Source organism: Ylistrum balloti, unplaced genomic scaffold, assembly GCF_031769215.1.
Source record: "Ylistrum balloti isolate Yb309-2 unplaced genomic scaffold, AGI_CSIRO_Ybal_v1 Utg371292, whole genome shotgun sequence".
Taxonomy (NCBI): Eukaryota; Metazoa; Mollusca; class Bivalvia; order Pectinida; family Pectinidae; genus Ylistrum; species Ylistrum balloti.
Genome location: NW_026782693.1, coordinates 132,680 through 258,856, shown reverse-complemented (window position 1 = coordinate 258,856; position 126,177 = coordinate 132,680). Strand labels below are relative to the sequence as shown.

The following is a 126,177-nucleotide window of genomic DNA, read 5'->3' as shown; positions in this document are numbered from 1 at the left end:
CACAATTTTATTGCAAATTACAGATATAAAGCAACACATTTGTTTGATGGAACTTATTTCATTTGTCAACACTTTTGTAGGTTTCTTCGGATTAAAAATTAAAATTAAAAAATTAAAGAACGAAGTCTACCATGACACCATTTTATAAAAAGACAACCGTATTTGCTATTTTCCTTTAGAATATCTTAAGATCCCATCCACAATTCTCATACTAAGTGCTACTAAAATGGCTTATGAAATGCTTTCCATTCAATGGTATTACAAGTACAGAATGGTTTCATTCCTGTACGACAGAGTTCAAAGTTAAGATAAAATGCAAGCTAAGATGTCACGAAATTTTATAAAAATGAAAGACAGCATGCAGCTTGCCGTTAATCAACGATACAAAATAGTATATAGACATCTTTGTACTACTATGTTGGAAAATAAAATACGGCTCAGACAATATCAGGAACCGAGGCGACAAAAACAAAACGAAATTTTCTCCCTAAGCAGGATTGACGGAGGGAAAGGTTATTTTTTTGTACTTGTCGCATCAAGGAATGCATATCAAAAGATATTTTGAACTTTACTACAGCCTTCTCTTGCGTTTGATTTCTCTCTATATTATTGAAGTTGTATATTTGTGTTTAGATAAATGATAAACATACGGACCCTACTATTTTACATCTTTTTATGTCTGTAATTGACAAAAATACTTCTTCCGGTTACATTTCTTTATTCATGTTTCTCTCTGCAATACAGCAGATTTTACAGAATCGTATTGTTTGTAAAAGTGTAAATGTGATTATGTAGTTGGGCGTGTTTCTTAATTGTTAGTATGTTCCATAATTTAAATTCTCTGCAGACAAACTTTTAATTACGTAAAGTCATGAATTATGTATGTCAGACTAAAACATTGGGATTTAAAAATACTTCAAATTATCAGCGTCGCAGACTTTAATATTTCTAGAGCTTTCAACATTTATTTTGAATTTTTACTGTGGAAGATTTAACACTCATTCGAAACATTATGCAATGTCATTCCGATGGAATTTGGTAACGCTGCTTTATCTCAGTGCAGTGGGTCAGGGTCTGTCATTCTTTATGTGAATGACCGTCTGTTAAGTTTACACAAGTCTGACCGCTGCTCTGCATACCTTGAAAAGATTCGCTGACACACTAGGAAAATGCATCAAATAAGCTTATCAAAAAACACAGGTTTTTCATTTTCACTTAACCTATTACTTGTTTGTCTGAGTTTTTGTTTCGGGACTGGGGATAATGATGGGGTGTATTCTTGACTCTTGGAAGATAGGGGTTATTGAACCCATTTATATACGTAAAGGAGATCCATCTGACGTAGACAATTACAGAGCTATAAGTCTTGTTTCATGTCTAGGAAAATTTTTGCATCAATATTTAATAACAGACTAAACAAGTTGGCTGATGAAATTAATCTAATTACCTGCTCCCAGGCTGGCTTCAGGAAAAATCATTCCACCACTGACAACATTTTTATTCTACATGCATTGACTTATATTTATTTTTCTCTAGGAAAGAAATTATTCTGTTCATTTATAGATTTCAGAAAAGCTTTTGATTCAGTTTGGAGACTTGGTCTATGGAGAAAAGTTCAAAAGAGTAATATAACCGGGAAGATATTCAAAGTAATATTTAATTTGTATGCAAATACTAAATCTTGTGTCAAAAATGGAAATGAATTGTCAGAAATGTTCAATTGTAATATCGGGGTAAAACAAGGAGAAAATTTATCACCGTTTTTATTTTCAATTTATCTTAATGATCTGGAAGATTTTCTTGCAGAAAATAATGTTAATTGTCTTCAAACAATAGAAACTTTGAGTGAAAATATAGAAATGTACTTAAAATTGTTTATTCTTCTGTATGCAGACGACACCATTATTATGTCTGAAACAGCGGAAGGACTTCAATCTGCTCTTAATACTTTTGAAGTATATTGTAATACCTGGAAGCCTAATGTTAATACTAACAAAACCAAAATTGTTATATTTGCAAAGAGAAAAGGTCGTACAGCCTTCCATCTTACATTGTGTAGTGAAGAAATAGAAATTCTCGATGAATTTCCTTATTTGGATGTTTTAATTAATTACAACGGAAGTTACTTTTAAGCTAAATGTAAATTAATTGAACGGTCTAAAAAAGCAATGTTTACTGTTCATAAGGAAATAAGAAATATTCAGCTTCCAGGAGACCTTCAGTTGAAGATTTTTGACTCACTTGTGTTGCCTATACTTTTATATTCAGTAGAAGTTTGGGGTTTTGAAAATTTAAGTGCCATTGAAAAACTTCTGCATTTACAAAATTTTATGATTTATGGTGAAATGGGGAGATTCTGCAAACGTTTTGGTATTAACTTGTCAAGTATCATGTATAACTTTAGTACAAAAATGGTTTTAAACTTTAGTGATGTAATTAATTCCTCTCGAATACCTATTGTATAATGAAAAGTCAAATTATCGTTAAATTTAGAACTTCAAATATGCATTTACCTGTAGAAACAGGAAGATGGATTGGAATACCAAGGGAGAACAGAATTTGTAATCTTTGCTCAAATGAAATTGGCGATGAATACCACTATCTATTTAGATGCGATCATGAATCAGTTCGTAGAATTAGAGATCAATTTATCCCACGTTACTATTCTACTTATCCTAGTATTACAGAAATGCATGGACTTTATTCTGTATGTAATGTTAGTTTTATCAAATTTCAGTAAATTTCTTGAAAAGCTTGATAATCTATTGATGGTAGCTAAAATAATATTATGTATGTAATTGTTCACCGCCATGCCAAGAATGTTTTTTTTTTTTTTTTTTTTGAAATCTGACCTCTTGTAACATACTTAGTATGTCTGAGAGTACCAATAAAATATAAAAAAATAAAAAGTTAGTAAGGGTTGGGGAAATAAACAAAGAAAACGATTAAAAATACAAGTACGTCCCTAAATCCCATTATCAAACAATTAGATCAACTCATGTAGCAATTGAATCGTAGTTAATAACTTATAAACTTGTAGCATGATTTATCGAAATGTACAAACCCAACTTTACTAAAAACTCCAATAATTGAAAGGAATCGTCAGTCCGACTCTACTCCGACAAGCGAAAGGCACGGTAATTGAAATCTAGAAGCTAATTATAGTATGTTAGATATAACAAACATATCAGAATAATAACATTACACCATGATGTGTTATCTGTGTTCAAGTCTTTATAAGTTTTGTATGAGACTTTAGTAAGACAATATTGATTTATTAACAAATTTACAAGGGAAGTGTAGCATAGGGTACTTACACCAAATCATTTATGTATGTCTGTAATCATTACAGAGATGTGAGTACAAATTTAATCCCTATCTTAAATAATAGGATTTTCGGTCCATTTTTCCTTCATCAAAAACCTAGGAAATAAAACTTAAGTTGAAACAAAGCAAATAAAACAAAATACAAAATGGTTCCGTGTTATTTATTTATCTTTGGTGATGAAATATACACACCGTTATTGGGTCGTTGGCTGTACGTATTATAGGTCAAGGCTACTTTAGAATATTGTTCGCATCCATCATTTTATCACTGACAAGTTTGTGGTATTCATCAATCAGTTTGTTCAGGTCCTTTGATAGTTTATTCTGGTAAATGACAGGAGGACAATCTGTAATACTATTGAAAATCATGTCTGTAGTTCATGTAATGTACACTTAAATTTATAATAATATATACTTATATAAAGCCCTCTCCCCAAAACAATATGCAACAACCGAAATATCTACTTATTTATGGCGAATAAATACACGTGTTCGTGCGGAAACAAAACGTGAATAGCACGTGTCTATAAGAATACACTAATAGATGTGTTATATGCTATTGTTATTGATAAATAATGCTGGCCTTATACCATTTGGTAACTATATCGTTCTTCTATCAATGTAGAAGGTACGTTTAGATAAGTTTTAACAAATAGTTAAATATAAAATGTGATGGGGCAAGGGTTGAAATTAAATATACATGTATACATGTATGTTTAACGATGATAGAAATTGCTGCTTGGGTGAGAGATGAAAAACTAAGGTGTTAAAATATACCAATCAAATAATGGTTACGTCCACATGATAAGACATTCACTCACCTCTCCCCCCCCCCCCCCCCCCCACCCCCGCCCCCAATTAAAACAAATCCTTTATTTCTTTGCATCCCTTATCTACTCTACCTATTCTCCTTTATAGAAATGTTATCTTAAGTAAATATTTCGGTTGTTGTATATTGTTTTGGGGAGAGGGCTTTATATAAGTTGGAGAACTTGTGCCCTATCTCCTTTTTATTTATTTGAAATAATATAAATATGTTTAATTGAAATGATAAGCGTTTCTTATCTTTGTTTTCTGCGAAAATTCGGTACAAAATATATAAAAAAAACTCTTGTTATTTTTTTTAAAGACGATCCTAGACAAAATATAAATAGCTTTTGTTAACTTTGCTTTTTGTGTGTGAAGATTCGGGACGAAATATAAAAATGTTTTTTGTTTCCTTTGTTTTTGTGTGTGAAGATTCGGGACGAAGTATAAACAGCGTTTGTTATCTTTGCTTTTTGTGTGTGAAGATTTAGGACAAAATGTAAATAGCATTTGTTATCTTTGTATATTTTATTTTAAGATTCAGGACACTCTGGCTGTGGAGGACCTTCTCAGCTAACACATAACCACAGATACATCTCGTCCAATCCAAATACGACATTATACGAAAATGATATATATTGTCACTGGAGAATACATTCCACATCCGGAAAAATTATCCGGCTCCGGGCTCTGTGGTTTGAGTTAGAAGACGACAATGAGTATGTTTGCTTCTTGTTTCTATTGATGGGAAGGTGATAATCTGTAAACCAATAGAAAAGGCAGAATATTTAGATATCGATCCGCTAACATAAATGAAGAGCACATCTATTTTTTTTTACACAATTTATCCCATTTCTTATCTATTTTTCACGACACATTTCCCCCTTTTGAATCTATCCGTTATCACTTTCATCGCATCTTGAACGCAAATCTATTTAAGCACATATTCATTTTATTTGAGTTGTTTACTGAACTTGTTTCTCCTCAAGGTGTGACAACGACTATTTGGCGATATATGACGGCAAAAACGCACGCTCACCACTAATTGGGAAGTTTTGTGGGAACGCAAGTCTGGAGTTGATCTCATCCCACCGATATCTGTCCTTGTATCTCAACACCAACAGCCACAGACAAGCTAAAGGCTTTAATATCACTTACGACTTTGTTCAAGCGTCAAGTAAGATTTACTTGCTGTTTCGAACGATTACATAAGAAATTCTGAAAATAGTATAATTTGCTGTACTCATGCGGTTTGTTATCAAACCGTCTAACACATGGCCTTTTCTATATCAGTTCTGTATGACTACAACTAAGTAAACATTCGTGTTTATTCTACAGCCGGATGTGGAGGCAACTTCTACAGATGTGCCAATAACCGATGTGTTCCCAAAATTGGAATCTGTGACGGACACAATCAATGTGGTGATTCGAGCGATGAAGAAAACTGCGCAGCTTCCGGTACGCAACTTAGGCATCTGCACAACATCACTCAATGAGTTTGATCATATTTTGGAATAAACACAAATGTATTGACTTGGAAAGGTGATTTCAGATGGAAAAGAGTTAAGACAATATATATTTTTGCCATGTTTAAAGTCTGAGCTTCTCTTTCGACGTACAAAAATATACATAGTATTTATGTTTTCAATGTGATGTATAGTAAAGGTTGATTAAGTATATATAATGTAACAATTACAGGCGTATGTAAAGGCACAGAATATGAGTGTCCGGACAACACATGCATCCCCAAAAACTGGGTTTGTGATGGAAGTAACGACTGTGGGGATCTGGCGGACGAGGACAATTGTGGCAAACAAACAGGTAGGGTACAACTCATAGACAGTTTCTTATAAGGTACTACACAACACACAGAAATAAGTTATCAATATCATACACATTTATTTCACAAATAAGTTACTGATGACGTAAAAATCAACACACAGAAATAGGTTATCAATATCATACAAATTAATTTCACAAATAAGTTACTGATGACGTAAAAGTCAACACACAGAAATAGGTTATCAATATCATACAAATTTATTTCACAAATAAGTTACTGATGACGTAAAAATCAACACACAGAAATAAGTTATCAATATCATACAAATTCATTTCACAAATAAGTTACTGATGACGTAAAAATCAACACACAGAAATAGGTTATCAATATCATACAAATTCATTTCACAAATAAGTTACTGATGACGTAAAAATCAACACACAGAAATAGGTTATCAATATCATACCTTGTTACATTGTTACATACAAATATAACACACTTAAGTAATATTCTGAAATACACCTACAAAGTTAAGGGCAAATAACAAATTATAAGGTAACAGTTAGACGGACAATTTTAAATCTGAATACCAACCAAACAACAATACAAAAAAAACCTATTATAAAATGCTAATGTAACCAATAGAAGTTTAGCATCATCAAAATAAAGATAATACAGACATTACTATATATGGTCAAGGTACCTTGTTAGTGTAACCTCTGATTAGTAAAACACACGATTCACGGTAATACCGTAATATTCCTACAAATGTTACAGGATTGTCCGGCTGTAGGAGTAGTGCATGGCAAAACGGTACATCTGGTTCTTTCAGCAGTATGGACTACACTGGGCCAATATCGGAGTATGAGAACGATACAGAATGCCACTGGGATATCAATGTTCCGCACGGAATGGTAGGTTTTATTGGTACGCCTAAGGATAGAGCGATATCAAACTTGTAATTTCAAACATGGATTTCAGAATGCTACCTAAGGTGAGATGTCCAAACACTTCCCGATGTATATTTATCGTAAAATCACATTTTTTTCAATGATATTTTTATTTCGTTAATTTTATGGGTAATAAACATAAAAAAAAAAAAAAAAACAGAGAAAGAGAAAAACAACCAAAGAAATACCAATATGTCAACATTATGATCCAAACTCGAATTAAAACACAAATAACTGTAAGATAATTGACATGAAGTTTTAGTGTTGGTCGGTCCCTTGAACATCATTTATTCTGATTTATTTAAATCAACTGCCCATGAAACAGTGTTTTTTATCCTCGAAATTTGAGTTTCACGAAAATTTACCAGAACGGCATTTTGACACAATATTTCTATATTGGGTCATATTAGATGTAGGCACAGAAGTTTTAAACAGTGAATTGAAAGAAGAATGCCATAAACCGGAATAAATTAATCAAACTCAGTCAAGTAATCAATACAGAAATTAAATCTTATACATAAAAACTAAATCGCTAGACTGAACTTTCTTCATACACGGATTTCATTCATCCAGTTAAAGTCTGAAAACGAGAAACTTGATTTTTTTCTAGAAAGAGTCCTTTTGCAATATTGTGGTAAGAATTGATTAACAAAGACAAACAATGTAATATATTACCCATCTTCTACGTGCGTCAAACAATCGATATGTATTACATAAGAAGTAATGAAACTGATCACAAAAGTTTTGATATGAAAGATAAGAAGCAACATGTAAAAAGTTGTATACTTATTTACCTTTAGTTTATCAAGTTAACCTTTGACCCCGACTTCGAGATCGAGGATGGACATGCCGTCTGTGATACTGATCGACTTACTATCTTCAATGGCAAGGATCATTCTCTTGTAGGTGAGTCAAATCTGAACAGCTGTCACGGGCACATATAAATAATGATATCCACATAGAGGCCAAGGTCATAGCTTGTCTGACATACAGACCGAGGTGAAGGCCATAGTTTGTCATGTCTTTAACATAGTGACATAAATACAGAAAAAAAAAGATCTTCATATATACGGACAGATTGAGGTGTAAGGCAGAATGTCATGGCCACTGATATATCTACCGAAAATTGGCAGATACATATCTAGGTTTACCTTTTAAAACCCCTTCCTTGAAAACAAAGCTATGATTAAGAAAGAGTACATTGATACCATATAAATAAGAACATATAGGTACCATCAAAATCTAGATGGATCCTACGTTCTCAAAATGAAAACTGTTTAAATCAAGGAAACCGCCAGGTAGATTAATGTTCACCACTTCATATCCTTACAGGAATAAGAATAATTCACAATCATGTTCGACTCACAACTTCTACAGTCTTCAACAACTCTGACCCCAACACATTCCGTTCTACATAGTTGTCAACACAATCTATCGAAACCTAGCGTCATTTCCCGAAGTCTCGATAAACACAAGGTTGTTGCTGCCACGCGACGCATGCCTTATCAGCTTGTGATAGCTTTAAAATGATGTGGGCTAGTGTTTTATTATTGAAATACGAATTAGATTGTAATAAATCGGCTACAACACCTGATCTGACGCCACATGTTTACTAAAAACATAAAAAAAAAAAAATAAATAATAAAATAAAACACCAACGTGGCAACATAATCATAATCCAAACTCAAATTCCAAATTAAATGAACAAAGCAAACATTTACACTGAAACCCTGAAAAAGAAAAAAGAGAATAAGAGCAGGTGTTCCAAAACAGTAAGCGTCTTCTGCTTCATCGACAACTCCCGCAATATAAACATTGATCAATTTAGTAAGTAATGTCACGTTCTCAAATGAGAACAAGGTATACAAGAACGGAACCAACAGACAAACTTACAGACATCAAACACGTCCAGATCACACAAAGAAATACATCACTTCTCATTGACATCACAATGGCGACCATAGAACCTCACCGTAATTTTCATCAACGTTTGAACCCCTGTGTTACGAGTTTGTCGACTTCTCTCAGTAATGCTTTGTAATTAATTTCAACTGGAAACGTCTTAGAACGCCAAGATTACCAGCTTCTCTATCTCTTCATAAAACAGGTGAGTACTGTGGGGACACTGCTCCTGACCCCATCATCATTCCGAGTGACCACGCACTGGTCAAGTTCTTCTCGGATGAAGAGTCCAGTTTCAAAGGATTTATGGTACACTGGGAAGCAGTTGATGGTATGTTGATATAACCAATATGATCTGTTGAAGTTTCGTTTTACATATGTTTGACCTTATGGTAAATTGTTGTTCATTTGGTCATATCTGATGTACAGTATACACGGTGCCTAAATGAAATTCAAAGTCAAAATCGACGTGAAAATAATATAGGTTCATATAGAAACTCCAGGAAGAGCAAATGGAGCGTTTTGATATTTTTCATTTTCATATACAAATGAAAGATTCAAAATAATTTATACATTGGCCTATGAAAAGCAATACAACACCAAAAATTCGCAATTTAGAGGTTTACAATATGTTTTGTCTAATGACGACGCGATAACAGTGTTTTCAGGCGTGTGCTGCAGCAGGCTTGTTATATTATAAATAAAGTTATAGTATATAGGCCTTTCCACTCGTTCTATCGTCATGAAATAAGAAATAAAAAGTACATGTTCATATAATTGTCTTAATTGTGTTGATAAAGCTGTGTTGGTGATAGGTTTCATTTTAACGATTTCGAAGAAATTTTTGTTTGGTAGTCTTTGGATAGTGGCTTCCATAAAGCTGACAAAACTTTATGAAAAAGGTTTATACATACTTTAAAGGAGAAATACAGAAAACATTAAGTTTGTCAGGTAAACTATCAACAGAAACGGTATCAAATTAGGTACATTAATAACATATTCAATTGATTGCTTCCTTGTAGCCACCGGATTGCCTACAGAGATAAAACACGACGCTGGGCCCGATGGGTGTGACCAGTGGATTAACTACTCAGGTCCTGGGATTATACAAACTCCAAATTTTGGTTCAGGGAAAAATTACGAGGTCAACACTACCTGTGTTTGGAGGATTTTTGGCCCTGAAGGTTACGTAATCAAGGTTCATTTCAACGACTTTGGTGTAGAAGGTTCCTTTCTGTGTAAATACGACAGTGTCAGGATTTATGACGGTCCCAGCACTGCGGATGATCTCCTGGCCACGATCTGTGGTCGAAGAGTGCCCAGAGACGAATGGTCAAAGACAAACAACATGATGATTGCTTTCTACTCCGATAGGAGCTACAACGGTAAAGGCATTAACGCAACATTTGAAGCGGTCAAAGTTACATGTAAGTATCTTTTTTATTTAAAAAAATCAATAATTTGCTTTTTGACATTTAAGTTACAACAATTGACGCACTTTGCATCACTAACGAGTCCTAGAAGTTTTGACATTTAGGTTACATCAATTGACGCACTTTGCATCACTGACGAGTCCTAGAAGTTTTGACATTTAGGTTACAACAATTGACGCACTTTGCATCACTGACGAGTCCTAGAAGTTTTGACATTTAGGATACAACAATTGACGCACTTTGCATCACTGACGAGTCCTAGAAGTTTTGACATTTAGGTTACAACAATTGACACACTTTGCATCACTGACGAGTCCTAGAAGTTTTGACATTTAGGTTACAACAATTGACGCACTTTGCATCACTGACGAGTCCTAGAAGCTTTGACATTTAGGTTACAACAATTGATTCACTTTGCATCACTGACGAGTCCTAGAAGTTTTGACATTTAGGTTACAACAATTGATTCACTTTGCATCACTGACAAGTCCTAGAAGGATGAAGTAGCTGTATGATGTAGCATCACTGACGAGTCCTAGAAGGATGAATTAGCTGTATGATGTAGCATCACTAACGAGTCCTTAAAGGATGAAGCAGCTGTATGATGTAGCATCACTAAGGAGTCCTTAAAGGATGAATTAGCTGTATGATTTAGCATCACTAACGAGTCCTTAAAGGATGAAGTAGCTGTATGATGTAGCATCACTAACGAGTCCTTAAAGGATGAAGCAGCTGTATGATGTAGCATCACTAACGAGTCCTTAAAGGATGAAGTAGCTGTATGATGTAGCTTACTTATTTACTTGTCTACATGGTATCTGATTCTAATGTTTTATTGAATGGTGCTGTTCACTTGTGTTTTGGGGGGCAGTATTTTCATTCATCCACATCTTGGCAATTCAAGTGCTGGCTTCATTATTCCATCCTTATTTTTCGGTTACTGCCTCGTTTTGATATTTAGTGACTCCGGTATTCTATATTACTTTCTGTTCACATGTTATTGTTTTAACCGCTATACTTACTCTATGTATACCACAGTATATTACAAGACTTTCTTAGTGTGACATTGTAACTAGTCTGTAAACGTAACAGTGATTCTGTCCTAAGTTGTGGACACCTCATCTGTACCCCATGACACTGTAACCCGAGAGCCTTCAGAAATGTCTTAACGTATTCCAGAGAGCAGAGAAGAGCATCGTTTGTCCAAGGAATCCTTCGATTTTGAAGGTGGACTTGCTGTAAACATTTGTATATGAACAATAATACAGATCTTAATTACAACTATTTTGTACGTTAGCTGACCCTCAGACGCACGACACAGCCTGTACCAAGAGGGTCACACTGAGGGATAACCACGGGATGTTGACCTCTGACCTCTTTGATGGTGTCACCGAGTACCCTAACGATCTATTGTGTCGCTGGACCATAACTGCTCCTGCTGGCAAAGTCATCACACTGACAATTAACGTACGTACGTCTTGTGATTTATATGGTACTGAGTTTATCTTAAAAGATGAAATCGAAGGAAATTCAATACATTTCGTCATTTCAAGATACATAGTCTAACATTGAATTCCTTATCTGTGTATACTTCATACCTTTGCAAAGGTTCATTTGTAATACATCCGTTATAGATATAGGCTTTCTATCCTCGGGTATAGAATTTGAGCCAAAACCTAGTTTATTTATTTTTTTTTTTTACATTTTCTTCAGGTGAGTAATGACAATAGAATAGAACTTCTTATAACACAACGGGTAGAAGATTTGAGTGTGACGTTTCGATGACTACAAAGTCACCTTCATCAAACAAAAATTCGAGAACTAAGTCTTACCCCCATATCATGTTCACGTTTTTACAGGAAATTATAGATGATATCCCATTGGATATAAGTACCCCTGTCTTTAGGGGATAAGGCTAGAGAAAATTTGAACGACTTTTAGTCTTTGATTTTTATGTACATGTACAAAACTAATTGACTTTTTGTGTTTGATGCAAATTCTTTTCATTCAGTGGTTAATTATCGCATTTGGAACGAACATACGTACGTACGCACGCACGCACGCACGCACGCACACACATACATACATTTGGAAAGGGCTTTATATAAGTTAGAAAACTTGTGCCCAATCCTGCTTGTATACTTTGTACAAATAAAATATGTTTAAATAAAAAATAAATACATACATGTGTGTGTAAATAAATAAAATTTTCTTACAAAATCTATTACATTTGTTCTGGTGTCAAGGTCACAAACAACTAATGTGTATATTTTAAACATAGTAGAAAGTATTGATCCAAATAACAGAAAATACAGCTTGATAATAGATACCTTTGTCGTTTCAGTCATTTCAGACAGAGGAAGACGAAGATTGCCAATATGATTATGTTAGTATTACAGACGGCCATAAAAATACACGTCTATGTGGGTTTGTTTACCCAGAATACATCACGAGTAAACGGAACTCCCTCAACATCCGGTTTGTAACGGATGAAAGTATTGGAGGATTTGGTTTCAATATAACCTATGACGTCCATGACCGGATTCGTAAGTAATAATTTCGTCGACATGTTATTGATGTCATTGTCGAGGGGATTTGAGTTTCCTGTTCTCGAAGATGGAATAAATTACGAAAATAAGATACACCGCAATCAAAGTCAGTGAAGAAAATCAGTGAGTTCCATGTGGAAAATAAAACCTTTTTTTGCATCTGGGTTTTAGCAAAATCACGGGAGTTCGAACCTAAGATAGCAAGCTGTACAAGAAGTACACATTCAGTAACCCATGCTTATATTTCATTTGTGATTTTACAACTTCAACATCCGAATTTTCTCCTCGCGTGTTAATACCATATAACATCCGTAGACCGAATTTTGTAAGCCAATAAACATTGGTAACTGGAAACATTCCCGACGAAAGTCCGGTTAGAACCTTAGTTCTAGGTTCAAATGGAAGAAGGAAATTATTTTTTTATGAAATATATTTGGAATAAATTGACTACTATTGTGTAATTTACCAGCTGCTTGCCCGAATGCGGACGACTTTAGGTGTAATGACAATTCATGTATTCGTGCCAATCAAGTATGCAATGGACAAGATGACTGTCCTGGGGGGACCGAGGAACTTGTATGTGGTGAGTGTTCTGTTTTTGTAACATTGAAATAACGCGTTCTTGTTGAAATAGAAAGGACTTGAAATAAGCATATTTCGGTGGAATACATTTTCTTGTTTCAGTTTATTTGATTAGGGTCTTCGCGAGTTCTTGATGTCAGGAAATAATCATGTTCAACAAAAACATGTATATGAATTATATAAAACATTAAAAGTGCAATATTTCCCGTAACATGTTTTAATGCCTGAGCGATAAAAATCTAAGTCCGCCCCAAATTCTGAAGCATCAACATGATAATTCACTATATAAATTCTATAGGTTAAAAATAGTGAGTGTGTATGAAGTGATGTTATCGACTTTCCCTCTTCCCCCCCCTCCCCCCCTACCCCCCCCCCCTCCCCCCACTTTCACAGATTATGATTTATTGCCGATTTGAAATTGCATTGGATAGCTAGAACAACGGTCATTTTTTTTTATTTTAGGAAATGTCGCAACGTGTGGAGTTCCCGCTATTACACCGGCTGCTGGAAATACCAAAATCGTCGGAGGGAAGATTGCTATTCCAAACAGTTTACCTTGGCAGGTGTCCCTGAGGTTTTTAGGGAGCCATATGTGCGGGGGTACATTGATTGCCCCCCAATGGGTTGCAACAGCGTCTCACTGTTTTGAGGAGTAAGATAGTTTCTTTGAAGCTTCAAGTCTTTTACGAAAATATATAAAATAGATGGTAATTTTTTACGGAGAAATTTAATAGTTAATATGTTCGATAATCTGTATCAGTTCGAGGCAAACATTAAATCATGAAAAAAACAGAATCATTATGCTGGTGTCATGTTTTGTCCAAACGATATTACTGTTGTTATTTTTTTCGTATTTTACAGAAACAGAGACCCCAAAAACTGGAAAATTTACGCGGGAAAACAACACGAGAAGAAAGATGACCCACATCAACAGTTAAGAGACGTTGTCAAAGTACTAATGCACGACCAGTACAAAGCAGCCGAAATTGACAATGACATCACGTTACTGAAGGTGGACCCACCCTTCACGATTAACGATTACGTCAGCGTGGCGTGTCTACCGACAGAAACAGCTCCGGACGGAACGGAATGCATGTCATCTGGTTGGGGGGAAACCGAGGGTAAGATCCCATATGGAAATATGGAAAATAGGTACAATTTATGTGACAACCATTACGTTTCTTGAGGGATATTCCCACATAAGTGTTCCTTTTAGTCTCAACTTTCCCTCCTAGAATCCTTGACCTCTGAACCTAATTTAGCCTGTCTTCCCTGACTTTGTCTGCCTTTATTTCTAGGCACTGGCGGCGCAGGTATTTTAAAACAAGTTGCACTTCCGGTAGTGAACTTACAGAGTTGTAACGCATCTCTTGATGGTGGGGTCACAGCCAACATGATCTGTGCTGGATTTGACGCCGGTGGACACGATACATGCCAGGTACAATGCCCGATTGGCGCTTCTGCATTTTTTTTGTAACAATTTAAATTTTCTCTAGTACTTTTAAATCGTTATTAAAAGATTTAAATCCAAATACTGCAAACATTCAGATTATGGCACATATCTGAATGTTCATAAAGGTCACTTAATGAAACAGGGGGTCTTACTAAACAGTTATTTCTTATATAGAGGTTTCAAAGTATCTAACGTTATTCCTATATACGGAAATTAAAACCATTCCATTGAATTTAAATTAGGCATTTCGATAAAACAAGTTTTCATTTTGCAAATGTAGATAGAAATTTGTTGGAGATGGACTGGTGTTGTTAGTATTCATAGTCAGCTTGATTGGTAACGACAAATAAGTAATTGTCACTCGGAAAGTTTATAAAGATGGTACAAAGGCACAAGCGGATAGCACCTTTACAGGGTCAAATACAGGAAAGGAAAGTAATGAATTATGCTGCATCATACATCATTTAGAACTCGTCAGTCATGCTTAAATTTTAAAAACTAGGAAGCGACTGAGGAATATTAAAAAAATTATCAGAGAGTTTTAAATATCTAGATGGGGTGTATACTAGTATTGTTGAGTGAATGGGTAATTAAATAAGAGCAGACACAAACATCTTTTTTTCCAAAGCATTAAAAAGAGAAAAAAACTCCTTTTTATAAGAGTTTCAAAATCATATTTACGTCCCCTGGACCCATGGATCATGCTAACTTTCCTACCCAACACTACACCAGTAATTCAATGAAATGGTCATATTTGTGGAAATTCCTTTCGTACTCTTGGATATGATAGTAAACACAACGTATTATTTACGTGAAGATTTTTTTCACCACAGCGAACTTATGAGGTCGTCGATTGATTTTTACTGTTTCAGGGTGACAGTGGAGGCCCATTTATATGTAAACTGAGCGGAAAATGGCAGCTAGAAGGAATTGTATCATGGGGGTATGGATGTGCAGGTATTTTTGTTGATATAATAATTTCTTTTAAGGGTATTCTATCAACGCTAGTTAATAAATGAAACAAACATGAAGAAATATCACAAATCAGCTGAAAGTTCATTGCAACTTTATAAATATTTTCAATAAAGATAATATCCCCCTTTTACGTACTAATTTCACTTCAGCTACAACCAACACTAAGTATGGGTAACAGTTATGCATAAATTATGCCATAATATCAGTTTTAATAAATATTTTCTTCTTATAAAACATGTGACATTATCATTTAAATACTACTAGTAGAGTATTTTTTTCAAGTAAAATTGATTTAGATATTAGGTCTTTAACTCGTTGGTCTTATTCCAGAGCCTGACTCACCAGGAGCATACACACGTGTTGAAAATTATATACCTTGGCTTCAACAAAATGTTGGATCGCATTCTCCATAGAAGATATCATCAAGCTCATTTCAGTGTTTAAGATCAGCGTGAATTTTATTCATATAAAGTCTTGTTTGTGAAATAATGATTTTTTAGCGAGTTGAGTTATTGATTGTAATACTCTCGGTGAAGGCAGATCGCTGTACAAGGGAGATAACCTAGTATATCATGTACAACATTATTTCTTGGTTGAATGTCGGAATAAACGTTTATTTTTAATAAAGTGTTTTCTGTGTCATTATTCAGTATTATATAAAGAGAAATGTCGTTAGGATAAAAATACTACTTTCATATCTTCATCATATAAACTTAAAATGAAGACAAAAGTATCGAACCTTGCTAACGTAGCATCGTAAACAGAAACAAGAAAATACCACCATCTTCACAAAATTGTAGTTCTAGCTCGGAAATACCGGAATAACGATGAAGCTGAGATAATTGCATTATTGCCAGCAGAATAATTTGAAGTCCTTTGGAAGGAAAAGCGTCCCCACCATCAACGATAACCGCCCTTAAAATTAAAAAATAAATATTTAAATTGATTTAAAGAGTGTCACATTCTCACAAGAGGCTGAAAGGAAACTGATCGAAAAAAACATTCAAAAAGTATTTTTACATATGCTGATTGAGGAAAATGTTTGTCGAATCAATACAGAATGAACGATGTACGAAGAGCTATAAGGTTTGCCTATTGACTGGAGTAGTTTTGAGTAGTCGTATCTGATACTCGTTATAATCCATTCAGTCACAAGACAGCTTCATCTTTGTTGTTTTTCCAGGCTCTTAATTAACTCTTACTTACAGGAGTTACGATTTTATGAATTTCCCTGTTTCTTTCTACTGCATTAAAAACAATTGTTTCTAACAGAAAAATACGTTTTTGAATTTGCTTTCTTTATCTCTTTAGCAGATTTACATTTTTATCACCCGCTTTCACCGAAACTACGTACATTGGATGTAGATTTGTCTGATGAATGTGACCGTGTAGTCATCGAAACATTACACTCTAATCTTCTACTGGTTGTGTTATAAGATGAAGGTGACCGTGTAGTCATCGAAACGTCACACTCAAATATTCTACCGGTTGTGTTATAAGATGAAGGTGATCGTGTAGTCATCGAAACGTCACACTCTAATCTTCTACCGGTTGTGTTATAAGATGAAGGTGACCGTGTAGTCATCGAAACGTCACACTCTAATCTTCTACTGGTTGTGTTATAAGATGAAGGTGACCGTGTAGTCATCGAAACGTCACACTCTTATTTTCTGCTGGTTGTGTTATAAGATGATGGTTACCGTGTAGTCACAGAAACGTCACACTCTAATCTTCTACTGGTTGTGTTATAAGATGAAGGTGACCATGTAGTCACAGAAACGTCACACTCTAATCTTGTACTGGTTGTGTTATAAGATGAAAGTGACCATGTAGTCACAGAAACGTCACACTCTAATCTTCTACTGGTTGTGTTATAAGATGAAGGTGACCGTATAGTCATCGAAACGTCACACTCTAATCTTGTACTGGTTGTGTTATAAGATGAAAGTGACCATGTAGTCACAGAAACGTCACACTCTAATCTTCTACTGGTTGTGTTATAAGATGAAGGTGACCGTGTAGTCATCGAAACGTCACACTCTTATTTTCTGCTGGTTGTGTTATAAGATGATGGTTACCGTGTAGTCACAGAAACGTCACACTCTAATCTTGTACTGGTTGTGTTATAAGATGAAAGTGACCATGTAGTCACAGAAACGTCACACTCTAATCTTCTACTGGTTGTGTTATAAGATGAAGGTGACCGTATAGTCATCGAAACGTCACACTCTAATCTTCTACTGGTTGTGTTATAAGATGAAGGTGACCATGTAGTCACAGAAACGTCACACTCTAATCTTCTACTGGTTGGTTGTGTTATAAGATGAAGGTGACCGTGTAGTCATCGAAACGTCACACTCTAATTTTCTGCTGGTTGTGTTATAAGATGATGGTTACCGTGTAGTCACAGAAACGTCACACTCTAATCTTGTACTGGTTGTGTTATAAGATGAAAGTGACCATGTAGTCACAGAAACGTCACACTCAAATCTTCTACTGGTTGTGTTATAAGATGAAGGTGACCATGTAGTCACAGAAACGTCACACTCAAATCTTCTACTGGTTGTGTTATAAGATGAAGGTGACCATGTAGTCACAGAAACGTCACACTCAAATCTTCTACTGGTTGTGTTATAAGATGAAGGTGACCGTGTAGTCATCGAATTTGCTTTTGACAAAATTTCTTCAAATCTATTACTCGTGCATATATATTAAGATTAGATAATTATACATTTTATTTAGTCTTTGGTCTTTCATGTCATGCTATGTCAATCTGATGTCGTTATGAGAAAGTAGACGCCAGTACAATGCCACGAGAGTATATACTAACGAGCATGTCAACATGTTGGCCTCGGTCATTTTTATAGCCTTTCGCTTTTATTTTTTTTATAATTTGGAAAACAAACCATTCAGTCCTTAGTTTTGGAATAGGTGATGAGTTAGAAAAATCAAAACAGACATTTTGGTCACAGGTGCCATGATTTGACAGACTGAATATTAAAAAAAAAAACATAAGTCCGGAATCCGAGGAAGGTTCGTGACGATTCTAATACTAAAAATATCATAACCAAATATTCCAATATGGCATTGAAGATACATTATTCTTTGTTTACCATAGCTAAAGTCGAGGACGGAACCTTGGATATCAAACAGAGGCCAAGTATCTGGAACAAGTTCGTACTCCTTCTCAGAATTGTAAGATTTTTTAAAACGTTTACCTATCGAATAGTTGGTGTAAGGGAGGTAACTCGGATAGAAAATTAAACCGGAAGTTTATGCTCTCTTGGCAACAAACTCCATTAAAGGAAAAAAAAGAGGACAGCGTTGTTTACATTGTCAAAAGACAAAATGCCGTCTCCTATGCTTATGGAAGATCCAATAGAGACTAAAGATGTTCCAAAATTAATACAGGTGATCATAAATAGATGAAAATGACATTGGATAGTACAATCGGTGTTAAATAATTCGGTAATTGATAACTGTATATTGGATGAGTAACGTTACTGAAACACCACTAACAGCGAAGTCATTCATTCTACTTCTTTGACTTTAAACGATATCACAAATTAATAATTTCCTTCCCTTTTTCAGCCAAGAAATCACAGAGCTAAAGTGTGTGTGTGGTAAGTATTGAACTGAAAACTGATTATACTGGTGACCTATCAATCAGAAATGATATTTGAAACTAGACTCGACAAGGCTACATGTGACTGATTGGCAGAAGCCTGCTAACCTGACTTTTTCCCCTTCAGATATATTATATAGCAATGTCAATCCATCATTTGCCAAAATTATATAAATATTATCTCACATCTTCATGATTTATTTCGTATCTTTTAAAAGATATATCTTATTTGTCAATAGAATTACAAAACATAAAGTTAAAACAAATTCCATTCCAGTGTGTATATGCTATAAAGGTTACTAAATCTATTATATAGACAGCCTAAGGTGTCTGGTCTAGATATATAAAAATGTATACTGATATTACATATATTGAAATATATATATGGAGCATATGCATATACCCGTACTGGTATCATATTTTTGTATGCTGGGAATTTATTTCTCAGTTGATTTTCATATTATCGGGATGAAATTAACATTGACATCAAAGTTTATGTGGCCCTTTATGAGTTTAAAATTGTGTTTGAATCTTTTTTGTGATATGGGAAAGAAAATCCTGAGGAATGAACAAGATTTTTTCCATATCAGATTATAAGTCAAAGGTGATTAAAGACAGCGGTCATTTGGTAACTTGTTTGGCATTTTATCAAAGTAAACAATTTGTATACCATTTTAAACCTATTTTGGTACAGGGCTGATCTCACTGTTGATGATGTAGACAAAATCAATGAGTCAGAGAATGCAGCACATATCAAGCAGTAAGTACAGATATGATGTTGAGAAAAATTGAACTGCCAAAGATTTTTCTGATCCTTATTATTGGAAGACAATATTGTTTTTGTACATGATTATTGTATGTATCATTTTTTGTTTCTTCCCAGCAATTTTAAAGATAGCTTTTGTCAAAGTTTTTGGACTGTAAAATTAAGTAAATTAATATACATACATACGTATATATATACATATCGTCTTATTTAGGCTATATAGAAGCTTATATCTTAAGATCTTTTCCACATTATAGATTGATTATTATGGTGTTTATCCCACAATGACCCCACCCATAAATATTGCTCTTCAGTTTAAATTTCCATTAACCAGTGAAAAGCCCACCTCCTGACTGTGAGTAAGAAGTAATGTGTAGCCCCCTCCCCTTTTTCCATGCTTAATGTTAGATAAACATGTCATAAATTTTAAATTCACCTTATTAATTAATAAACAGTAATTATGATAAGGTATTCAGTAATATTGACTTAGTTGTCTCCCTTGTTTGGCAGAGTGTTGGCAGAGGTGTTCCATCTGAGTGACTACAAAGAAAATCTCAAGTCTGGAATTCTCCTTGACCTGTACTACTACACAATACAGTTTGCTAAAGAAAATGGTTTTAACAGAGAAAAGATGTCTGCATTGTTTTCTATTGTGAAAAAGACACATGAAGTTTGTATAGGTAATGAATTTTAACATAAGAATCTCTGGGATTGAAAAATGAATGTTTTATGTCTGTTTTTATATTCATTTCAACAAAGCTGTTTTCATCAACTTATTATATAGAAGAAATATAGTTCATATATACATTTCCTTAGACTACATAACTTTTGGGTGTTATTTTTTTTTCAGAAACTCCATTCGGAAATGTTGACCAGACATTCAACTATTTTAAAGAGCTTGTGTTGTGTCATTCTGTCAATGTAAGTATAGAGAAAACTTAATGATCCCATGTCTATAGATAGAACCTGTTTGTTAGAGCCATTAGCATTACACATATATTCTCACATTAAAAATGGCTAAATCAGGATGAGAAGAATATTTGTACCTTACTTCATTTTCTATGACAAAGTCATCAAAATTTAACAAGAATAATGACTGTATTATTTCTTACCCATCTGTCAACAAGCTAGAAATAACACTAAGATGTAATATTTTAATGGTTTTTCTATTTTGAACAACATTGCTTTATTAAAATAAATCCCTAGGCACTGTAAAGATCTTTGTCAATAAGTGCAAATTTCCTGAAACAAATCTCATTTTTTGATGTGTTCAGAAAGTAATACCAATGACTGTGGTTATGTATTAAGATAGATGTTGTATTTGTAGAGACCTCCCTACAGTATTGAACTCTTTACTGCTGATGAGATCCGTTTGATAACAGAATATGTAGTCAATACATATTTCCGTCACTTCAAGATGTATAAATACGCCTTCACACCACTGGTAAGTGAACCTGTAGGAGATCACATTGACAGGCTGGATTGCTGTTTAGCGTTGGGAGATAATTGTGTTACATATATTGAAATGGTTCTTTAAACGATCAGATGATATTTTTATCCTGAAATTAGCCCATGGTTGTAGTTAAAATAAACACTTCTTTATTAAAACTATTCCTTTATGTACCCAAGTTCATTTAACTTGACCATGATAAAGGAAACATTTTTTTCTTGTGCCCATTGCCTTTCAACAAAATCAGTTCCATTAAAATTGAAATTCTTTCTTTTTTTTTCTCAAGATAAAACAGCAAATTTGATTTCTTTAGTAATTATATGTATAGTGATCTGTATCTATTATATATATGTATATATATTTACATATTATGATTTTATACTACATGTATGAAAAGTAAAATTAGGAATTCAATTTTACAGTAAATTATTTGTCCTCAGGTACGCCTCGATTTGTCGTTGACCTACGTTGGAGTTCCTCCCTCACCACCTCAGTCTGAAGGTAAGTTATCTCCCTTGGAAATAAACGTTTTCATGTACAAGTACATGACTTTTCATTACATGTATTTCATTTTTGTGACAGAAACTGTTAATCACCCAACAGAAATAATGCATAACCCTATCATTGTTTTAGGAAGAAGATTTTATTTTTTGTTTAAAAAAACTGAGATTTTTTTGAGGTATCAGTTCTTCAAATTCATTTCTTTTTGTATTTTATTTTTGCTTATGTTTTTATGTATATTGTAAAGGTGTACATTTTATTATATATACTAGAAAGTTTTTATTTCTAGATATGTAAATTTGTAATAATAGTATCATTGCTATTGACAACAGGAGAGGGCCGTCACAAACATGTGACATTCGCTGGTGCAGCCAATACTGGTATATACATGTAGTGCATCAATATGTTTTAAGGAAAGGGAACTAGGTCATGGTCACCTTGATCACCAAGGTCACAACTGTATATCTGTAGCAAACACAGTAATTGTGGTATATTTTATCTGTTTGTGGCACAAAGGGAAGGGTAGTGACAGCTCCATTTTACAGCATCAGACTATTGTAACCTTGGATGAAGATCCGAGGTTTGTAGTTTGATCCCTAGTTGTGGTGATTTCTTTGGAAACTGAGATTAACTGACTTGCGAATTAGTGGTTGTGTTTTTGGAGTCATTTTACCCAAATTACTCTGGATAACAGCTTCTACAATAAAACTGCCTCGAAAAGATCCTGACTTTTCATGAGGCATTAAACAAACAAACACACACATGCACACAGAGAAAAATGACTGAATATTTCAATTTGCATGATCTCCTTTCTGTAAAACTCTTTTGGGGTCCTTAGAGGAGGTTGCTTGTTTGGGACGGCATATGTTCTATGTATAATTGAATCTATCAATTCTTTTGCATGTTGAAGGATTTCAATCTTATTCACAAACAAATCATGGACAATGAGGCATGCTTAACTTACAAAATCAGTCCACATTGTGTTCAGAATATTATGTGTGAAAAGTCTACACAGGCCATACACTTGCCTAGTCTGTCTAGTTATTCGAAGATGGCGATACACTGCACTGTTCTCAGAAAGTTCATAATTACATATTTGCTTAAACTTTGTCTCACCATTCTGGAATTTTTTAACCCTGACGCAAGATAAATAATAATTATGTAAAATTTGATAAACAGGTATTATTTATAAAATACCATCATATTGTAAAACTTTAAATCATTGAGAATACAACCTCATACAGTCAGTTATGTAGACACTATGACCACAAACACAACTCTCGGACCACACATTCCTTGACTCTCTAGGAGTGATAATGTGCCTGTCATAATTATCAATGGTGATGAAATTTTAAAAATTAATTTTTTATAAACTTTCCATTGAATATTTAAAAAAAATTGTTTTCCCCATTTGCATATTTCATAAGTACTGCTCGAGTACATCATGATAAAACAAAGTATAGATAATGGAAAGCTACCTTACTCTTCCTAACCCTTCAATAATTATTCCCGTTTCCTTTATTTTCCTATTGTTATTTTTCAGGTAATTTTATGACAAAGTTACTGTTTATTTTTATTTATACACGGGTAATCTATAGAGGAATTATGAGGATGGTGTTGGTATTTCTATTGTGTTCAGTGTAGGACTATTTCATATTTGATATTAGCATGCTTCAATTTGTTATGTACTCAATTTGTTATTCTTAATTCAACAAACCCATGTTTGATATGAGCTGATAGTAGCACTTTTATATTGGAGATATTTACACACTGTAAGCATTGTTTCACTATATAAGCACGTAGCCTTACTGTGGTATCAATTTAACCATTAATATTTTACAAATAATACATATCTATACTGAATTGGTTACACACACGGTTTCCTTATTTCATTTTCTTTTCTGTTCAGTTTTCCCAGATCACATTAAAAATTTAACACACTTGTTAAAATAGACACTCTTATACTTTCTGAATAAAACGTTTTTGTGCATGTAATTTTCCAGCGGGTGAGCCAGATGTTCCTATAGAGGAGTCGGCAGAAGATCTGATTACAGAGGATCCGGAGAGGGAATCAGGAGAAGGAGAACAAGGGGAGAAAACTCCTGAGCCAGGTAAAAATCCATGATAGTGTTCAGTTACAACTTTACTGCACCCTTAAAAATATCTCATGACAAATCAAATTCTCCCGTTTAGCTATTGCCTGGTTCAAGACATCACAATTTGCTTGGATGTCTTGTTAAAGTGTATAAAATGGCAGAGAACTGGGTCCATTCTACCTACATATTATATATATATGCTGTGAGGTTACTTATATCAGAGCCCATAATTATACATTCATTTGGTTGAAAGCCTGTACTTCATAACAAGCCCTTTGTGGCTATTGCTTCTAGCACTACACTGTACCACTGTATTGTTCACATTCTTGTAATAAGCTCACCTCCTGATTTTGAGACAGGGTCATGTGTTAGCCCATGGGCATTTTTTCCTGCAATAAGCTCACCTCCTGATTTTGAGACAGGGGTAATGTGTTCGCCCTCTTGGTTTATTGTCCTGTAATAAGCCCACCCCCTGATTTTGAGACAGGGTCATGTAATGTGTTAGCCCTCTTGGTTTATTGTCCTGTAATAAGCTCACCTCCTGATTTTGGGACAGGGGTAATGTATTAGCCCTCTTGGCTTATTGTCCTGTAATAAGCCCACCTCCTGATTTTGAGACAGGGTCATGTGTTAGCCCATGGGCATTTTGTCCTGTAATAAGCTCTCCTCCTGACTACTTAAATCATTTTTGAAATTTTATATAGCAGGACAAGTAAATTGGCTTCCGAAATCTCTACATTTAAAAAAAACAAAAAACGCCAAAAATTATTGGAACTTGATGAATATTCCTGTAGTTAAGGAGCTCAACCACAAGGAAAAAGAAATGAAGTACTTGTGTGATAGTGACATTGTAACATCTCGTGGCATGTTTATGATGTTAATGTTTGTTAAAGATGTTTAATGTGACTTATCTATTGTAGAAGAGTCAGATGCGAGGAAGGAACTGCGATCGATGATTCAGACATTCCTATCAGAAGAAGTAAAGAAGATGAAGGTATCAGTGGAAGAACAAATAAAAACGACAGAAGACACTCTCAACAAAAAGTTGGACATTGCAGAGGGTGGTGCCAAGGGGGGGAAAGGAGGACGGGGTTCAGCCAAGGGCAAAAAGAAATGAACTGCCCATATGTGATAGTGACGTTACAATATTTTGTGATATTTCTATAATTTATGTTTGTTACAAATATTATATGTGACCATAATCTTAAAAATATGAATTTGTTTCCGGAAAGAAAATGTAATCCAGTTTCATTCTTCGAATTAGTAAACCAGGAAACCAATCACTTGTCTAAATTAAAATTTCAGATTTGTTGGTATGAATTATATGTTGTCAAGTTGTCTGAAAAGGTGCATGGAAACGTGTGAAAGAAATGAAAGGCTGTAAGACAAATTGACATCAATAAATAAAATTTGTAAACACATTTTTCTGTTTGAGTTATGGAAATCAACACAGTAGATACCGCACTACCTTGCATTTTACGTCATCATACCTTGTCATGATAAACAAAACTGACCTTAATTATAAGTCATTATACCTTGTCATGATAAACTAAACTGACCCTAATCATAAGTCATCATACCTTGTCATGATAAACTAACCTGACATTAATTATAAGTCATTATACCTTGTCATGATAAACTAACCAGACATTAATTATAAGTCATTATACCTTGTCATGATAAACTAACCTGACATTAATTATAAGTCATTATACCTTGTCAGGATAAACTGACATTAATTATAAGTCATTATACCTTGTCATGACAAACTAACCTGGCATTAATTATAAGTCATTATACCTTGTCAGGATAAACTGACATTAATTATAAGTCATTATACCTGGTCATGATAAACTAACCTGGCATTAATTATAATATGAGATCATTTAAAGGAGCAAGTCTATGTACTTATCAAATGTTTTTTTTAATTTTAATATGTGAAAAGTAATAAACAAGGATTTCAGACAAACAAAAGAAAAAGAAACAAAGAAAAATTACCTGTATTTATTCTGCAAGAAGCCAAGGGGTTCCTACATATATTTATGGCCTTAAGGAAGGGTTGGACTTGTGGCAGGATCATGTGTAAACTTATAACGAAACATAAGGGACGTTCCTCCCAAAATATGAAGGGTTGACAAGTATGGCACCAAGTACAAACACCTAGTACATGTAACGCCAAAACAAAACAAACTTTTGCTAAAGATGACAAGCTGTTAGTTATTACACCAAACTGACTTGAAAATAGTCATTTTGAAGATGAATCTGAATACATCATATCAGTAACATATACTGCAATGGATTTTTCATATTTAGCTTTGATATCTTTATGACCTTAACTGAAATTTAATTGATGGTGGTGAAAGAAGTCCGACAGACATTTAACAGCCGCCATCAATGATTGTGAGAGTTTTCTGTTACACGATGCTGACACAAGAAGGATTTGACTATTTATTTATGAACAACTATATTAAATAAAACAATTCCTTTATATATTAATGCAATTTATCAATATCATGCAAAATTGTGACAAAGTGTTTGATATGATTATTTTTGAAACACATGTATGAAATCAACAGGTTTCATTTTATTCTATAATAATGGTTTCAGGCCCTGAATTTGGTACACTGCACATCCTCCTAATATGACCAATGTGTACTCATGAAGTTTCATTATTTTAGTTTAAATGCATGTACATTTATGCCTGAGACACAAATTTAACAAAGGGCAGTAACTTTGTAATTGAGGGGTTGCAGGCCCTGAATTTTTTACACTGCACATGGTCTTAGTATGACCAATGTGGCGGTATGCATCTACTTTTATGTTCCATACTGAATTCTGCAGCTCTGGACATGAATCTGGACATGAAAGAATGGACAGACCAACAAAGCGGCAACTTCATATGTAATGCGTGTCTCCCCAACCCCCCGTCTCCACCTCCTTCAATTTTTCATGGAGCTCACAATGAAAAACAAGAAAGAGCAAAGTAAAATTTTTATTTTTTTAATAAACTTGAATCACATACAGGCTAGCAATGATATGCTCAACAATAACAAAAACAAAGCAATTTGACAAAATATGTTCATTTCAACATTTTCACCTTTTAATAAAATGCAGAATTTTATCAAACTAAATCTGATGTTGGATTTACAATTTATCTTTTACAAAAAGGTATTGTTTGGTCAGGTCAGGTTGTGACCCAAGACCCTTTTACATTATCCAAAGACCACTAAAATCAACTTCAATAAAACTAATGTCACTGTATTACCGAGTGAAAAAACAAATCACATTGAATGATTTATAGGTTGGATGGATACACAAGGCAGGTACATATCTATGAATGGAAATTTGTTGTGATGAGAAAAATCATAGTGTGCAGCCAAGGTCACAAAAGTCTTGTCCAAACATTTCAAGAGAAGTTTCAAAATGTATAACCCATTATGTGATACGCGTTAAGGGTAATATATTTCTTTAACCTTTGTGTAATGTTAAACAGTCCTGTCTCCCTATGTTTAGAAGATCTTTTGCACTATAAGGAATAATCATTTCTTCAAGCTTCTACTGTCACCTGTTTTATTTAAGAAACTCTTTTCCATCTCGTTTTTATAAACATGGATAGTACCTTGCTCCCACTCACAACAGTGTGGGAATCCTGATCAGGAAATTTCCTGTTGGTGTTACGTTATTCTTTGTCGTTTCATTGGATTTTCATCTGTATTTACTGTATCATTATCATCATTTCTTTCATCTTCCTTGACAATATCTCGAATTCCTCCCATCTGAGAAAAAATAAAAAATAAAAATAAAGACTTTTATCAGGTAGGACTAAGGACATAACATCAACTAATATTTAAAATACAAACAATGACTACAAAAGTGACCTCTATCGAACAAATACATCTATGTATACAAATTTAACCTTGACCTTTGATGTATACAAATTTAACCTTGACATTTATTTACAGCATTATCAAACATGATGTGTTTGCTGTTGATTTACATCCTATCAACAACCTGGGCCATTTGAGAATGTGTCAGGTTTAGATGGTGGAAAAAAGCCAGTTCCTAGAGAAAACTATTGGAATGCGGCCAGTACCTGACCACTGCCCCACGGATGTCTTGAACCCACAACCCGTATTTGAAGGGCTGGTGATAACAGCCTAACAGTCTGATACCTTAATCATTCGACAAAATGTGTGTCTCCCCCAACCTCCCCTGATGGGCCTCTGATGAAACTGTTAATATTGACTGATCACCACAAAGAAAGATAACCTAAGTTACTAGTAAAACATGCTCAGTTATATGTAATGTTCTGCATTTGAAGTATGCTGAAACAAGTACGCCTGGAAGTAAACATTATAACTTGATGTAAGTGTAGCATGGTAGGGAATCTCTATAAGTGGGACATCCAGAGAGGCACACTGCTCTCCCCTATAGAATGTGACCTTGACCTTTATATTCAATGTTATTAACCATCACTTGAGACTGTCTCTTCTCTTTTGAGACTCTAGTCTCCTATTGAGGAGAGACATTTGTAGAGTGAAGCATAATGTCAAGGTCCTGCTCAATACAGTATTAATCTCATCTTTATAAACCAATGTGTAGCTAACCATGACTTAGTACTCAAGTCTCTATCTGAGAGAGACTTTATATCCTGAACATTCAAAAGTATGATCTATCATGATTTGGTAAAGGACTTTTACTGTAACAAAGACTTGGAGTGTGTTTCTCCTTGTACAACCTTGACGTTTATAATACGGAGTACAACCTTGATCTTTATACTAGTTAGTACAATCTTGACCTTTATAGTACAACCTTGACAACTTCGACCTTTATAAAGAGTTATTTACCGTGACTTGGTATGGAACTCTAGCCTCTCTTTGTGATGGAGACTTGTACAGCCAGGCATATCTCGTCTGTTGTTCCCAGTACAAAATGACCCTGATGGTACTGGCATGACCCCAACTCTCCCCTAACGCTGGCACCAGTTGTGATGTTTCACCAACTCGCACTTTAGTAGTCATCTGGTTGGTTAGAACAACCTGTCACAGAATTAACATAATGTGACCTTGAATAACAAAACCCAATATTTTACACATAATCATGCTAAAAAATATACACAATGTGGAATTGTCCAAGTTCTGACATATGATATTTGATGACCCTACATGAACTACTGTAAGAAAAATGCTCCTTTTCCATTTGTTTGCTATGTTTTTCCTTACCTACAGTCTGTATAGGAAATTTGATGATCCTACATTAAAACATATTTTTTTTTCTTTTACTGAACAGAGAGCTGGAATATAAGTAATAGTGAATTATTGAAATCTACTTTCAAGATAAAGTGTTTCACTAACCATACAATGTTTCATCTGAAGTGAAATAGTTGTAGTATAGAACCGTTCTATGAGGCCCTTAGACACACAAATGCTTGGGACACAGAAAAAGGATTGAGATATCCTTAATTAGTGCAGTATAGAACCGTTCTATGAGGCCCTTAGACACACAAATGCTTGGGACACAGAAAAAGGATTGAGATATCCTTAATTAGTCATAGCATATAAAAATACCGCAAGTTCGTAGGTGGTTGCCAGCTTGATGAGATTTTGAGCAGTGGATGTTAAAAGGCGCGTCCTCAGTGACATATCATCGAAGTCATGGCGGAAATGAAAGGCCACACTATCTACAATGACGAGGCGAACCTACAATGGAAATAAATCACTACATTTTCTTACTAATCCTCAGTGCATTGATTCCTATTTAAAAGAAATAAAAATCAGAAGGATGATTGGTAATGTTAGTAATTAAATAAAAATCAGAAGGATGATTGGTAATGTTAGTAATTAAATAAAAATCAGAAGGATGATTGGTAATGTTAGTAATTAAATAAAAATCAGAAGGATGATTGGTAATGTTAGTAATTCAAATAAAAATCAGAAGGATGATTGGTAATGTTAGTAATTAAATAAAAATTAGAAGGATGATTGGTAATGTTAGTAATTAAATAAAAATCAAAATCAGAAGGATGATTGGTAATGTTAGTAATTAAATAAAAATCAGAAGGATGATTGGTAATGTTAGTAATTAAATAAAAATCAGAAGGATGATTGGTAATGTTAGTAATTAAATAAAAATCAGAAGGATGATTGGTAATGTTAGTAATTAAATAAAAATCAGAAGGATGATTGGTAATGTTAGTAATTAAATAAAAATCAGAAGGGTGATTGGTAATGTTAGTAATTAAATAAAAATCAGAAGGGTGATTGGTAATGTTAGTAATTAAATAAAAATCAGAAGGATGATTGGTAATGTTAGTAATTAAATAAAAATCAGAATTAAATAAAAATCAGAAGGATGATTGGTAATGTTAGTAATTAAATAAAAATCAGAAGGATGATTGGAAGGATATTGGTATGTTAGTAATTAAATAAAAATCAGAAGGATGATTGGTAATGTTAGTAATTAAATAAAAATCAGAAGGATGATTGGTAATGTTAGTAATTAAATAAAAATCAGAAGGATGATTGGTAATGTTAGTAATTAAATAAAAATCAGAAGGATGATTGGTAATGTTAGTAATTAAATAAAAATCAGAAGGACGATTGGTAATGTTAGTAATTCAGAAGGATGATTGGTAATGTTAGTAATTCAAATAAAAATCAGAAGGATGATTGGTAATGTTAGTAATTCAAATAAAAATCAGAAGGATGATTGGTAATGTTAGTAATTAAATAAAAATCAGAAGGATGATTGGTAATGTTAGTAATTCAAATAAAAAGCAATAGGAGCAAAATGCTAGTGAAAGTTTCCCTGACCACCGAACTCCTATATAAACTAACACCCCCCGATTTCATCCACGCCACATTTAAGTTTCTAGGTCAGTGATTTTGATGCAAGTTACTTAAATTATGTGATGTACCTCTAAACAAAAATCTGGAGTAGAGTGAAGTGAAAGTTTTAATTTACTGTCCTAATTAAACTCTCATAACTAACCTTTGGATGTTGCTTGGCAAAATCAGGTAGGAGATGAATTGTAGCTAGTAATTCTATGTAGTCATGACAACGGTAGTAATGTATCCGTGACAACACATTCTCTGGAGTGAAACTTCGCAAACCCTCAGAATCTTTAAAGAAAGATCAGTAACTATTGTAATATCATAAAAATGATCTACTGTAAATATGTTGTAAAAAATTAAAAATAATAAGTTTAATTAACTAGAGCCCATAAAGCTTGCAGAATCCTTTTAGCATATCAAATCATGTAACTACTTAAAAGTTCTATATCATAACAAGAGTGCCATGGACACAATATACGCTGCCACAAAATAAAATGATCCACTTTGAGCAAGCTACAGAAACAAAGTGGAAAATGGCATAAATCTTACAAACATGAACAAACCAAAAAACCGCCCCTTCATGCACATCTACCCATTGTAGTAGTGACATTGAGCAAGTTTCATGAAAATCTGATGATTATTTTAAGAGGAGTTGCGTTCACAAGAAATGGACGTACGGACGGACAGACGGACGGAGAAGATGACGCCAATATACGACCGCCTCCTGCGGTGTATAAAAAAATTTCTATTTGTCTCATAAAGTTGCAACAATAGGGTATCCTATAATGTACAAATAATGTTACCTTGATCACCTCCTGCAATATGTTTACAGTGCTCCACTGATGCTGTGACAATGTCTACCAGGCGCTCGACAATGAAGCTGCCCTCCGTGTCTATATAGATCACTTCAGCCTCTAGGCCTCCTAGACACTCGGGGATCTGTGCATCAACAGCCAGCTGCATGCTGGTGATGTATAACAGAAATAATTCTACTCTTACATTGGGAATGTAAAATGACGTGTAAGGTAACGATGAAGATATCTATAGACAATCCTAGTCAACCTAAAATGATTCTAAAGAAAAAATACATAAAATCCTAGATCAGTAGGAAAAGAAAAAGAATAAGACATCAAATTAAATCAATTTCATTCAAGAAGCAATCTTATGTTTTTCTTTATGTATTTATTTTTGGTGATGTAAGATCTCATAGTTACCATATCTGAGTTTTGCCTGTGCCTGGAGCACCACAGAACTCGGTGATCTTACATAGAGGGACTCCACCTCCCAGCATGTTGTCTAGCTGTTCTGAAAATGTCACAATGTGGGGAAGTAACTGTTCTTGCTTTAGTATGTCTAGTGCTGATTTGCCCACATGATTTGAGTTGTCTCCCTTCTCATCTGTTCCCAGCACCAGTTTTAGAATATCCAATGATTCTTCCAAACCAATGCTTGTCTCTGAAAAAAGAAAATAAATATATACATATATAAAGTTTTGGCTGATAATTGTTGGAATTTGAATAAATATTATTATTCATGAATGATGCACAAATAAATCCTGAATTGGGAAGGAGATGTTCGTGTTGTCTTCACTCTCGACCTACATTCCACAATTATTATTCATGTTAATTCTAACTTTTTTCTCCGTTTGCTTTCATACCTGAAAACTTTACATGTCATCAGTCAACATTTATTCCAGCTTAGATTTTATACTGTGCATAATATATATACTTATTTCCTATTGTCAGCATAAATTTAGATAACATACATGTACAATTTTTATTCACCTTTGCTAAGTTCAGATGGCTTCATGCCTTTCAAATCCTCAACAATGACAAATCCGGCAGTAACCAGTTTTGTTTTATGGACAGGAGCTAGTGGAAAGCTACTCAATTCCCTCTGCATCTGCATGATAGTATTATTGGCTACATGTACCACAGTTGGTTCATTTCATGTCTGCAAATAAAAAATTAAACGACTCATAAAAGTTTTGGTAAGATTATAACTTTAAAATTGTATTACATACAACACTATATATTGTATATCTATGAGTTACAGCTTTTAATAGAATCTCATTAAGTTCTGACAGGAAATGTTCATAATTTAGGTAATTTTTGTCATTTCATAGTTTATCAGATGGTAAGATATAATATTATATATAATACATCATCTACTGCTTCAGTTGATGAGGCGGTTTTTCATTTTTGTATAGATAACCAATCCTTCCCCCAATTTTTTCCAGAATGTAGATAACATAAACATGATCATAACATACTTAATTAGATGTGTTGGTGATTAAAGTTATCTAAAATGCAAGCATTAATGTTACACAGTTAATCTAACTGTAACATAAAAGGTGTTTTGTATATACAAATATTAATACATGTAGAAGTTAAGTCAATTTATTAGCCTCTGCTTGTGGGAATTTCTCTTTAGTTGAGCAGAGATTATTGCAGCTAGAGACTGAAGGGTCGCTAGTTTGAACTCCAGTGTTGGCTTACTGCAGCTAGACTGAAGGGTCACTAGTTTGAACCCCAGTGTTGGCTTACTGCAGGCTAAGAGACTGAAGGGTAGCTAGTTTGAACCCCAGTGTTGGCTTACTGCAGGCTAGAGACTGAAGGGTCGCTAGTTTGAACCCCAGTGTTGGCTTACTGCAGCTAGAGACTGAAGGGTCGCTAGTTTGAACCTCAGTGTTGGCTTACTGCAGTTAGAGACAGAAGGGTCGCTAGTTTGAACCCCAGTGTTGGCTTACTGCAGCTAGAGACTGAAGTGTCGCTAGTTTGAACCCCAGTGTTGGCTTACTGCAGCTAGAGACTGAAGGGTCGCTAGTTTGAACCCCAGTGTTGGCTTACTGCAGCTAAAGACTGAAGTGTCACTAGTTTGAACACCAGTGTTGGCTTACAGCAGCTTGAGACTGAAGTGTCGCTAGTTTGAACCCCAGTGTTGGCTTACTGCAGCTAGACTGTAGGGTCACTAGTTGGAAACCCAGTGTTGGCTTACTGCAGGCTAGAGACTGAAGGGTCGCTAGTTTGAATCCCAGTGTTGGCTTACTGCAGCTAGAGACTGAAGGGTCGCTAGTTTGAACCCCAGTGTTGGCTTACTGCAGCTAGACTGTAGGGTCACTAGTTTGAAACCCAGTGTTGGCTTACTGCAGGCTAGAGACTGAAGGGTCGCTAGTTTGAACCCCTTACTGCAGCTAGACTGAAGGGTCGCTAGTTTGAACCCCAGTGTTGGCTTACTGCAGCTAGAGACTGAAGGGTCGCTAGTTTGAACCCCAGTGTTGGATTACTGCAGCTAGAGACTGAAGGGTCGCTAGTTTGAACCCCAGTGTTGGCTTACTGCAGCTAAAGACTGAAGTGTCGCTAGTTTGAACCTCAGTGTTGGCAGTTTTTGTTCATAACTCCTTCCTATGACAGATTTTATGCCATTGACCACTTTAAGGTTAGAAGCTATAGGAGATTGTGATGCTTCCTAGGAGACACTGAACCTGGGATGTTGTTGTCTTTGGGGTTGAAGATTTTGTGAAGGAGGGAATAGTGTAGAAGCACAATTTGCAGAGTACAAGTCACCTTACTAGCCGTGTGCGAATTTCCCTTTAGTCAAGCAGTAGTGTTTGGCTAGAGAACAAAGGGTCACTAGTTTGAATCCCACCAGGGTGTTTTTCTTTATTCTAACTATTACACCTGTGTACTGACAACAAGAAGGATTCTACCCTGATTAAGGGGCATATTACTGAATAAGGGATACAGCTTGCTCAGCTAAATCATGTATGAAACTAGTATTGTATCCTTAGTGCATTAGTTTCAGACCCCTTACGAATGGTTTTTTTGCTAGCTACGCTATGTTGATGAACTGCCACCAAACAAATACATAAATGACTTGAAATGTTTCTTCCTAGTTTAATAAAATCAGACATGAGTCTAAAAAGTGATAATTTATAAATCATAATTTTTTAATATAAGATGTGCAAGTATGGAAATCTGTAGTCCAAAAATTGTGAAAAGGCATGTTTTTTTTAATCCTTAGTTGATTTTAGTCACATGACTGATGACAACGAGACATTAGCATCAGAGGATGAATTGATAGATTATTTCACCATATCTGGGAGGATGTTTTACATGTAAAAATGTGTATTAAGAAAAAACACTAATTTGCCAAGGAAATATATATACATAATATTTTATGGTGCGTGATTTAAATACAATTTTTTTTATTCTTTCTGAAAGCGTGACATGTCACAACAATCAAAATTATCCGGCTGCAAGGTCACGAAAGTCAATAGTTTATGTAATACGGCTAGACAAATTGGCCGTTCCGAAATACATAACGGTCCCGAGCCGATGTCCAGATTATACCTAATTGTTATTCTGCTGTAACATTATCATAGACAATTATCTCGTAAACTATGATATGTTATCACTGTAACAACTGCTGTGTTTTAATGTAGGTCTTGGGTAATCCCATTTGGGCTTGCTTCTTGGGACTCATTTATATCGGACGTTTGACAATGTCCATTCTGTCAAACGTCCGACATAAAACAAGAGCAATCCCAAATTCAACTGAGCGTAAATTCAGCTTATCACGGAAAATAGGATTGTGTGTGATCATTATCCAAACCATACTTTCTTTGTTGTCACGTCTTGCCAATCATAAACTTGATATCAATCCATTTCAGTTCCATTCCTTTCAGCGAGGCTTTACATCATGCGTGCAAAAATCCCTCCAAAATGTCAAACTTGTAAACAAAATATACTGACGTCACCAGTTTGTGTGCACAAAGCTGTATAAAAGCCATCGATGGCGTGACAACACCGAAGGATGGAGCGAGGAAATGACTTAGATTCCTTTCAGCGTTTCTTGGATAAATTCTGTCAAACTGTTGCGGATGAAGATGAAAGTGAAGATCTCCCTATCCGTCTGTTCAATCACCGTTTGCTAATCGATGAAATTGAGGGAGAATGCCTTGAGTGGACCCTTCGTTACTTGGACTCGCGGTAAGTTAAAAGGATTATATACACTAACGGTACCTGGTTGTTTATATATACACTGAAGGGTCAGACCTAGATTAACGGTGGTCAGTCATAAAAATGTAATGGACACATCGATTGTATCAGAAGATTTATTTTACCGCTTGTTTATTCGGCAAATACACAACTCATAAACATCAACACTGAGAGAAATAAACTTATTACAGTTGAACCTTAATTATGAACAGGTGCCCGTTTAATACATGTTGTACCCATGTGTGTACATATAGGCCTATGTACTGAAGTGCACGTAGTTCAACTATCTATCATATTACCAGGCAGGTGTCTTGATAACACTCCAGGAAGAGAAGAATAACTCATTTCAAAGAATTGTTCCAATTTTTGCGGAATTAGTTTTTTTAATTGATTTAATATCTGGGAAAGCATATGATATGATTATTTAGCCCAATTTAGAATATCTCAGTTGATGATAACTAAACTTAACATACATTATTTGGAAGGTACTTTGAGATACAGTAATGAGAAAAATGACAGGCACCATAATTTGTTATATTAAAAAAAGGCAGCATCAGTTTCACATTATAATTATAGGTATGTGCATTGATGAATGGCAGCTTGTGTGTCAATGAAAATGCCAAAATATATAACTTTCTCCAAGCAGCAAAGCTAGAATTATTATAACAACTTTATAGCAATGTCTAGATTACAAAGAAGCATTTTAATGAAGTTTGTAAATTAGAAATGTTAATGGTCACAGCTGCTTCACTTTTACTTTACTTGATTTAAGATACAGTGTATTATCATGTTGATGACTCCTTTATAAAAAAATGTTAGATTATCCATGTTCCATTGGATATCAAAATTTGATTAAAGTGAAGTGAAAGGTTGCTTGTGTTAATGTGAGTTAAACCTCAGTAATCAATAAACATGTGACTTTAAAGGAAACATATATGTATATATATATATAGCTTTACATCTCAGTTCAGTCCCTGATTAACAAATTTAATGCATTGGAAGTGGAAAGCCACACAGAGATATTTAAAAAAAAATGTTTTTTGAAATGTGAATTACTCTATCTATACACGCTGTATGATTTATTTCTTCTTTTCTAGTTTTCAATTTTAAATAGTGAAGATAAAATTTAATTTGGGTCATTGAGTTAAGTAAACATCTATTAACCCAATATCTTGATTGCAGATGTGCTTTCTGCTTGTATATATACATGGGAATATACGTATCTGCAGAACAAACATGTCATTTTAATTGGATGCATCTGTCTGAAGCTGTCAGTGTAGTGATATCTCTAAAACAGGAAGGAGGTCATTATAGATCTGTATGTGTGTAGATAAACAAGGACACAGTGATGTATAACCTGTACAGTATGTGATATAAAATCTGTGATTTAAAATACCTCTGAATAGGTGATACATCTTGACTTACGAAGCATATTGCATTAATAGTTAAACAGTGATTTTGTAGGAATTTTTCTTTTTTTTTCAGTTTGAATTCAAACAATTCCTTTTTGTCATTGTGATAATTATGTACATATATATCAATGTATATGTTTAGTTCCCTTTTCTTTATGATATTTATGTAAGGTCTCAGCTAGCTTTTTGTAATTAACAAAGTGTTACTGTGAAAATTTGAATTATTTAAATTTGTGTATCAGATCTACAATCAATGATAGAAATGTTACAGAATTAAGCACCTGTTAATTTTCACCTGTAGGATGTGATGGACAGATATATCAGACACTCATATACATCATTATCGTGTAATTGGATGTGTAGTGTAATTACATTGTTACAATGAGGTGTGATGGGACCTGTCAAAGTCGGATGTTTATGAGATGTTAAATACCCAAAGAGGTATGACTAGATACACATGCTCATACTATCTAGGATAATTTCAGATTCTCAGCATCTGTTTACAGAGCTCTTTACACTGTACCAGTGGTGAGATAATTACAGAACAATCCAGAAAATATCCCAGATGTGCCACAACCATCTCTGTCCAATAGTAATGGTCTAACACTGCATGTACTTGGCCCATTATAAAGTTTAACTAAAACTGGGATAACGCCATAACATTTGGGACCTGCTGTACTGAGCTGCAGGATTGAATTAAATAAAATACATCAAAGTATATTAAATATTTTCAAAAATATTGAAACTGAAGGAAAATGTTTGCTATGTGAAATTTCAGAAGTATAAGTGATCAGTTATTATACTTTGGGCATCCACCTCGATATTAATGATAACCATATAATACAACATATGAATATGTACTATGTATATGATCTCCATTATTACAGATATGGATGCCCTATGAATTTACTGATCAGTACATAACGTTTGTCTATATGTCTTAGTGTGGATAACACAAAAATAATCTTCTTTCTTCAAACAGGAAAATGAGAGTAAAACTTTTACTTGGCGTTTCCCAAGCTAATGAGGTTTGATTACTTCTAAACGACCATGTGCAGTAGACTACCAGATGCACATTGTTTAATTGAATGCTCTAAGTCTACTTTCCCACGGGACGGCCTATTATTTTAACAAGATTTTTAATGAAACTTTATGGCTTTGCACCCTGGATCTGTTGTTCAGATGTAAAGATAATTCAGGGTTGGTTTAGATGAACTATGTGGGATCTATTTATATTATTCAGATATCGTAGATGTAATTGTTTATATACATTAAGTTTGGGGTGAGAACAGGAAACAAGGTTTTCTAGAAACACCTGGACTGGATAAGGGTTCTTTATACTTTTCTATCTATAAATGTGAATATTTATAATTTATGACATTCTTATCATGTTTTAACCCAAAATGATAAAGTGTATGGCCTTTGTTTCAGTATTATCACCATCAAATAACATGTCAACAAATTCTTTTAATTATACTTATTTACTCTAAACAAATAAATGTTTAGTTTCATGCTTCATCAAGTTGGTGATTCTTCAAAACCAGAAATTTTTCTTTTTTGTTCTTCACAAGATATTTTATTCCATATAAGCACTTCATTCAAACATATTTTATTGAAAAAAACCCCAATGAAATGGATTGGGCACATGTTCTTACAACTTGCTAGTCCCTCCCTGACAATACAACATACAATACCACAGATAACACATGATGACAAACATCTAAACTAACGAGAGATGTAAATACTGGAAAAGGAAAGAAAAGACAATGAAGGAAGGAATGAAAGAATGACAGATAGTTATACTGGGAGGTTGGGGGTAGGGGAAGGGAGGGAAGAAAGGGTAGGAAGAGTTCTGGTTGGGGGAGGTGGAGGGGAAGGAAGGGGGAGCTATTCTGGTTATACTCTCCACTAAGCATGTATCTGGTAACCGTACACAATGCAGGTGCAGATGCAAGCTATATATAGATTTAAAATGAGGGCTCCCTGTGTCCCTAGGATTGTAGAAAATACATTTTAATGCATGGTATTAACTGCAAATCTATATTACAGTCTCACTATTTCTTAGTCACGACCACAAAATTGATTGAATTAGGACTACAGGTCTATCGCATACTTCGATTCTCTCAGTTTGATTCCTGTGTCATTATGCATTACAGCTATACTGCTGATGTCAGCTGTAATACAAATTATTTCATTGAGGATGTGACAAACAGATTAGTGATCCTTGGATGACCGATGGTCAGTTTCCAATTACCATAATGTCTGGTCTCGGCAGTAAAATGTAATCATGAAAAATCCAATTATCAGACAAAATCTCTCAAGCCTTCATTTCCATAGCTAAATTTTCAGGCCAAGGTAAAGAATATAGTTGTTTTTCTTGGGTTTGATTTTAGTCCATCACTGGTGATACAATAGGTAATGATTGTGTTGTAAAATTATATAAATTTATCCTTCAATAAGCCCAGGCATCAACATAAAAAATTAAGGGGTGAGCTTATTTAAGGAATATAACATTGATTTCTTTTTCATCGAAGAGCGGATACATACATATGCATTAGATGTCTTACCAGCCATGGAATTACTGCCAGATAGATACAGAGAAAGTGATATAATCCAAATTATTGTCCAATTATTAGTTTCTAGTGCCTTTGGAAAAATACAGATTTTTCCAACATGAATGATTTTGTCAGATTGTGAATAAGATTAGATTTAGATGTATGATTATCATTGCTGACTTACAAGGAACAATTATCAGAATTCCTAGATCTGTCGTAAATATAAAGGCTCTCTAGGTTTCATCTAGTACTGACCCTTTGGTGGATTCACTGTCTGTTTATTTTGATAGAGAGTTTGAATTGTTTTATGTTTGAGGTCAAGAATCACATCCAGATACTTGGAGACTGATTAGGATCAATAAACTAAAGCTAGTATTGTATATAATTGAGTGGTGTTAGGAAACAATATAGTAGGATTACTGAATTATCTTCTATATAATTAAAAAATACTTCATGTATAATAAGGTTCCTAGAGTGACAGGTTTAGGTTCTCTCCAATTCAAGATTTATTCCTTCAGAAGGTTGTTAACATGTTTCAAATATAAGTGATCCATCATCCGATCTTTTGTATAATAGGTCCATTTTTTGGCAGAGTGCTAATCAACTGTTATCCAAACTACAAGGTAAGGGAATACTTGATGTTAATTCAAGACTAGGGCAAGTTATAGATTTGTTGGGAAAACTTTATAAATAACATGTTTCTCAGATCATGATATGATGATATGTATTTCCGCTGGCAGTCAATATTTATGATAGAAATCATGATAGTGGGAACAAGCCCTTAAATGTCAAGATCATTTGTGACCCCTAAATACTAGTTTGGGGAAGAGAGAATACTATGATAGAGATGTGGAAAATTTACAAGCAAGTGACTGAGATCATAATGCTTAACCAACGAAAGGAATACTTATACCTGTGTAACATGCCAAAAGTTAAAGGGGAGGACTGTCAGGACATCTTATTATTTTTAAATACTTTTACTAAGGATATATAGAGAGTCTTTACTATGAAAGTCCTTTCTTGAAAATTGTCAATGCACCATTTTTTCCAACAACCTTCCCCTCTCCCCCTCCCCTTTCCCTTTCGGCAATCCTCCATCATCACTGTTAAAATCATGACATGAACTTGGCCCAATTGGAGATGTAAGTTGCACGTGCATCTGAACAAGGTATATTTATTACCTACAGAGTATACATGTCCATGTTATCAGCTGTATACAACTCTAGTGCTAGTAAAGTGTTGACAATTATATGTCCTGGTTATACACAAATATATGTGTCCCCTACTCGCCCTTGGTACTATATGGAGGTCACTAATCAGGATGCAGTAGCTATTTTGTTTGTTATTTAACATGCATAAACATGTGTGTGATTTGAATAAAAACATAGATCATAGCAGTATATTTAATTACTATGTAGATGTATGTTTTTACCAAGAAATTAATTCACCAATATTAAAATAATGTTAATTCACCTACCAAATGAATTTGGTGTCAATATATATCATATAGTTAATGTTTGTTGTACTGGTGTTGTTTAATCACTTTGAGATCCAATATACTGTCTTGTGACAGACACCAGGTGTTTGTGTCTGTAGTACAGTCCTCACCTTCCACCACTGACATTGTTGTGATTTCAGACACCAGGTGTTTGTGTCTGTAGTACAGTCTTCACCTTCCACCACTGACATTGTTGTGGTGTCAGACACTGGGTGTTTGTGTCTGTAGTACAGTCCTCACCTTCCACCACTGACATTGTTGTGATGTCAGACACCAGGTGTTTGTGTCTGTAGTACAGTCTTCACCTTCCACCACTGACATTGTTGTGGTGTCAGACACTGGGTGTTTGTGTCTGTAGTACAGTCCTCACCTTCCACCACTGACATTGTTGTGATGTCAGACACCAGGTGTTTGTGGCAGAGTATAGTCCTCACCTTCCACCACTGACATTGTTGTGGTGTCAGACACCAGGTGTTTGTGTCTGTAGTACAGTCCTCAACTTCCACCACTGACATTGTTGTGATGTCAGACACCAGGTGTTTGTGTCTGTAGTACAGTCCTCACCTTCCACCACTGACATTGTTGTGATGTCAGACACCAGGTGTTTGTGTCTGTAGTACAGTCCTTACCTTCTACCACTGACATTGTTGTGATGTCAGGCACCAGGTGTTTGTGTCTGTACGATTGCTGTGATGTCATTCTGCTCTCTGTACACTGTGGTGTCATTCTGCTCTCTGTACACTGTGGTGTCATGCTGCTCTCTGTACGATCGCTGTGGTGTCATTCTGCTCTCTGTACGATTGCTGTGATGTCATTCTGCTCTCTGTACACTGTGGTGTCATGCTGCTCTCTGTACGATCGCTGTGGTGTCATTCTGCTCTCTGTACGATCGCTGTGGTGTCATTCTGCTCTCTGTACGATTGCTGTGGTGTCATTCTGCTCTCTGTACGATTGCTGTGATGTCATTCTGCTCTCTCTACACTATGGTGTCATGCTGCTCTCTGTATGATCGCTGTGGTGTCATTCTGCTCTCTGTACGATCACTGTGGTGTCATTCTGCTCTCTGTACGATTGCTTTGGTGTCATTCTGCTCTCTGTACACTATGGTGTCATGCTGCTCTCTGTACGATTGCTGTGATGTCATTCTGCTCTCTGTACACTGTGGTGTCATGCTGCTCTTTGTACGATTGCTGTGGTGTCATTCTGCTCTCTGTACGATCACTGTGGTGTCATTCTGCTCTCTGTACGATCACTGTGGTGTCATTCTGCTCTCTGTACGATTGCTTTGGTGTCATTCTGCTCTCTGTACACTGTGGTGTCATGCTGCTCTTTGTACGATTGCTGTGGTGTCATTCTGCTCTCTGTACGATCACTGTGGTGTCATGCTGCTCTCTGTACGATCGCTGTGGTGTTATGCTGCTGTCTGTACGATCACTGTGGTGTCATGCTGCTCTCTGTACGATCACTGTGGTGTCATTCTGCTCTCTGTACGATTACTGTGATGTCATTCTGATCTCTGTACACTGGTCTCATGCTGCTCTATGTATGATTGCTGTGATGTCATTCTGCTCTCTGTACACTGTGGTGTCATGCTGCTCTCTGTACGATTGCTGTGGTGTTATGCTGCTGTCTGTATGATTGCTGTGGTGTCATTCTGCTTTCTGTACGATCGCTGTGGTGTCATTCTGTTCTCTGTACGATTGCTGTGATGTCATTTTGCTCTCTGTACACTGTGGTGTCATGCTGCTGTCTGTACGATTGCTGTAGTGTCATGCTGCTGTCTGTACGATTGCTGTGGTGTCATTCTGCTTGCTGTACTATCGCTGTGATGTCATTCTGCTCTCTGTACGATTGCTGTGATGTCATTCTGCTCTCTCTACACTATGGTGTCATGCTGCTGTCTGTACGATTGCTGTGGTGTCATTCTGCTTTCTGTACGATAAGATACACCAGAGGAAATAGTTGTGGTCAGAAATGATTAGCTATTACCATATTAATGTCAAGGGCTGAGATAATATATTAGCATTGCTGTGTGTTGCTATGCGTTATCCTTGAGCTTGTTGATAAGAAGTCTAGTATGTTGTTAGTAACATTTAAAATTGACTTAAAGAATATCGGAATGTGATCAAAGGGGCTTAACCAGTGCTGCTGAGCAGTGCTTGTTCACTGCCATTACTTTGATATGTGTATACCATATATGGGTTTATTTTTCCAATTATATTTTTGTGTATTTTTGCAGTGTTTGTAATAGTAAATTATATTTTGTGTTCTGAATTACTACCAGTAAAGTATTTCTGTTTCGGTTCTATTTGACATAGTGAACTTTTCCCTCCGCACCAAGTACATCCAGTAGTTGGTTATTTTCAGCTACCAAGTGACTAGGGTTCCCGGTTGACCCAGATTCCTAGTTGGCCGAGCTGTATATCATTTGATAGTGGTGTTAACATTTTAACCTCAATAATCTCAACCCTTGTAGTGAAAAAGCTCCAGAATGTTTTGATGAACCAGTAGTATCTTAACTCTATCAGTCCTGCCCTTGTCTAAACTAGTTTAATTAACAATGTCAGAATCTCCTATGTTTCAGTATACATATATATATACTAGGGTGTAGGTTTAAGTAATGTTCTCGGCAATTTCAAGCATTCTTATTTTAGCATGAATTGCCTTGAATGTTCCCAAGCAGCTTATACTTAATATATATAAAAGGACTTTTCTGAAGCTTTTTGAATGAGAACAGTTCCTTGTGAAAACTGAAAAAATGTTTTCAAATCAATATGTATATGCAGGAAAGTATGATTACTGAGTTTAGAAGTACTGTAAATGTACTTTATTTGGTGCAATCCAATTTTAGTGTGTTATTATCTTTTTAGAGCAATGATACATTCATGTATCCACAATCATTTTTCTATTAGCAGCAGTGAGAAACCTTAATTAACAAAGTCAAATTTTAGTGCAATACTTTCACGGTGAAAAGTGCTGAAATAAGTAACCACAGAAATATGTACATCTAAATTAACATTTTTCGTTAACAAACTGTAGACTTGTTGTAACAAATATTCGTCGGTTTGTCAAGATACTTGGGGGCAATTTTTTCTAAATCTGTTAAATCATCAAAGGCACTGCTTTTAATCCCATTGTCCCCAGTTTAATTTTGGTAGCAAGCTTATTGAACACCAGAACAACTAAAGTTAGCTCGGAGGTCAGTCAAATCTGTATGTGTCAAATAATAAACTGTTAATTTATTTTTCAAGGTAGATATTGATAAAGATAATACCAAAAGTCCATTATAACCAACAATAGACTTGTAATTAGCAGAGATCTATACATTATCCACACTGGCGATATTTAACCAACAGAACTGTTCAGACAATTTAAATAAAAAAAAATTATGTGTACTAATGTATTAAACAGATGTTTATTTAAATACAGGTATGTGTGGTAGTGTACATGCATAACACTAATTGATAATTGAATACTTTGTTTGGCACACTTAACAGTAAAATGTGATAGGTTTTGTAACAGTCAGTATGCAAATTAATTATGGATCCATTTATAGGTGTTTCAGTTGTATTAAAACTCATGGCGCATTACCAAATATTTCTCTTTATAAGTATTAGACTTAATCATGTGCCAAATCTGTACAATATATAAACATTAGGTATATAACACTGTATACATAAACATAAGGTATATAACACTGTATACATAAACATAAGGTATATAACACTGTATACATAAACATAAGGTATATAACACTACAATACATAAACATAAGGTATATAACATTGTATACATAAACACAAGGTATATAACACTACAATACATAAACATAAGATATATAACATTGTATACATAAACATAAGGTATATAACACTACATAAACATAAGGTATATAACACTACATAAACATAAGGTATATAACACTGTATACATAAACATAAGGTATATAACACTGTATACATAAACATAAGGTATATAACACTACAATACATAAACATAAGGTATATAACATTGTATACATAAACATAAGGTATATAACACTGTATACATAAACATAAGGTATATAACACTGTATACATAAACATAAGGTATATAACACTACAATACATAAACATAAGGTATATAACATTGTATACATAAACATAAGGTATATAACACTGTATACATAAACATAAGGTATATAACACTGTATACATAAACATAAGGTATATAACACTGTATACATAAACATAAGGTATATAACACTGTATACATAAACATAAGGTATATAACACTACAATACATAAACATAAGGTATATAACATTGTATACATAAACATAAGGTATATAACACTGTATATATAAACATAAGGTATATAACACTGTATACATAAACATAAGGTATATAACACTACAATACATAAACATAAGGTATATAACATTGTATACATAAACATAAGGTATATAACACTGTATACATTAACATAAGGTATATAACACTACATAAACATAAGGTATATAACACTGTATACATAAACATAAGGTATATAACACTGTATACATAAACATAAGTTATATAACACTGTATACATAAACATAAGGTATATAACACTGTATACATAAACATAAGGTATATAACACTGTATACATAAACATAAGGTATATAACACTGTATACATAAACATTAGGTATATAACATTGTATACATAAACATAAGGTATATAACACTGTATACATAAACATTAGGTATATAACATTGTATACATATAAGGTATATAACACTGTATACATAAACATAAGGTATATAACACTGTATACATAAACATTAGGTATATAACATTGTATACATAAACATAAGGTATATAACACTACATAAACATAAGTTATATAACACTACATAAACATAAGGTATATAACACTGTATACATAAACATTAGGTATATAACACTGTATACATAAACATAAGGTATATAACACTACATAAACATTAGTTATATAACACTGTATACATAAACACAAGGTATATAACACTGTATACATAAACATAAGTTATATAACACTACAATACATAAACATAAGGTATATAACACTGTATACATAAACACAAGGTATATAACACTGTATACATAAACACAAGGTATATAACACTACATAAACATTAGTTATATAACACTATACATAAACATTAGTTATATAACACTACAATACATAAACATAAGGTATATAACACTACATAAACATTAGTTATATAACACTGTATACATAAACATTAGTTATATAACACTGTATACATAAACACAAGGTATATAACACTGTATACATAAACACAAGGTATATAACACTACATAAACATTAGTTATATAACACTGTATACATAAACATTAGTTATATAACACTACAATACATAAACATAAGGTATATAACTCTGTATACATAAACATTAGTTATATAACACTGTATACATAAACATTAGTTATATAACACTGTATACATAAACATAAGGTATATAACACTACATAAACATTAGTTATATAACACTGTATACATAAACATAAGGTATATAACACTACAATACATAAACATTAGTTATATAACACTACAATACATAAACATAAGGTATATAACACTGTATACATAAACATAAGGTATATAACTCTGTATACATAAACATAAGGTATATAACACTGTATACATAAACATAAGGTATATAACACTGTATACATAAACATAAGGTATATAACACTGTATACATAAACATAAGGTATATAACACTACAATACATAAACATAAGTTATATAACACTATACATAAACATAAGGTATATAACACTGTATACATAAACATAAGGTATATAACACTGTATACATAAACATAAGGTATATAACACTGTATACATAAACATAATGTATATAACACTGTATACATAAACATAAGGTATATAACACTGTATACATAAACATAAGGTATATAACACTACAATACATAAACATAAGTTATATAACACTGTATACATAAACATAAGGTATATAACACTGTATACATAAACATAAGGTATATAACACTGTATACATATAAGGTATATAACACTGTATACATAAACATAAGGTATATAACACTACAATACATAAACATAAGTTATATAACACTGTATACATAAACATAAGGTATATAACACTGTATACATAAACATAAGGTATATAACACTGTATACATAAACATAAGGTATATAACACTGTATACATAAACATAAGGTATATAACACTGTATACATAAACATAAGGTATATAACACTGTATACATAAACATAAGGTATATAACACTACAATACATAAACATAAGTTATACAACACTGTATACATAAACATAAGGTATATAACACTGTATACATAAACATAAGGTATATAACACTACAATACATAAACATAAGTTATATAACACTGTATACATAAACATAAGGTATATAACATAAACATAAGTATATAACATAAACATAAGGTATATAACACTGTATACATAAACATAAGGTATATAACACTACATAAACATAAGGTATATAACACTACACTACATAAACATAAGGTATATAACACTACAATACATAAACATAAGGTATATAACACTACATAAACATTAGTTATATAACACTGTATACATAAACATAAGGTATATAACACTGTATACATAAACATAAGGTATATAACACTGTATACATAAACATAAGGTATATAACACTGTATACATAAACATAAGGTATATAACACTGTATACATAAACATAAGGTATATAACACTACAATACATAAACATAAGGTATATAACACTACAATACATAAACATAAGGTATATAACACTACAATACATAAACATAAGGTATATAACACTGTATACATAAACATAAGGTATATAACACTGTATACATAAACATAAGGTATATAACACTACATAATAAACATAAGGTATATAACACTACAATACATAAACACAAGGTATATAACACTACAATACATAAACATAAGGTATATAACACTACAATACATAAACATTAGTTATATAACACTACAATACATAAACATAAGGTATATAACACTGTATACATAAACATAAGGTATATAACACTGTATACATAAACATAAGGTATATAACACTGTATACATAAACATAAGGTATATAACACTACAATACATAAACATAAGGTGTATAACACTGTATACATAAACACAAGGTATATAACACTACATAAACATTAGTTATATAACACTACAATACATAAACATTAGTTATATAACACTACAATACATAAACATAAGGTATATAACTCTGTATACATAAACATAAGGTATATAACACTGTATACATAGCAGTATACTTTAAAATCATATTTTTTGATGGGGTTCAAATTTCATGGTTTTCAAAGATTGTTGCCACTTGATTTTATCGATAAACCTTTCTCATAAAATTCTGTGGGGCTAGCTATATCCATGTCATTTATTATCTTTTAATTGTGTTGTTGAAATTCAGATTTAGAATACCGATGAATTAAACGAACAAAAGATCCCCTACAAAAATGTTTTTAAAGATTACCTAGTACTAGAATTTTATTGCGTGTTTATTTAGAATATTTCTACTAATAAAGCAGGAAAGAAACTCAACACTAACAAGACATTACACAGCAAATTTCTACATAAGTAGTGTTGGATCATTAGTTATTTTAATTCTATCATTAAGTTGTATAAACACATATGTAGGATTTTAGTTATCAACACAATGTATGTACATGTATCTATTTAAAAATTTGGTTAGAATTTTCAACCTGACTACAAAGTATGTACAGTATTTTTTGTAGATTTATTCAGACAAGTCCAGAACATCAGTTCAGAAATTTTGATGAGTCCCAATACTAAGAGATGTAGTTGGTTTTCAGTCCAAACAAAAAAATAAGTCAAAAAAAAAAAAAAAAAAATACACGATGTCTACAAATCCTTACCCCACTCTCATCAGATGGCGTTGCCTACTCTTTGTCCATATTCTGTTTACTGCATGTCTGTCCTCAAACAATTCTCATTATCACTTTTTCCAGTGAAATAATTTATAGTTACCCTCGAGCCCTTATAGTGCATGGAGTGCATGGTCTTTTTTTTTTTTATATTGATCAGAAAACAAAGATGGCTGATAGATTGCAATCTTGGATTTTGACAGTTTTAATGTGTTGTTATTATTGTTTAGTAAGTAATGGTTTTCATATATATGTATAGATTTTCCTTGGTCCCAAATTGTACATTGTCCCTTTGAAAACTGATCTAAAAATCAGAATTTTTTATTTCAACTGTTTGTATCCCTGTTTCTTATAGAATACTAGATGGATCATTCTCAGACTTCAAATAGGGCATTTCCTTGATCTATAAAGCAGTAGATGTACATTTTTATGACTAGCTGTATAGACACCTTTTATTCCCAAATTTCATTGATCAGTACCCCCAGTGTAATGATGTTTCTGTAAGGCAATAGATAATTAAGAGGAAATCAGAAGAAAGAAGATAAAAGAATAGGAAACATTATATATAGACCCAATAAAGATCATACAATGGTGGGTGCCAATATGGGCTCTCTGGGAAATCTGTTTAACATGGGTTCACTTTCCTCTTTATACAGTACACTGTGTCAAACCGGTGGACTTACATCATCAACTTTACCCTACATATCTGTGAAGCTCTTTATATTCTGACCTATGGTTATTAAAAAAAAAAAATCCTTTACCAAAATGGGGATATAGTATATTGCTATCTACAGGTTTGTGTCAGCTGAGTTAGTGTTTTATCTGTAGGGAATCAACTGTGCCCCCCTGTTGTTCTATCATCCTCCACACTTGGGTTCACAGAGCAGTGTTCTCTCAGCTTCTGTACCTTGTAGCTAGGTATACATCTGTCAGCATTGCTAATGTAATCTTAAAGATTTTCCATTCAAAAACATGTTGTATAGATGTTACTCAAACATCAGCGTCATACAGTGGCTTATACACTATTAGCTTATTAAAATATATTCTATAATTTTTTCTAAAATCAAACTTTTTGTTTTGATAAATGAATAAAAACTTTTATGTTTTTGGGAAATGTTATCAAATTGGAATCGCAACAAGGAAAGGTTTTGCTCATTAAAGAGATAAATATTCAAGTGAATTTGACTTTTTTCATGTTTGTGGACATGTTAAGCTGTTAGAACTTTGCGTGGAAACTTGTATATGCCTATATGAGCTCTGAATGGGATTTCTGTGTAGTATAGGGCTCGTGGGAAGATGGGGGTTTATTATAGGTGTTGTCAGGATAACCTGTACCTGGGACTACGTTATATCTCGTGGAATATCTACCCATAGATATATATATATATATAAACATTTAGGGTTTCTTGTTACACATTCCATGTATATGTTACATCAGTGCAGAATTATCCTTTTATTCATATTTTATTTCATTATTATGATTTTGATAATATCACGACTATGATTTTTAAATCTCTCTACAGGGGTCTGTGAAGAAAACATAAAATATTTGCTTTAGCATTGCAGGTTAGTGAGCTAGATGAAACGTAGAAAACTATAGCCTAACTTGTTACACAAGATTTTATGTTTAGCTTTATAGTTAACAGATATTGTCTTTTATGAAAACGTAGTGTACAAGTTATAAATAAATTTCAGTGTAAATGTTCAGACTTAATGGTTGGTGACTGGTTACATCTTTACCATCTCAGTCAACTCTGTCTATTGCCAGGTGTTGTCTCACCAAGGGATGTTACTGTTCAGGCAATAAGGTTTTCAGACTTTAAACTTAAAGTTAAAATATTGGGAATTCTCCAGGTAGAGATTTCCTTATAGTAGCTAAGAAAAGGATTTTGATAAAACTTCACCAAAAAGGGAAGGCAAATAAAAAATTAACAATCATGAAGACTTGTGCTACAATCCGGAGGATAAAACTATTTGTGTCTGTCCTTGATATATCTGTAGGGCCAGACCTACCGAGCGTGCTGTATCTACCTAGGGGTGGATCAACAAGTGCCGCCAGCCAACTGATAATGTACTTAGTATCCAATCCCAAACACATTTACGTCTGAAATAACTCACCCCAATTCCTGCTGTAACAAGGAAAGGTATTAAAACGGATAGAAATAACGTATAATGGTTGTTGTCAAAGATGACAAGACTTATGATGAAAAAGCAGTGGCAGATGTAATGCTTTAAGTCTAGGTGTGAAGATAGTGGGAAGTTAAGTCAGAGGTGGAGAATATGAAAAGATGTATTGTTTTAAATCTTGTTAATATGTATTGATTATTGGGTAAGATAAGCAGACTTGTGAACAGGTATTGTTAACATGATCAATTGGAATTAATACATTTTAAATTTGACCCAATCAATACTTTCCCTTTAACCTGCTCCACGGAGACTTTTCAACTTAGTAAAGTTATCTATTAAGGGGACATCAGACAGCCTATGTATTTGACCAACACTGGTCCACTACATGATGTTAACTTGCTCCAAGGAAACTGTTCAACTTAGTAAAGTTTTCTATTAAAGGGGACATTAAAGAGCCTATGTATTTTGCTTGCTGTATTCCATTACATGATGTTTGGCGACTAGAAATTTGCCCCTACAAAGTTTACTTTCCTGATTTCTACAAAAGAGTTATTGGGAAGATCGAGATAGATCTGCTAGCTCTACAGCAACACTTGGAATCTTGATTCCTTTCTTTCCTGTTGTTTCTTTCCTTTCTGTTTCTTTTCCACTTCGTGTGTCCCACTTGACTACAGGCTAGGTGACACTGACTGTTGTGTGGACATTTAACCCGCATAATAAACAAGTAAACTTCATTATAATGTATGTACCATCGAATATAGACATGTGCTCCACATACAAGGTACATCAAGCGTTTGCAATGCTTTATGAAGTATAATTTCTTAATATTTTATTTTAAAAGCAATTGTACCTTTCCAAAGTGCTTTTTATATTTATATCATTTGCACCAAATGTTTTTTTCATCAAGAGTAACTCTTGGGACACTTCAACTTATTTCCTTATCAACCTCGATAGTTTCTGCCGTGACATGATTTCCTTATCAACCTCGATAGTTTCTGCCGTGACATGATTTCCTTATCAACCTCGATAGTTTCTGCCGTGACATGATTTCCTTATCAACCTCGATAGTTTCTGCCGTGACATGATTTCCTTATCAACCTCGATAGTTTCTGCCGTGACATGATTTCCTTATCAACCTCGATAGTTTCTGCCGTGACATGATTTCCTTATCAACCTCGATAGTTTCTGCCGTGACATGATTTCCTTATCTTTCATTAATTTTCATTTCTACACTCTTTAAATTACATAAAAAAACAGGAAGTATTGATTTCACTGCAGCTAGACCTTCAGCGAATGCTCTCTAACATCAGTTAGGTCTAACAGATATAAGTATAGGATCTGTATTGTCAGATTGCATTTCTTCAAATCACATACATGTTTTTATTTTGCTTTCTTCCAGGACAAATTGATTGCTGGTGACTTAACAATAGAATGAAAATATCACTTCCAGACTGGGAAAGCAGGTTATCTTTGTGCAGGTCCAGATAGGATATGAATCAGATCAGATGGCTGTGTTAACTGCCAGGTCCCCACACAGGGACCTGTAACAATGTTATTAGCCACACACAGGGACCAGTAACAATGTTTTTAGGGATAAGGTCGTAGTATATCATACAAACCCTCATCCCCCAGAAAAGTTTTACAGGCCCCTGTGTGTACACACAGTTTACTATTGAAGTATTGATTCTACAGTCACAGATCCTATATTTACTAATAGTGATAAGACTCTCTAGTCATGTCTCCACTGCTTCATTCATCTGTTCCTTTCTTCATTTATTGTGGTCATTACAAGGCCACTCCAGGCATACTTATGTCTCCGATACAAATATAGAGATATGATATCGTGATAGATGTTGTAAATTTACCACTACTCCATAGCCCGTTTGTATACAATGTCTAATAATTATACATATCTATTATCATGATACCAAATTTTCCATTTCCTGATCAGCTCAGTCCTAGAGAGCTAGTTTTAGAGGTAATCTAGTGTTGGTCTGTTAGTTTAGAAATGGAATAATGATTGGTTGGTTTCTGTAGACAGAAATCTAAGATATCCCCTTTAAAGTGTTATAATGACTTCCCAGCTTACTTGGTTTGTAATGTAAATAACTTTAAACAGTCAACTTGAGAAAATTCATTTACGTAAATAGTTAAGTATACTTTAGTAGTTGGTTTTTGATTTGAAATTTAATTTTCAGACCACAAAATTGACACCTTCCCATGAAGTGTTTCTTGTTTGAGTTAATAAGTAGCCTGTTAGCGGCATATAACCAGTGTTTCTAGACTCTACCCATATTTTGTAGGCTGTTTACATTGTGGATTTCCAATGACACCAGGACTACTATCAAACCTCCGACTCACATTAAAGGAGGAAATGTATATTTCAAGTTTACTTAATGATATCAACATGTTTCAGTTGTCTGACTACATTCAAACTGGAAATAAAATCAGACATTCGGTTGAAAAAACAAGAAAATTTCAACATAATCCAAACTCATATTCAACAAAATTAGGGCAAAATATGAACAAAAGAAAGATTTAAATGCAGAGCCTGAAAAAGTACAAGGAGAATGAACCAGGTGTTCCTGAAAAGTTAGAGCCTTCTGCTTCATTAGCGACACCCTCCATGTAAATTTTGGTCAATCCAAGAAAGCAATATCACGCTCTCAGATGAGAACAAGATATACGACAATGAAACCAACAGTCAGACAAGCATAGATAAAAACTTGTTTCTTCTTTAAACAGAATCAGTAAGTAGAAAGGCTCTCATAGTATCAAGACATTATACTAATGCAAATTTCAACAATTTCACCGTTCTAATTCACATTTGCTGAAATCACAGAAAAATGAGTTAAAGTTGCTTTTGTGTTTTCAGATCACGTACATATAAAATGATGCAGAATACCCCTTTTTGGAGTACACTGTTGTTTGGGACACCATAAATTATCAGTTTTATGACAGAGTCATTGTCAAAGCTTCAAATAATGAATTGATGAAAGGTATTATTTGTGCTAATATGGTAAAAAATACTTAGATTACATAATGGATGGCTTAATTATTGCTTGTGTAATTAATATCGATATATTTCTTTGACACAAGCGTGATAAGAAGTATAATAAAATATATACCGTTAATATATATATAATGCAATATAAGGTTTTTGTGAGGCTCATTTGTCATGGTTTTTGATAAAATTACTGGTTGTTGGACACTTTATAGGTGAATATAGCTCAATAAATCTCCTTATACAAATATTCATAGTTTGTGAAGAGTTTTTGATTAAAACCCTCAAAATTTACCAAAGTGACCCCCCCCCTACAAAAATAAATGATTTGACAAAAATGAATGATGGTCATTAACTTGAAGTTTACATTTCTATGTATATTTGTGAATACTAGCACTTATTTGAGTTCATTAGATTAGTTTTAAATGGCAAACTTTTCTGGGCGTCTGTCTCTGCTGTAAATGAATGCATTAGAATTATCGGTTTTATTTTATATTACTTAAACCTTATCTTAGGTATAAAGTTAAGTTATAAATCAGATGAAAACTTTCCTTTGATATAGACAATCTGTATGTAGCTGTTGGTGCATCAGAACCAGAGTGTCATTTGGTGTTGGCTAACACTAGACTTATGGGCCTGTAAGTGGTAAACATGTTTGCCTGGACGGTGTAGATATTTGATCCATTCTGATTCCACAAGAGACATATATATTAGGCCACTGTTGCTTTTGATGATGGTCGTGATGCTATATTGTATTTCTTTGATACATCGTCTACCGTATATATCACGATAAACACCCTTAATCCCTTTGATACATCCCCCTACTGTATATATCATGATAAACACCCTTAATCCCTTTGATACATCCCTCTACCGTATATATCATGATAAACACCCTTAATCCCTTTGATACATCCCCCTACCGTATATATCACGATAAACACCCTTAATCCCTTTGATACATCCCCCTACTGTATATATCATGATAAACACCCTTAATCCCTTTGATACATCCCTCTACCGTATATATCATGATAAACACCCTTAATCCCTTTGATACATCCCCCTACCGTATATATCACGATAAACACCCTTAATCCCTTTGATACATCCCTCTACTGTATATATCATGATAAGCGACCCTTAATCCCTTTGATACATCCCTCTACCGTATATATCATGATAAACACCCTTAATCCCTTTGATACATCCCTCTACTGTATATATCATGATAAACACCCTTTGATATCCCTTTGATAATCCCTTTGATACACCCCCTACCGTATATATCATGATAAGCGACCCTTAATCCCTTTGATACATCCCCCTACCGTATATATCATGATAAGCGACCCTTAATCCCTTTGATACATCCCCCTACCGTATATATCATGATAAGCGACCCTTAATCCCTTTGATACATCCCTCTACCGTATATATCATGATAAACACCCTTAATCCCTTTGATACATCCCCCTACCGTATATATCATGATAAACACCCTTAATCCCTTTGATACATCCCTCTACCGTATATATCATGATAAACACCCTTAATCCCTTTGATACATCCCTCTACTGTATATATCATGATAAGCGACCCTTAATCCCTTTGATACATCCCCCTACCGTATATATCATGATAAGCGACCCTTAATCCCTTTGATACATCCCCCTACCGTATATATCATGATAAGCGACCTTTAATCCCTTTGATACATCCCTCTACTGTATATATCATGATAAACACCCTTAATCCCTTTGATACATCCCTCTACTGTATATATCATGATAAACACCCTTAATCCCTTTGATACATCCCTCTACTGTATATATCATGATAAACACCCTTAATCCCTTTGATACATCCCTCTACTGTATATATCATGATAAGCGACCCTTAATCCCTTTGATACATCCCTCTACCGTATATATCATGATAAACACCCTTAATCCCTTTGATACATCCCTCTACTGTATATATCATGATAAGCGACCCTTAATCCCTTTGATACATCCCCCTATACATCCCCCTACCGTATATATCATGATAAACACCCTTAATCCCTTTGATACATCCCCCTACCGTATATATCATGATAAGCGACCCTTAATCCCTTTGATACATCCCTCTACCGTGTATATTATGAAAAGCCACCCTTTATCCCTTTGATACATCCCTCTACCGTATATATCATGTTAAGCGACCCTTAATCCCTTTGATACATCCCCCTACCATATATATCATGTTAAGCGACCCTTTATCCCTTTGATACATCCCTTTTCAATCCATATTGTCTAATTCATTGCAAATATAATTAAATCATTTTACAAAACAAAATTGCAAAACCTTTACCTGTGAAAGCTAAAAAGTATCAAATTATAGTTGTTAACAGGGCTGATAGTTGTTAACACAGGGCTGATAGTTGTTAACAGGGCTGAGAGTTGTTAACAGAGCAGATAGTTGTTAACAGGACTGAGAGTTGTTAACAGGGCTGAGAGTTGTTAACAGAGCTGATAGTTGTTAACAGGGCTGATAGTTGTTAACAGAGCTAATAGTTGTTAACAGGGCTGATAGTTGTTAACAGAGCTAATAGTTGTTAAAAGTACTGATAGCTGTTAACATAGTTAAGAATTGTTAACACAGCTGATAGTTGTTAACAGAAGTGAGAGTTGTTAAGAGAGGTGAGAGTTGTTAAGAGAGGTGATAGCTGTTAACAGAGGTGATAGCTGTTAACAGAGCTGATAGCTGTTAACAGAGCTGATAGTTGTTTACAGGGCTGATAGTTGTTAACAGGGCTGATAGTTGTTTACAGGGCTGATAGTTGTTTACAGGGCTGATAGTTGTTTACAGGGCTGATAGTTGTTTACAGGGCTGATAGTTGTTAACAGAGCTGATAGCTGTTAACAGAGCTGATAGTTGTTTACAGGGCTGATAGTTGTTAACAGGGCTGATAGCTGTTAACAGGGCTGATAGTTGTTAACAGGGCTGATAGTTGTTAACAGAGCTGATAGTTGTTTACAGGGCTGATAGTTGTTTACAGAGCTGATAGTTGTTTACAGAGCTGATAGTTGTTAACAGAGCTGATAGTTGTTAACAGAGCTGATAGTTGTTTACAGAGCTGATAGTTGTTAACAGGGCTGATAGTTGTTTACAGGGCTGATAGTTGTTAACAGGGCTGATAGTTGTTTACAGGGCTGATAGTTGTTAACAGGGCTGATAGTTGTTAACAGGGCTGATAGTTGTTAACAGGGCTGATAGTTGTTTACAGGGCTGATAGCTGTTAACAGGACTGATAGCTGTTAACAGGGCTGATAGTTGTTAACAGGGCTGATAGTTGTTTACAGGGCTGATAGTTGTTAACAGGACTGATAGCTGTTAACAGGGCTGATAGCTGTTAACAGGACTGATAGCTGTTAACAGGGCTGATAGCTGTTAACAGGGCTGATAGTTGTTAACAGGGCTGATAGTTGTTAACAGAGCTGATAGTTGTTAACAGAGCTGATAGTTGTTAACAGAGCTGATAGTTGTTAACAGAGCTAATAGTTGTTAACAGGGCTGATAGTTGTTAACAGAGCTGATAGTTGTTTACAGGGCTGATAGCTGTTAACAGAGCTGATAGTTGTTTACAGGGTTGATAGTTGTTAACAGGCCTGATAGTTGTTAACAGGGCTGATAGTTGTTAACAGAGCTGATAGTTGTTAACAGGGCTGATAGCTGTTAACAGAGCTGATAGTTGTTTACAGGGCTGATAGTTGTTAACAGGGCTGATAGTTGTTTACAGGGCTGATAGCTGTTAACAGGGTTGATAGTTGTTAACAGGGTTGATAGTTGTTAACAGAGCTGATAGTTGTTAACAGAGCTGATAGTTGTTTACAGGGCTGATAGTTGTTAACAGAGCTGATAGTTGTTTACAGGGCTGATAGCTGTTTACAGGGCTGATAGTTGTTAACAGAGCTGATAGTTGTTAACAGGGCTGATAGTTGTTAACAGAGCTGATAGTTGTTTACAGGGCTGATAGTTGTTAACAGGGCTGATAGTTGTTTACAGGGCTGATAGTTGTTAACAGGGCTGATAGTTGGACAACTACAGTAAAAGGTGATGTAACTCTATTGACTCCATACGGGAAACTACAATAAGCACATTCATATAGAATGCAGACTGCAATAGAGCTTAATTAAATCAACCAGACAAAAAGTATTGATCCATAAATAAAATGATCGTCTTTGAATCCTTATTCCTGTTGGGATTATTGATACTTTAAAATTTGTCACTCATCCACACTACATCAACGTCACCTGATGTTGAGCTTAGAAATGAAAAATAATGATGTTTAGTCATTGATGGTAATTCCAACTGGAAGTTTCCTGGAAATCTTTGGTCATGATTCATAGTAGAATTAAGTCGCTGTTGTCACAGGCTGGAACTTTTAATCAAAGATCAAACACTAGAATCTAATGTAAGCAAGGCCCTATACCTATAGTAGGAGTGTTACTTCAGTACATTTTTGTTTAATTCTGTTTTATTTTGTTAACTATGAAGGTATATTTTACATGGTTCAGATGTGAGTCTGGTGGGACTGGTTTTAGAACACCATGAAATATAGTTTATATGCTTTATACAATGATGTGTTCCTGTATCAGTAGGGTCAACGTTTTCAGTGACCACAGTATAAGTTATGTTCTATCGTTCTCTGTTACTCAGCTGGTTGTCTGTTGTAGGTATAAAGATAAGATCATCTTTATGCCTCTTGTTTCATTCAATCTTTCAGTTGTATATCTAGTTTCATAGTTTTAAGTTTTTACATACCTGTGATACTGATGTATAGGATTTAAGATCAAGACTTGATTTATACTTTCACTCTTATGTCTTTGAACTAGGGAATTAAATTATTTAGGTACTGTTTATAAAAATCAACATTTTCGTGATAGCTGTCCATCATCTGGTAAAGTACCAGTGTCTCCTTTTCACACTTCCACATTCTGAGGAAAAAATGAAAAAATAAGTTATATATGTTAAAGTGTGTTGATAAACCTGAAAAAATAGCACATTTCTAGTGTAGCCTGACTGACACATGGAATAAATGTAATCTTCAAGATGACCTTGTTGAGGTCAGCAACAGATGTATCTATTTTCAAGCATAGAAATGTTTCTCTTTAACTAAGGAGAAGGACGGATCAAAGTCAAAGAAAGTTCCTGAAAATCTAGAATGAACCTTTTTTCAGAGTAGTGCAGTTTTTAAAACTGAAGGGTTGCTTTTCAAAGTAAAAGTGTTTTTTAGATACATAAGAGTGTTTTTTCCCCCGAGTGGGAAAGTTTGTGTAATTGAAGAATGGCTATTTCAAAGTAAGAATTTTAAAGACTGTATGTATGTGCAAGTGTTTACCATAAACACCTAGACATGTTGTAGGGACAAGGAATTAGAGCTGTCTGGGTGGATAATGATGTCAAGGACATTAGTGTTTATATGACAAGAGATCAAACTCCTCTGGCTTGAGGGGATCTATAGACTGTAGATTGGGTTTATGTATAATACACATGAACATTCACAGAGTTTTCCATCTGGAAACCAAGTTTAAGCAGCAGCTGAACTTTGTTTCCTTAAATTCTTGGTTTTATTTTTACATTGTAAATACATGCTTTCAACTTTGAAATACAAAGAAATATAATTGTGGATTTATGGTAAATGTTTTTATTCAAATGATTATGTGAGTGACTTAGTGCTATCTATGGAAGTAAAATTAATTAAATGACATGTCTTTGGTACATTAAATATGTATAAATTCAACTATAGATTCAATTATGTTAGTAGTAAGGTTTAACATTTGGAGAATAGAATTTATTGTGAACAGTCTCCTCAAAGTTGATGCCAAGTTTAAAAGGAGAAGGAAATAAAATTGTTTCAATTATAAAAGGGTTTCCAACCATTGGCCTAATTATGGTTCCTCATCACATACAGTAGATTAGGGTGAAAACTGACTTAATTAAAGGGTTCTTGCTAGCTAAGGTTCCTCATCCTATACAGTAGATTAGGGTGAAAACTGACTGAATTAAAGGGTTCTTGCTAGCTGTGGTTCCTCATTATATACAGTAGATTAGGGTGAAAACTGACTGAATTAAAGGGTTCTTGCTAGCTGTGGTTCCTCATTATATACAGTAGATTAGGGTGAAAACTGACTGAATTAAAGGGTTCTTGCTAGCTGTGGTTCCTCATTATATACAGTAGATTAGGGTGAAAACTGACTTAATTAAAGGGTTCTTGCTAGCTGTGGTTCCTCATTATATACAGTAGATTAGGGTGAAAACTGACTGAATTAAAGGGTTCTTGCTGGTTATTTTCATCAGACACTGATATATGATTGATTTGGCTGCAGCTTGGGAAGGAAAAAGAGACTTTTAATGCTCTTAAATTTGCAGGCCAAGAAGAGAGCAATGTGGGAAAAACTTGTAAGTGGCCATGTAGAATATAAGTACATTGTACCAGCTTTTAAGCATTATGAAAGGACGAAAAGTACATAAAACACAACATGTTCGTTATATACAGGAACCCAAGTCTGGAGATTAGTTTGTAGTCACCTCTACTTCAGAAGGTCATTTTTACAAGGCGTGTCATTTCTGGATGCCAAAGAGAATTGGCTGGCTTTGGTATCCTACAGCTATTATAGAAACTTGTTCAATTTCATGCTTCATTACTGCTAACTTAGACACAAAGCCAGTACACACTGAGAAAGCAAGGCTACCATTATACTGTCAGTACATTCTCAAGCTATTGCAAAAATCATACAATTATTTTCTTCTTTTCAATCACAAATTTATCTTTTTTTGTCAGATACAAAAAGATGTTTCTAAAAATGCAGTTATGTATAAAAATATCTTTCATCAGACAAATCTGACTTGGGAAGATCTGTTGGCAGAAACAAGCATTTTCAGAAAAAAAACTCAGCATCATGCATTTTGTGAGATTTTCTTTTTTATCAACTTAATGAAACTTGACAGAGTTTTTTGCCTTTTATAGGCACTGAATCTTTAATTTCTTTTTTTATCAACAGTGAAAAAGAATTATTTGATAAATTATTAAAGTTTGTCATACATTTCTAATTTTTTCAGATTCAATATAAGAATCTGTGGTCGATTTCAAATGTCTGGCTTAGCACATCAGAAGAATTAAAAAAATAATTTCATTATTCAGCAATCCTTTAAATTTATTTAAACCACAGGTATACCTAGTATATATATATAGTGCAGGTAGCACATACTTTTCTACAGTCAAGGTAAGTGTTTCGGGAGGCTGATAAATTGGTTTAGAAATTAGATGTTTATGTACACCATACATTCCTAGTAGTGTTTTAACATATGCTGGTTGTGTAAACAATTAATTTACATGTGAATTCACTATCTAATAGATTATACATGTCTGTTTCTTGTCTAGTCCCAAGTCTGGATAAATAATTTGTCTAGATTATCTAGTCCAAAAGCTTTATATTACTGGGAATACACCATTGTTTTTGTTTAATGTGTTGAGAATTATTTTGAGTGAAAGACTTAACATGCTGTATAATTCTACATATATATTATAGATTAAACCATATGTGTTAAAAAGTATTTTGAGTGAAAGACTAAACATGCTGTATAATTCTACATATATATTATAGATTAAACCATATGTGTTAAAAAGTATTTTGAGTGAAAGACTAAACATGCTGTATAATTCTACATACACTTGTATATATTATAGATAAAACCATATGTGTTAAAAATTATTTTGAGTGAAAGACTAAACATGCTGTAGAACTCTACATATATATTATAGATAAAACCATATGTGTTAAAAATTATTTTGAGTGAAAGACTAAACATGCTGTATAACTCTACATACATATTATAGATAAAACCATATGTGTTAAAAAGTATTTTGAGTGAAAGACTAAACATGCTGTATAATTCTACATATATATTATAGATTAAACCATATGTGTTAAAAAGTATTTTGAGTGAAAGACTAAACATGCTGTATAATTCTACATACACTTGTATATATTATAGATAAAACCATATGTGTTTAGAATTATTTTGAGTGAAAGACTAAACATGCTGTAGAACTCTACATATATATTATAGATATAACCATATGTGTTGAGAATTATTTTGAGTGAAGGCTAAACATGCTGTAGAACTCTACATATACACTATACATAAAACCATGTGTGGGAATCTTTTGGGTCTTATTGTAAAATAAATGCTTAAGGAATGTTGAAAGAAAAACCCTCAAAAAATGGGTAGTGTTTGCTAAGGTCCTTGTCTTAGATTTCTTTAGCCCTTTAAACAGCTAAAGAAAACAAACAGAAAAAAATGAATTAAAAAAAACAGATAAATCAACAGAAAATTGAAAAAAAAAAAAAACAAAGATTGAAACCGAAACTGAACAAGTTGTTTTAATTTTATCATTAATGGTTTAGATTGGCAATGGCCTTGACCTCTGGCAATGGCCTTGACCTCTGATATGTCATTTTTGTAATTTTAGATTTGAAGGGAAATATAGAGATCAGTTATTGTTAATTAACACAGTTTAGTTTACAATTTCTCCAGACATAGCCCAATATGAATATTTCATGTGAAGGTCAACATGATAGGTGATTGCAGTCTGTAACTACACACAGAACAACATTATCAAACACTCCATGATCCTTGTTATTTAAAGATCACATTATTTACCTCTGTCGCCCTGATTCTCTTAACTACTGGACCAAATTGACGTAAGATTTTATCACATGAACAGTGTAATTGTTAAACTGTATACATATAAATATAGAATTTCCAGATAATGTAATCATATAGTTTCTGGTTACTTCCTGGTTGGGAGAATCAAGTTGTTTAAGTTAATGATAGAAAATTGCTCATGCTTGATCTAGATAAACACTTACCATATCTTCCTCAATTACCTCATCAGTTTTATTATCAACCAACACAGTAACTGTAAGTTGTATGGCACGAACTACAGTGAGTTCAAAATGTCAGGGTTGAATGTTCTTCCTTTCCATGTCTGAATATCATTGCTTATAATCTTGATTCATTGATACACATTGAGAGGTCCTTTCTGAAGTTCAAGGTTAAAGTAAGGACATGTATGTTTTGTGTTGAAATACTTCAGAAAGTATCAGGGTAATCATTCATTTTAGGCTTTGATGTGTCATAAACAATAGGGTATAGAAACACTAACATATCTAACTACTGAGCATTACCTAATTTTCACATAAAGGTAAAATCTTTATCTAACCCTTGATTTAAAAGTATGTTTCTCTTATAACATACAAACTATGTGTTAATTATCCTACTGTACATATCATACTATTCGTATGCTGTGTGTAATGCTTCAGGGATGCTTTCAAATATACTGAAACTCAACTGAGACTTACAGATCTGTGAGGACGAGACATATAGATCTGCGATTACGAGATATAAATATCTGCGAGGATGAGACATACAGATCTGCGAGGACGAGGCATATAGATCTGCGAGGACAAGGCATACAGATCTGCGAGGATGAGACATACAGGTCTGTGAGGACGAGACATACAGATCTGCGAGGATGAGACATATAGATCTGCGAGGATGAGACATACAGATCTGCTAAGATGAGACATACAGATCTGTGAGGACGAGACATATAGATCTGCGAGGATGAGACATACAGATCTGCGAGGATGAGACATATAGATCTGCGACGACGAGACAGACAGATCTGTGATGAGGAGACATACAGATCAGCAAGTACGAGACATACAGATCTGCCAGGACGAGACATACAGATCTGCCAGGACGAGACATACAGATCTGCCAGGACATTTGTATGTTTTGATGTATATATGTATATCAGTTTACATTAAAATGTTTGTTACAGAAAATGTTTATAAATTAGCTTTTTTATTACATTTACAGAAAATGTCCACCAACTCTAGCAGCTGCCTTGTGCCGGGCTGTCGTAGAGCAGATCCTTAAATCTGACCTGACAGAGTATGAAGAGGATACGTCTAGTGCGGGACGAGGTGAAGCAAACAATGGGGAGACAACTCAGATTATAACAAAGGATCCGCCCACAGGTATGCACATAGATGTATTTAAAAATACAGAACTACAAATGACGTTGTCAGGTAATAGTTGTTTTAATAGTTCTCCCGTCTTTTATCCTCTTCATGGAGGTTTAGTTACAAAAATAAAATTAATTTAATGATAAACACTAATGGCACTGATAGTGCCTACTGCTGTATTTCAGATCAGTATAAACATTAACCAATGCTGTTGTATTGCCTTGTAATATGCTTATTCACTACTTTTGAGTATTAAATTCATTTGTTGACTTTTTTATGCATAAAAAGTACCTTTACATACAGAATATTACCACTTTGAGGTATTAAATTTTCACTCTTTAATCATGATTATTCTTAGGGACGATGTAAAACTGTAGTCTGAAGTTATGTGAATATTGTCAGTTTAGAACCTTCAAACTTTTCTTATTCCATGTATTTTCAGGACTAACATTACTAAAATATATTCTATGTTGTTTTTTTTGCTGCAGTACTTGAAGCCCAAGTCATGTGTACACATGTTATTGAAGTTCTACACGACGTCTGTAAAAAATGGCGTGATAATCTGCCGAGGTTGTCTCCCCCGTCCAAATTGTCCAAACCCTACCTCTACGAAATTAAAAATACTCGACGGAAAATGGAAGATCGTCATGTGATATTACCTGACCTCAATACTTTGTTTAATTTAAAGGTAACAGACAGAAGGTGTGATAGATCTGGAAGTTTATAGAAACTGTATTATAATACAATATAGCTTAGTTTATATATGTTTAAAGGTAACAGACAGAAGGTGTGATAGATCTGGAAGTTTATAGAAATTGTATTATATTACAATATAGCTTAGTTTATATATGTTTAAAGGTAACAGACAGAAGGTGTGATAGATCTGGAAGTTTATAGAAACTGTATTATAATACAATATAGCTTAGTTTATATATGTTTAAAGGTAACAGACAGAAGGTGTGATAGATCTGGAAGTTTATAGAAATTGTATTATATTACAATATAGCTTAGTTTATATATGTTTAAAGGTAACAGACAGAAGGTGTGATAGATCTGGAAGTTTATAGAAACTGTATTATAATACAATATAGCTTAGTTTATATATGTTTAAAGGTAACAGACAGAAGGTGTGATAGATCTGGAAGTTTATAGAAACTGTATTATATTACAATATAGCTTAGTTTATATATGTTTAAAGGTAACAGACAGAAGGTGTGATAACTATAGAAACTGTATTATATTACAATATAGCTTAGTTTATATATGTTTAAAGGTAACAGACAGAAGGTGTGATAGATCTGGAAGTTTATAGAAACTGTATTATAATACAATATAGCTTAGTTTATATATGTTTATATATGTGATTCTGGAAGTTTATAGAAACTGTATTATAATACAATATAGCTTAGTTTATATATGTTTAAAGGTAACAGACAGAAGGTGTGATAGATCTGGAAGTTTATAGAAACTGTATTATAATACAATATAGCTTAGTTTATATATGTTTAAAGGTAACAGACAGAAGGTGTGATAGATCTGGAAGTTTATAGAAACTGTATTATAATACAATATAGCTTAGTTTATATATGTTTAAAGGTAACAGACAGAAGGTGTGATAGATCTGGAAGTTTATAGAAACTGTATTATTAGACAATTTACCTCAGTGTATATATTTTCCGCGTTAGCTTTTGTAACAGTTTAACATTTTTTCTGTGGATTTTTCAACTTAAAAGTGTCGTTGAGTGAAGAAAAGTTTTCTTTGATTGTTAGAGTATCAGTCTGGGACAAGTTGTATTTTTTTTGTATATAAAAAAGCTTGGCTTCTTTCACACCTGTTTCTTTCAAACATCCAGAAATACTGTAGTAAAAAAAATTTCAAGTTAAGGAATATTCTTGATATTGGATTCCTATGAAGATATTTTAGTAAATAGTTCTGATCTTAACACACCCATTTTCACCTTGTATTCTTGAATAAGATGGAAAAATTTAACATCATTGAATCCTTTTGAGACACAAACAGATGAAAATTATGGTTATTCAACAATAATTAAAACCTGAACACTGTAAAGGTTTGTTTAGTGAAAGGCTGATGTAAAATGGATGCAATTTTCATAGAAGTCATGAATTACAGGCTAGTTTTCTGCGATTTTGTTATGAAAAAAGAACCCATCACAAATAAGACCAGTAAATGACACTCCAACATCTTGTATACGGTACTTGAAATATGTAGACATTTTCATGCTTGTAATTCTGCTGCTGGGCATTCAATATATTTCATTCATCATTTCATCACTCTACATTATAATTGATAAAGGAAATGAGAGATGTACAAGAAAAAAATCACTACAAAACGAAAAACAAATACCAAGGTATTCAAATCTGTAGTGGTGTAATTATCTTGTGTATCATCACTACAGGACCAGCCTCCGCAGTCTTATTATGCTGTGTTTGATGGCCATGCCGGGGTAGAAGCAGCCACATACGCAGCCACACACTTACATTGCCATCTTGTTCACTCTGAAGAATTCCAGAAAAAACCTGCTGATGCTTTCAAATGTGCATATAAAGAAACGGATGAAAAGTACCTACTGAAGGCTGAGAGAGAGGTGAGTACCCTGTCAATACTGAAGGCTGAGAGAGATGTGAGTACCCTGTTAATACTGAAGGTTGAGAGAGAGGTGAGTACACTGTCAGTACTGAAGGCTGAGAGAGAGGTGAGTACCCTGTCAATACTGAAGGCTGAGAGAGATGTGAGTACCCTGTCAATACTGAAGGTTGAGAGAGAGGTGAGTACACTGTCAGTACTGAAGGCTGAGAGAGAGGTGAGTACCCTGTCAATACTGAAGGCAGAGAGAGAGGTGAGTACACTGTCAGTACTGAAGGCTGAGAGAGATGTGAGTACCCTGTCAATACTGAAGGTTGAGAGAGAGGTGAGTACACTGTCAGTACTGAAGGTTGAGAGAGAGGTGAGTACCCTGTCAGTACTGAAGGCTGAGAGAGAGGTGAGTACACTGTCAATACTGAAGGCAGAGAGAGAAGTCAGTAATTTAATTGAAGATTTTTGTTAGAGTAATTAGCTTGGAAGTTTTTGGGGATATTTGGGCTGGGCTTTAAGGCTTAGTTAAAATCCTTGGATAGTTTGCTTTAGATTTGTGACATTCCCTTCAAGAAATCTCAATGAAGAAATTTTATGATCATTATGTAACCTGATAATAATTTTGACAAAGTCTTGATTAGGTTTTAAATTAAAGTTATTTCAGTTTTGAAAAAAAAGGTTTCAGAAAGAGGTTGTTTTTAGTCTGATTTGCGAGTAATTGTGGCTCTGCCTCGAGATGTTGGTGACCTATAATATCACCTTGTCCGTTTGTCTCTGTCTGTTCATTTTCTTGTTTCTGTACAGTATCTCAAATTCTGTTATGCCAATGGCACTCATACTTTATGCCAGGCCTCCATGAAGGATGTGCTTGCTTGGTGTATGTAGCTTTTCATCTCGCAAGGTTCAAGGTCACTCCTACTATAAATAGAATATCAGCTTTCATGTGAAAATTAGAGTTTGCTTTGGCCAATCTAACCCAAATTTCTCACAGTACTTCCTTACTGAAAGTTTTTGCTTGAGATTGTTTTACAGTTTTAAAGGTCAAAGGTCAAGGTCAGTGTTGCTATAAATAGAAAAATCAGTTTCTTTGTGATAGCTCAAGTTTGCTTTGGTCAATCAAACTTAAACCTCATACAATGTTTCCTTACAAAAATGGTCAATGGTCCAGATTACAGTCATTCTAAGTAGAAATTTGGTTTCCGTGATATAACTTGGGTTCCCTTGGCCCAGTCAAACTCAAACTTTATACAATGCTTCCTTACTGAAAATGCTTGCTCTTCAGACCCAGAAGTCAAAGGTTGAGGTTATTGCTATAATAGAAAATCCATTGAGTGGAATAACTCGAGTTTGCTGTAGCTAATCTAACTTGATGCAATGCTTCTTAACCAAAAGTGCTTGTTTGAGATAGATTGCCATTCAGGTCCAAAGGTCAAATGACACAATGATATAAACTTAAATCAGTTTTTGTGTGGTAACTTTGCTTTGCCCAATCTACATCAAACTTCATACAATGCTTCCATACCTAATGTGCTTGCAGGGGATATTGCATTTTATATCCCAAGGTCAAGGTCACTGTTATAAATTAAAAATCAGATTATCAGATTGATAACATTTTTTCTTCACTTGTGTTGTAGAGTGTACTTAAGGTCTTGGCAGTAATCTGTCAATCTGGGATATGTGTATGTAAGGGTGGGATGGTGGGTGTGTGTGTGAGTGGGGGAGGGGTTTTCAGCCACTTAGCTGACCTGTCAGTGTTCTATTTGTTGAAGTATTTGATTACAAATTTGTCAGGGATTTTATTTTCTTGTCTTTCAGAAACTAAAGAGTGGGTCTACGGGTGTGTCAGTTTTAATCAGGGACAACAAATTACATGTGGCCTGGCTCGGAGATTCACAAGTGATGATGGTGAGGAACGGGGAGGCAGTGGTGCTGATGGATCCCCACAAACCAGAGAGAGAGGTAATGAACATATGATGTATTAAAACAATACCTTAGTGTGTATTGATGGAGACACACAAACCAGAGAGGTAATGAACATATAATGTATTAAAACAATACCTTAGTGTGTACTGATGGAGACACACAAACCAGAGAGAGTGGTAATGAATTTAGAATGTATTAAAACAATACCTTAGTGTGTACTGATGGAGACACACAAACCAGAGAGAGTGGTAATGAACATATAATGTATTAAAACAATACCTTAGTGTGTACTGATGGAGACACACAAACCAGAGAGAGGTAATGAATTTAGAATGTATTAAAACAATACCTTAGTGTGTACTGATGGATCCCCACAAACCAGAGAGAGTGGTAATGAACATATAATGTATTAAAACAATACCTTAGTGTGTACTGATGGAGACACACAAACCAGAGAGAGTGGTAATGAATTTAGAATGTATTAAAACAATACCTTAGTGTGTACTGATGGATCCCCACAAACCAGAGAGGTAATGAAAATATAATGTATTAAAACAATACCTTAGTGTGTACTGATGGAGACACACAAACCAGAGAGAGTGGTAATGAACATATAATGTATTAAAACAATACCTTAGTGTGTACTGATGGAGACACACAAACCAGAGAGAGTGGTAATGAACATATAATGTATTAAAACAATACCTTAGTGTGTACTGATGGAGACACACAAACCAGAGAGAGAGGTAATGAACATATAATGTATTAAAACAATACCTTAGTGTGTACTGATGGAGACACACAAACCAGAGAGAGTGGTAATGAACATATAATGTATTAAAGCAATACCTTAGTGTGTACTGATGGAGACACACAAACCAGAGAGAGAGGTAATGAACATATAATGTATTAAAACAATACCTTAGTGTGTACTGATGGAGACACACAAACCAGAGAGTGGTAATGAACATATAATGTATTAAAACAATACCTTAGTGTGTACTGATGGAGACACACAAACCAGAGAGAGAGGTAATGAACATATAATGTATTAAAACAATACCTTAGTGTGTACTGATGGAGACACACAAACCAGAGAGGTAATGAACATATAATGTATTAAAACAATACCTTAGTGTGTACTGATGGAGACACACAAACCAGAGAGAGTGGTAATGAATGTAGAATGTTTTGAAACAATACCTTAGTGTGTACTGATGGAGACACACAAACCAGAGAGGTAATGAACATATAATGTATTAAAATCTGTCCTCAACCACAGACAAAGTGCATGAAATAAAAAAGAAGAAACACACAACAACAAACACAATATATTATCAGGGTATTTCCCAGTTGTATGGTGGATTCTAACCTGGTCGATTATTGCAGGACGAGCGCAATAGGATAGAGGACGCCGGTGGCTGTGTGTTGTTTATGGGGACATGGCGAGTCAACGGAAATCTGGCTGTATCACGAGCCATAGGTAATACATCTCCTGTGATCTATCACAGGAATCTCCCACAGCTTTCCCTAACCATATTCTCAAAGACATCATGGGTTTGTGTTGCCTTCAATTAAAACAAATATTTCATATTTTTAATTTGGAAAATATTCTTTCTTAATTAAGATACCGGATTGTTATTCAAATTAAAAAACTATCAATTTTGATATTTATAGATAGGATGAGCTGGAGAATTATATGTGAACTGGCGTAACCCATGGTGTATGAGAGAGTGTATGGGCCAGGAACTGCTGTGTTATACATGGTTACCCTGTATATCTGTCTGTATCTTGTAATTCCAGGATGAGAGTCGCAGGATTGAGGAAGCAGGGGGATATGTTCACAGTGTGCGAGGAATATGGAGGGTTAACCTTGTCCTTTCTGTTTCCAGGGCGATCGGTAAACTTGACTGCAGAGATGTAGAAATTTGATGCTGAGTGAAAAAAATATGTTTGCCTTTGGTTGTGACAAATTTGAAAGTGGTTTTTTTTCTCATATTTCTCGTCCAAAAAAATAAAATAAATAAATTGTATGCTTGTAAATCATTGTTTCCATGAAATATCCAAGATGTCTATTTGAAGTACTAGTGTGAGGTAAACACTGGTTTTTGTTATTAGGCTCCTTTTGAAATGAAGAGAAATGCACTTTTAAAGAGTCAGTTTGCTAAATATCAATACCTGTTTGCTTTGATTTCAGGTGAGGTTTTGTTGTATGTGTACACATTTTTGAAGTGTCATTGATTTTTTTTTCTGCTGAACATCAACACAAAGTGTTGATGATTGCATGCTTAATCGCAATAAGTATTAGTTCAACACTGACAGCTTCAGACAGAAACAAATAATAACATTGTGTGGAACACTAATGATTACAGTATTGGTTTTTAAAAGATTAACAATATTTCTGTTTGCTGTGCTCTTGAGTTTTTTGCTAGTACGAAAGTAGTAAGGACTTTGGATTGAAACATACCATCTGAATGTACTTTATGTTATTAATCTTTTCCACTTGTGTATAAATATAGAATCCTTCTTAGGGAGAACTCTATATACAGACCTCCTGAATATATGACTTAATATCTACAAAAGCTGCTGTGTATAGAGTTCACATGTCTGAGGGTCATTTGTTTAGAGTCCATGTTCAAATTGACACTGTTCACCTGTCTATTCAGAACACCTCTCTATTGAGACCAGCTATATATAGGACACTTTACCCTAATTGCTCTGGATGATATATGACCTCACTTTCAAAATGACCCTAGCTGTTTACGGGATGATGAGCCCAGCCTACCGACTCACAAGGCCCATATTTCTCAGATCCTTGGGCTTATGGCAAGATAAATACAATAACATAGAGAAATGTAGATTTATTTTTATATTCACATAGAAAATGTTTCTTATTCATGTCACTAACAGACACAATTTGCTGTAAATTTCGAGAAAATTTCACCTTTGGCAAGTCACTATGTGCCTGAAAACATGGCAGCAACCTACAGCTGTCGCTGTTGATGACAAGATTCCCCTTAAACATGTCTAATGTGTTAGCTCCACATTCAAGACGTTTGGTTGGGGGCTAGGTTTCATGTCTGATAATGTAATTTGTGTTGCATTGTTTCCTGACTGTTCAGGAAATGAAAGTTTACCATGGCATTGACTGTCATGTTACTAGTGAACAACCCTTTCAGGTTCTGTTTTTCTGGTTTTGTGTACCATGCTTTGTGATTTGTCAATTTAATAAGATGATTTGTGTTCTCTCTTTTCATTGGTGTAAATCTGCAAAAGTGTTTCTGAAAAATAACACTTTTATAAATGAAATATTTCTCTATATTTCACAGGCAAAAATGTGATAAATTGTTAAATCAAGATGACCAAGATATCAGGTGTGTAGGGAAACTTTGGTAATACAATGTACTTGAAACATTTCAATTAAATAATTATGTAAATATTCATGTTTTTATATGATGTTTAGCCTTACATAATGTAATGTTGTCTACCTGTCCAAGTTTGTCAGGAAAGTAGTTGGGATTGTGTAGATAATATTCTTACATAATGTAATGTTGTCTACCTGTCCAAGTTTGTCAGGAAAGTAGTTGGGATTGTGTAGATAATATTCTTACATAATGTAATGTTGTCTACCTGTCCAAGTTTGTCAGGAAAGTAGTTGGGATTGTGTAGATAATATTCTTACATAATGTAATGTTGTCTACTTGGCTAAGTTTGTCAGGAAAGCAGTTCGGATTGTGTAGATAATATTCTTACATAATGTAATGTTGTCTACTTGGCTAAGTTTGTCAGGAAAGCAGTTCGGATTGTGTAGATAATATTCTTACATAATGTAATGTTGTCTACCTGTCCAAGTTTGTCAGGAAAGTAGTTCGGATTGTGTAGATAATATTCTTACATAATGTAATGTTGTCTACTTGGCTAAGTTTGTCAGGAAAGCAGTTCGGATTGTGTAGATAATATTCTTACATAATGTAATGTTGTCTACCTGTCCAAGTTTGTCAGGAAAGTAGTTCGGATTGTGTAGAGAAGAGGTATCAAACTGAATTTACCCAGCCTTTGTTATGCATTGAGAAAATTCAATAAAAATTTAAATGTTGAAAGAAACAAGCCAACAACTCTACAGCAGCTGATGTTTATGACAAAATGTATGGGAGCTATTGTTCCTTATCTGTATTTAATACCAAACAATACAAGAAAATGAATTCATTTTGTTTTTATTTTTAGGTGATCCTGCCCATAAAAAGTTTATAATTAGTGATGCTGACACATCAGGTTTTTCCTTGGATGGCACCGAGGATTACTTAGTGTTGGCTTGTGATGGACTCTGGGACATAGTATCACCAAATGAGGTTCCTAGACTAGTGTACGATTATCTCCAGGATTCCAAGGGAGATAAATCTGGTGTGGCCAAGAAACTTGTGACTTGGGCTAAAGAAAATGGATCTACAGATAACATAACTGTTGTTGTTGTCTTTCTCAGGGATGAAATTGCAGAACCACATGTGACACAAATGTTTAAATTCGGCCAATCAGAATCTCAGGGAAATGAGGATTTTGAGCAAGAAGATGGTGAGAGGGAAAGAAACTCTCAAAGTCAGAATAAAAATAATTCAAACCATAATGACATGACAAGTGGGACATCCAATGGAAACAAAGACAGTATTGACTCGTCACAACAAGGAAATCAAGACAACATTGACCAGTTAGACACCGACGAGTTAAGTATACAAAAGGTTCTTAGTGAGACAACAGACTCTGTCAACCACCACTTCCCTCTACCTAAAGACCACATCCTGCGTAAAGACACTGTTTTTATAATAGAACATCCAAAAACCGTAAAAACACCTAAATCACAGGAGGTACGTTCAGTAAGTATGCCAGACAGAATATCTGAAAAATCATCCTCTTCCACTCAGAACATTCCAGATATAGATCATGCAGCCATTCAGCTTCAACATCTTCCACACTGGGAGGTTCGTGAGCCCCTGTCCCACCGTGAGCAATTGTCTAAGGAAGGAGTAGATCACCGCCAATATCGTCATTTGCCTCTCTCCCATCGTGAGCCTCTTATACATCACCAGGAACTGGAGCCTTTGCGCGACCTTAGACTAAAGGTCAAGAAAAAGGCAAAAAAATCTAAGAAAGAGCACTCTAACAAAGACTCAACATTGAATGCTTTAAAGAAAGTTAGTAAACGTCATAATAACTTAGATCCAGTCATTTGGGCCTTTACAGGCAAAAGTCGTGCCCCCTTACCCAACCACAAACTTAATTTGACCAAGTCAACTCAATTTGCTTCTCCAAAACGGGTTGCCTTAGCAACGGTTTACCCAAACTCTTCTGTGCAGGAATCGCAGTTAGTGCAGTCAAGTCCTGTGATGAATCCTGTGTCAGATTTCTTTGTGGACAAAATGCTGCGATTTAAACCTCAGACACTGGACACCATTAGAAACAGGGAGAATATCCCCAATCCAGTGTTTGACCTTCCTCTGTCGACCTTCACAAACTCAGCTTCCAAAACAAGCACTACCTCTTTAGCACAGCACCCAATGTCCATGATTGCAGGCAAGACTAATAATGTATCGGGTGAGGATGCTATCAAGGTGAGGAACTTTCATACATCTTGGCGACCACGGAAGACATCAAAGCTTCATAACAGTGCCTTTTGTGATGTTCCTCCTACACCATTAAGTAACGTCAAAATTCTTCCCAGTCTCGATGACTGAACACATGCCTTAGCCATAAGCCTTACACATTCATCAGTATAGGTTTCCAAATATGTCAGTCATTTAACATCAATTACATGTTGGTGATCATGCCCATGACAATGTGTTGATACCGACATCCATAACTACATGTGTCAAATGATACATGTGAAGTTGTAGCTAATTGCCAAGGCCAAATATGGTAGGATGACAATTAAACAACAGCATGCTGTTAACATACTCAGGACTTATGCAAGACACACATGTTTTGCCTAAAAAATAAACAAGGGCTATATTAGAGGTCAGTAGAATATAGGTAGTGAAGGCGGCCAAATGTGGTAAAATGAATATCTCTCAACACAATCTGAATGTTACAAAGGTCAAATTGGATACCCAATTCAAATGTCACAAAAATCACATTGGTTACCCAATTCAGATGTCACAAAAATCACATTGGTTAACATCAGAAAAGCTGGTGATAAAGAAGGCCTTTTGGGCCTCTTGGAATACATGATCACTTCCATATAATTTACATTATGTTTTTGGTCATTTATTTTTGTTCAAAAAGATGCTGCCTTCCTGTTCTAAAATAATTTCACCATTTTGGCAAAATTTAGTACCAGGTTCCTCTCGATTGCTTTTTAGCAAAATTTACCTCAGGGTTCTTCTCAATTCCTTTTTAAAATTGATTGTGTAAATGGAAATCACTGGTATAAAGACATGAAAGGTATTTGATTCAAATTTTTCCTTGTAACATTTTCAATTTTTTTTTTTAAATTCTATTGTCATATTTGTGGCTTTGATAGTGTATATAGTAAATTAAGTTCCTAACATTGATTTGTAAAATGCCTTGAAATGAAGAAGAAGAATTCTTCCTTAATCAATTATAAAGATTCTGTTTCTATGGTTATTATCATATGTGTAATCATTTAACTGCAATAATTACTACTTCTGTTGTTATATACCAGATTTATATTCTCAAGATAATCGTCGTCTATCATTTCCTTGTTTTTTATCCTAAATAACCAAATATATGCTGCAATAATAGATAAACCAGATGTTTTTACTAATTATGACAATTTTCCTATTTTCTATTTTTGATATAATTTTGAGAGATAACACCAAAGTGTTTGGCACACAGCTTTACTTAGTTTTAGCATCAGCTGAGTGAATTATTTGCATTCAATGTTTAGATACATATACATTTGTATAAAGCTGTACAAGATGGTCTCTTTGTATTTGTCAATTGTAGGATAATAATCTTCAGGTTCTAATAAGGAATGGTGTCAGTACAGGATGATTACACTGTAAACATACCTCAGATCCTTCAACATACATCTGTATGTTTAAACTTAGCCAGGTAATGGAGGATAAGAGTAATTAAAACCTCCTTACATCTATATAACCCAGGGACATAATTACAGTAATTACACCTTAGGTCTGTATATTTATATAACCCAGGGACATAATTACAGTAATTACACCTTAGGTCTGTATATTTATATAACCCAGGATAATACAGTAATTACACCTTTACACCTTAGGTCTGTATATTTATATAACCCAGGATAATACAGACATAATTAATTACACCTTAGGTCTGTATATTTATATAACCCAGGGACATAAGTACAGTAATTACACCTTAGGTCTAATTACACCTTAGTATATTTATATAACCCAGGGACATAATTACAGTAATTACACCTTAGGTCTGTATATTTATATAACCCAGGATTACACTAATTACACCTTAGGTCTGTATATTTATATAACCCAGGAACATAAGTACAGTAATTACACCTTAGGTCTGTATATTTATATAACCCAGGGACATAATTACAGTAATTACACCTTAGGTCTGTATATTTATATAACCCAGGGACATAATTACAGTAATTACACCTTAGTCTGGTTATTTATAGAACCCAGGAACATAATTACAGTAATTACACCTTAGGTCTGTATATTTATATAACACAGGGACATAAGTACAGTAATTACACCTTAGGTCTGTATATTTATATAACACTGGATTACAGTAATTACACCTTAGGTCTGTATATTTATATAACCCAGGATTACAGTAATTACACCTTAGGTCTGTATATTTATATAACCCAGGATTACAGTAATTACACCTTAGGTCTGTATATTTATATAACCCAGGAACATAATTACAGTAATTACACCTTAGGTCTGTATATTTATATAACCCAGGGACATAAGTACAGTAATTACACCTTAGGTCTGTATATTTATATAACCCAGGGACATAAGTACAGTAATTACACCTTAGGTCTGTATATTTATATAACCCAGGATTACAGTAATTACACCTTAGGTCTGTATATTTATATAACCCAGGGACATAATTACAGTAATTACACCTTAGGTCTGTATATTTATATAACCCAGGATTACAGTAATTACACCTTAGGTCTGTATATTTATATAACCCAGGGACATAAGTACAGTAATTACACCTTAGGTCTGTATATTTATATAACCCAGGATTACAGTAATTACACCTTAGGTCTGTATATTTATATAACCCAGGGACATAATTACAGTAATTACACCATAGGTCTGTATATTTATATAACCCAGGATTACAGTAATTACACCTTAGGTCTGTATATTTATATAACTCAGGATTACAGTAATTACACCTTAGGTCTGTATATTTATATAACCCAGGGACATAATTACAGTAATTACACCTTAGTCTGGTTATTTACTGGAGATGAGGAATGTCGAGTTGGTTATAAATTGGTTCTTGACAAAAACAGACAATGATATTTGACACAAAAAGGATATATTTATATCAAAAGCAGTTGTTTTTTTTTATCAGGAAACTATAGACTCAAGGAATAACCAATAATCTGATTAAATTTTAAGATTAAATGTCTGAAATATATAATTTGTCAATAAATATTTTTAACCTGTTTATACTAGGTGAACCTAGTAGATAGTAATTGATTTAGGTAGTTGTGGATTGCATCATTAGGGATCTGTGTATGCAATAATTATTTTATTTTTGTGTTTCTAACTTTCTGATATTTATGTAAGTACATAGATTTGTTGCAGTTTGTTGTATAGTACAAATTTATTATTAAAAATTGTTATTTTATGCATCACTATTTATCACTTTCAGTTTAAATACAACTCAAGACAAAAAAAAGAAAATTTATGCTCCACATGGTAAAAGAAACAGAAAAAATTAAAAAAAGTGAAAAAAAATCTTTTTTGATATTTTCTAGTGAGTGTAAAATCAATAGATACAATGGAATGGCTGTAGTTAGATTATATGTGTTAAAAAAACTCTAATACTTCAGTGTAATTTCAGAAGAAAACTGTTGTAATGTTCCAATTTAGTAAATTGGTGTTTAATATCAATCAATTTGACCATTTAAATTTCTGTTGGAGTACATTTTGATTTGTTGGAGTTGTACAACATTTTGATTTGTTGGAGTTGTACAACATTTTAATTTGTTGGAGTTGTACAACATTTTGATTCCTGTTGGAGTTGTACTTAAGCTGTAGGTGGTTTATGGTATAACTGTGTTGGTGTGTAGCACCTGGTGACAGAAGGCAGCATATATCACTTTTTTACCATTGTTACACTACAAATGTTGATATTACATATTGTGATGATGTTACACTGATGTCTTTACCCTCCTAATTCTGTACTTCATATGAAAAATTCTGACTATTAGCGATATATATCTTTGTGTTCTGTGAAACCAATGAAGAAATATCGCTGAAAGTCTGTCTGAATCTTAAGACTTTTCTATAAAATGTACATATAGTTAAACTTTATTATACTGCCTCCAGTTATGTTGGCGATATGTTAAGAGATACACAATGTATGAGTTTTTTTCTTTTAAGAAATAGCTCCTAGAAATTTGTTGATGGTACCTACTAATGAATGGCAGTTGAAACAAGTGGCTGTATATGTGTATGGTCAGTATAAGTGAATCAGTGTGTATCTGTATATCTGTTACATTCTAATTTATAAGTACTCAATAAAAATGTACTGACATTTTCTGATGTTGTAAGCTCAGGTTCAATATTTAGTCTCCTTAAAGTTTCTCTGGTCTGTTATTTACAACAATACAATAATGTTCAAAAACTCTCAAGTGTAAATTTCATATCTAAACTTCATCTGTGAAGGTTTGGTAAAGGTTAGAATTGAGGTGTCCTTGTCTGCAATATTTTTGATTTTGGAATAAAATGCCTTAAATAGATACATACTGTAAAAAATTGATAAAGTAGTAATTGTATCATTTTATTACTTCTGTAAAAAGTAAAAGTAAAAAAATTGAATTATTTTTTTACTTCTATTGATAAAGTAAAAATAGTATCATTTTTTTTTTACTTCTATTGATAAAGTAAAAATAGCATTATTTCATGACTTCTATTGAAAATGAAACTGATAAAGGAAAGAATTCCATTTCATGACCTCCATGAAAAATGCATCCCATTTGTATCAAGCTTTTTGTGAAACCACAAAATATTGAACCACCAAAAAAGAAAACTTTCCATAGTTAATCACTTGTGACTGGAGATTTGTTAGTACACCTACAATCTATTTGTTGAGTTTTATGTATCGCTGGCCTGATCTATTATTTCTTGTTTGTTGTATTATTGGTACCTAGTTTTAATATTAAGTATTTTTCTTTCTTTTATGAAGTGTTTAGAATAGGTATTTACATATAGTATATTTCTGTCCAACTTTCAGTATTAAACTGGAAAAATAGTCTACAAGTAGTCACAGCTTTAAGAGGTCACCAAAATTTGGCATGAAAATCACTTTATTCAAGTCACATAATATAGGTATTCATTTCATAATGATTCTATTGACTTCTAAGTGAAAGTAAGATATTTAAGGGTCAAGGTCATTTGTACTGTCTTGTGGCCCATCGACCGTTGGAATCTTTGAAGACCAAACGGTCAAGGTCAAATGTTTGCAATGAGATAAGAAATACTTTGACTTGGCTATTATAATGATAGGTGGTAGATAAGCATTAAGTACTACACCAGCATTATCCTATTTACTGGAATAATTTATATGGACTAACAATTACTTTTATAGAAATTGTAGCATATTTTTTAGAATGAGATTGGTGTAACACTGATATGTATTTCTATGTATAACATTGATGATGGAATACACGTTAACGAGGTTTATTTAATTAATTATCTATGATAATCAGACTGTGTGTACGTCACTAATTACTCAGATAACTTGAGTTTTATTTAAATAATTATCTATGATAATCAGACTTATGTGGACTTTACTAACTACTCTGATAACATGAGGTTTATTTAATTAATTATCTATGATAATCAGACTGTGTGTACGTCACTAACTACTCAGATGACCTGTATATGTACAAAATCATTTTGTGTGCACAATCAAAATAATAATATTGAAGTTGAGAGTTGAGGTCACTTTACCAGCCACAGCTAGTGGGACCTTTAGACAAGTAGTGTGAGTGTCCAGCTAGAGACTGCATGGTCACTTGTTCGAACCATGGAGGGTGAAGTGTATTTTTCATTAACCCATTCTTATTACACAAATTAGCATCAATATGTTTGTAAAGCATGTCCTAAGATATACTTATCAATACCTACTTGTCCTTGGATATCTACAATATATAGAAACATTTTAAAGATATCAATATATATGCACGTATGATGATTTAATAACTTTTCGTGTAAATAAAACTACACATATTTCTGAAAAATTACACAAAATAAAAGTGAGAGGTTTTCGTGATTTATTCACTTGTGATGAAAAGCACAGATTATCACAGGAAAATGGTACACAGATTATCACAGGAATATGGTACATGTATGTTAATTAAAGCATATCATTTGTAAGACAGACCCTGTTTGTATGACGGACCCTGTTTGTATGACACCTTTGTTTCTGTTTTAGATTTTAAATCCTTATTTCTGTTTTCGTTTTAAATAATTTGTTTTTGTTTCCCTAATGTTATTGTTGCTGTTGTCAATTTCGTGTTCAGTCATGTGTATATTGTATTGTTATCTAGTTTAGTCAACTGTGTCAATATTATCAATCAGACCATTTATTAATTTACACAGAATTCACAAAGAACTTTGTAAATGTCCTTTCATCAAGAGAAGTACATGAACTAGATGCTTTGGTAACTGGGGAATCTTCAAATTCTTGGTATCTTGAAAACTCTACATTAACAAAGTACAAGTTAGTTTATAGCAGACCTTTTATTTATCAGTTTTTACTGGTTTTGTTTAAAAATAATCATGATATTTACTTGACTTGATGAATTGACGATAATAATGCATTTATATTTAATTTTGTATTATATAATACTCTTTTTCACAACCATATCATGTACCAGTAGAATTTGATACTAAACACAATATAACTTACCTCATTATAATACATTAAGTGTTACTCTGTCATGTATAATGTTACAATGATGCTCCTGGTCTGGCCTTGATTTCAAGAGAGAGAGAGTTTGGTGGGGAGGGGAGGGGGGTTAGTTTTTAATTTGATAACACATCTTTGATAAGTTTTTCAGACAATTTTCTCAAAACGTGCTTGTTATATGTTTATGATATGTCAAGGAGTCAACATTAATTAGGCTGTACATTTATGTTTGGTTATACATTATTCGAGATTTTTTATATGATCCTTAATCCTTAATTCTCGTCCAGTGGAATAAAAACTTGACAGATTATCAATTTGTTGACTCAGAATATAGGGAAACAAATGTAGCTGTTTACTCTTAACCACAAAGACATCAGTGTCCCCTGTATAAAAAAACCTGGGTAGATGTGGTAGAATTTAGGTCAAAAACTTTTTTTGAACAGTTTTCAATTATAAAAAAGAATGCAGGTTTTTGTTTTGATAAATCAAAAAAAAACATTTTATCACACAATTATGCATTTTATCAGTTATTGTGTGATATTATCTTGTTTTGTTTTTTATGACATGTGCTTTCTTGGCAAAGTATTTAATAATTGATGATCAAAAACAATCAAAGAACTTCTATAAAGGAAAAATCCTCACTCAAATGCCTTGGGGAATAAACATGTAACGAAAAATAGATCCACTCATACTCTTTTGTTGTCCCTTATAATTGGGGTGTATTTTCTGATGTTTTGTGGGAAAGCAAACAGAAAATTTATCCTTCTAGGTCTGTCAGAGTGTTGAGGGGACTAACATCTAAAAATGTTAGTTATATCTTCTCTATTAAGTGAACTCACTTTTAGAAATTACATGTGGTTGACCTGTCAGTTATTTTATCATTTTCATCAGCTACTGATAAAATTTCAGAATTTGTAATTTTATCTGCATTTTGTAAAATTGACAGAAATTATCAGTAAAGATTTAGTTGATAATCATGCAGTAACCACCAACCTTATTATAGTAGAGGATTAATAACAATAATGTTACTTATATAGAAGTTTTAAACTGAAATCAATGAATTTTTTTTTTTTTTTGTAAATTATAAAGGGATTTATAAAAAGGCAAGATTTAATTATAAATGTATCACCTAACTACCTTTTTTCAGTGTAATAAATCCCATTACATAAATCTCGTTGTTGTACATGTTTAATATGACCTAGTAGGTTTGTGATTGACTAAATGTTCCCTGTTTCCATTGTGACATCATAACATCATGGGGTCTTTTAAGCACAGAAACAAATATCGCCAGTTTAAATTTTGTATCTGTCTAATAATGCTATCTTTACAAAAAATTGAAAAAGTATGTAAGGTATGTGATAAACAGAATCTTACATTTGTTTTCATTCCTTATGAGATTTGCATTTCCACATCAGAAACTTGTCACTAATTTTCCTTTAAGCTGAGGTAAAATGAATGTTTAATAAATCTCACTTGAATGGAAACTTGTGTAAGAGATCAGTGGCCATTTGATGTTAATGGTGTCTTCCAAACAAATAATTTCCTAGCATCAAGAACGTGTTTGAGTAATTAACAACATTTATTATACATGTAATGACACGAATAAACATATTTGTACTGGAAGTTGTCTGCTGTTGTATTCAATGGTGCATCAGAAATATTATATATAAAGAAAATTACCTGAGGTAATGTAATTTGCTGATTCAGTTGGAGAGAACTTAAGTTTAATTTTTCCTCTTTAACAGTCGGTAAGTCTGTTCATCATGTTTTCTTCTGAACACAAATTCTCTTAAAAGTCACATAACACATGTTCCAAATACTAGTATACTTATCATTATCACCATGGCATTCTCCATACAATGCAGTTTTTTCTAAGCCATGACTTCTCCTAAACGGTAGATGACAGAGGGATGCTGAGGAGTAGGGCATGGTCCTTTCTGGTATAGGACATTAACAAACACGTGACCATATAAGGCTGAGAATCACTCTCCTGTTCAGAAACATTAAGAGAAAGTTTTGTAGAATGATACAAGTAATTGAGACCTTTTGGTTAGTTATTTTAAAGATGTCAACACATTTTAGCTCTGTGATCTGACCTTAAAAGTGGGTCAAGGTTACATATTTGAACAAGCTTCACAAGATTTCATATGCATGACTATTGTGACTTTGAATATGACTTTAAGGATTCGAACCAAGCCACAATCTGACAAAGGCCCTTGACCACTTGTTATTTGGAATTATAGTTAAATATGAACTCATTGGATAAATAACAATCCAATCCACAAGAAGCCAATGTGCCTGCATCACTCACCTGGTATTCCAATGTTTTCAAAGTGTGTCCATATCAAAAATATTTCAACAAACTTTGAAAACCAGAAGACTTACACTGCATATACCTGTCTTCATTTTTAAACTGATAAATCTTTAGTCAATACAATTTATAGGCAGGTGAAGCTGTTTAGGTGTTTTAATGAATTTGACACATGTGTGGGTCAAAGTAATTTCCTTTCACTTAAGCTTGCCAGGCTCCAAAGAACCTATCAACCAAATATCTTGATTCTTTCCGCCAAATTTTATCATCCCCGGAAGCTACCAGCCAAACATGTTGATCCATTTGTTATTGAGAAGAAGTCACTTCAATGAAAATATTGGTGCCAGATGGATGTTGGACTGACAAATGACAGGTTGTCTTCAGACTTGCTAAGCTAATGACAACCATTAGCCATTGGTTATAAAGAAGAATCAGCTCGCAGATTTTAACACATTCGAGGGCTCCGAAAATGAAATGAGTTGAACTTGGTAGCCCTCCATCCCAGCATGCTACAGGACCAATAGGTACACTCTTTGTTACTGAGAATAAATTGTTCACACTGTAAACTGAAGCGGGAGTTGATGATTCTATAATCTCGTCCTGACAAGAAACGAGGATTTTAACAGAATAGGTTTTCAAAAGCAAAAATGTAACAATGAAGATCATGACTTGATAATCCATTTGGTTAGGTGTAGGAATAAGAATGTTTAAAGTGTACTGCTAGCTAGCCAACAAGTCTGCACTTAAAGGAGAGTTGGAAATGAAAACACAAATCCAAATTATTCTTAAAAATTTTGTTTTTTATTTGACTAAATTATAACACAATTCATTTTACATTAATACTGTAAACATGGAAATTTGTGATACTGAATACAAGTCCAACATCAGTAACTCTGCATTCACCTGTCTGTTTACTGCAGTAGATAGACACATCTAACACTCACCTGTCTGTTTACTGCAGTAGATAGACACATCTAACACTCACCTGTCTGTTTACTGCAGTAGATAGACACATCTAACTCTCACCTGTCTGTTTACTGCAGTAGATAGACACATCTACCACTCACCTGTCTGTTTACTGCAGTAGATAGACACATCTAACTCTCACCTGTCTGTTTACTGCAGTAGATAGACACATCTACCACTCACCTGTCTGTTTACTGTAGTAGATAGACACATCTAACACTCACCTGTCTGTTTACTGCAGTAGATAGACACATCTACCACTCACCTGTCTGTTTACTGTAGTAAATAGACACATCTAACACTCACCTGTCTGTTTACTGCAGTAGATAGACACATCTAACACTCACCTGTCTGTTTACTGCAGTAGATAGACACATCTAACTCTCACCTGTCTGTTTACTGTAGTAGATAGACTCATCTACCACTCACCTGTCTGTTTACTGTAGTAGATAGACACATCTAACACTCACCTGTCTGTTTACTGCAGTAGAGAGACACATCTAACACTCACCTGTCTGTTTACTGCAGTAAATAGACACATCTAACACTCACCTGTCTGTTTACTGCAGTAGAGAGACACATCTAACACTCACCTGTCTGTTTACTGCAGTAAATAGACACATCTAACACTCACCTGTCTGTTTACTGCAGTAGAGAGACACATCTAACACTCACCTGTCTGTTTACTGCAGTAAATACACACATCTAACACTCACCTGTCCGTTTACTACAGTAGATAGACACATCTAACACTCACCTGTCTGTTTACTGCAGTAAATAGACACATCTAACACTCACCTGTCTGTTTACTACAGTAGATAGACACATCTAACACTCACCTGTCTGTTTACTGCAGTAGATAGACACATCTAACACTCACCTGTCTGTTTACTGCAGTAGAGAGACACATCTAACACTCACCTGTCTGTTTACTGCAGTAGAGAGACACATCTAACACTCACCTGTCCGTTTACTACAGTAGATAGACACATCTAACCATGCAAATTTCTCAGAAATTTCCACATTTACACAGTGATCACAATACAACACAATCTCACCTTCTAGCTTATGTCTGAAGGATAGACTAAATTTTGACAGAAAGCACCTAGGTTTTTACTTCGTAATACTCTCCCTGTAATCATATTCACTATATACATGTCTCAGTGCAATGGGCAAGTACTCTGCAAAAGCTTAATCTTCCATGTATTACGATTATTACCCATCATACTGTATAAACACAAAAAGTTTGTTCAATTAGTGATGACATCATCAATTTATGTGTATCACATGTTATAATTACCCAATACTTTAAAATGTATAAACACAAAAAGTTACTTCAATTAATGATGACATCATCAATTTATGTGTATCACATGTTATAATTACCCAATACTTTATACTGTATAAACAAAATAAATGTATTTTGTTTCTTTTGTTGAGGCAGTGAAATCCACATGAACATTTGTATCGACTAAACATTTATAAAAGACATGTTTAGGTATTTCTTGTAATGCAGTATATTTAGTTTGAAGTCATCATTTTCTGAGTAAAACACAAAACATACAATCAAATTTCTCAATTATCACATTTTCAGCACTGGTGCTATAAAATTCTGAACATAAACAATTTCTATACAGATAATGGCAGGTTTTATGGTTTTACATACATATCACAATCACACACAAACATGTTTGAAACTTATCTGGTGCAAACAATCCATATTGTCAGAAAACAAATTTTCTCAAAATAAGAAGGATCTATACATCAAGGGGTCTGACTGGTGATCTCTAACTTTACAGCAGCATGAAACCCTCTTCACTACCCATCAAACCCTCTAAACCCTCTTCACTACCCATCAAACCCTCTTCACTACCCATAAACCCTCTAAACCCTCTTCACTAGCCATCAAACCCTCTAAACCCTCTTCTCTACCCATCAAACCCTCTAAACCCTCTTCACTACCCATCAAACCCTCTAAACCCTCTTCACTACCCATCAAACCCTCTAAACCCTCTTCACTACCCATCAAACCCTCTAAACCCTCTTCACTACCCATCAAACCCTCTAAACCCTCCTCACTACCCATAAACCCACTTCATTTCCTGCAGTCTGAACTGGACAGAAAAGTGAATTGAAAACTTAACCCAATTTGACAACTAATAAAACTTTTTCATGACAGTAAGTTTGATCAATTCTTAGAATTTCATATACTTATGTTCAACAGTATTTTTTCCCTTTGGGCCAGGTGAGCTAAAAATTGCAGCAAAGTGACATTACTACTATAAAGTCCTCTATTGGATAAGTTTAAACCTACATTTTTGATAATAAATACGCAGTTAACATTCTCTAGATGGGATTATATTAGGAATCAAAACACATATGCATGGCCCTTCAAGCTGCTCAGAACTACACTCTTCAACTTCCATACACAGCAAATAAATTGTTCTGAAAAAGCAACCCCACTGATTTTGTGTGGATCATCAGATACCACTTTGTCTTCAGTCAACAAAATTACACCCCATTCCCTTACATAGATGAAGATTTCTTGTACGACAAAGTCTTAGTGGATAATCTTTGCATAATGAGATTCTGTGTTTCTAAAAATATATATTGACAAATAATTGTACACGTGGCTATAATAAGAAGCTTTACAGACCGGAAATGTCATGTTGTAACAATTTAGACACAAAAACCATTCTTAATATTTTATAAAACATCACCACATAAAAATAAATAAACAAATAATATATTTATGAATCCACAGCCACACTATACATTATATCCACACATCACACACATTTGTTATAGTTCATCACTTGCATAGCTGACATTACACGCCTGTAAAATAATATCATGCACCTTCTTTGACATAACCACCAGTTTCCATGCAACTCAATTCTGTTGAAGAGGGAATAAGAACACATTTTATCTCCAACCACAGGCAAGAAATATATTTTCTTGCATTCACAAAATCCTACCAACGTTTTATAATCTAGACACCAAGCAAACAAAATCACTCTTCCTTATCTTATATGAATCACAGAGCTTGGAATCCATTTAGTAGTTAACACTGATACTGTTCGTTTATATATCTGTTGGAGCCATTGCCATGCCTTACAAATTGGCCGCAAGCTACATATAAATTCTTATCTTCAATTAAATATTAAACATTAGCATATAATCTTCACTGACTAAGTATTTTACAGTAGTATCATCAAGTATACTATAGGTATTAATCAGTCAATTAAAAATCTAATCAAAATGACAAATTATAAAATAGCACATTGTTTTAAGCATGAACACCAAATTATTTGACGTGTACAGGCCAGTTGCCCACTAGGTCTGTTATCAATCAAATATTCTACATCATCTCACATCCTTAACCAATTTCTCACATTTTATCCCATGTTCTCACTTCAACACTCACATCCTATATCAAGTTCTAACTTCACATCTGTGTTCCAAGATACTAAATACCTCACACTCTCACATCACTCTCATGTTGGTTGAGTTCTGATGTCTTCAATACAGTCTTCACTTTTACTTGTTACATGTAACACCTGAGGTCTCCGACTTGCTACATGTGACTTCTGAGGTCTCTGACTTGTTACATGTGACACCTGAGGTCTCTGACTTGTTACATGTGACTTCTGAGGCCTCTGACTTGTGACATGTGACTTCTGAGGTCTCTTGACTTGTTACATGTGACTTCTGAGGCCTCTGACTTGTTACATGTGACTTCTGAGGCCTCTGACTTGTGACATGTGACTTCTGAGGTCTCTTGACTTGTTACATGTGACTTCTGAGGTCTCTGACTTGTGACATGTGACTTCTGAGGCCTCTGACTTGTGACATGTGACTTCTGAGGTCTCTGACTTGTGACATGTGACTTCTGAGGTCTCTGACTTGTTACATGTGACACCTGAGGTCTCTGACTTGTCACATGGGACTTCTGAGGCCTCTGACAACTTGTCACATGGAATTCCTAACAATCTTGATCATTCAATGTTCCCTTACTTCTAAACCACAGATGTGTCATCACCACTGTCAGGTCTGAAAAAAAGAAATCCCAAAGTTAGTTGCACTTTATTTGTATCTTTCTATAGAAACAGCTCTGTCTATAATTATTTCCTGACAGAAAAACTAAGGTTATTGTAAAACAGAAAGTATGAAGATGTGAAAGACAACATCTACAAGTCCATGTGTAAATATAAATACATAAACTGAATCAGAAGACAAAGACTCCCCTACCTTGGTTCATTAATATTGTTTTGGTTGTTGCTGAACTCGACCTGTGGTCCGGAGGTGCCAGTGCCTTGTGGTTTCTGTCCACTGTTAGTAGTGTTGACAGCAGCTGTCCCTGCTGCAGCAGCAGCCTCACTGCCGTCCATCTCCTTCTTACTCTCCTCTGTTGTTGGTTGGCTACTGGCCGCGGTTGTAGCTGCAGCTTCCTTGCGGTCTTTCCTCTCGGGTCGAGGTGGTGGTGGTACAGGGACTTTGGATAGGTAACTGAAGGACCATGGCAGACCTGAATGATAAACAAAATAGCTTAGAACAGATGTCCTGTGTAAGGTGTTTATTCAGTGGACTGGTTTTCCTGTTACACAGGATCAAAGTCACTTGCTTTCTTGTACAAATTGAACTCAGAGATTTCCTTAAATATTGTCTTAAAACACAATATGTTTAGATTTTATTTGATGTTTGCAAAGAATTCAATAGTTTGAGACAGGAATAACAAAGATATAACATGTAGGTGTTTTATTGCACGTGACAAATGGAAAACAATAGTTTCTATGACAATATGTATCTTGTATAACACATCAGTATCTAGATACTTGTGATGGGATAGAAGACGAGATAATGACAATATGTATTTGGTGTAATATTATGTAATACATCAGTAATTGAAGATAATTACCTAGGTCTTTAGAGCCACCTGACGCTCCCTTTACAGTAGAATCTCTTTTCCTTTTGTTCTCATCTTGATCTGTTTTGTGACTACAATGATACAGAAATAACTGCTACTTATTATTGTCGATCATTTCTTCTGATGGTTTTGATTAAGACCCATTTCTTACTAAAACTTGTAGTAGTTGTAAGTATGACTTTCATGGAATTCATTCCTTGGCAAGTAATACCAAATATTTAACACATAATTCCTTAATGAACTAATGGCAGCATCAGAATTGTGGTGGTAGAAGTTGTTACTTATCATGGAAAATTTTATGTCTGATATATTTAGCAACAGCAGTTTAGGAGATCGAGGAAATATAACTCATTGAAACAAAGTATATATTAACCCTTAACACATAACCTTTTCTATTGCAAACATCAACTAGATGCATTTCACCATTAATCTTTCTATGACAACATATAATTCTATTTATAAAGATGTTAAAATTAGTGAAAATTCAGTTTTGTTCAGAATTTGGACAATATGTCTAATATTATATACAAAACTGAACGTGATCATTGAATGTACTGACTTCTCCATCTGAGGATGTTTTGGCTGCTGTGAAGAGAGAATCCTCTTTGTACAGTCCTCAAATAGTTATTGTATTAAAAACCAGGCAACCACAAACAAATTACATGTATAAGAGACAAAGCTAAATCACTGTTTTTATTTTCATATCACAAAACTTGACAGCAATATTTTCCATGAAAAAAAAATCGCCAGAAAAATGGTCACACACTTTTTCCCAGATTTGAGCTGTGAAATCAGGAAAATTTCCCTGATTGACAGTTTCAAAGATTAACAACCGTGTGTTATATTGAGATATATCATACTATGTAGACTTGTCTTCATATTCTTTGTTCTTACCTAGACTGGACTATGGTTGTGTACAGTGTGCTTTGGAAGTTGGAGGCGGCCAAGTCCTCGCCATCCATTGAGATATCTGACAGAGGAAACTGTTCTATGGAATCATTGGCTGGGTGTGTCACATGATCTTCTGGCTCTGTAGCATAATGACGGTCAAATCATCATTTATCACCAATCATCCGTCATACTAGTCTTACAAAGAATTACTTTACACATACAACTAAAATAGAACTCTAAAGCATGAATACATGGAATAATTGTATATGTGGCTCAATGAAATATGCATCTACAAACAAAAAAGGAATATATGCTAAAATTTGGTGTTAAAAATTAGAGTGATTCATTTGATAAAAACAGCCATTGTACAAAAACAATACTACTATGAATATGAATAATGGAAAGCTTACGTAAAGCACATTACTGGACAGAAACACAATGTATATTACTTTTTGTCCTTACTTTGACCTTCACCTATTGGCATGACCTTAACCTTACCATTTTTGTTTGGTTTTGTGACCATTGCTTTGGCTTCAGACTCGTTGGTAACTGCAGAATCAGCAACAGCCAGTGTGGAGGTGGCCAGCTCAGAGAAGCGGGCTCGGATGTTCTCTAGCATGAGGTCAGTATTTGCGGGCGTCTTCTCCTTTCGACTTGTCTTTGGCTTGTCCTTGGTCAGGGCTAACGCCGCCTGGACAGTCTCCAGCCAATCAGCACCCAGACAGCTGTCACCTCCGCCTGCTGATACAGATATTAACTGGTCTTATCTTAATGCTTCTTGTCAATCATACTAATATATTAGATCATGATACTTGTTAATACATAACACTGTTAGGGATAAAAACAAGAGGCCCAGAGGACCTGTATCGCTCACTCGTTAATACATAACACTGTTAGGGATAAAAACAAGAGGCCCAGAGGACCTGTATCGCTCACTTGTTAATACATAACACTGTTTGGGATAAGAACAAGAGGCCCAGAGGACCTGTATCGCTCACTCATTAATACATAACACTGTTAGGGATAAGAACAAGAGGTCCAGAGGACCTGTATCGCTCACTTGTTAATACATAACACTGTTAGGGATAAAAACAAGAGGCCCAGAGGACCTGTATCGCTCACTCGTTAATACATAACACTGTTAGGGATCAGAACAAGAGGCCCAGAGGACCTGTATCGCTCACTCGTTAATACATAACACTGTTAGGGATCAGAAATATATATACACCATGATGGCTGTAATATTTATAAACACTCATAATAGTGTTCACATGTGAGGGTTTTTGTTACCCAGATGGTTTATCAAGCGAGTGTGTCAGATTGTGTAGTGTTTGCTATTACAAACATCTACTTGCTATAATCGGTACCAAGAACCCAGATAGATTATTAAATGAGTGTGTCACATTTCGTAGGGTTACAAACACATACCTGCAGACTTGGTGTCCAGATCACATTTCGTAGGGTTACAAACACATACCTGTAGACTTGGTGTCCAAATCACATTTCATAGGGTTACAAACACATACCTGTAGACTTGGTGTCCAAATCACATTTCATAGGGTTACAAACACATACCTGTAGACTTGGTGTCCAGATCACATTTTGCAGGGTTACAAACACATACCTGTAGACTTGGTGTCCAAATCACATTTCATAGGGTTACAAACACATACCTGTAGACTTGGTGTCCAGATCACATTTCGTAGGGTTACAAACACATACCTGTAGACTTGGTGTCCAGATCACATTTTGTAGGGTTACACAACAACACATACCTGTAGACTTGGTTCACATTTTGTATCATACATTTCGTAGGGTTACAAACACATACCTGTAGACTTGGTGTCCAGATCACATTTCATAGGGTTACAAACACATACCTGTAGACTTGGTGTCCAGATCACATTTCGTAGGGTTACAAACACATACCTGTAGACTTGGTGTCCAGATCACATTTCGTAGGGTTACAAACACATACCTGTAGACTTGGTGTCCAGATCACATTTCGTAGGGTTACAAACACATACCTGTAGACTTGGTGTCCAGATCACATTTCGTAGGGTTACAAACACATACCTGTAGACTTGGTGTCCAGATCACATTTCGTAGGGTTACTAACACATACCTGTAGACTTGGTGTCCAGATCACATTTCGTAGGGTTACAAACACATACCTGTAGACTTGGTGTCCAGATCACATTTCGTAGGGTTACTAACACATACCTGCTAGACTTGGTGTCCAGTCACTGTCCTGAGTACGATCTTTTAAAAACTGCATCAGTAAAGTCTCCTCATCTCCAACCCTGTAATCACACAAACCACATATCATACTGACTATATCTTGACAATTATTAGCAAAATCTACAAAACTATCCCTTCTGGCCGGGAAACATAATAAATAAATTATAAACAAGCCATGTGTAGAAAATGGCCCTCTCCTCTACATTTCTAATTGAATTAATTTTTTTCTGTAGTTACTAATGCCGTATATAAATGACATATAAATAAAATACAAGAAATTTAGTTGAGCTTTTAACTCTAATAGTCAAAATCTCAACTGAGAAAATTTAAACAGCCAACTTTTCAAATTGTCAAGACCACAAATGATCCGAGTGCATTGCTGTAGTGCTCACTTTGATAAAAGAATAATTTACATTTTTTATAATATCGGTGTGTTGACATGTTGCTGTAGTCTACAGTATGAAGTGAGAGTGTCACTCATGTGTAATTTATCACTCATTCATAACCTTGTTTTTTCATTGTGTGCATATATTATACATATTCCTTTTTAATTCTAACAATGAATGCACTTAGTTATATATATTCCATAGTTTTTAATACTTTAATTCTGGTTTTTCTCGTCATCAATGCCTTAGAAATCGAAAGCAAAATCTGAGTCCACCATTTTGTAAACAGGCTGACATAATCCCGCCGATTTCCCAGTATTTTATTGTTTTAATAGATATTTATGCTTGAAAGACAAGAAGATTATCATTATAATTCTATGCTTGATGTTTGTTTGTTACATCAAAAGTTTCTACAGACAGCCATGCCTAACTGCCAAATAACACAAACCTGTTTCGTGATGTCATAATACGTCACAAAGGAAAGAAGGCACATTTACTGCAATGTCTCAAAACATCATGAATGACAAGCGAACACTGTTTTGTGATGTCACAAGACATCATGAGTGCCATACATCTAGAGCTAAGTTATTAGGTTGTGTATAAACCTGTTATCTATCAAATGTTCAGAGATAGAGATATCTAACATTTCTTATTATCAAGAACAGATCCTGTATACTTGTTATAATCTTTCCCTATCTTACAATATTTTGCAGTTTTCACTTGCCTGTTTTCTGAGCCAGTGATGTTAGATGATACCTTGGCCATACCAGAAGCTGTGTTCCCTCGCCGGTCAAGGTCATTCTCCTCCCAGGTCATACTGTTTTCCACATCGTTGTCTAACGACCTGTTACAGTCAGAAGCAACATTTAACAATGGCAAAACAAACAATACTATCAACATATTTGTTATTGTCTCTGAAAGATGGAAGGTTATATGTCATGGCATCACACCAATTATCTATCCCAAGACTGTTTATATTAAAACATTATCACATTGTGTATCAACAGAAAATTATCGAATTGGTATTGATTTATCTAACTGATATTGCCAGTATAAAATTACATTGTTTCTTCATCAATGTCATTTTCATCGTTGTTTTCTGTGATGGCAGCTTGTGTTCCAGGCTCTCCAATGTCGTCCAAGTCCTCTATAGAATACTGACTCAGCTCCTGTAATGTTAATCAATAACTGTTGTTAGCACCGTTTACACTTGTTCCACGGAGTGTCACAGAGAACAGTAGGGTTACAGTGGAACATGCTAATTAAGAAAATATTTTCTGAAAATTATTCTTTATGATTAAAAAGACAGTCATCATCATGCTACTTTCATTTATAAATAATTTTATCTTTGACTTAATGACCTCAAAAGCACAGGAAACCATTCTATTCTAGATAGTGTATCAAATATAAACAGTGTTTGTGGGGAAAAGACAGCATGGCAACTATTAAACTTATATTTAAGATCAAACCTTGAGTGAGATCGTGTGACTGATGACTTACAACCCTCAGGTTATTCAACAATTTTTTATGCGAAAATATGGGCTATCACATCTTTAACAGAATGTTAGTTATTTTCCAAACATTGAATTTCTACTATAGTGACTAAATTTCTACTATAGTGACTAATCACGAACACTTTCCTTTCTTAACCTAAAATGAGACCCCAAACATCATCTCCTCCAAACTAAACAAGACAATTCAGCAAATTACAGTCCTCCAATTGATGTTAATTATAACAAGAGGCGCAAGGGGCCTTAACAGTCACCTGTGGAATATATGTCAATAATCTGGGTATTTTAAGATGTTGCAAAAATATAACAACACTTGTGCAGGACCAAGTGTAAAACATCTGTACCAAGTTTGAACATGACCCATCCAATGGTTCTTGAGAGGAAGTCCATAATGTCTTAGCCAAACAGAGGCCAGGGTGGCCATCTTGGATTTTGAATCGCCCCAAAAAGTTAAAACACTTGCCAGGACCTTGTGTAGAACAACCGTATCAAGTTTCCCCTTTCCCCCCCTCCTGAGGCCCCTATTGGGGCCACGCCCTTTTTCTTCGCAAACTTGAAGCAGATTCCCATGGGGATGCTTTGTGCCAAGTTTTGTCAAAATCCATCCAATGGTTCTTGAGAAGTAGTCATTTAATGAAGGTTTTTACATATGGCCTCTTTTACACCCCTTATGGGCCCCAAAGGGGACATTATCTCTTTTTTCAACACAATTTCATATGTGCTTCACCAAGGGATGCTTTCTACCAAATTTGGTTGAAATCGGTCAAAGTTGAATTTTCAACCCTTTTGAGCGCCCCCTAGTGTGGCCGTTTTTGACCCAATTGTTTTTCATTCGCAAACTTTGTAGACCTTGCTATAAGAACCCTTCATATCAAATATGAATTTAGTCTGACTGTTGGTTCATGAGAAGAAGATTTTTAAAGATTTACCTAATTTTACCCCCTTTTTCCCCCTCCTGCGGCCCCTATTGGGGCCACGCCCTTTTTCTTCGCAAACTTGAAGCGGCTTCACATGGGGATGCTTTGTGCCAAGTTTGGTCAAAATCCATCCAATGGTTCTTGAGAAGAAATCATTTAAAGAAGGTTTTTACATATGGCCTCATTTAAAGAAGGTTTTTACATATGGCCTCTTTTACACCCCTTATGGGCCCCAAAGGGGACATAATCACTTTTTTTAACATAATTTCATATGTCCTTCACTAAGGGATGTTTTCTACCACATTTGGTTGAAATCGGTCAAAGTTGAATTTTCAACCCTTTTGAGCGCCCCCTAGTCGGGCCGTTTTTGACCTGATTTTTTTTCATTCGCAAACATTGTAGACCTTGCTATAAGAACCCTTCATATCAAATATGAATTTAGTCTGACTGTTGGTTCATGAGAAGAAGATTTTTAAAGATTTACCTAATTTTACCCCCTTTTTCCCCCTCCTGCGGCCCCTATTGGGGCCACACCCTTTTTCTTCGCAAACTTGAAGCAGCTTCACATGGGGATGCTTTGTGCCAAGTTTGGTCAAAATCCATCCAATGGTTCTTGAGATGAAATCATTTAAAGAAGGTTTTTACATATGGCCTCTTTTACACCCCTTATGGGCCCCAAAGGGGACATAATCACTTTTTTTAACATAATTTCATATGTCCTTCACTAAGGGATGTTTTCTTCCAAATTTGGTTGAAATCGGTCAAAGTTGAAATTTTTATCCTTTTGAGCGCCCCCTAGTCGGGCCGTTTTTGACCCGATTTTTTTTTCATTCGCAAACTTTGTAGACCTTGCTATAAGAACCCTTCATATCAAATATGAATTTAGTCTGACTGTTGGTTCATGAGCAGAAGATTTTTAAAGATTTACCTAATTTTACCCCCTTTTTCCCCCTCCTGCGGCCCCTATTGGGGCCACGCCCTTTTTCTTCGCAAACTTGAAGCGGCTTCACATGGGGATGCTTTGTGCCAAGTTTGGTCAAAATCCATCCAATGGTTCTTGAGAAGAAATCATTTAAAGAAGGTTTTTACATATGGCCTCATTTAAAGAAGGTTTTTACATATGGCCTCTTTTACACCCCTTATGGGCCCCAAAGGGGACATAATCACTTTTTTTAACATAATTTCATATGTCCTTCACTAAGGGATGTTTTCTACCACATTTGGTTGAAATCGGTCAAAGTTGAATTTTCAACCCTTTGAGCGCCCCCTAGTCGGGCCGTTTTTGACCTGATTTTTTTTCATTCGCAAACATTGTAGACCTTGCTATAAGAACCCTTCATATCAAATATGAATTTAGTCTGACTGTTGGTTCATGAGAAGAAGATTTTTAAAGATTTACCTAATTTTACCCCCTTTTTCCCCCTCCTGCGGCCCCTATTGGGGCCACACCCTTTTTCTTCGCAAACTTGAAGCAGCTTCACATGGGGATGCTTTGTGCCAAGTTTGGTCAAAATCCATCCAATGGTTCTTGAGATGAAATCATTTAAAGAAGGTTTTTACATATGGCCTCTTTTACACCCCTTATGGGCCCCAAAGGGGACATAATCACTTTTTTTAACATAATTTCATATGTCCTTCACTAAGGGATGTTTTCTACCAAATTTGGTTGAAATCGGTCAAAGTTGAAATTTTTATCCTTTTGAGCGCCCCCTAGTCGGGCCGTTTTTGACCCGATTTTTTTTTCATTCGCAAACTTTGTAGACCTTGCTATAAGAACCCTTCATATCAAATATGAATTTAGTCTGACTGTTGGTTCATGAGAAGAAGATTTTTAAAGATTTACCTAATTTTACCCCCTTTTTCCCCCTCCTGCGGCCCCTATTGGGGCCACACCCTTTTTCTTCGCAAACTTGAAGCAGCTTCACATGGGGATGCTTTGTGCCAAGTTTGGTCAAAATCCATCCAATGGTTCTTGAGATGAAATCATTTAAAGAAGGTTTTTACATATGGCCTCTTTTACACCCCTTATGGGCCCCAAAGGGGACATAATCACTTTTTTTAACATAATTTCATATGTCCTTCACTAAGGGATGTTTTCTACCAAATTTGGTTGAAATCGGTCAAAGTTGAAATTTTTATCCTTTTGAGCGCCCCCTAGTCGGGCCGTTTTTGACCCGATTTTTTTTTCATTCGCAAACTTTGTAGACCTTGCTATAAGAACCCTTCATATCAAATATGAATTTAGTCTGACTGTTGGTTCATGAGAAGAAGATTTTTAAAGATTTACCTAATTTTACCCCCCTTTTCCCCCTCCTGCGGCCCCTATTGGGGCCACGCCCTTTTTCTTCGCAAACTTGAAGCGGCTTCACATGGGGATGCTTTGTGCCAAGTTTGGTCAAAATCCATCCAATGGTTCTTGAGAAGAAATCATTTAAAGAAGGTTTTTACATATGGCCTCTTTTACACCCCTTATGGGCCCCAAAGGGGACATAATCACTTTTTTTAAACATAATTTCATATGTCCTTCACTAAGGGATGTTTTCTACCACATTTGGTTGAAATCGGTCAAAGTTGAATTTTCAACCCTTTTGAGCGCCCCCTAGTCGGGCCGTTTTTGACCTGATTTTTTTTCATTCGCAAACATTGTAGACCTTGCTATAAGAACCCTTCATATCAAATATGAATTTAGTCTGACTGTTGGTTCATGAGAAGAAGATTTTTAAAGATTTACCTAATTTTACCCCCTTTTTCCCCCTCCTGCGGCCCCTATTGGGGCCACACCCTTTTTCTTCGCAAACTTGAAGCGGCTTCCCATGGGGATGCTTTGTGCCAAGTTTGGTCAAAATCCATTCAGTTGTTCTTGAGAAGTCGAAAGTTTGAAAAGTTAATGATGCACGACAACAGACAAATCATGAGGGCAATAGGTCACCATGAGCCTTTGGCTCAGGCGACCTAAAAACTAGTTACAGTGATCTACTTTTGATACATTTAAATAACACACTGCCTCAAATATGAAATTCCAAAAACAAGTGTTATAGGAGTCAGGAGTTGGCACAAACCTTTTTAAAAAAATGAATATCAAAGGTCAAAATGCAGGTCAGTGTGACCTACTTTTGATAAACTATACACTTCCCTCACCACTGTGAACCCATACTTCAAGTATGAAGTTGCAGTGACAAGTAGCGTAGGAGATAGAGGCAGGACAAGATGGCAGGACGAATGGAGAGAAGGATGAACAGACATAACACAAATCTATAGAACCAGCCTGATTCACAGTGAATAGTCGATAACGTTGAAGAAAAAAGAACATGGCATAATTCAAATGTATATAATGCATTTGATTAGTTAATACAATCCTTTCCAAATCCCCCTTTCTTAATTTCATAATACAATGGTAATTTTCAGTTTCTAATTTGTAAAACTACAGCAGGTTTTGACAAACAACAAAGTATTATATAGAGAGCTAAGAAACATGCTTGCACTGGTACCTCATTAGAGTCTGTTGTGTCAGAGTCGGAGTCTGTATCCAAATTCTCGTCATCTGACCTCTCTATCTCGATCTCTGATCCTGTGCCTGGATGGATGGGTTTGGGATGTAGAATAGGGTGTTGTACTGAGGGATTATCACCCCCATGGGGATCAATCAGTGGCAGGGGGGAGTCTGAAATTGATGCCAGAAAATTAGTACAACCAAGTGTGGATAAATTAATGAATTAATGTGTATTCAGGGCTCTCACACCCCATTTTCGGACTGGGGTACAGGACCCTTAGAATTGGGAACAAGAGGCCCATGGGCCTTAACGGTCATCTGACAAAAAGCAAGCCAAACCTAGAAAGTGGGTTGAGGTCATTCATTTGAACAAACTTGGTAGCCTCTCCTCCAAGCATCTTACAGGCCCAATATCAGCACTCATGGACTTTTGCTTGTTGAGAAGAAGTCGTTTGTATATTTTAACATATTTGACCCCTGTGACCTTGAAAGTGGGTTGAGGTCATTCATTTGAATAAACTTGGTAGCCTTTCCTCCCAGCATGCTACAGACCCAATATCGGCACTCATAGACTTTTGCTTATTGAGATGAAGTCCTTTGTATATTTTAACATATTTGACCCCTGTGACCTTGAAAGTGGGCCAAGGTCATTCATTTGAACAAACTTTGTAGGGCTCCATGCCAGCATGCTATGGGCCAAGTATTAGCCCCCTAGGCCTTCTAGTATTTGAGAAGAAGTTATTTAAAGATTTTGACATATTTGACCCCTGTGACCTTGAAAGTTGTTCAAGGTCATTCATTTAAACAAACTTGATAGCCCTTCATCCCAGCATGCCACAGGCACAATATCAGCAATCTGAGCCTTTTGGTTATTGAGAAGAAGTTGTTTAAAGATTTTAACATATTTGACCCCTGTGACCTTTAAAGTGGGTCAAGGTCATTCATTTGAACAAACTTGGTAGTCCTTCATCCCAGCATGCTACAGGCCTTATTTTAGTTGCCTGGGCCTTTTGATTACTGAGAAGAAGTCCTTTGAAGGTTTAAAGACATTTGACCCCTGTGACCTTGAATGAAGGTCAAGGTCATTCATTTGAACAAACTTGGTAGGGTTTCATCAAAGCAAGCTACAGGCTAAATATTAGTTGCCTGGGCCCTCCAGTTATTGAGAAGAAGTCGTTTGAAGATTTTAAGACATTTGACCCCTGTGACCTTGAATGAAGGTCAAGGTCATTCTTTTTAACAAACTTGGTCGGGCTTCATTAAAGCAAGCTACAGGCCAAATATTAGTTGCCTGGGCCTTCCAATTATTGAGAAGAAGTCGTTTGAATGAAAAGTTTACGGACGGCGCACGGCGCACGACGACGGACGAAGCATGATGACTATAGGTCATCGGACCCTTCGGGTCAGATGACCTAAAAATAATGGTGTTTTCCTTAGAATTGGGAAAACGTCGGGTCTAAATTGGGAAAAAAAAATACTATTTTGCATTGGGAATATCGGCCCCAAATCTGGCAGATCGAGAGCCCTGGTATTAGATACTATTTTTTGACAAGAGGCTAAATGACCACGAATCATTCACTTTTGCAAAAATGAAATATGGAAAATTTTGAGGGACAACCTATTTGTTGATAAATTATAATAATATAATGGACCCAATGGAAATATAGTGGCTGGTGAATAAGTCACAAAATGTTTAATGTCCTCCTACCTCCTGATGTTGTGGCTCGTTTACTGGATCCTTTACTTCTAGACATTTCCATCAGTAGAACTCGCTGTCAACAAACAAAAATGTGAAAAATATTCTCTAGTTTTGATGAAGATGGTGGTGAGTGCAAAATCTAACTGAAGTAAAAATCAAACAAATGTATGGACAACATATCAGTGAAATCTTCAATTCCAAATCTAATTACAGACTGATTAAATTTGGATTTTAACAGGACACTGACATGTCGTCCGCACATTTTATAAATTTATTTTAATGTGCTTGCGTGGATTCTGTTTACCATAGGTATTCATACCTGAGTCAGCCATAAAGAATTTTTTACTAGTGACATTCAGGAACCTTGTGCCTCCAAACCCCAGTAGTAATCAAATTATGGCAGTAGAAATATGGCAATACCAGACATTTAATATATTACAACAGTAACAATTAACATCCTGATATCAAGTCTGATGACAGTTCAGAAATAGATTTTAAGCAGAAGGTTATAAGTTATGTGGAGACATAAAAATATTGAACATAGCCCATTATCGTTTATCAAGCCTATATTTGCCTGGTAGAAAAATCTCAGGAAATGAAATCAGAAAGAATTAACTCAAAATGAGAGCAATTACACTTAAATAGAAAAGATAGAACTGACCTCCTTCAGATGGTTGAGTTGTCCCATATTTTGAGCTTGTGCTGATTCCAGCTGATTGATATACCTAAAACATTCAAGATTTTAAGATTTACTTAAAACTTTAGGCCATTTGCACATCATTACAACATATTTAACCATATATAGCAAAGTGTATACATACAAGTGTTTCTATGTTTCAGAGGCATCAGTGAAGATATATAATACTTCAAACTGTTACAGAGAAATTATCATTATTTGCTGTTAACCAACACATAGGGACAGGTTTGCCTGCATGTTAAATAAATGAACGTGCACATCCATCATTATACTAGATAACAGGAAAATGTTTTACAAAATAGACTCGACAAACAACGGGAGGTTTGGTAATACAAGTCATATCACTGTGTCTATTCTACAACTGAAAACCATAACCAATTATGAAACACTTACCATTGTTGGTCCCTACACTTCTGGTAGAAAGTTGGAGGTCGCACCTGGAATCGAAGAATTAGTGTATCAGATTCTGTATCTAAGTATCCCTCACTGGCAAGTAGATCTAAACGGAAAAAGCGATTGTAACCCCAACATTCTCCAACTTCAAAGTCTGATGCAAACTCTCGGACAATGTTTTTACTGCTGTCACGAGAGACTTGATGAACCATCTCCACACGGTACTCGTACCTAAACAAAAACAAAACAACATGTTAGGGACTTTGTGTTAATCTGAATGTTTCTGTGTACATATACAATCATTCTGAACAACTGAACGAGTACAATCATATCTATAGATTTTTTCTAATCAACTATTGTTCCCCCCCCCCCTTTTTTTTTAACTTTTTTAAGAATATAACTTTGAATATGAATATTTTTTTATATTTTAAAGGTTTTAATTGTTAATTACTGTACTTCATAAGCATGTGACAGTTCACAATATTGAGACAAAAACTAAATAATAAATAGCATAAAATGAAACAAAGAGTCTGTTTACTGTATATCAATATATCTTCTTAGGGCTCTAGTTATGTGGTTTTTCACATTTAAGATTAATTTTTTCTTGGCACTTCATTTTGAGATAGTATTCATGAAATTCACTTCTACTAGAAAAAAATGTCAATAAATATAAATTTGTGGATTAGAGTACCAACAAAATCAAATAAAATCTAACTCCACACAAATATAATTATCTATAGTATAAAATGGTCTGGATCTAATATGACAAATACTAGTGAAAATGACATTTGATAATTTAAGTTATATTTTAAGTTTTATGTCTACAATTTGACATTTCAAAGCTACCTTTTATTGTTTTGTTAAATTTTCTTGTTTAAAAATCCTGTATTCTAGGCTGTATGTTTTTTTCTTACTTTGATGTTTCTGACAGGCCTGCTGACAACTCCAGAAAGACAGACAGATAGTTCCCCCGTACAACACCATTGCCATCCTGTACACAAAATCAACATAGCATAAATACAAACTCAATGAAACATGACATCTTTAATTTCATAAACCAATCGAAAAAAAAAAAGGAAAAAAGAAAATGGCCACTCACAACTTACAACAAATAAGATATCTGTTGAAAATTAATCCATTGCATAGGATCTGTTATTTGTTACTTTACATATTTACAGTCAATATTTTGAAGATTAACAACTATGTATTAAGTTTTTAATGAGAAGATATCAAGCGTCAAGCTCATCCAATGTAGCCAATAAATGACTCTGTGCCTATATTGAAAATTTCCTAAAACTCACTGGGTAGACTTTCAATCTCCAGCTAAGACCTGACACATGGAGGGGTTGACTGTAGACAGGGTCTGCCCTCTGTTGTAGTCCACTGAATTTCTTCATCACAAATGTACTGGTATCATATTGCGGCACAATCTCGCTAGAATGAAAAAGTTGTTACCACAGATGTACTTGTGTAATACTACAGCACATTCTCGATAAAATGACAATGTCATTATCACAGGTGTACATGTGTAATACTACAGCACATTCTTGATAAAATGACAATGTCATTATCACAGGTGTACATGTGTAATACTACAGCACATTCTCGATAAAATGACAATGTCATTATCACAGGTGTACATGTGTAATACTACAGCACATTCTCGATAAAATGACAATGTCATTATCACAGGTGTACATGTGTAATACTACAGCACATTCTCGATAAAATGACAATGTCATTATCACAGGTGTACATGTGTAATACTACAGCACATTCTCGATAAAATGACAATGTCATTATCACAGATGTACTTGTGTAACACTACAGCACATTCTCGATACAAAGAAGATGTAATTCATCACAAGTGTACTAATGTCACATTGTGGCAGAATCTCTTTACAGCCCAAATTTCACTTATCACAAATATGTCAACCTTCAGCATACTTTCGCTACAATGAAAAGAATACCGGTAGTCATCACAAATGTATTGAAAGTCATACTGTGACAGGATCTTGTTACAATGAAGAACATGTTGTTAAAGATTCACACATCCTGTACATTTACACTCATACTACAGTCACAAATAGAAAACTTCCACAAAAAGAAATTCCATTCACAGGTCAACAAACAAAATTTGATAAGTTTTATATCCTACCTGGTAAAGTCATCTGGTGATGTCACCCAGACAAACAAATGACCAATTTACACACTATCAACACTATCAAAGTATTTACCTCATTGTCATCTGGCAGGGCTCTCGATCTGCCAGATTTGGGGCCGATATTCCCAATGCAAAATATTATCTTTTTTCCCAATTTAGACCCCAAGTTTTCCCAATTCTAAGGAAAACACCATTATTTTTCCCAATTCTAAGGGCCTTGGGCCCCAGTCCCAAAATGGGGTGTGAGAGCCCTGTCTGGTGATGTCACCCAGACAAACAATTGACCAGTTTACACACTTTGATGATGTACCTACCTAGTAAAGTCAGCTGGTAACACCACCCAGACAAACAACTGACCAGTTTACACACTTTCATGATATACCTACCTAGTAAAGTCAGCTGGTAACACCACCCAGACAAACAACTGACCAGTTTACACACTTTGATGATGTACCTACCTAGTAAAGTCAGCTGGTAACACCACCCAGACAAACAACTGACCAGTTTACACACTTTCATAATATACCTACCTAGTAAAGTCAGCTGGTAACACCACCCAGACAAACAACTGACCAGTTTACACACTTTGATGATGTACCTACCTAGTAAAGTCAGCAGGTACTGCAGCAGTGACAAAAGAGGCCATGGGTTTCCTGTTGACATGTTTAAAGAGTTGCACAAGTTCACTGCTCTGGGCGATGAGTTCACTTTTACCCCTACTACCCATCTGATGGTTAATCTTCTGTATAAGGGACTCGAGCAGCTCAGTCTCCTGGGTCAGCTGACCTCTCTGACCTGTTGAAAAGGAAATGAGATACCACTCCAATCAAAACTTACAAATGTATCAATCACACTTAGTTAAACCAACATTCTCTATCTACTTAAACTGCAAAGGTGCACAGGAATAAGCCCACTCTCTCTGTGAAGATATTAAGACACTGATTTATCACTATAAACAGCTTGACCCAATTTTTATCAAATTAAACTTATAATTGTGAAGGGTGGAAGTTAAGACTTCCCACAAAATTTATTACAAAACACATTCTTAAACAAAAAAATAGAGGCAAATTTTCATCCATAAAAAATCTGTGAAAATGTTCTGCACTAACAGCTCTTCACTGAAATATCAACTTTTGGACAATGTCTTGATTCTCGCACTGATAAATTCATGTTTGAAGGATTTGTATTCATTTTTTCACTTTTAAGTTTATATTTCAGAGAATTGTGTTTCATTTTATTGTGGCAATCTTTTCACACAGTCAGAGTTATGTAGTTTCTACTTACCCATCAAGGTGAGTAGTTTGGATTTAAGCTGAGACTCTAGTCTGGCAATCATCAGTTCCACAGCATTCCTAATTTCTCGCACTCGCTCATCTTTGGCAGTTTTTACACTCTCTATGTTCCTTTCCTGTAAATACGATTTGATATAAACTTATTTACCATATTTTCCGGATTATAAGCCACACCTTCTTCCCTTGTGAGTTGGGCATGCGAGTTAACACCCTCCTTGTAAAGAAAGATTATTGTACAAAGTATTGGTCTATAGGAAAAAGATGTGCACACAAGCCAATAACTCAACTTCAGATTGCACCAACCCTTACACCAGAAGTTGGGCGTTGTACGATCCTTGCTCAACAGATGTGAAACGATTGTCACAGAGGAACAAGGCATGAAGCAAGAACAAAATCACATGCATAGTGCCATAACATGTGGATACCCGGATTGGGCAATCCAGAAAGTTAAAAATGAACTTGATACAAACAAGAGACTTAGACAAAACACCAAGGAAAAGAACAAAACGACAAGTTGTCATCCCCTACATCAAAGGCCTGTCACCTTACATCAAAGGTCTGTACGAAACCATTCAGAGGATTTACCATGGTCATGGTATTGCAACAGACATGAAACTTCACAAGACTCTCCAAAATATATCCTAGTCCTAGTTGCTGAATATATATACAAAATTGGGTGAAAGAACTTAACACATTTTCAAAATTATACGATAAAATTTAAGAAACACTATCCATAATTTTCACATACTGTATAAAACATTTTGTGGTATAGCACTGTAGTCCTTATTCCATCGCAGAGAACTCACTAACAAATTCAGTTAGTCTTTCATTTTCTCTAAATCTGCTTCTAATGAAGAAAGGATTATCTTTCTATTTTTCTTTCCATATAAAATGAAATGAAACAAGAGTGCCGTGGACACTATACGCCGCCACAAAATATAAAGGTCAAGGAAAACCGTAAAATCGCTACTTCCAGCACATCTAACCATTGTAGTAGTGACACTGAGCAAGTTTCGTGAAAATCTGATCATCAGTTTAGGAGGAGTTGCGTTCACAAGAAATGGACGAACGATGAACGTAAGGATGGACGTACGGACGGACAGACGGAGAAGATGACGCCAATATACGACCGCTTCCGGCGGTGTATAAAAATGTAAACTGAAAGCAGCTGTTGTTTAAAATGTACTGTTTCAATGTATCTTGGAAACTTACCACATCTTGTACGAGGCTGATGAGTTCTACATGACGACGCTTCAATTGATTCAGCTCCTCTGTAACTTTCTTTACATGTTCTTCATACACACCATCTAGTGGTTTAAAGGTATGGCCGGAATGCTAAAAATGTAATAATTATTGGTATCAATATAATATTGAAAGCATTTAAGTGCAAGTGACCGAAATTTGATGGATTAAGATATTTAAATCTATGACATAAAAAGTGCAGTACAGTAGGCTTCAAGAAAAAATCAACCAGAGGTAACAGAGATTACCGATAAATGCCTCCAAGCTTCCCCATCTAACATTTATTGTTTAAATATCCCTTTGACAAATTAGAAAATTTAAATTGGAATAATAGAGTACGACTATTGGTAGTGTTAGGACTTACTGTTCCACCCCAGAGAGCACACTGGTGACATATACACTGCTTACACGCCCAACAGTACACACTCAGCTTCTCCTGGTGTTCCTCACAGCTGTAAACAAAGCACAAAGATGTAAACAAAACACAAAGATGTACCAGTATCACAGCTCTTCAAGAGCACCGATACTCCTCACAGCTGTAGAGTCAATAAAGATGTTCAACACAACAGGTATTCACAACCCCCTGTCCACTCCTTATTTATTACAGTGTTTTTTAACATCCTACCTGACAGTGTTAAATCAGCATGGTCAAAACATGGATTAGAAATAGGAAAGAAATCTAATCATTCAAAGTGCTACAACAGGGAAACAGATCAATTCTACTGTCTTCACGCCGATGATCTCAAAAAAAATACAACCCAAAAGGAATCCCTGGTTCTGCCCCTCAGTTATTTCTTCTATTCATGGTGATATAGCACATCAGTCTAGGTTCCCATGATATCCTCTACAAAGAAGACATCAGATGTTACGCCCCTCAGTCTGAAGGGGAACATATACTTACATGTAGCAGCCTTTCATAACGTGTAACAAGATACCACATGCATATTACTTCACTGAACCTTACAAATTTGGTTACAGCTTGCTTTTCACAAAGTTATTACTTGACAAATGGACATAACTTTCACTCTTCTGGTCATTTTGCCCTGAACTTTTTCCAAGTTCCTCTGCTAAATCTCTACCTACAAAACTTACATGTCCTTATCACCTTCCTCCTTTTTAACAACTGGGGCACATTCCTTAAGGGTATCCAACTTCTGAGTCACTTCTTCAGCCCAGCGACAGTTGACAAGCTCGTGGGTGTGTAGAGATGCCCTATAAGTAAGAGGTATATAATTTTGAACACAGTAGATACAGACTGATCATAACATCAGCCTCTTATCCAGATATATCTATCTTGTGAAAACCCTGAGAGACAAACACCTTATCTTGTAGGTAGGCTGTTGTAATACAGGGAAATGATAAAGTAGTTGGTGTTGCAAGAATTTTGAAATCACAGTGATTGATAAATTTGCGGGTATAGTGCGCACTTGGGTGTAGTGCGCACTCGGGTGTAGTGCACAGGTACCTTTTTGGGGTCAGATTAAAAAAAAAAAAAAGGTTTTCTATAGAAAGATTAATTGATTACTGGTTACCGCGATGAAACAGTTGATGTGGTTTGATCCATTGATAATTAGGAAACCACAATCATCATGACCCTAACATATTTAATTAATATATGTAAACAAATTCACACATGTGCCTGACTTAACAAGCATGAAAGGCTTGGCTAATTGGATAATTAATGGTTCTTAACAGGTAACAAACATGTTGAGTATGAGGAGATTGATGACACCCGACTTGAGCTGAACACGTGCTATTGCTCAGAAAACGATGTTGTTTTAACTGTCTGAAAAGTTTCAATCCTACCTTGTCCCCATATCTGAACCGATTTATGAACAGAACGACAATCGCCAAAAAACTTCCGGACTCATTGAATTCCAGAGATACATCATCAAAATGAGGCAGAAATTCAGACACTACTATAGCCCCGACCAATAGTAAACCGTGACTATTCGAATGACAGGAAACGAAAATAAAAAATAACAAAAAAAAATAGATTTACCGTAATGCTAGCGTGTAAGGCTGATGATTAAAACATTCAAATTTTATTTTTTTTGTTGTTGTTGTTTTTGTATCCAAACTATCATATATGACAGACGACTTTTACATATAACTATGTGAAGGGAGGTAATCCAATATGGCAGACGCAGAACTCGGGAATGATAACCCCAAGAATGGCATGTTCCTGCGTATAATGCAAACCCCCTTTTTGACACGACAGTTTTAGCTTGAAAAAGTGCACACTATACACGGAAATTTACGGTACTTGGATGTACTACCAGGCAACAGCTTTTGCCATGTAGATATCGTCTATACCAATACTGTTACACATACCAGAATAGATAGTTATTGTGTACACAGAGGATGGAAACATATTTTTCAAAATTAATGCATCATATTGTCTTGAACAATATCGAGTAATCAAGTAAATACTAAAATGACAGTCACCATACCTGCAATGTGGACACTGAGATCGTTGTTCTGTAAGCCACCTCTGTAATATTATACAAAATGTGCATTTAAAAACAAAAACAAAAAAAAAGAAAGAAAAAAAGACAACATCTGTAATGTATTTTCTGTGTGTTAGTATGTTGATTGAAGGTTATTGGAAGATAAGCACACGCTAAATTTGTCATCCTCAGAAAATCAAGCATTATTATTATACTTTATTATTACATGGATTGAACTAAAAAATAGCTTTGTCAATACATTGATAGATCACTCTTATCTTACTCAATCCTTAACTTATATCTTCCACTGAATATATCTATATATTTGGATATTTCTCTAAAAATAGCATTTATTAAATTTTGATTTATTATAACAGCTTATAATCATAGCCTTAACAAACATTAAACAAACAAGCTCTATAGTATATAACTTCAGAGTGATTCAGAATAATCCATGTTAAGTTGATGAATTACTTTATTTACAAAGGAGCATTATAACTAATAACAATGATCACATCAGTTGGCATAAGTTGGCTATTTGAATTTGTGACTTATTACTGTGTCATCCATACCATGGCCATGAAAATTTCATATATTATAAATTAAAAACCACAAAACGAAACATTTCCTTATAATTAAATATCATAATGTGCCATTACCCGTATACATATGAAACAGCAAAGCTTGGAACAGTGAGGACACAGGCGGGCATCACGCAGCTTTTCCATACAAATGAAACATCTGAATACCTCAGCAAGGCCCTGTCAAAATACAAAAACATCTTTTAATATTCAAATATTTCATGATGGCCTCCCATCAACTCAGTATTAATCTGGATTGTAATCACAGGAGTATAGATACAGTCTGGATCAAAAGACAATAACATGAGGACATTTTGGGACCTAATGGTATGTCAACACTTTGCACACTGCCTTAAATAACATGATATAGTTTTACATTAATCATTAAGCTGGTTACGATTTTCAAAAAGCTTTTCAAGCATGTTAACATACAGTGACAAATTTTAAATCAGAAAAAATTAATGATATTGTTTTAAACAATATCAGACATCATTCTATTTATGTCACCCATTTGGCATTCATATCAACAGTAAATACAATCTGACCATAATTCAATGGTTAAATATTTAATCTGTTATTTTTGTTCATTACACGTTTTGTTATAACATTTTTGAGTATTGCACATATTGCCTATTTTGATGTCAGGTTTAGATAATGATATGAGTGCAGATTGCATTGTGACTTATCAACAAAATTAATATAGACCTGAAATTACCTCAAAGTTTCACATGGAAATGTCACTTTTCTACCACATTTGATCTTGTGATGAAAAGAAAACTCATGTATTCTAGGATCCTATATATGATATCTTATATTCTTATATTATTTTAAGTCAATTACAAAGCAATTTAGAAATCAGTGTAATACAATGTAACCGGTCATTTTTCATTTGTTTATTGCTAGCCTAAGGAATGAAATTGAGATCTAGACCTTTTATAAACTATAATAACATTATACACATGGACTTTTGAGAACTATTACTGCACGATATGTGCACTTGTGTCGGTGAGATGAGGCTAAACTGTAAGTAAATAGATCTTGAGGAAGTAACATGCGTGAGCCTGGAGAGTGTGTAATCGGCACATTCAACAAACATGAATCAACACAGTATATCCAGAGTAGGCGGACATATACTTTATCTATTGGAAAGATGCATCTTATGTGTGTAATGGAATTTAGCAGATTATTTAATTACGGAAATACATGAAAACAAAAAAATGTACAAAAAACATGAATGTTAGAAATGTGAATGTTCGATTATTCGTCAGAAAATGTCTCACTTCGACGGTGTGTTCCTCAAGTCTACCATCTTTTCGCCCACCGCCTGACGCCATTGTTCGGTGAATGTACGAGATTTAAGTTAACAGATGAACTCCACTTTGTAATTTATGTTGTCGGATATCAGCCGAATTTGCGTCCACTCATAACAACTGGTTTGTTTTGAGCTTCCGTCACCATTTTGTTTTTTAATGGCGCTAGAGTAGACATACAATTTTTCGGTGATAAATATATTTATGTGTACTTTCCAAATAAAGCCTACTTAAAGATATGAATAATTAAATATGAAAGAATTTTTGTTGCAACAAATATTTAATAATAATGAAGTATTGAAATTGTTTACATCAGTGATTTTTATCCAATTAACGACCACCTGTCCGTTTGTCCAGTCAGCTCAGTACATATTTAGGAATATAAAATTTAGATCCGGAAGGAAACGTAGGAGAGGAAGAAAAAAATTAAAGATCCTTACCCCTTTAAATCCTATTATTCGTCCCCGAATTTTCTCGGTCGTTTTTGCATTAATCCTTTTCTTGTTAGCGAGATCGAAATATGTTTGTTTATGGCTATGTTCACTTTAATTCTTATATTGATAACGAAACTCAAACCCCTCATGCCCCATACCATGAGTACGGACGGCTTAGATACCGGTATATTCAACAGTGCCCCGGGGGATATACAACCTGCTTTCAAGGTACATATCTTATCTTAAGCCTTTGAAACTCTGACACACCAACATAATACCAATCCTATAATTTTTAAATAGTGTTTGATGACGTTTGAAACTGACTTTTCAAGTACTGCAAATTGATTAAGGAATGCTTTACATGTCAGGTACGTTTAAGTGTCACGTGTGTGCATTAAGCGATGATTTTCAGACCGAATATCACTAACTTTCAGAAAATATATGCTGTTTGATTCTAGCAAATGATAGCATTTCCTGTACTATCATTTCCTGAGTTTTTTCCAGACAGAAGATGAAAAATAAAATCAAACAATGAGAAGTTTGGTCAATATGTGTATTACACCCAGAAAAGATGCATACGGGATGCATGCTTTGTGATCTCACATGCTGTCTTCCGTTTTTTGTTGTCTTTTTATTTATTAATCATTTCTGTATGTAATTATTTTTTGTATTTGTTTGATGTCCGCGTTTGATTTTCCGTTCACTGTGTCTCGTGTGGTGTGTTGATAATATTGTACATTGCATTCCATTTACGCGGAATTTTTATATACGGTAATAAACAAATGTACACACTTAGTTTCGGTCTCCATTTTTTCATCTGAATTTCAAAATCAAATGTTTATGGAGAAAAAGAATAAGAAAAAAGATATTCATTTGTTGTAAGTTGACAACTTCACTTATACAAGGACGTATAACACGTCACTGGCATTAAAATCTAACACCCCAATTTCATTTCATGGTCTGGTGACCACCATCTTCCTAGAAAAGTGTCTAGAGAATGTTTGAAATAGGCATATATATGTCAAGCGTATAATGCGTATTTGCTTCAGACTGGTACCTCTGGAGATCGCCAGTGTGCAAAACAAGAACAGCATCAACACGGAGATTTTAGACCCCTCCCCCTCCCCCCCCCCCAAAAAAAAAATAATAATAAACAAATAAAATAAAGATAAAAATTGAATAGATAGAGTCGGTAAAAAGTATTGACGCTTTGGAAACCGGAAACATAAGATATCTTTTTCTTGCTGTGTATATCACCTCAAGGCTTACAAAATGCACCTTTATAACATCAATCTGATGGCCTGAGTGAGCTGACCGGTGTTTGTGTGGTGGTAATATTTTTTTCTAATTACGGATATTAAGGAATATTTTTCTGAAATTTGAAACCTAGTAAGTGTGCATGAGGAACTTCTTGATGTAATTGGACCAAACATTTTTGTGCACGATATTCAATAGTTTGAATATCGACAAATTTGTGATTTGTATACCTGACTGTAAGGTGACCTGTTCTAAATATAGTCACGTCGACATTATCGATAATATTGAACACTGCACGGACTTCGATATACTTTCAAAGACAAAATATTTATAACGGAAAGTCTAACTAAGCCAAGATCTGCTCTTGTCGGTCGGTTAAATAAACTACGATAAGACAACCACATTCATTCACTATAGACAATAGACAGACGAATATTTTACAAAACCGGGGAAAATACAGGTAAAATTCTTGTCAAGGCGGAGGTATGTGTGAGTGCACTCGAGGCCAAGTATCGCCCACGTTCTACTGAAAACACATCATACCCGATGGCGTCGACTTCCTCCACAGCTTCCTAGATCCACGACTTACACCAAAAATGATGACTATATAAACAAGGACATAAACTTTGAACTTTGTAAAATATACAGATAACACGCATGTGATAGGTGTACACATGTGTTATAGCTTATATTGTATATGTAACGTGCACCCTATGGTAGCGCGCGTGCACGCCGGGTCTCTCAATTTAGACAGAGCTACCTGCTCCGGAAGCGATTGGAATTCCTCAGCTACCTGGCTGAGCAGTTGAACAATTACTCAATTTAATAAACAATATATCTATACACTACAACAGAGAAGGACAGTACCTCTGTCCACCATGTCACCATACACGAGCCAACAATGTGTCCGCGGTACGTATCACGTCGCCTAGGCGTATGTTGCCCAACAAGGCTACCACACACCGCAACACTAACAGACTGTCAGCACTACAACACTGCAAGCACGTCCCTTATTACTGAGCCGACCACCGTACAGCTCCGACGTCGCCTGCCAGTGTCCTGTTATTATCACAGTACAAAGTGTTGTGCCAAGTACTGTATCAGTAGTCAGGCGTACCAGAGTAGCCTTTGCAGGCAACCCCTTTTCAGGAGATTCTGGCGTACCTGACACGTCAACGTACTGGCACCGACCACACGTAACAATAACTGTTACCAGAGCTGCCTTATTCAGGCAACCCCTTACTCAGGAGCTTCTGGTAACAGTATAATTGAACTGTGTGCTATAATACTTTATTACCTGTGATATAGCCGACCTTCTTCCGTCTGTCAAAATCTTCTTTTCTTGTTTACTGGTTTCAACCAGTATTTACATAAAATCTTATGTATTATTCTGGGTGTCTCCAGTATTTTCCTTCTCAATTAATACAGCACCAAAACCCACAAATACGCAAGACAAATGTTTTTATTTATTTATACAGGTATGATTACACATTTAGTAAACACTAGTTTCATGAAAACATAAGTCAATCATCGATAATTAAAATAATTAGGTAGGTGGGGAATGATACAAAACAGGACGTATACAAAACGTTACATGAAGGGAGATAACTCTAACTGAATAAAATCGTCACACTTCCCCCTCCTTAAGTCGATGCGTCCCGCATGACAAATAGAACATTTAAAGACTATCTAAAACACCGATGATCACACTAACAGTCTCCAATATGTAATAAAAGTACAACTTTCAGTAGGTCTGAAGGACACAAACACTTCCGTCCACATTTCTTCAATCATCTAACAGTCCGCATACACCACAGGAGGTCTCCGTCTCATGCATCTCAACCAGCTCGATTTCCCTATCTCCTTCTGTGTACCTTGTCGTTTTCCAGACCACATGCCTCTCTATAACTGGCTTTGTCTGAGTAGACACACTCGCCATCGCCTTTGACACCCTAGGAACTTGATGGAGATTGGTAGGAGGCCTCTCTACCCTTGGGACTTTCTGTGGGATACAATTCCTGGGATCCTTGGGACTCAATTTCTCTGGCGCCCGTTTAGGGGTGAACACTTGATCTGGCCGTGTATGCTTCCTCACCGTTGGATCAGGGATGGCCTCTACATCAGGTTCCTCGCCAGCAGCAGACTCATCATGGTCTTCCCCATTGTCAGAGTCCGACACATCACCTAGGATGCTAGCAAGATCACCAGGGTCATTGTCTTTCCACGAGTCTTCCTCCTCTCTCACTGTAGAATAGCTACCTCCTTCACGTGAGGGTCCCGGCTGTGCCGTCTGTTCTACACTGTGTCTTCTCTTCGTGTGCCGGAGAAGATTGCTTGCCGAGGTGGTAGCAAATGGGCATTCTTCACATACGAAGGATTTCTTCTCCATTTCCTTCAGACCACACATGAGAATATGCTCCTTCATCCTTTCAATATCTACACTAGTGAATGCACACATGGGACATTTCTGTTCCTTCCTGTGAGTGGTCTTTGTCTTCACCATCTCTACAACATACAAAAAAGGGAAGAAAGGATTCAGATGATGTATGAAAATGGTTCACAACTTACAAAATCAGGAATACAAGAATACTATTGGTACTCTAACTAATCAAAATTAGTAACATATTCGGCCAGCCAGCGGGGTGGCCGTCTCGTACGTCGGGACGTGAATGGGTTTCCCCATTCGCCCTCACTCGCCTCGACGATTTCACAATCATCCCCAGAGGTACGGGGTATGATATCATCCCTAACAGTTTGGGGACCTTGTCCTGTGTCTTTGACCTCCCCCTCCTTAGGTTCTGAGGTACCTTTCATCGGTCCTGTGTCCGATGTTTGCTCGCCTGTTAGCTCTTGTCTTTTCTTCAGTTGCATGCGATCTACATGAACTATTTGTGGTGCACCGCGAGTCCCACACAGTACCTTGTAGGTGACATCTGAACATCTGCTTACTACCTCAAATGGTCCTCTCCAATAACTTGTAAGTTTTGAAGAACGGCCTGGTAGATACCTCGGGAAGTAAACATAGACCTGGTCTCCAGCCGAGAAGGTTTGCCAGCTGAGCTTTTGGTCGTGCCAGATCTTTTGTCGTAGCATTTCTGCATTTGTATGTTTTCTGACATGAGCATGAGCTGTCTCCATTTTTTCCTTTAGTTCCCAAGCCCATTGGTTTGTTGGAATTTTCTTTGCGTTTTGGGGTAGCTCATACATAATGTCCAGTGGCGTTGATACTTCCCTACCAAGCATAAGGGCGTTAGGGCTACTGCCAGTAGTTTCGTGAACTGCAGATCTATATGCCATAGTAACAAAAGGCAGATGGTCATCCCAGTCCGTGTGGTGGTCATTGACGTAGGAAGCCAGCATGGAATTCAGCGTACGATTGAACCGCTCAACCATACCATCTCCCTCCGGATGGTAGGGAGTGGTTCGAGTCTTTTTGATGTGCAATACCTCGCACATTTGTGAGAAGAGTTGTCCCTCAAACTGTTTTCCCTGATCCGAGTGTATCACCGTTGGTACGCCAAACCTAGTGACAACCTCTCTAACAATGATATCAGCCACGGTCCCTGCAGTCATGTCTGGCATTGGAAATGCCTCAGTCCATTTCGTAAAATAGTCAGACACTACTAATACATAACGATTCCCTTTGCTAGTCAATGGCAAATCTCCAAGTATGTCGGTTGCTATCCTTTCCATGGGCATACCGGCACCAACTACTTGCATAGGTGCTTTCGGAGTTTTCATCGGCCCTTTTTTTCTTGAGCACACTTCACAGCCTGCTATATATTGTCTCACATCTCTCTGTAGACCAGGCCAGAAGAAGCTTTGTCTTACCTTGCTCAAGGTCTTCTTTACTCCCAGATGACCAGAGGTCCGATGATCATGACACATCTTCAATATGCTCCTTCGCTCAGTCATTGGTACAACCGCTTGCAACGTTTTGCCTTTAGAGTCTTGCCATTTGCGGTACAGTATGTCATTCGCGACTATCAACATATCCCGTTGTGACCAAAGGGACTTCACCATTACACCACCCATGTGCACGTCTTTGGTGTTTGGTTTGGTAGTGTCCTCTACCCACTTCTTAACTAACATAATATCTGGATCCTCTTTCTGGAGCATTGACAAGGATTTTCCCCCGGTTTCATCTTGTTGCCTGTCGGACTCTTCTTGTTTGCTAGACCCAGTCTCTGTCAAGCCACCAACAGACAGTTTTGTTACCTTGTCCCATTCAGGATTGAACTTACACTTCCGACAAGGTCGCCTACTAAGTGCGTCTGCATTTGAGTGTTGGGATCCTGGTCGATGTTCGATTTTCATGTCATACATGCTCAGAACTTCCAACCATCTTGCAAGTTGGCCCTCTGGGTTCTTGAAATTTAGGAGCCAACGCAGGGAACTGTGATCTGTACGAAGGAGAAAATGTTTTCCATACAAGTAATGGCGGAAATACTTGACAAAGAAGACAACGGCGAGCAACTCTTTCCTTGTAACACAGTATTTCCTCTCTGACTTTGACAGTGTTCGACCTGCGTATGCAATAACTCTCTCGTGTCCATCCTGGACTTGGGCAAGTACACCTCCTATAGCAAGGTCACTTGCATCTGTGTCGAGCACAAATGGTTTAGTGAAGTCTGGGTATGCCAATATCGGGGACTGGCACAGCTTTGCTTTGAGGCAATCAAAGGCTTCTTGGCACTCTTTAGTCCATATGAAACGTTTGTGTTTTTCTGTAAGCCGATGTAATGGTTTGGCGATGGCAGAGAAGTCCTTGACGAACCGCCTGTAATAGCCGCACAGTCCAAGAAATGATCGGACCTCAGTTACAGTTGTTGGTTCTGGCCAATCCTTCACTAGTTGTATCTTGCCAGGGTCTGTGGAAACTCCTTCAGGCGAAATAATATGTCCAAGGAACTCAACATTTCTAGCACACAGCGTACACTTTTTCGCTTTTAGTTTTAAACCGGCAGCTGACAAACGCTGAAGTACCTTCTCCAGATTGCTTAACATTTCTCCAAAAGTTCTCCCAGTGACAATCACATCGTCAAGGTATATGAGGCAGATGTCCCACTGCAGTCCCCGCAACACGGTTTCCATCAGCCTTTCAAACGTAGCCGGGGCGTTGCACAGCCCGAACGGCATTACCTTGAATTGATAAAGGCCACGTTTGGTCGAAAAAGCAGTTTTTGGTTTATCTCCCTCCTCCAGCTCGACTTGCCAATATCCGGAGCACAAATCGAGGGTAGAGAACCAGCATGCTCCAGACAGCTGGTCAAGGGATTCATCAATCCTTGGTAAAGGGTAAGCGTCTTTGATGGTTGCGTCATTAAGGCGCCGGTAGTCCACACAAAATCTGGTACTCCCATCCTTCTTCTTTACGAGGACGACACCAGACGACCAAGGACTAGTTGAAGGTTCGATTATCCCCCTGTCCAACATATCATCAATATGCTCGTCTACGGCTTGTTTTGCATGAACCGGAAGCCTCCGAAGGGGTTGTTTTACCGGTGGATGATCACCAACGCTGATTGAATGTTTCACGACACCGGTTTTTCCAATGTCTTGATTATCCTTTGCAAAGGCATTGGAATGTCGAACTAACAATGCGCGTACCTGCTTCACTTGATTTCTAGTTAGCCCTTCACTGGTCCTGTCTAACAGATCTTGAAGTACCGGAGTTAGAGCCTCTTTTTCTTTGCTGGTTGTTTCACAAGACATAACACTGTCTATCGGTGTGAGAGACCCCACAACCGTCCCTGCATGCACCACTTTCACATCTGGAGATACATTCATAATTCGCAATGGGACTGTTTCACTATTGCTGACCAAAGTCTTTCCTACCAAAGCTCGATCAGTATCCAGGAATTTTGGTGCAGGTTCGATAATGCTAACACCCTTGGGCACAGCGGTACCAGGAGGAAGAATGACCTGTCCATAGGTAACCATCTCAGATTCTGGGGGGATGTTAAGAGTATCAGCAACAGCCACACGATAACAACCTATTCTTCCCTCACTGAGCAACTCAACCTCCTGCTGTCCAATTGCGAGTTTCCGTTTCACCACATCGACAACGCATTTTTCCTCGTTCATGAAGTCCAACCCAAGGACTCCGTCTACTGATAGTCTGGCTACCACCAGTCCCTTCTTGTACAAGTGGTTATCAATTAATACTGGTAACACTGTATGACCGCTTACTATCAGTGGTTCTCCATTCGCAGACAAAATGTCGCGGGGCACCTTTGTCAAGGGATGCTGATACCTATCTCGACTGCATATTGCCGTGAACAAACATTCAGATACCAGCGACAAAGTCGACCCCGTGTCCACTAGAAATTTTCCTTTTACTCCATGGATCTCCACATTAACATAAATTCCTGGCTCCCCAGCTTGTCTATTCACACCAGCTTGCTCTTTCTTTTTCGCACCATTGGCTTTTCCTTTCTTATTACCTTGCTGGTTATCCTTTCTCGTCTCCGGGCAATTCCTTTGAAAATGGCCTTTTTCACCACAATTGAAACATTTACCGTCAGTACCTTTGTTACGGAATTTAGGTGCTGGTCGCCAATTGCGCTGTTTAGACTCCAAGTCTGCTACTTGGGTCTTTAGGCCTGCCAGGGATTCTTGTATCTCAGTCATAACTGCAGTCAATGCTTTCATTCCCTGATCAGTTTCTTGGTCATTAGCCTCCTTCTGAGCTATGGGCCTTAAGAACCCTGCGACTCCCTGTGTTTCTGGTCTGACTTGATGAAGGCCTCCAATTCAACGGCATGGCGTATAGCTTCATTGAGACTAGCTGGCCTGGCTTGTTTAATCCGCAATCTCATGTCCGAGTCTATCAAGGCGTCAATGAACTGTTCTTTTGCTAGTACCTCAATGACATCGGATGGTGCGGTCGGGTATGCTTGATTCGCTAGCCTCCGTATACTTTGTCCCAGCTCCGGTAATGACTCGGTCGCCTTTTGCCGCTTTTCTCGTAGCTGCGCACGATAGAGTTCAGTCTGGTTTGGTGGAGCAAACCGTTCACTGAGAACATATACCAGGTCCCTATATTTCTTCAATGGTCCACCTGGGAGGTTACCGAGTACTCCTTGTGCCTGGCCCCTGAGGGAAACAGCTAAGTATAACCCCTTCTCATCCTCGGTCCAATTTGCCAATGCAGCACACGATTCAAAATGGGCCTTGTAGTCCAACCATGACCCACTGCCGTCGTAGGTTGCAGGCTTGATATTAAATGATGGTGTTCGCCTGGTCTTTGCTTCGTTTGTGTCTGAACACTTGCTGCGCGGTTGGTATGTCCCTTCATCATACCAATACTTTGGTCGACTCAGTGGTTTACTAGATACAGATTCTTGCCAGTAGTGATCGGACAAGGGACCTTGTCGCTCCTGTGACAACCCGTCGCCAGTATTATTTCCGTATCTGTCCATGTCTGGTGTCTGCGGGCTAAACTGTACAAGCTTAGTATGTAGGTCAGCAGCATCCTTCGAACTCTGCCCCAGACCACCACCAGAATCAACATCTGAACTGCGCACAGTCACTATCCCGGAGTCAGCTGTGTTTTTCTCGTCTAATACCACCGTGGTAGTACTCCTCGGAGTCGAGTGCCTGCCTGGACCATCTCCTGGTTTCTGTCCTACACCATATGATGCGATGCGGGCCTCCAGCTCCTCTATGGTCTTGTTGATATCCTCCATTGCAAGTTAATACAAAAAAAATAACAATAGCTATGTTCAACTATGATCCCACCGCTGCCACCATTAAAATGTAACGTGCACCCTATGGTAGCGCGCGTGCACGCCGGGTCTCTCAATTTAGACAGAGCTACCTGCTCCGGAAGCGATTGGAATTCCTCAGCTACCTGGCTGAGCAGTTGAACAATTACTCAATTTAATAAACAATATATCTATACACTACAACAGAGAAGGACAGTACCTCTGTCCACCATGTCACCATACACGAGCCAACAATGTGTCCGCGGTACGTATCGCGTCGCCTAGGCGTATGTTGCCCAACAAGGCTACCACACACCGCAACACTAACAGACTGTCAGCACTACAACACTGCAAGCACGTCCCTTATTACTGAGCCGACCACCGTACAGCTCCGACGTCGCCTGCCAGTGTCCTGTTATTATCGCAGTACAAAGTGTTGTGCCAAGTACTGTATCAGTAGTCAGGCGTACCAGAGTAGCCTTTGCAGGCAACCCCTTTTCAGGAGATTCTGGCGTACCTGACACGTCAACGTACTGGCACCGACCACACGTAACAATAACTGTTACCAGAGCTGCCTTATTCAGGCAACCCCTTACTCAGGAGCTTCTGGTAACAGTATAATTGAACTGTGTGCTATAATACTTTATTACCTGTGATATAGCCGACCTTCTTCCGTCTGTCAAAATCTTCTTTTCTTGTTTACTGGTTTCAACCAGTATTTACATAAAATCTTATGTATTATTCTGGGTGTCTCCAGTATTTTCCTTCTCAATTAATACAGCACCAAAACCCACAAATACGCAAGACAAATGTTTTTATTTATTTATACAGGTATGATTACACATTTAGTAAACACTAGTTTCATGAAAACATAAGTCAATCATCGATAATTAAAATAATTAGGTAGGTGGGGAATGATACAAAACAGGACGTATACAAAACGTTACATGAAGGGAGATAACTCTAACTGAATAAAATCGTCACATATATATTACAAACGGATGTTTATCATGTTACATTACAAATTAAGTATCAGTCTGAAGTAATATTACAAACTTGGTAATTAAGGAACCGTTTTTATCAAGCTCTGCTACCGTCATACATGTATATTTTCTGGCCGATGTCCTCCTTTCCGTGTCGATTCTCGGACAGGACGCCAAAATTCTACAGGTAAAATGTTGGTATATCTACTACTGCATGTTGTTGTACTTTATTTTTGTTCAGTGACTGATTAGTTATATTTAAATAATTATTATAAAAAAACCCAAAAAAACCTTAAAAACCACTTTCCATAATGTAGAGTAATTAAACGACCGTACGCGTACGTGTACACGTGTCATGTAGTCTGTATTGTACAAATCTCAACAGTGTAGTTATACTATAAAGGCATAATTACTTGTTATATGTCTGATGTTACAATACAAATTAAGTATTTGTCTGAAGTTATATTACAAAAGGATGTTTTTTTATTATGATATATTACAAATGCAGTATCAGTCCGAAGTAATATTACAAACCTGGTAATTAAGGAATCGTTTTTATCAAGCTCTGCTATTGTCATACATATATATAAGGTAAAATGTTGGTATATCTACTAATGCATGTTGTTGTACTTTGTTTTTGTTCAGTGACTGATTAGTTATATTTAAATTATTTTTAAAAAACAGTAAAAAAAATAACCTTTCTATAATGGCGACAGCGTCAAATAAAACGCTCGAACTTCGTCGAAGACAAGCATAAAAAAATCGTCGTTTTCATAGGCGTGTATAGTATACACGTGTGTTATTGTATACATTTCAATAGTGTTGGTTATATGAAAAAGGGGTGACTTTATGACGTTATATTACAAAGTCAGTATCAGAAATTACTATTACAAATTTGGTCGATTTCTGATGTTAAATCAATAATTTGGTATTCGTATGAAGATTAGTATTAGTTTGGTGCTATATTACGAATTTAGTATCTGTATGTATATATCTGTTCTCCACCACACTACCTGATACTCATATCCATGTGTTCTCTTTACATTTTCATATTTTATTTTCCTTTATCTCCTATCTTAAGACTTTTCTGCTTTTCACTCCTCTATGTTATTCTTAATACTCGGTATATTGTCAATAGTCTGACAAACTGTAAAACTTTGGTGGCTGGAACTGGTGGCTACTCTTTTACATATGTAACTTTTGATGACCATGGGTAATGAATTAGCACAGTATAGAGTGGCTATTGGTTGCTTCTACCAACGTACACACGGTATATTAACTATATTATGTTTTTTCATCTCTATTTCTATTGGTAAAATGTTAGAAAGATGCAGGTCTAGCTTGATGCGTATCATTAATACATTATTATTTGCCATTTATGTTACTCTGTCTTCTATTACTAACAATTCTTGCTTTTTACTTATATTACAGCTGCTCATTCTATCTTGTAACGACGTTCATCCCAACCCCGGCCCCAACCAAAAAACTGATATTTCTATCTTCCATTTAAACATTCGTAGTCTGAAAAACAAACTATCATTTCTAGAAAATACAGTTTCAGATTACAATGTTGTCTGTGTCACGGAGACTCACCTTGATACCTCTACTGTAGGTACTGGTATACTCCTAAGTGGTTATAATTTATACCGTAAGGACCGTGGAACACCGGGAGGGGGCGTGGTTGTTTATACTTCCAGTCTCTTGTGCACCCGTCGTAGAGCTGATCTGGAATTTCGGGAAGGTGAGATGATTTGGATAGAACTCCAGTTTTCAGAGCAGAAATATCTTCTCTGTACTGTGCATAGACCTCCACATTGTGTTAATCCCTTTTGGATTTTTTTCCGACACTCAATTGAAAATGCTCTTAATGAAACTTCATATGTAGTAATTGTTGGCGACATAAACGTTGACCTTTTAACTGCTAGTAGTAATCACGTACTTGTTGATATCCTCGACTCCTTTCATCTATCGAATATCATCAACAGACCAACACGTGTAGGACGTACTAGCTCGACCTTACTTGACCCAATTATACTGTCCGACACGTGCACTTTTACCTATTCGGATGTAATTGAAATAGACAGTGACATTTCTGACCATAAGGCGACAACCGTTGAATTAACTGTTAGGACGAATTTTAGAAGGACATACGAAAGGAAGATAAGATGCTATAAAGATGCAAATTACGAATAATTCAATTATAAATTAGACGAAACAGACCGGGTGGACTGATATGTGTGACATTTTTACAACACGATACCTCGATATAGCTAGTGAATGTATACCGACCCGGACGGTGACGATTAGACCTAATGACAAACAGATTCAGATTCAGATTCTTTATTAGCCAGGAGCCTTACGGCTCATAGGCACAAAAGTAATACATTTACATATAAATATATAATAATATATAATACATGCATGTAGCTTACGCTCACACACACTACCTCACACACCATCCCTCACACACACACCACCTCACACACACACACACACACGCTGACATATCGGGAGAGCTGAACACATAACATACATATATATAGCTGCATACATGATCTTTTTCTTTTCTTTTTTTTTTCTTTCTTTTATTCACCAAAAGTCTTAAGACTTATAGGTACAGACTAAACATGATATATTGTACATTTATATGTTATAGGAGAGTGACTATAAGCATACAATACAGCATAATACAGAAGCACAAAAGTTATAAATACATGTAGCTGTAATTAATTAATTACGCCGCTTAGTGGCTAGATACAAATATTTACCTATATTTGACAACTCTTTGACGTTATTTACAGATAATAGCTGGACAAGTTTGTAAACAGAGGGACTCTTATGATAATACTTCTTTATATATTTTAACCTTAAATCAATGTAAAAAGGACATACAAAAATGAAATGAAATTCGTCCTCGACGTCTCCCAAATTACATTTGCTACAGTTCCTATTTCTGCGAATGATATTATTGTGTCTACCCATTTCAATATTCAATTTATGAGACGACGTTCTAAATTTAGTTATCATACATTTGTATTTAGATTCAATAGATTTACGGAGATAAAACTGAATACAATGACTGTCTATAAGGTATTGATATAGTCTACCTTTTGAAGAAGCTGCTATCTTTGCCAACATATTTTGCTTAGTAACATCTTTCAATCTCTGTTCAATAATTTTAAAAGAGTTAACAAATGGTAGATTTGATTCAAAAATATAACCAAGACCTACGGCAGTTAACTCATTCTTAATATTACAAATCCACGGATCATTCTCGTTGACACATTCAACATAACAAGTTTTTGATATCAAATTATCCGATTTCGTCCACTCCAACCAATACTTGAATACTTTTAACTTTCTTGTAACAATTAATGATAATCTACCCAATTCACAATAAACTAAATCATTGGATGTAGATTTACAGACTTTAAGAACTTTTTTGCAGAAATTCAAATGGACTCTCTCTACATCAGGAGCTTTGTGACACCCCCATATTTCTGCACCATAGCCTAAGATGCTGCTGATATAAGTATCAAAGACAGAGCATTGGGTTTCCAGATTCAAACAATGGTTCTTTAAAGAGGCTGATGTTGAAAATAAGGCCTTTCTTCTTTGGTCTGCTAAATGCTTTTGGGTTTTATAAAATTTACCATTGTAATTAAATAACATTCCCAAATATTTGAAATAGTCAACAATTTCTATGCTCTCATTATTATATTTCCACACTTCATTATTTCTTATATTTCCCCCGTTTCTAAAAACCATGACTTTCGTTTTATCAACGTTGACTTCCAGATCCCATTTTCTAGAGTAACTTTGTAAAGAATCTAACATGTTTTGTAATGCATCAGGACTATCAGCAAAAAAACCATATCATCAGCATACATTAGCAAGAAAAGGTTAAGCATCTGTAATTCAATACTTGGACAATTATCATTAATAAAGTTAATTTCAAAATCATTCACATACAAAGAAAACAACACAGGTGACAATATTTCCCCTTGTAAGAGACCGGTATAATTAGGGAAACAATGGCTTAATTGACCCTCAAATTTTACACAGGATTTGACATTTTCATACAAAGATGATAATATCTTTAAAAATTTTCCACGAATACCTTGGTTTGACTCAAACTTACGACGGGAAATTCGGAAAAGAAATTGACTACTGAAATCATATAAATCTAACCGTTCAGACGTAAATTTAGCTAATTTCAGGAAACAACGTAATCATGTGAATAATCTTAAGAAACGAACAAAAGAACTTTTCTATGCTGATATAAATGGTATTTTAGACAGATATTCCAACTCAAATCCTAGAAATTTTTGGAAAATAGTCCGTAAATTAATAAAAACTTCCGATGTTTCTAACATTATACCTCCTATTAGAGATATACACGGCAGTATTGAAATGGCCGATGATAGTAAGGCTAATATTCTAAATGATTACTTTGTTTCCATTTCTACTATTGACGACAATAACATTGAAGTACCGACAGTAGAACTACGGACAGACTCCACTATCTCTGACATTCAGTTTGAATTGAATGACATAATTGACATACTGAAATCATTAAATATAAACAAAGCTGTTGGTATAGATACAATTAGCCATAATATGCTAAAAACTACAGCAAATTCAGTAGCTTTACCATTGTGTCTTATATTCAGATCTTCTCTGGAAACTGGGGTTTTTCCTAAATTGTGGAAACACGCATTAGTTATGCCATTATTTAAAACTGGAGATAAACACAGTTTTACTAACTATAGACCAATTTCACTACTTAGTACTGTCGGGAAAGTTTTTGAACGGTTAGTTGTTAAATACCTTAATAACTATCTATTAGAAAATTCATTAATATACAAGTTTCAGTCTGGTTTTCAGCCTGGTCACTCGACGGCTCATCAGCTTATTGAAATTTATCACACTTTATGTGAAAATCTAGAAAAAATGCATTCTACGTGGTTAGTTTTTTGTGATATATCGAAAGC

General features: G+C 35.3%; 6 protein-coding genes across 7 annotated transcripts; 3 read left to right on the top strand and 3 right to left on the bottom strand.

Moving 5' to 3' along the window:
* Positions 1-4,672: 4,672 nt before the first annotated feature.
* LOC132561854 (suppressor of tumorigenicity 14 protein homolog) lies at positions 4,673-16,174 on the top strand (the record flags this gene model as incomplete). The annotated part of the gene is made up of 16 exons (XM_060226563.1): positions 4,673-4,853; positions 5,124-5,311; positions 5,473-5,592; positions 5,833-5,955; positions 6,695-6,831; positions 7,668-7,773; positions 8,975-9,100; positions 9,792-10,196; positions 11,500-11,669; positions 12,547-12,748; positions 13,221-13,334; positions 13,796-13,985; positions 14,195-14,454; positions 14,632-14,771; positions 15,659-15,743; positions 16,092-16,174. Coding segments are annotated over 16 exons (2,630 nt in total), but the record flags the coding sequence as incomplete, so codon positions are not given.
* A 2,938-nt stretch (positions 16,175-19,112) lies between these two features.
* LOC132561859 (cilia- and flagella-associated protein 119-like) lies at positions 19,113-25,328 on the top strand. Its single transcript, XM_060226567.1, has 9 exons — positions 19,113-19,172; positions 19,353-19,384; positions 20,081-20,146; positions 20,663-20,832; positions 21,003-21,073; positions 21,480-21,596; positions 22,043-22,103; positions 24,107-24,214; positions 25,120-25,328. Exons 1-9 carry the CDS (start codon positions 19,122-19,124, stop codon positions 25,314-25,316), a joined length of 873 nt encoding a protein of 290 aa, XP_060082550.1. The 5' UTR covers positions 19,113-19,121; the 3' UTR covers positions 25,317-25,328.
* Positions 25,329-27,282: 1,954 nt separating this feature from the next.
* LOC132561857 (DNA repair protein RAD51 homolog 3-like) lies at positions 27,283-35,739 on the bottom strand. Its single transcript, XM_060226565.1, has 8 exons — positions 35,652-35,739; positions 32,817-32,985; positions 32,247-32,487; positions 31,836-31,996; positions 31,190-31,320; positions 29,767-29,898; positions 29,047-29,238; positions 27,283-27,975 (listed from the first exon to the last, which is right to left on the bottom strand). Exons 2-8 carry the CDS (start codon positions 32,938-32,940, stop codon positions 27,874-27,876), a joined length of 1,083 nt encoding a protein of 360 aa, XP_060082548.1. The 5' UTR covers positions 32,941-32,985; positions 35,652-35,739; the 3' UTR covers positions 27,283-27,873.
* Positions 35,740-35,847: 108 nt separating this feature from the next.
* Positions 35,848-74,628, top strand: LOC132561853 (protein phosphatase 1F-like). Its single transcript, XM_060226561.1, is given in 8 exon segments — positions 35,848-36,023; positions 64,536-64,696; positions 65,173-65,372; positions 67,102-67,290; positions 69,096-69,239; positions 70,593-70,686; positions 73,428-74,564; positions 74,567-74,628. Coding segments are annotated over 8 exon segments (2,163 nt in total).
* A 13,220-nt stretch (positions 74,629-87,848) lies between these two features.
* Positions 87,849-110,902, bottom strand: LOC132561849 (E3 ubiquitin-protein ligase TRIM37-like). Of its 2 annotated transcripts, none has more exons than XM_060226557.1 (22): positions 110,771-110,902; positions 109,569-109,670; positions 108,913-108,953; positions 107,552-107,671; positions 106,824-106,911; positions 106,430-106,552; positions 105,210-105,333; positions 104,528-104,720; positions 103,063-103,195; positions 102,676-102,752; positions 101,762-101,992; positions 101,333-101,396; positions 100,681-100,744; positions 98,971-99,143; positions 94,117-94,223; positions 93,779-93,898; positions 92,651-92,730; positions 90,926-91,168; positions 90,431-90,566; positions 89,528-89,607; positions 88,861-89,137; positions 87,849-88,662 (listed from the first exon to the last, which is right to left on the bottom strand). In XM_060226557.1, exons 1-22 carry the CDS (start codon positions 110,822-110,824, stop codon positions 88,629-88,631), a joined length of 2,664 nt encoding a protein of 887 aa, XP_060082540.1. In that variant the 5' UTR covers positions 110,825-110,902; the 3' UTR covers positions 87,849-88,628. The 2 variants fall into 2 exon arrangements, with proteins under 2 accessions (XP_060082540.1, XP_060082541.1); XM_060226558.1 differs by having other exon boundaries at positions 90,926-91,165.
* A 3,375-nt stretch (positions 110,903-114,277) lies between these two features.
* Positions 114,278-114,994, bottom strand: LOC132561852 (uncharacterized). Its single transcript, XM_060226560.1, has one exon. It carries the CDS (start codon positions 114,992-114,994, stop codon positions 114,278-114,280), a length of 717 nt encoding a protein of 238 aa, XP_060082543.1.
* Between the last annotated feature and the right edge of the window lie 11,183 nt (positions 114,995-126,177).

What these genes read in the sequence shown, in the direction of transcription:
- LOC132561859 (XM_060226567.1), top strand. Translation starts at nt 19,122, where the DNA reads ATGCTTATGGAAGATCCAATAGAGACTAAAGATGTTCCAAAATTAATA. An exon ending in AGAGCTAAAGTGTGTGTGTG is followed by an intron (nt 19,385 to 20,080) that starts GTAAGTATTGAA and finishes ATTTTGGTACAG; the next exon opens with GGCTGATCTCACTGTTGATG. An exon ending in AATACGCCTTCACACCACTG is followed by an intron (nt 21,597 to 22,042) that starts GTAAGTGAACCT and finishes ATTTGTCCTCAG; the next exon opens with GTACGCCTCGATTTGTCGTT.
- LOC132561849 (XM_060226557.1), bottom strand. Translation starts at nt 110,824, where the DNA reads ATGGCGTCAGGCGGTGGGCGAAAAGATGGTAGACTTGAGGAACACACC. An exon ending in GCTGTTTCATATGTATACGG is followed by an intron (nt 108,954 to 109,568) that starts GTAATGGCACAT and finishes ATAATATTACAG; the next exon opens with AGGTGGCTTACAGAACAACG. An exon ending in GTACCTGCTGACTTTACTAG is followed by an intron (nt 103,196 to 104,527) that starts GTAGGTACATCA and finishes TTTTCATTCTAG; the next exon opens with CGAGATTGTGCCGCAATATG.
- LOC132561857 (XM_060226565.1), bottom strand. Translation starts at nt 32,940, where the DNA reads ATGCAGATGCAGAGGGAATTGAGTAGCTTTCCACTAGCTCCTGTCCAT. An exon ending in GCCATCTGAACTTAGCAAAG is followed by an intron (nt 32,488 to 32,816) that starts GTGAATAAAAAT and finishes TTCTTTTTTCAG; the next exon opens with AGACAAGCATTGGTTTGGAA. An exon ending in ACAGGCAAAACTCAGATATG is followed by an intron (nt 31,997 to 32,246) that starts GTAACTATGAGA and finishes ATACATCACCAG; the next exon opens with CATGCAGCTGGCTGTTGATG.
- LOC132561852 (XM_060226560.1), bottom strand. Translation starts at nt 114,994, where the DNA reads ATGGTGAAGACAAAGACCACTCACAGGAAGGAACAGAAATGTCCCATG.